This window comes from Homo sapiens, chromosome 11 (assembly GCF_000001405.40).
Source record: "Homo sapiens chromosome 11, GRCh38.p14 Primary Assembly".
NCBI lineage: Eukaryota > Metazoa > Chordata > Mammalia > Primates > Hominidae > Homo > Homo sapiens.
This window is the reverse complement of record NC_000011.10, coordinates 1,705,611-1,815,526: the sequence shown is the minus strand read 5'-3', so window position 1 is coordinate 1,815,526 and position 109,916 is coordinate 1,705,611. Positions and strand designations below refer to the sequence as shown.

General features: G+C 51.7%; 2 protein-coding genes, 3 long non-coding RNA genes and 2 pseudogenes across 6 annotated transcripts, besides 5 other annotated features; 4 read left to right on the top strand and 3 right to left on the bottom strand.

Moving 5' to 3' along the window:
• Positions 1 to 10,865: 10,865 nt before the first annotated feature.
• Positions 10,866 to 36,804, bottom strand: LOC124902610 (uncharacterized). 2 transcript variants are annotated; one of them, XR_007062549.1, is made up of 3 exons: positions 36,621 to 36,804; positions 11,431 to 11,664; positions 10,866 to 11,068 (listed from the first exon to the last, which is right to left on the bottom strand). It is a non-coding gene; the product is annotated as an uncharacterized LOC124902610 (long non-coding RNA). The 2 variants fall into 2 exon arrangements; XR_007062550.1 differs by having other exon boundaries at positions 11,449 to 11,664.
• On the top strand, positions 11,333 to 12,932 carry LOC390029 (actin beta pseudogene; annotated as a pseudogene).
• RPL36AP39 (ribosomal protein L36a pseudogene 39) lies at positions 22,602 to 23,002 on the bottom strand (annotated as a pseudogene).
• Positions 36,805 to 36,946: 142 nt separating the features above from the next.
• On the top strand, positions 36,947 to 44,161 carry LOC105376517 (uncharacterized). The gene is made up of 4 exons (XR_002957212.2): positions 36,947 to 37,002; positions 38,353 to 38,596; positions 43,505 to 43,941; positions 44,027 to 44,161. It is a non-coding gene; the product is annotated as an uncharacterized LOC105376517 (long non-coding RNA).
• Positions 51,221 to 51,690: a silencer, noted in NCBI's record as "silent region_3058". NCBI's record gives its function as "represses an Ori minimal core promoter by ATAC-STARR-seq in GM12878 lymphoblastoid cells {active_cell/tissue: GM12878}" and the evidence as "EXISTENCE:reporter gene assay evidence [ECO:0000049][PMID:35858748]".
• CTSD (cathepsin D) lies at positions 51,600 to 62,772 on the top strand. The gene is made up of 9 exons (NM_001909.5): positions 51,600 to 51,735; positions 54,059 to 54,218; positions 55,888 to 56,011; positions 56,440 to 56,558; positions 57,971 to 58,203; positions 60,499 to 60,621; positions 61,389 to 61,533; positions 61,626 to 61,724; positions 61,857 to 62,772. The coding sequence occupies exons 1-9, from the start codon at positions 51,668 to 51,670 to the stop codon at positions 62,022 to 62,024; spliced, it is 1,239 nt and encodes a 412-aa protein (NP_001900.1). The 5' UTR covers positions 51,600 to 51,667; the 3' UTR covers positions 62,025 to 62,772.
• Positions 51,941 to 52,030: a silencer, noted in NCBI's record as "silent region_3057". NCBI's record gives its function as "represses an Ori minimal core promoter by ATAC-STARR-seq in GM12878 lymphoblastoid cells {active_cell/tissue: GM12878}" and the evidence as "EXISTENCE:reporter gene assay evidence [ECO:0000049][PMID:35858748]".
• PRADX (PRC2 and DDX5 associated lncRNA) lies at positions 53,041 to 55,179 on the bottom strand. The gene is made up of 2 exons (NR_182291.1): positions 54,333 to 55,179; positions 53,041 to 54,208 (listed from the first exon to the last, which is right to left on the bottom strand). It is a non-coding gene; the product is annotated as a PRC2 and DDX5 associated lncRNA (long non-coding RNA).
• Positions 64,932 to 83,121, top strand: IFITM10 (interferon induced transmembrane protein 10). The gene is made up of 3 exons (NM_001170820.4): positions 64,932 to 65,168; positions 67,408 to 67,860; positions 80,098 to 83,121. Exons 1-3 carry the CDS (start codon positions 65,085 to 65,087, stop codon positions 80,245 to 80,247), a joined length of 687 nt encoding a protein of 228 aa, NP_001164291.2. The 5' UTR covers positions 64,932 to 65,084; the 3' UTR covers positions 80,248 to 83,121.
• Positions 65,121 to 65,876: an enhancer, noted in NCBI's record as "H3K4me1 hESC enhancer chr11:1770881-1771636 (GRCh37/hg19 assembly coordinates)". NCBI's record gives its function as "activates a minimal SCP1, AML or CMV promoter by ChIP-STARR-seq in primed H9 embryonic stem cells {active_cell/tissue: H9 hESC(primed)}" and the evidence as "EXISTENCE:reporter gene assay evidence [ECO:0000049][PMID:30033119]".
• Positions 65,877 to 66,632: an enhancer, noted in NCBI's record as "H3K4me1 hESC enhancer chr11:1770125-1770880 (GRCh37/hg19 assembly coordinates)". NCBI's record gives its function as "activates a minimal SCP1, AML or CMV promoter by ChIP-STARR-seq in primed H9 embryonic stem cells {active_cell/tissue: H9 hESC(primed)}" and the evidence as "EXISTENCE:reporter gene assay evidence [ECO:0000049][PMID:30033119]".
• Positions 71,568 to 71,926: an enhancer, noted in NCBI's record as "Amplicon_38_11:1721407-1721765 (NCBI36/hg18 genome assembly) insert fragment". NCBI's record gives its function as "drives selective reporter gene expression in differentiated C2C12 myotubes {active_cell/tissue: C2C12}" and the evidence as "EXISTENCE:reporter gene assay evidence [ECO:0000049][PMID:22144875]".
• Positions 83,122 to 109,916: the final 26,795 nt, after the last annotated feature.

The window sequence follows — 109,916 nt, the reverse complement described above, 5'->3', positions numbered from 1 at the left end:
GCCCCTGTCCGTTTATGGAAGGAGACACCCCTGCTCCCATGGGGCCCTTCTCCTGGGGAAGGGAGGGAAAGAGCTTGGTGTTTGGGCCTGTATCTGGCCTTTCTCCCGGGAAGGCCCTGGACGTGATGCCCAGAGCGCCCAGCCACCCAGCAGGCTCCTGGCCGCCCATGCCCCAGGCCCAGCCTCCTAGGGCCGTAGCCTCCCCAGGGCCTCAGTGCCCCACCACCACCGGGAAATTCCAGTGGAATCATCACAGAGCCCTGGGGATGGTTAAGGCTCTCTGGTTGCAATAACACAAACTGAAGCTGGCGAACTTAAGCCAGGAAGAAAAGAGGGCATTTATTGGAAGGAGGGGCAGCCGTCAGACCAGAAGAAAGAACCAAAGAGCCCATTCAGGCTTCCTGGTCCGGGAGCCCATGAGCAGTCCCTGGAATGACACGGTCTTCCTTCTCGGGGAGCATGGCCACAGCCACCAGTTGATGGACAGGCCCACCAAGCTGCCCCTCCATGGAGGAAGGGTGGTTCCTTGCAGGGGAGGGGACACAGGCAAGGCCCAGGCCCAGAGCCTTCTGCAAGGGGAGGATTTCTTGTTTGTCCTAACACAGTGCCACTCAGGCTCGCCATGCACCATGGCCTGGCCCCGTTCAACATCAGCATCTCTTCCCTGCAGGCTCCTCTTTGGGACACACTGGCGCTGCCGTCGGGGGTCGGGTGCTGCCCAAGGACCTGAGATCCTATTCCATTCCTGACTCCCCCGGAGCTTGCAGCCTCCAGGAGACGGGTCTGATCTCACTTTCAAATCAAAGTCTTTCTGCATGAGGTCTGGTCATAGAGAAGGCGGCCCCTGTGGGCCCCCGGTTTGGGGACACAGAAATCCTTTCACTTCTGCAACCTCCCAAATGCGCTTTGAGCAGTTGTGTTATGGGCTAAATTGTGTCCTCTCAAAATTCACATGTTGCAATCCTAGTTCTCGGTGCCTAACGATGTGATTGTAGCTCGAGATGGGATCTTCTTTTTGTTTTTTTTTGAGACAGAGTCTCACTCTGTCACCCAGGCTGAAGTGCAGTGGCACAATCTCGGCTCACTGCAACCTATGCCTCCCGGGTGGGTTCAAGTGATTATCCTGCCTCAGCCTCCCAAAGTGGCTGAGATTACAGGTGTGTGCCACCACGCCTGGCTAAATTTTTTATATTTTTAATAGAGATGGGGTTTCACCATGTTAGTCAGGCTGTTTGAGATGGAATCTTTAAAGTGGCAATTAAGTTAAAATGAGGTCTCCAGGGAAAGCCCTAATTCAGTGTGGCTGTGTCCCTACAAGAAGGAGAGGTAAGGACAAACACACACCGAGGGACGGCTCTGAGGGCACACAGGGAGAAGGCAGCGTCTGCAAGCCATGGAGAGCGGCCTGGGAAGAAACAGCCCTGCCACAGGTTGATCTCAGACTCCAGCCTCCGGGACTGAGAGACAACAGATTCTCGCTGTTCGAGCTGTGCCACAGTAGTCACCCCTCATTGTGGGTTCAGTTACCGATGGCCAAGTATGGTCTGAAAACATTAAATGGAAAATTCCAGAAAGATGCAATTCATAAGGTTTTTTTTTTTGTTTGTTTGTTTGTTTTTTGTTTTTTGTTTTTGACAATGTCTTTCTCTGTGGCCTGGGCTGGAGTGCAGTGGTGCGGTCTTGGCTCACTGCAACCTCTGCCTCCTGGGTTCAAGCAATTCTCCTGCCTCAGCCTCCTGAGTAGCTAGGATTACAGGCACCCACCACCACGCCTGGCTGATTTTTGTATTTTTAGTAGAGATAGGGTTTCATCATGTTGCCCAGGCTGGTCTCGAACTCCTGACCTCAGGTGATCCACCTGCCTTGGCCTCCCAAAGTGCTGGGGTTACAGGCATGAGCCACCAGGCCCCGCCTTGTAAGTTCCAAATTGTGCAGTGTTCTGAGTAGCACGAGGAGCTCTCGTGCCCTGCGGGCTCCATCCCTTTTGCCTCACAGGAAGAAGGGTGAGCGCAACATAGGCCACATCTCGTAACTTTGTTGCAGTATACTCTTACAATTGTTCTCTTTTACTGTCGGTTATTGTGAATCTCTTACTGTGCCTAATTTATAAATTAAACTTTAACACAGGTGTGTATATAGAGGGTTCAGGGCTGTCTGCCGTCCCCAGTGTCCAGCATCCACTGGGGGGGTCCTGGAACGTGTCCCCCGGGGAAACGGACCCCTTGCTTTGTTATGGCTGGGGGGCTGTCTCACATGAGCCATTGCACGGGGAATATTGTCATGTATCTCTTTAATGTAACTCTGAGTCTTATCTTCAAGAAATTAGATAAACCAAATCTGGCATAAAACTTGAAATTATGAAAAAGAATCAAATGGAAATTCTAGAATTAAAAAATAGAAAAACCTCGGTGGTGGCGGAAACGGACCTGCTAGCAAGTGGGTGCCCCTTGAAAGAGAATTCGTGAACTGGAAGGAAGACAAAAGCATGCGGGAGGCAGAACCGGCAGGCGCGATGGGTGAGGCGGGATGCAGGAGAGCGTCTAGCAGGTGGTGGAGCCTTAGAGAGAGAATGGAACGGAGATGAGAAGTGGACGTGATCACTGCCGAAAGGAGCCCCAGCCATGGTCTAAAGAAGCATGAGAAACTCCAAACCCCATCTCTACTGAACATACAAAAAATCAGCTGGTGTGGTGGCGGGCGCCTGTCATCCCAGCCACACAGAAGGCTGAGGCAGGAGAATGGTGTGAACCTGGGAGGCAGAGCTTACAGTGAGCCAAGATCGCGCCACTGCACTCCAGCCTGGGTGACAGAGCAAGACTCCATCTCAAAAAAAAAAATCTGTGCATTTTATTGTATTTAATCATATCTTAATAAAGTTGATAAAACAAATCTCCATAAGCAGTGGGAAGATAATCTATGGAGCTGGAGAAGATATTTGCCACACTTATCACTGAAAAGGACAGGTGTCCAGAATAAAAAGGGCTCCTGGAAATCAGTGAGGATATGGGGATCATTTGATCAAAAATGGGCAAATGACCTGAACAGGCACTTCACCTGACAGGATGTCCTGTATACAAACTGGAAAAGCCAGAGAAACTGATGGAGACGAGTTGGGGAGGCGTTCATAAACAGTAGCCAGAAGAAAAGGCAAGAGAACGATGTTCACACAATTTAGGATCGTGCCAGATCACCCAACAAAAGATGGCTAATACGCTGAAAGCAGGTCTCTTGGCAAAAACAGGAGTATGAAGAATGTGGACGTACATTTCCAATTGCTCGTGGGAGGCCAGGTGCAGTGGCTCACGCCTGTCATCCCAGCACTTTGAGAGGCCGAGGCGGGTGGATTACTTGAGGTCAGGAGTTCGAGACCAGCCTGGCCCACACAGTGAAACCTGTTTCTACTAAAAATATAAAAAGTAGCCGGGTGTGGTGACGCCTGCCTGTAGTCCCAGCTACTCAGGAGGCTGAGACAGGAGAATGGCTTGAGCTCAGGAGGCAGAGGTTGCAGTGAGCTGAGATTGAGCCACTGCACTCCAGCCTGGATGACAGAGTAAAACTCTGTCACAAAAAAAAAATAAAAAATAAAAAAAAACACAAGAAAACAAAAAAAAACCCAAATTGCTTGTAAGAGACCCCTGCCAGCATAGAAACATTTACCCATCTAATGATTATTCAAGACCTGGGAGGAAATGAAGGTGTTTTATTTGCATACCAAATTCAATTAACTAAATTGAATTGAGTCAAACTAAAGAAACTATTAATGAGTCGATTTCAGGAAGAAATTCTAGCCAGGAAGACTCATCAAGCACAAGAAGAAGGCCGGGCACCGTAGCTCACGCCTCTAATCCCAGCACTTTGGGAGGCTGAGGCTAAAGGATCACTTGAGCCCAGGAGGTTGAGACCAGCCTGGGCAACATACCAAAACCGTGTCTCTACCAAAAAAAAAAAAAATTAGGGGCATGGTGGCACGCATTTGTAGTCCCAGCTACTTGGGGGGCTGAGGTGGGAGGATCGCTTGAGCCCTGGAGTTCAAGGCTGCAGTGAGCCAAGATTGCACCAGTGGGTGACAGAATGAGACCCCATCTCAAAAAAAAAGGCACAAGAAGAAATGATGAGTTAAATAACTGGTTAACATTTATGTACAACTAAAAAAAATTAACTTAGAAATAATAAAACAAGCCATAGGGGTTTAAAAAAAAGTAGAAATAAAATACTCACCTATAATACCTAAGAATAGGAGAGAGAGATTAGAGTTTGAGGTTATAAGGACCTCACATTCCCAGAGAGGAGGAGGAGGAGGAGATTGACTGATTGACAGTAAACTTTTGAAAGAATGAATATTGTGTCTTTAAATGCAGTTTTTATTTTACGGACAGTGAACTTCACTTGTTTGTGCGTGTACAGGTCTGTGAGTTTTGATGAATACATACAGTTACATAACTTCCACTAAAACCAGGATCTAGAGCAATCCTGTCACCACAAAATTGTCCCTGAAGCTTCCTTTTTGTGGTCAACCCTCCCACCCTTCACTCCTGGCAGTCACTGACCCATTTTTGGTCCCTATAGTTTCTGTCATTTCCAGAATGTCACACAATTGGAATCGTGCAGCCTGTAGGTCTGGCCTTTCTCACTCAGCATGACGCATTTGAGAGCCATCCGCGTTGCCACCCGGACAGGCAATTGGTTCCTTTTTTTGCTTAGGAATATTCCGTGCACAGGTCTATCTCAGTACGTTTATCTGTTCGTACATTGAAGGGCTTTGGGGTTGTTTGTAACATCTCATGCTAATGAATAATGCTGTTTTAAACATGTGTGTACAGGTGCTTGTGTGAACATGAGCTTTTGTTTCACTCCAGATACCTTGGAGTTGATGGCAGATCACATCTGAGCACACCTTAGACTCTACAAGAAGCTGCCTGACCGCTTGCCAGCATGGCTGCCCCGTCTCACCTTTCCAGCAGCGACGGGCAAGGTTCTGGCCACTCCACATCCTCCTGGCATGCAGTGCTTCTCGTTTTTAAATTTTTATTTATTTATTTATTTATTTTGAGACAGGGTCTGGCTCTGTCACCCAGGCTGGTGTGCAGTGGCGCGATCTCACTCACTGCAGCGTCCACCTCCCAGGTTCAAACTGTCTTCCCACCTCAGCCTCCCGAGCAGCTGGGACTACAGGCGTGTGCCACCACACCCAGCTGATTTCTGTATTTTTGACAGAAATGGGGTTTACCATGTTGGCCAGGCTGGCCTCAAACTCCTGGCCTCAAGTGATCCTCCTGCCTCAGCCTCCCAAAGTGCTGGGATTACAAGCATGAGCCACCGCACCTGGCCTGTTATTTTCTTTTAACTTACTATTCTAATAAATATGTAGTGGTAACTCGTTGTGGATTTATTTTGAATTTTCTTAATACTGAAACCAACCCAACTGTCCCATAGAGGTGATGTCGATGGTTTCTTTTGAATAAACATAGAAATTGATCCTCCCAGTCTTAAAACTTGAGAGAGTTACATTTGTCTTATCTCTGAGTTCCCTTCTCCGGAAACCAGCCATCATGTCTCCCAGATAGTGTCAAGGAGCTGAAACTCACCAGATCTCTGCATTTGGAAAATGAGATGCTGGACCCCTCACCCGTTATGACTGCCTAACCCACCACCTGCTTACTGCTGACCAACTCTTTCTTAGGCCTCTCTATTTCCTGTTTCCCACAAGTGGTTTACATTTCTCCTCTGCCATATAAGCCCCTGATTTTAGCTGGTTGGGGAGATGGATTTGACACTGATTTCCCATCACCTCAGCTGCAGCACCCAATTAAAGCCTTCTTCCCTGGCAGTACTTGTCTCAGCGATTGGCTTTCTGTGCAATGCATGGCAGGACCTGGACTGAAGCCCTGGATTTTCAGTAACATACTCACGATGCTGAGCATTTTTTCATGTGCTCCGTTGACAGCCCCGTGTCTCTAGTAAAGCTCAAATCTTTTACCCTTTGCTTTATTGGGTTTTGGGGGTTTTTTATTGTTATGTTTTGAGAATTCTCTATTTATTTATTTATTTATTTATTTTTGAGATGGAGTCTCACTCTGTCACCCAGGCTGGAGTGGCACAATCTCAGCTCACTGCAACCTCCGCCTCTGGGGTTCAAGTGATTCTCCTCCCTCAGCCTCCCGAGTAGCTGGTGTTACAGGTACCCGCCACCATGCCCGGCTAATTTTTGCATTTTTAGTAGAGACTGTCTCACCATGTTGGCCAGGCTGGTCTCGAACTCCTGGCCTCAGATGATCTGCCCACCTCAGCCTTCCAAAGTGCTGGGATTACAGGTGTGAGGAACTGCGCCCGGCCTCTTTATGTATTTTTGATACAAATCCATTGCTGGACATCAGATTTGCACATATTTTCTCCAAGCTCATAGCTTATCTTTTCCTTTTCTTAACAGTGCCATTTGAAGACTGAAAGTTTTGTTTTGGTGAAGTCCAACTCATCAATCCTTCCACTGGCAAATCCTGTCTGAGAACTCTGCCTCACTCAGGCTCATGCAGATTTTTCTCCTATGCTGCTTCTTTTTAAGTTTTTTGGTGCTACGTTTTACAGTTAGGTCCGTGATCTACTTTGAATTCATTTTTGTGTGAGTATGAGGCATAGCTCGAGGTTTTTCATTTGCTTCGTTTGCAGTTAATGTCTAATTTTTCCAGCATCATTTAGTGAAAGACAATCCGCTCTCAATTGATTTACTTTGTATCTTTGTCAAAAATTAAGCTACTATGTTTGTGTGGGTGTCTCTCTGGACTTTCTATTCTGTCCCATTTACCTCTGAGTCTATCCTACCACCGACTGTACATGTTCTTGGTTACCGGAGCTTTATGGTAAATAATTTTTTTTTTTTTTTTGAGACAGAGTCTTGCTCTGTCACCCAGGCTGGAGTGCAGTGGCGCAATCTCAGCTCACTGCAAGCTCCGCCTCCCGGGTTCACGCCATTCTCCTGCCTCAGCCTCCCGAGTAGCTGGGACTACAGGCGCCCACCACCACGCCCGGCTAATTTTTTGTATTTTTAGTAGAGATGGGGTTTCACCGTGTTAGCCAGGATGGTCTCGATCTCCTCACCTCATCATCCGCCCGCCTCGGCCTCCCAAAGTGCTGGGATTACAGGCGTGAGCCACCGCACCCGGCCAATAAATTTTATCTGGAAATGGAGTAGTATGACCCTCCCAACTTTGTAAACATTAATTTGGCTCTTCTAGTTCCTTTGCCTTTCCACATATGTTTTGGAATCCTGATGGTATTTGATTTGGATTGTGTAAAATCTGTAGAGAAATCTGAAGATAGCTGCCACCTTAACACCCTCGAGTCTTCCGATTACTGGACGTGATGGTCTGTCTCTCCATTTGTGCAGGTTTTCCATTTCCTCCCTCCATGTGCCCTCCCACCCAGCTAACATATATCTCGCTCAGTTGCCCAGGTGCAGGCAGAGACTCCCGGAGAGCAAGCACTCGATTCCTCAAGCTCGTCAGGCAGCAGGAGCTTCGTGCTGGTCCCCAAGTCTCACGGGGGATGAGGAACAGCTCAGGCAGGTGCTTTGGATGTGGTAGTTCTGAGTCCCAGACGAGGAACCCCAAGTTTAGGAAGCCCCAATATTTCATAAAGACCTGCTATCAAACCTGCCCAGAGGGAGACATTATCTTTTTTTTTTTTTTAGACGGAGTCTCACTCTGGAGGGAGACATTATCTTTATTTGGCCCATAGGGGGACCCCATCTTTATTATCCAGGACAATCTGCCCTCCGCCCTGCAGGGAGACACTGCCTCTGCTAAGGTTCTGCAAACATCCCTGGAAAGATAGTAGAAGGTGGCAGAACTCCACCTCCATCCTCTTGGGGTCCTGGCATGGCCCGAGAATTAAATTGGCATGAAACAGATCGACAGGAGAAAGGCGCACACATTTATTCAAAAGAAGTTCTATGTGGCTCAGGAGCCTTCCTAAGGAAACGAAGAAACAAACTGTGAAGAAGCAAGCGAGTTAGGCGGGGAGGCTTAAGAGATAAGAGCTAGTCTAACAAGGGCTGTACAGAATTCTCTTAGATTTCTCGTTCTTGAAGATAAGGGTGTTGCAGATTTCACGTGGGAATTTCAGCTCCTGCTTTTAAGAAACGGCACAAAGGTCAAGGTGATCTTTCTGTACCTGCTGTTTTCCAAGTACTTTTAACTCATAGTTAATATGCCAGCCAGTGCAGCATTTTTAATTTTTATTTTTAATTTTTTTTTTGAGTCGGAGTCTCGCTCTGTCACCAGGCTGGAGTGCAGTGGTACCATCTCCACTCCCTGGGTTCAAGTGCTTCCCCTGCCTCAGCCTCCTGAGTAGCTGGGACTACAGGCGCGCGCCACCACACCAGGTTAATTTCATGTATTTAATAGAGACGGGGTTTCACCGTGTTGGCCAGGATGGTCTCGATCTCCTGACCTCGTGATCCGCCCGCCTCCGCCTCCCAAAGTGCTGGGATCACAGGCGTGAGCCACCGCGCCCGGCCCCAGTGAAGCATATTTTAATCTCCTTCCGTAGTCCAGGACGGAAGTGTGAGAGCTCGATGCAGAGAGATCTCCCAACATCCTCTCATTCCTGCTGTTGGTAAATTGTTTTTTCTGCCTTTTTAAACATTAGTTTTGCTAGGGTTTTTAATCAGTTTGTTAATTATCCCCTATTATTTTTACTATTATTTTTATTTTGATTTTGATTTCTGCACTGTCATTTCCTTTCTTCCACCGAAGTTGGTTTAATTTGCTCTTCTTTTTTGTTTTTAGTTGGAAGGTTAGACGAGTGATTTCAAATCTTTTTTTTTTTTTTACTAGTAAAATCATTTAAAGCTACCCATTCCTTGTAAGCACAGTGTAAACTGCACCTCACAAATTTTGATGCATTGTATTTTCATTTTTATTTGGGTCGGATGTTTTCTAATTTCCTATGTGATTTTTTTCTTTGTCAAATATTTGGGAAATTTTCTAGGTCTTTTTAAAATTGATTAATTTGGTTTCTAATTTCCATTGGGTTAAGATACGAGAGTCTATAAGACTTCTTTAAACTTTTGAATGTTTTGACATCACGCTAAGGCTGGTTTCATAAATAAGCTAGGAAATGCCTCCTCCTCTTCTGTTTCCTGGAAGAGATTGCATAGAATTTATCCTCATTCTTTTTATTTTTATTTATTTATTTATTATTTTGAGACAGAGTTTCACTCTTGTCACCCAGGCTAGAGTGCAATGGCATGATCTCTGCTCACTGCAACCTCCGCCTCCTGGATTCAAGTGATTCTCCTGCCTCAGCCTGCCAAGTAGCTGGGATTACAGGCGTGTGCCACCAGCCCTGGCTGATTTTTTGTATTTTTTAATAGAGACGGGGTTTTACCATGTTGGCCAGGCTGTTCTTGAACTCCTGACCTCAGGTGATCCACCTGCCTCAGCCTCCCAAAGTGTTGGGATTACAGGTGTGAGCCACCATGCCTGGCCTCATTCTGTTTCAATGTTGGATGGAAATCTCCAGGGAGACAAGCTGGGCCTCGAGATTTCTTATTTGGGAGATTTTAATTATAAATTCGAGTTCTTTAAGAGTTATCGGGATATCTAGATGTGTCTCGGGGGAACATCCTATCTTGGAGCTTACTCTGTGCCCCTAAGGAATGACCCTTGGGGTCTTGACAGATGTCCAAGGCAGCTATCACGCTTCCCTACACTGGTGTGACTCGAGGCTGAGCTCCGCGTGTCCTTGATGAGGGTGGTTATCACGCCTCCCTACACTGGTGTGACTCGGAGGCTGAGCTCCGCGTGTCCTTGATGAAGGTGGTGATCACGCTTCCCTACGCTGGTGTGACTCGGAGGCTGAGCTCCGCGTGTCCTTGATGAGGGTGGTTATCTTTTCAGCTGCCACTTTCACCAGGCTCCTTGAGTTCTCTCCGTGCAGATTTGGTTTTGGGGGTTAGAGGCCTAGGATTTGGAATCAGTTAGATGAAGATTTGGGTGTCCCCTCCCTGTAGCTCCCTCCTAGCTGAGATTTCTTTTCTCACCCCAACCCCCTCATCCTCTGACCCCCAACTCCAGTGAAATTCACCCTGGCTGCTTGAAGCCCCGCTGCCTGGCTCAGGGGGCTGGAGTGTGCCTTTGGGACAGAAACCCCAAAAATGTGACCTTGACCCAGCCTTTTCCCTCACATTGAACCCCATCAGTTTCTGCCTGGTTTCAATGGCTCACCAGTTCCTTTAAATAGTTTTTAAAAATAGGTTGTCCAGAATTTATCATTGTTTTCTGCAGAGAGTTAGTCTGACATCAGCCACTTGCAATTTCTGGAGCCCAAACTGATATGGATGATAATTTACCAGCCTGATCTAACAGACCAATGGAGCTGCCAGGATCCAACCATTAGAGAGTTCGAGTTCTGCCCAGGCTCAGCTTTGTAACAATTGACTACCTATTGGCCCATAAAGTAAGTCTCATAAATGTCAATCAATTTGTATCATATTGACCCCTGTCTCTGATCAGATTGCAAATAAATTAGAAAACCAAAACAACAACAACAAGATGATCTAACATGCATTTTTAACATGAAAAAGGGCATTCTAAAATAGCTGGAGGTCAAAGGATAAATCATCTTGGAAATTACATAAAATTCAGAACTAATGCATAATGAAAGCAGAAAATACTATCAGAGCTTGAGGATGCTGCTCAAACAGCACATTCGTCCCTCAGGATCAGTGGGGACAGGTTCTGGGACCTCCCACACATACCCCAATCCACAGGCGCTCAGGTTCCTGATGTGAAATGCTATTGTGTTTGCATATAATCTACACACATCCTTCTGTCTCCTTCAAATCATCTCTAGGTTACTTACCATACCTAATGTGATGTAAATGCCACATAAATAGTTGCTATACTGTATTGTTTAGGGAACAATAACAAGGAAAGAACATGGACATATTCAGTGCAGACACAGCCTTTGTCAAACTGTGTTTTCCACCTGGAGTTGGTAGAATCCGCAAGTGTGGAACAGGCACATATGGAGGGCTGACTGCGCTTCCAGGAAAACCAATAGCTTTAAGCTGGAAAGGAGGAGAGGTGGGAATTAATGAGCTAATCATCTCACTTATGAAGTTAGAAAAAGGAGGAAAGGCCCAGACCAAGTCCGCCCTGTGAGCACAGAGCCTTGCCCTGGCCCATTCCGCCACCCTCCACGCCTGCCGCCCGTCCACACCCGCCGCCCTCCACACCCGCCGCCCTCCACACCCGCCGCCCTCCACACCCGCCGCCCGTCCACACCCGCCGCCCGTCCACACCCGCCGCCCTCCACACCCGCCGCCCTCCACACCCGCCGCCCGTCCACACCCGCCGCCCGTCCACACCCGCCGCCCTCCACACCCGCCGCCCTCCACACCTGCCGTCTGTCCACACCCACCCAGCTCACCATGGATGATAATATCACCTTGCTTGTCATAGACAACACCTCTGGCATGTGCAAGGCCAGCTTCACCGACGACGATGCCCCCTGGGCCGTCTTCCCCTCCATCGTGGGGTGCCCCAGACACCAGGGCATGACGGTGGGCATGGGTCAGAAGGACTTCTATGTGGGTGGCGAGGCCCAGAGCGAGAGAGGCATCCTGACCCTGAAGTACCCCATCGAGCATGGCATCATCAGCAGCTGGGATGACATGGAGAAGATCTGGCACCACACCTTCTACAACGAGCTGCGGGAGCACCCGGTGCTGCTGACCGAGGCCTCCCGAGCCCCAAAGCCAATAGAAAGAAGATGACCCAGATCATGTTTGAGACCTTCAACACCTCGGCCATGTACGTGGCCATCCAGGCCGTGCTGTCCAAGTACACTCCTGGCCATACCACTGGCATCATGATGAACTCCAGCGACGGGGTCACCTGCACAGTGTCCATCTATGAGGGCTACACCCTCCCCCATGCCATCCTGTGTCTGGACCCGGCTGGCCGGGACCAGACTGACTACCTCACAAAGATCTCACTGCGCATGGCTACGGCTTCACCACCACGGCCGAGCGGGCGATCACGTGTGACATTAAGGAGAAGCTGTGCTATGTTGCCCTGGACTTCAAGCAGGAGGTGGCCACGGCGACCACCAGCTCCTCCCTGGAGAAGAGCTATGAGCTGCCTGACAGCCAGGTCATCCCCACTGGCAACGAACGGTTCCGCTGCCCCGAGGAGCCCTTCCCGCCTTCCTTCCGGGGTGAGTGGAGACCCCCTCCTGGCCCTGCCCACAGGAAGGTCACCCTCGGGGCCATGCTGTGGAAGCTGAGGCTGGCCCTCATTTCCCCCTCAGGCATGAAATCCTGTGGCATCCACGAAACTATCTTCAACTCCATCATGAAGTGTGACATGGACATCCTCGAAGACCAGTACACCAACACAGTGCTGTCTGGAGGGACCAGCATGCACCCCAGCATCACCCACAGGGTGCAGAAAGAGATCACCGCCCTGGCGCCTGGCACGATGAAGATCAACGTCATTGCTCCTCCCGAGCGCAAATACTCTGCGTGGATCAGCGGCTCCATCCCGGCCTCGCCATCCACCTTCCAGCAGATGTGGATCAGCAAGCAGGCGTATGACGAGCCTGGCCCCTCCATCCTCCACCGCAAATGCTTCTAGGCAGACTGGACTTAGCTGTGGTACACTCTTTCTTGACAAAACTTTGTGCAGAAAACAAGATGAGATGGGCGTGGCTTTTTTTTGTTTTTTGTTTGTTTTTGATTTTTTTGTTTTTTTTGGCTTGACTCAGGAATTAAAAACTGGAACGGTGAAGGTGACAGCGGTCGGTTGGAGGGAGCATCCCCCAAAGTTCACAATGTGGCCGAGGACTTTGATTATACATTGATCTTTTTTTTAAATAGTCATTCCAAATGTCGTGAGATGCAATGTCACAGGAAGTCTCTTGCCCTCCTAAAAGCCACCCCACTTCTCTCTAAGGAGAATGGTCCAGTCCTCTCCTGAGCCCATTAGCTAATTTTGGTACTGAAGTTATGCTAGCCTCCTAAAATGAATAGGGGGAGAAAAACAGCCTATTTTTATATTTACTCCAAGAGCTTGGCTGGAAGACGTCCATATATTTACATTAGGGGAGGTGATAGTATTGCTTTTGTGTAAATTATGTATTGCAATTTTTTTAAATTTTATTTATTTATTTTGAGACAGAGTCTCGTTCTGTCGCCCAGGCTGGAGTGCAGTGGCGCCATCTCGGCTCACTGCAGGCTCCGCCTCCCGGGTTCACGCCATTCTCCTGCCTCAGCCTCCCAAGTAGCTGGGACTACAGGGGTCTGTCTGCCACCAAGCCTGGCTAATTTTTTGTATTTTTAGTAGAGATGGGCTTTCACCGTATTAGCCAGGATGGTCTCGATCTCCTGACCTCGTGATCCAACCGTCTCGGCCCCCCAAAGTGCTGGGATTACAGGCATGAGCCACTGTGCCTGGTCTGCAACATTTTTTAAATCTTCACCTTAATACTTTTTTATTTTGTTTTATTTTGAATGATCAGCCTTTGTGGCCCCCCTTTCTTGTCCCCCAACTTGAGATGTAGGAAGGCTTTTGGTCTCCCTGGGAGTGGGTGGAGGTAGCCAGGGCCTACCCGTACACTGACTTAGACCAGTTGAATAAAAGTGCACACCTTAAAAAAAAAGAAAAGAGAAAGAAAAAAGAGAATAACCCACGGGCCCCCGTGGAATTAAAGGAAATCATTTTTTAAAAATACAATAAAAATTAATGAAATTCTAAACAAAGACCTTTTAGAAGTGCTTCCATGATTCACAAGTTAGTTCTGTGAAGAGGTTAATAAAGACAAACTGTTAAGACAAATCAAGACTGATCAAGGAGGGAGGCAGGGGAGAGAGAGGGTGAGAGAGAGAGAAGAGTGTAAAGGAGCTGCAAGTCCAAAGGCCGCCAAAGTTTTAAAAAGTCCTAAGAGGAGGCCATGAGCAACTATATGCCAAACAATTTGCAATTGTAGCTGAAATGAATAAATTCATGGAAAAAGATAACACACAAACCAACCAAAGAAGAAAAAGAAAACCTAAGTATAAATACCACCTTGAATAAATGAAGCCAGAGTGTGACCATAAGGAGGAAAAAGTCAAAGAACAGAAGGTCCAACCTTACACAACTCTTCAAGTCAGCATAAAAATAGGCTTAGGCTGTTGTGTTTTTTTTTTCCATTCATTTAGGAGGCTAGCATAACTTCAGTACAGAAATTAGATAAGGACAGCGTAAGAAAGGGAGGTCACAGACCGGTCTTATTTTGAAGGCAGAAATCCTAAATAAAATATTAGCTAATCACATCCTGAGACAGGCAGCATAGTTTTCTGATCAACTTAGACTGATATAAGGAGATATATTGATATCATAAGAATGACGTGATATTAGAAACTATGTTAAAAGTAAGGTCACATACTTGAGGAAATTTGGGGCAATGTCTTATTCAAGATGATGTTACCACGAACGTCTTCCAGCCAAGCTCTCGGAGACTCTGGGAATTCCGTGAACATTCAGGGAGCTTCCATTCCAGTGTGGAAAACAATCAAAAGTGAACAAGTCGCATGTTCTCACTCACAGGTCGGAATTGAACAATGAGAACACATGGACACAGGAAGGGGAACATCACACACCGGGGCCTGTTGTGGGTTGGGGGGAGGGGGAGGGATAGCATTAGGAGATATACCTAATGTTAAATGACGAGTTAATGGGTGCAGCACACCAACATGGCACATGGATACATATGTAACAAACCTGCACGTTGTGCACATGCACCCTAAAACTTAAAGTATAAGAAAAAAAAAGTGAACAAGTAGGAATGAAGATAGCATCTGGGGGTGGTGTGTGCCTTGAACCAACACAAAAGGCAGCTATTCTGTGACACAGTGACTGCTTCTGACAGGGACACAGGTTCTTGTGTTTTTTTTGTTTTTTTTTTTTTTTTGAGACAGAGTTACGCTCTTGTTGCCCAGGCTGGAGGGTGCAATGGTGCGATCTCGGCTCACCAAGACCTCTGCCTCCTGGGTTCAAGCGATTCTCCTGCCTCAGCCTCCTGAGTAGCTGGGACTACAGATGTGCACCACCATGCCCGGCTCATTTTTGTATTTTTAGTAGGGACAGGGTTTCACCATATTGGCCAGGCTGGTCTCGAACTCCTGACCTCATGATCCGCTCGCCTTGGCCTCCCAAAGTGCTGAAATTACAGGCATGAGCCGCCGCACCTGGCTTCCTGTTATATTCTTGATTTGAAAGGATACTTTTAATATTTCACCATTAAGTGTAACGTTTGCCATAGATTTTTGGTAGCTGTTACCAGGTTGGGGAAGTTCCCTGCGATGTCTAGTTGGCTATTACATTCATTTTTAAAAATAATGAATAGATACTGAATTTATCTGGAGAATTTCTATTGCCCATGAGATGATCATATGTTTTTTCTTCTTTGATCTATGAACGGATTTTCTCTAAACATGTTTAAAATTAAATGTATTGCTTTTGACAAGTAAGTCTGTTCACATGACCCTAAGCTGAGAAGGGTTGACAGTAGGAACTCCTTCACCCCCCGCGGAGAGGCCTGTGTCCCACGTTCATTTGTGTGCATCCTGAGATATCCTTTACATAAAAGAAAAATTAAAATACATTATTCAAATTCTTTTCTATGCATATTGTATCATAATATACAATTATTATTATTGTTATTATTATTATTTTGAGACAGAATTTCTGTCACCCAGGCTGGAGTGCAGTGGTGTGATCTCGGCTCACTGCAACCTCCGCCTCCCGGGCTCAAGCAATTCTCCTGCCTCAGCTTCCCAAGTAGCTGAGATTCCAGGCACTTGCCACCATGCCTGGCGAATTTTTTGTGTTGTTAGTAGAGACGGGGTTTCGCCTTGTTGTCCAGGCTGGTCTTGAACTCCTGACCTCAAGTGATCCTCCCAAAGTGTTGGCATTACAGGCATGAGCCACCGCACTCAGCCCATAATATACAATTATTCTGTGCCACACTTTTTTTTTTTCCTTAACAGTCTGTCTCGGCGGGGCGCAGGGGCTCACTCCTGTAATCCCAGCACTCTGGGAGGCCGAGGCGGGCAGATCATGAGGTCAGGAGTTGGAGACCAGCCTGGCCAACATAGTGAAACCCCGTCTCTACTAAAAAAAAAAAAAAAAAAAAATTAGCCAGGCGTGGTGGTGAGTGCCTATAGTCCCAGCTACCTGGGAGGCTGAGGCAGGAGAATCACTTGATCCCGGGAGGCAGAGGTTGCGGAGAGCTGAGATCGCGCCACTTCACTCCAGCCTGGGTGACAGAGTGAGACTCTGTCTCAAAAAATAAAAATAAATTTTAAAAATCCGTTTCCAGAGATCATTGTCTGTGAATACATAAAAGCCTTTTAACTTTATGTTTATGATAGCGATATGGTACTCAACTGCACGGGTCACCTGAGTGTATTTAACTAGTGCTTTAGGGTGCATGGTTAGGCCTTTCCAACCTCTTGCCATCCTATGCAGTGCTTCAATGAATAACACTTTACACACATCATTTTTCCCATGTACAAGTGCGTCTGCGCCCCGAAATCCTAGAGGTGCTGTGTCAAAAGTTATGTGTACCTGAGACTCAGTAAATTTCATCAAATTCTATCCATAGAGGTTGTTTCCTGGTATAATCTTCCAGCAATGCACCCATGATTTCTCCCCAGACTTTCACTCAACAAATGGATGTGTGTTAACAGCTTTGCTTCTTTGTTTGGAGTTTTGTTTGTTTGTTTCTCTGGCAGGCGGCGAATGCCCTCTCAGCGATCCCTCATCTTTCCTTTCATTCCCATCGAGTCTGAACGTCTCTTTGTACGTTTCAGGCCAGTTGTATTTCCTTTCTTCTGAATTTTGGCTGGTCTCTGTTGCCAATATTTCCTTTGGGTTTTTAGAGCTTTTTAAAATTATTCACAGGAGCTCCTCAAATATTAGGGAAATTAATTCCTTTTCTACGATTGTTGTATATTCTGTTTATCAGCAGTCTTTTGGCTTTGCCTGTTGTGGGTTTTTTTAATGCAGAATATATTTTTTAATTGTATGTAACCAAATTCATCAACTTTCCCAAGTTTTGGCTTTTGGGTTTGAGTGTCATATGTAGGTTTTCCCCACCCTGAGATGCCGAAACAACAGTAACTACAAAGCAAACTCACATCTAGTGAGCCACACGCACCAGGCCATTCGAAGAGCATAATACACAGCCGGGCGCTGTGGCACACAGCTGTAATCCCAGCACTTTGGGAGGCCGAGGCAGGCAGATCACTTGAGGTCAGGAGTTCGAAACCAGCCTGACCAACATGGTGAAACCCTGTCTCTATTAAAAATACAAAAATTGGCTGGGCGTAGTGGCAGGTGGGCACCTGTAATCTCAGCTACTCGGGAGGCTGACGCAGGAGAATCACTCGAACCCAGCAGGTGGAAGTTGCAGTGAGCCAAGATCATGCCATTGCACTCCAGCTTGGGCGACAGAGTAAGACTCTGTCTCAAAAAAAAAAAAAAATTTGCTTAACACACATGCATTATTCCCCCGACAGAGGAGGCCGACAAGGGGCTTGCACAAGGCACAGAGCTAGTGCACGCAGAGCCAAGGGTTGAGCCCAGTCTCTGGCTCCGGAGCCCCACTCTCAGCCACTCGGTTCTACTGCCACCACTATTGGCTGTATTCTTTTTATAGTTCTACTTGTTATTGTTAAATGTTTGATCTTTTGGGAATTTATTTTGGTGTGAGTTGCAAGATACAAACTGCTTTTCCCCCAGCTCTTAAAGAGTTGCCCCATTGCCGTTTTGTGAACCCCCATCTTCTTCCAGTTGGTGATGCCACCTTAACTGGCTCTTCTTTTAGCCTGTTCTCTGGTCCTGCTCTGTCCCTAGGGAACTGATTCATTCCCAGGACTTTAAATTCCATGTGTACACTGACTCCCAAATGTTTAATCCAGCCTGTACCTCCTTCCTGAACAAAACTTGGGAATCTCATTCTCTGTTTGACATTGCCACTTGGACAACTCCAGCAAAAACCCAACATGAGTGGGTGTGGTGGCTCACGCCTGTAATCCCAGCACTTTTGAGGCCAAGGCGGGCAAGATCACCGGAGGTCAGGAGTTCGAGACCAGCCTGGCCAACATGGTGAAACCTGTCTCTACTAAAAATACAAAAAATCAGCCGGGCGTGGTGGCGGGCGCCTGTAATTCCAGCTACTCGGGAGGCTGAGGCAGGAGAATCGCTTGAACCCGGGAGGCAGAGGTTGCAGTGAGTTGAGATCATGCCACTGCACACCAGCCTAGGCAACAGAGTGAGACACCATCTCAAAAAGAAAAAACAAAGAAAAGCGAAACAAAAAATCCAACATGCTCTCCACCACCCGACCTGCTTGTTTCTCAGGATTCCCCCCAGCTTAGCAAATGGAAGCTCCATTCTTCAGACACTCCGGTCATAGACTCTGACTCTGTTCCTTCCCACACACCCCAGGCCTCATCACCAACAAATCCAGTGAGCTCTCGTCTGAAAACAGATCTAGAGCATGGCCACTCCTCCTACTGGCAGCAATTGCTTCCGCGGTTCCCTTCCCTGCCTCCCTGAAACCTGGTGGACATTCTCATCGCTAGCACGTTGCAGGACAGGTTGAGCTTGACACCCTTCCTCTGTGTGTTCGAGCAGGCCCAGTGTCCCACCTGAGTGGCGCTGAAGGCTGATAGGATCTGGGTGACAGTGTCCCTCCTGAGTGACACTGAAAGCTGATAGGATCTGGGTGACACTGTCCCTCCTGAGTGGCGCTGAAGACTGATAGGATCTGGGTGACAGTGTCCCTCCTGAGTGACGCTGAAGGCTGATAGGATCTGGGTGACACGTGTTAGGTTTGCTTACATCTTCCAGTGTGGCTAAGTTGGGCTCAGATTCTCAAGCCCAGTCAAGTCACTGCCAGGAACAGAGCCCTTGAACTCTTGCTCTGGTTCTAAGGATTTCAAATTGATTCATATCTACCGCCCAAGGGCAGGGATGTAACTTCCTTGTGCTCAAACTCATCTTTTGTTAAGCTCGATGGTGTCTTAGATTGTATGTTGGAGGATGATCTATGCAGGATGTGTCAGGAGGTGAACTTAGGGCCTGAGCAGGCAACATGTTAGCCTGGAGCCGGTCGCTGGCAGATTAAAATCCTCCCTGAACACCAAGGGAAGTGATAGATTAATCTCTCTCCCGCTTCTCAGAAACATGTCAGCCAGGTGCAGTGGCTCACGCCTGTAATCCCAGCACTTTGGAAGGCTGAGGCAGGTGGATCGCCTGAGGTGACCAGCCTGCCCAACATGGAGAAACCCCATCTCTGCTAAAAATACAAAATTAGCCGGGCATGGTGGTGTGCGCCTGTAATCCCAGCTACTTGGGAGGCTGAGACAGGAGAATCGCTTGAACCCAGGAGATGGAGGTTGCAGTGAACCGAGATCGCACTACTGCACTCCAGCCTGGTGACAGAGTGAGATTCCGTCAAAACAAAACAAAACAAAAAAAAGGAACATGTTGTCTACCTGCTGGAAGCATTTTCCTTTGTACCTAATCTACAAAAACTCGTCTCTCTGAGTTCTTTCACTGTAAATCTCAATTAGATTCAGATTCAACCAAGCAAAGTCTGGCTTTCCCTGTTCCTGAGAGAGTTAGAACCTAAACTTGAAAACCTTCTAAGGAAACAAAAAATTGGGAAGAGAAACAAAACCATCTCATTTTCAAATTATAACTGTCTAGAAAATGACTGGTTCCTGCCAAGGTGAAGTAGAAGGGGCCGTATTTCGGATCACGAGGTCAGGAGATCGAGACCATCCTGACTAACACGGTGAAACCCCGTCTCTACTAAAAATACGAAAAATTAGCTGGGCGCGGTGGCGGGTGCCTGTAGTCCCACCTACTGGGGAGGCTGAGGCAGGAGAATGGCATGAACCCAGGAAGCGGAGTTCGCAGTGAGCCGAGATCGCGCCACTGCACTCCAGCCTGGGTGACAGAGGGAGACTCCGTCTCAAAAATAAATAAATAAATATAAAAATAAAAATAAAGAAGGGGCCATATTTACCCCCACCCTAAAGCAAGCAAACAAAGAAACAGAAGTTTAAAAAAAATACATGGGGAAAAAAGTGTTCTCCAGACATGGGACATCCAATGGTGCTTGGTAGTGAGAGAGGGGAGCGTGCAGGGTAGTGGTCCTCGAGAGAGGGGAGCGAATCAAGTGACGATTACAGTTGGAGCAGGTGGATCACTTGAGCTCAGGAGTTAGAGACCAGCCTGGCCAACATGGTGAAACCCTGTCTCTACTAAAAATACAAAAATTAGCCAGGCGTGGTGGCACGCACCTGTAATCCCAGCTACTCTGGAGCCTAAGGCAGGAGAATCGCTTGAACTTGAGGAGAATCGCAGTGAACCAAGGTCACACCACTGCACTCCAGCCTGGACCTGAGACTCCGTCTCAAAAAAAAAAAAAAAAAAAGACACCTGGGGTTGGCAGGGCAAGGTACCAAGGAGGAGAGCACAGGGATTGAGAATCCCGGAGACCTGGAGAAGTTCCCTTCAAACTTCCAGGTGTGATCAGTGCCGGCACTGGAGGAAACCACCCCAAACTGGGAAGGAACCTCCCAAAAGAGATACGGGAACACTCTTCAGAGCTCACTCACCACCAGAGGGGAAACACTGCACAATTCATAAGGTATTGAGCAGACTACGCAGAAAGGTTTTGCCTTAATAGAAGAAAGATTAGCTCTAGACTAGATGCTGCTTTTATTCTGCATGACAAGGCTTAAAAGTAAGACCCATACCATCGCAAAGAAGATGAGGGAAAAAAGAAAATAAAAATAGAAAAAAAGAAAAAAAAAGTAATACCTAGAAGGGCCAAACATAACTGCATCCCAGAACAAACGTTAAGAATAGTTACATGAATACAACAGTATCCAGCACCCAGCAAGGTAAAAGTTACAATGCCTGGCATCCAATCAGAAATAAACAGGAATTCAAAAAAGCACAAAAATATGATCCATCGTGAGGAGAAAAATCAATCTATAGAAGCAGATTCACAAATGATAAAATGAAAGAATTTGTAGATAAGATATTAAAACATTTATTATAATTGTATTTTATATGTCCAAGAAGTTAAAAGAAAGGATACTTATGTTAAAAAGAGACAAGGAAAATATTCTTAAAACACCCAAGGACTTCTAGAAATAAGAACTACAATGCCTGAGACAAAAATCACACTAGGTGAATTTGATGGCAGATTGGAAAACTAACTATCCAAATGAAACACAGATAGAAAGGCCGGGTGCAGTGGCTCATGCCTGTAATCCCAGCACTTTGGGAGGCTGAGGTGGGTGCATCCACAAGGTCAGGAGTTCGAGATCAGTATGGCCAATATGGTGAAACCCCATCTCTACCAAAAAAATACAAAAAAGAAAATTAGCCAGGTGTAGTGGTGCATGCCTGTAATCCCAGCTACTTGGGAGGCTGAGGCAGGAGAATCGCTTGAACCCAGGAGGCGGAGGTTGCAGTGAGCTGAGATCGTACCATTGTACTCTAACCTGGGTGACAGAGCAAGACTCTGTCTCAAAAAAAAAAAAAAAACTGGGCATGGTGGCTCACGCCTGTAATCCCAGCACTTTGGGAGGCCAAGGTGGGCAGATCACAAGGTCAAGAGATCGAAACCATCCTGGCTAATACGGTGAAATCCCGTCTCTACTAAAAATACAAAAATTAGCTGGGCGTGGTGGCGGGTGCCTGTAGTCCCAGCTACTTGGGAGGCTGAGGCAGGAGAATGGCTTGAACCCAGAAGGCAGAGCTTGCAATGAGCCAAGATCGCACCACTGCACTCCAGCCTGGGCAACAGAACGAGACCCCGTCTCAAAAAAAAAAAAAAAAAAAGAAAGAAAAAAAGAAACACAGAGAGAAAAAAGACTAAAAGAAAAACTCCATCAAATACAAATGAACAAAGCATCAGTGAGCCGTGGGACCACTCCAAACAGGCTAACATGCATGTAATGGAAAGTCCCCAAAGGAGGGGTGCAGAAATTATTTGAAGAAATGCTAGCTGAAATGTTTTCAAACTTCATAAAATTTATAAACTCACAGATTCAAAAATTCCAATGAACCCCAAGCACAATAAACATGAATAAACGACAGGCGGGCACATCATGATTAAATTGCTTCAACCCAGCAATCAGTGCCAAAGGAAATATTTTGAAAGAAGCATCCGTAGAAAAAGGATACATCACATACAGAGAAACCAAATGAGAATGACAGCAGGCATCTCACCAGAAACACCACAATTTAGAATACAGTAAAGCAACAGCTTTAAAGTTCTGGAAGAAAATTAAAAAACTGTCAACTTGAGTTTTTATATCCAGAAAAAAATTCTTCAAAAATGAAAGTAAAATAAACATCTTTTTTTTTTTCAGCTAAAAGGTTTCATAACCAGCAGACACACACAAAAAAATTCTTAAAGGACATCCTTCAAGCAGAAGGAAAATTATACTAGATGGAAGTTGATCTATACAAAGCAAAGACAAATACCAGAAATGGTAGATTTTTCTTTTTTTTTTTTTTTTTTGAAGTGAACATAAACTCAGGATTTTATTGTCTTCATAATAAAAGATGGCACTTGGAACTGGATCATTTGGCCCTTTCTCTTCTTATCTCCTCCCAGTTCAAAATGCTTGCATCTTTCGGTAGCCAGCATTCTCTTGGATCTGCAGTTGGGCTGAATGCACTCAAGCCCCAGCACAATCTTCTTTGTAGTTTTAGCCTTTTTCCGGAAAATCGGCTTAGTCTGCCCACCATAGCCACTCTGCTTCCTGTCATAACGCCACTTCCCCTGGGCGTACAGAGAATCCTTGCCGTCCTTGTACTGTCTCACTTTGTGAGGTTGGTGCTTGTCACACTTCTTACAGAATGTCCGACGGGTTTTCGGGACTTTCACCATGTTTGCGTGAGCACTATCGGCACGGAAAAGAGATTTTTCAAATCTTTTTCAAAGATAACTGACTGTTTAAAACAAAATAATAAGAATGTAATTTGAAGCTTTTTTTTTTTTTTTTGAGTCAGAGTCTCACTCTGTTGCCCAGGCTGGAGTGCGGTGGCAGGATCTCCACTCACTGCAACCTCCACCTCCCAGGTTCAGGTGGTTCTCCTGCCTCAGCCTCCCAAGTAGCTGGGATTACAGGCAGGCGCCCCCATGGCCAGCTAATTTTTGTACTTTTAGTAGAGACGGGGTTTCACCATGTTGACCAGGCTTGTCTTGAACTCCTGGCCTCAAGTAATCCGCCCGCCTTGGCCTTCCAAAGTGCTGGTATTACAGGTGTGAGCCACTGCGCCTGGTCATAATTTGAAGCTTATAATATGAAGTAAATAAAATGTATGGCAACAAGAACACAGAGTCTGGGGAGGGGCAGGTAGAAGTACACGGTTGTAAAGGTCTTATGCAATACATAAAGTAGACTACTATTACTTGAAAGTGGAGAGTGATAAGGTAAATACACATATACACTATAAGCCCTGAGTCAACTAGTAAAATAACAAAGCACAAAGGTGTAGCTAAGAAACCATCAAAGAAAATAAAATGGAATCATAAAATACACTGAATATTTTTAAAAGGCAGAAGAGAACAAAGAACAGATGGGGCAAATGGAAAACGAAAACAAGGTGGTATATTTCAATTCAACCTATCAATAATGGTTTCATGGTCTAAAAACCCTGATTAAAAGAAAGAAATAGTCAAATTAGATTTTAAGTAAGAAAAGTATGACCTAACTATATGCTGCTTATAAGAAACTTGCTTAAAACATAAAGACACAAATAGATTAAAAGTAAATGAAACAGACTGGGCATGGTGGCTCATGCCTATAATCCCAGCAATTTGGGAGACTGAGGCAGGTGGATCACCTGAGGTCAGGAGTTTGAGACCAGCCTGACCAACATGGTGAAACCCTGTCTCCACTAAAAATACAAAAATTAGCTAGGCGTGGTGGCACACACCTGTAATTCCAGCTACTTGGGAGGCTGAGACAGGAGAATCGCTTGAACCTGGGAGGCAGAGGTTGCAGTGAGCCAAGATCACGCCACTGCACTCCAGCTTGGGCAACAGAGCGAGACTCCACCTCCAAAAAAAGAAAAAAAAAGTAAATTAAACAGCAATAAGCAATTGGAATTTAAAATTACAAACACATTACCACCTTCAGTAGCACCTCAAGATGAAATACTTAGGTATACATCTAACAAAAAAAGTACAAGATCCATATGAGAAAAACTGCAAAACTCTGAGGAAAGAAATCAAAGGAGATCTAAATAAATACAGAGAGAGTTCATGTTCATGAATAGGAAGCCTAATATCGTCAGTACATCAGTTCTTCCCAACTTCATCTGTAGATTCGATGCATCCCAATAAAAATCCCAGCAAGTTATTTTGTGATTAAAAAAACAGATTCTGTTTTTTCCTTTTCCTTTTTTTAAATTTAATTTTTGTAGAGATAGAGTCTTACTATGTTGCTCAGCTGGTCTCAAACTCCTGGCCTTAAGCAATTCTCCCACCGCAGCCTCTGAAAGTGCTGAGGTTACAGGAATGAGCTACCATACCCAGCCAGATCCTAAAGTTTATATAAAAAGGCAAAAGATCCAGACTATCCAACACAATATTGAAGAAGAACAAAGTTGGAGGACTGAGCCTACACCTCAAGATGTACTACAAAGCTGCAGTAACGAAGACAAAAGAATAGACAGACCAACAGGCAGAATAGAAAGCACAGAGGTAATAGGCTCATAGAAATAGAATAATCAACTGATCTTTGACACAGAAGTAAAGGCAATTCGATGGAGAAAAGAAAATCATCTCAACAAATGGTGCTGGAACACCTGGACATATGAAGGGGAAAAAAGAATCTAGGCATAGACCTTCCTCCCTTCACAAAAATTAACTCAAAATGGATCATGGACCTATAAGCAAAGCAAAACTATAAAGCTCCTAGAAGATAACGTAGGATAAAGTTTGATTGACTCTGGGTTTGGTGATGACTTTTTTTGTTTCATTTTAAGATCCAGTCTCGCCCTGTTGCCCAGGCAGGAATGCAGTGGTGTGATGGTAGCTCACTGTAGCCTCAACCTCCTGAGCTTAAGTGATCCTCCCACCTCAGTCTCCCGAGCAGCTAGGACCACAGGCATGCACCACCATGCCCAGCTGATGAGGAACTTTTTAGATACAGGACCAAAAATATGGCCCATGAAAAAAGATGTGATAAGTTGGACTTATTAAAATTATAAACTTCTGCGGTGTAAAAGACACTGCTGAGAGAATGGAGTCACAAGGCACAGACTGGGAGAACATTTTGGTCAAACACATGTCTGATAACGACCTTGAATCCAAAATACATGAAGAACCCTTAAAATTCAGTAACTTAAAAAAGTCCGTGTAAGACGGTGCAAAAGGTACAAGCAGATGTCCTCCACCCCCAGAGAGGATCGACAGATGGGAAATAGGCATATGTTTAGCAAATCAAACCCCAAAATCTATAAAAAGGATAATACTCATGACCAAGTGAGATTTATCCTGGGAATGCCAGGTTATTTTATGATGTTTTAAAACTCAACGAGGGCCGGGCGCGGTGGCTCACACCTGTAATCCCAGCACTTTGGGAGGCCGAGGCGGGTGGATCACGAGGTCAGGAGATCGAGACCATCCTGGCTAACACGGTGAAACCCCGTCTCTGCTAAAAGCAAAAAAATACAAAAAATTAGCCGGTTATGGTGGCGGGCACCTGTGATCCCAGCTACTCGGGAGGCTGAGGCAGGAGAATGGCGTGAACCCGGGAGGTGGAGCTTGCAGTGAGCCGAGACTGTGCCACTGCACTCCAGCCTGGGCAACAGAGTGAGACTCTGCCTCAAAAAATATATAAATAAATAAAAATAAAAAAAATAAAAAACCTCAATGAATTTAATTCACCATATTAACAGACTGAAAAAGAAAATGCCTGTGAACATCTCCACAGGTTCAGAAAAAGCTTTTCACAAAATCCAGTATCCATTCCTGATCAAAACTCCCAGCAAACAGAGAAGAAAAGGAAATGTCCTCATCCTGATTTTAAAAAATAAAACTATAGAAAAACCTACAGCGAGCATCATCCTGAATGGTGAAAAAGGAATGTTCTTCTCCTACGGTCGGGAACAAGACAAGAATGTCTGCTCTCACGACTTCCATTCAACATTCACTGGGGTTTAGCCAGTGCAAAGAAAACAAAATTTATCCAGATTGAAAAGGAAACACAAACGTCTTTATTTTCCAAAGACATGATCATTGTTGAAGAAAAACCTACAAAATCTATGAGAAAGTTACTAAAACTGATAACTTAGTTTAGCAGGGTTGTAGGATAGGTCAATGGACAAATATCAATTGTATTTCTATATAACAGCGACGAACATTCGAAGTTGATTTTATATTTTTTATTTTTTTTTTGAGAAGGAGTCTTGCCATGTCACCCAGGCTGCAGTGCAGTGGTACAATCTCAGCTCACTGCGACCTCCACCACCCGGGCTCCAGCAACTCTCCTGCCTCAGCCTTCTTAGTAGCTGGGATTACGGGTGTGCACTACCACGCCCAGCTAATTTTTGTATTTTTAGTAGGGAGGGGTTTCACCATATTGGCCAGGCTGGTCTTGAACTCTTGACCTCAGGTGCTCTGCCTGCCTTAGCCTCCCAAAGTGCTGGGATTACAGGCATGAGCCACTGTGCCTAGCCCAAAATTGATGTTTAAAACGGCCATTTAGAAGAAAATTGAAAATAGATATTTCAGGATAAATTTGACAAATATGTCCAAGACTTGTACTCTGACATTCTAAATACACTAAGCAAAAGTAAAATACTAAGCAAATGGAGAGAGATATACAGTGTTCATGGATAGAATCAATATTGTCAACATGTCAGTTGTTCCCAAAGTGATCTGTAGAATCAACCCAATCCAAATCAAAATCTCAAGACAGTTTTTTTTTGTTTTTTTTTTTTAGAAATGGGCAAGCTGATTTTTTTTTTTTTTTTTTTTTGAGACTGAGTCTCACTCTGTCGCCCAGGCTGGAGTGCAGTGGTGCGATCTCAGCTCACTGCAAGCTCTGCCTCCCAGGTTCATGCCAGTCTCCTGCCTCAGCCTCCCAAGTAGCTGGGACTACAGGCGCCTGCCACCATGCCCGGCTAAGTTTTTTGTATTTTTAGTAGAGACGGGGTTTCACCATGTTAGCCAAGATGGTCTCAATCTCCTGACCTTGTGATCCGCCTGCCTCGGCCTCCCAAAGTGCTGGGATTACAGGTGTGAGCCACCACACCAGGCATGGACAAGCTGATTTTAAAATGTGTATCAAAATACAAAATATCTAAAATAACTAAAATCAGGCCAGGCATGGTGGCTCACGCCTGTAATCCCAGCACTTTGGGAGGCTGAGGCGGGTGGATCACCTGAGGTCAGGAGCTCAAGACAAGCCTGGCCAACATAGTGGAACCCTGTCTCTACTAAAAATACAAAAATTAGCCTGGTGTGGTGGCGTGCACCTGTAATCCCTGCTACTCAGGAGGCTGAGGCAGGAGAATCACTTAAAACTGGGAGGCGGAGGTTGTAGTGAGCCGAGATGGGGCCACTGCACTCCAGCCTGGGTGACAGAGGGAGACTTTGTCTCAAAAAATAATAATAATAATAATAGTTAAGGCTGTACAGTGCTGGTATAAAGACACACAAATAGATAAATGGGTCAGAATAGAGTGCCCAGAAATAGATCCACATGCGTATGGACAACTGAATTCAACCAAATTGCCAAGGCAATTAAATGAAGAAAAGGCTTTTCAACAAATGATGTTGGAACAACTGGATAGTCATAACAATGAACTCCAACCCTTACCTCACGTGATACACAAAAACTAACTCAAAATGGATGATAGGCCTTATTGGAAGAGATAAAGCTATAACACTTCTAACAGAAAACATAGGTGAAAATCTTACTGATCTTGAGTGTAGCAAAGATTTATTAAACACAACAAACACTGTTAAAGGAAAAAAAAAGAAAAGGAAAGGCTGGGTGCGGTTGCTCATGCCTGTAATCCCAGCACTTTGGGAGGCCAAGGCAGGCGGATCATGTGAGGTCAGGAGTTCAAGACCAGCCTGGCCAACATGGAGAAACCCCATCTCTACTAAAATACAAAAATTAGCCGTGCATGGTGGTGGGCGCCTGTAGTCCCAGCTACTTGGGAGGCTGAGGCAGGAGAATCGCTTGAACCCAGGAGGCGTCGGTTGCAGTGAGCCGAGATCGTGCCATTGCACTCTAGCCTGGGCAACAGAATGAGACTCCATCTCAAAAAAAAAAAAAAAATTGCCCACATATCTTCCATGCAACCCAGCAAACCCACTCCTAGATATTTACACAAGAGAAGCAAAAGCAGGTGTCAACACAGACTTGTATGTGAGTGTTCCTAGCAGCTTCACTTGTAATAGCCAAAAACTGGAATCCTCCCAAAATGCCATGAACAGTTAGATGGAGAAACAGATTGTGCCTGTGATGGAACACTATTCTGCAATCATAATGAAGGAGGTATTGATTGCGATAGGCAGAACAATGGTCCCCCAAAAGATGCTCATGCCCTAATCCCTGGAAGCTGGGAATATATTAGGTTTATGCTGAAGGGGAATTAAGGTTGCAGAGGGAATTAAGGTTGCTAAGCAGCTGACCTTAAATAGAGAGATTATCCTGGATGATCTGAATAAGCAATGTGATCACAAGGTGCTTAAAAATGGAAGGAGGCAGAAGAGGAGGTCAGAGTGCCGGGATGTGGGAAGGACCAGCCCGGCCAATGCTGGCTTTGAAGATGGAGGTGGGCCGCCAGCCAAGGAATGCAGGCAGCCTTGGGAGCTGGAGGATCAGGGACATGGATTTTCCATCTGAGCCTCCAGAGAAAGCACAGTCATTCCTGTTGACACCTTGATTTTGGCCTAGGGAGACCCACTTCTTCAGAATTCCGGCCTCCAGAATTGTAAGGTTAATAGATTTGTGTTGTTTTAAGCCACTCACTGTGTGGCAATTTGTGACAGCAGCCGAGAGAAAGTGAACACATAGACACATGCATGACACAAATACATCTCAAAATAATCATGCTGAACACACTGATATATGCAGTGACATGGTTACATCTTAAAATAATTACGCCGAGTGAAACAAACCAGAAAAAAAATAAGCACGTGCCGTCTGACTTCATCTATATAACGTTCTAGAAATGGAAACTCATCTACAGAAAGCAGAACAGTAGTTTTCTAGGAACCGGCAGGGTTGGGGGTGGGGAAGAGGGGGGAACAGGGAGGGATGGTCAACGTGTCACAGCGGAGGCTGTGGAGGGAAGCTCATGATCTCGACCGCGGAGATGCGTTCAACAGTGTGCACAGGTCTCAAAATCGGTCAAGTGGCACACTTTAGGCAAATGCAGTTGATTGTCCATCTGTTATCCAGTCATTCGCCGGGTAACCACGGGGGAACGTGTCCTAAGGCAATTTCATGGTTGTGAGAACATTGCAGAGTGCACTTACACAAACCCAGATGGTGTGGCCTGCCACACACGCAGGCTGCACGGTACAGCCTACTGCTCCTAGGGGGCAGGCCTGCAGGGCTGGGCACTGTGCTGAATCCTGCAGGCAACACAATGGTAAGCATTTGTGTATCTAAACACAGAGAAGGCAGCTCATTGTGCTACAGCCTTAGGAGGCCTACGACGGCACTAGGCGACGGAAACTTTTCAACCCCGTTATAGTCAGACGGAACCGCCAGGGTCTAAGTAGCCCATTATACTTCAAATAAAATGATAAAAAGGCTGAGTGCTGTGACTTACACCTATAATCTTAGCACTCTGGGAGGCCGAGGAAGGAGGACTGCTTGAGACCAGGAGTTTGAGACCAACATGGACAACATAGTGAGACCCCGTCTGTACAAAAAATTAAATTAAAAAATTAGCCAAGCGTGGTGGTGCATGTCTGTGATCCCAGCTACTCAGGAGGCTGAGATGGGAGGATCACTTGAGCTCAGGAGGTTAAGGCTGCAGTGAACTATGATCACAGCACTGCACTCCACTCTGGGCGATAGAGGGAGACCTTGTCTCCAAAAAAAAAAAAAAAAAAAAGGTAAAAAACAGTTTTAACCACTTAAGCTGGCAACAGTAAAAATGGGGTCAGATGGTTCAAAAGAAGTGCACCAGAGGTTGATTTGGGCTACGGGGAGACCCAGCCTCATTGAGGGACTGGGGAGGCTCCTCTGGGAGCAGCATCTGGGGCCGGATCTGTGGGACAGTAGCAGTCAGTGCACTGGGAGGAGGCGTCCGCAGACAGCGAGCTGGGCAGAGGGTCAGCGCTCGCTGGGCAGAGGCCACGTGGGGAAGAGTTCCTGGGGTGAGCGGGCGCCACCAAGGTCAGCAGGGGACCAAGACCACAAGGGACCTTGGGCCCCAGAACTCTGTTCCCGTAGCCAAGTGCGCTGGAAATCACAGAGAGTCCCGGGGCAGAGCAATGGGATCAGACAAGCCTTTAAACGAGTACCTCTGCCGACTGCACCATGGTGAGCAAACCGTAAGGGCCCCAGCTCTGCAGAGGAGAGAGGATGGGTGGGCCCAGGTGGGCACCTGCCAGGAGAAGGGGTCTGGGAGAAGCGGGGTTGGGAAGGTGCGGTGTTTGTGGTGAGAAGGGAGTTAAATCACTGTCTGAGACGGAAACAACACAGAGGGGGTGCCAGTCCGCCTGCCAGGGTGCCGGTGAGTGCAGGGAGAATCTGCTGCAAGGCCTGGCTACCTCGGGATGTGGGCATGAAAGCCAGGCAGAGGGTACTGGGGCCCTGTTAGGGGTTCAGTCACGTCCCCCAAAATTCATGTGTTGAAGCCCTGATCCCCAGGACCTCAGAATGCAGCTGTATTTGGAGATGGGTCTTTACAGAGGTGAACAAGTTAAAACGAGGTCTTCAGGGTGGGCCCTAATCCCATAGGCCTGGTGTCCTTGTAAAAAGTGGAAATTAGGACACAGATGCACACAGAGGTGTGGCCCTGTGGGGACACAGGGAGAAGGAGGCCCCAGGAGAAGCCAGCCCTGCCCACACCTTGATCTCAGACTCCAGCCTCCAGAATGTGAAAAAATCGATGTCTGTTGTTTAACCTGCGCAGTCTGTGGTCTCTGTTCGGGCAGCTCTAAGCAAATTCACCCGCTGCTTTTCCGAACGAACCTCCGAGAGCTAGCTGAGTCCATCGCTAAGTCCATGTATAACTCTGCGGTGGGCCCATCGGAGCTGGGGACCAGGAGGACCCTGCTGATCCTGGGCGGCCGATGGTGATGCGGCAAAGGTGGCAGGAACGGATGTGGGTGGGGAGGAGGGACAGCGTCCTGAGCACGGCAGACAGCCAGGGTCAGCTGGGAGAATTGGGGTTCATTTGGGGTGGAGCGTGGGTGGGGCCAGCAAGAGCCTGCAGCACAGGACGCAGGGCCACCCTCAGGCCCTTGTGGATGCTGCTTGTGTCTCTGGGCCCAGGGACGAGGCCGCTGAGGCTGCCTCTGGCGGTGCTGCCCACCTCAGACTGGGATGTGCCAGGCAGCCTGAGTGTGGGGTGCTGTGGGGGAGCCACCAGAGTCATCAGCCCCAGCTCTGCTCTCACCAGCGGCTGGGAAGGGAGAGACGGCCACTCTCATCTCCTCCCCCAGTGAGGGAGTGGGTGGAACCTCTGTGGAGATGCCTGCTGGGCATCTTGGTTCCCTCCTCTGCCTGGAGGGCAGGTGCGGCTGGGCCCCGGGCCAAGGACTCCTGAGTCTGGACCTGGGGGCTCTGCTTAGTGACCAAGCTAGGGAGGATAAAAACAGGAGCCAGAGGGGCCTGGGAGAGCTGAGGAAGAGTGACCACCAGGGCCCAGCCAGGGATGGGGGCTGTGGGGGCCTAGGGCCAGAGCAGGCTGGGGGCCCTGGGCTGGGAGGGGAGACTCCTGCCCACCACGTCACTTGGGATGGGTGGGAGCTCCAGCTTGGGTGCCAGGCACAGGGTGAAAATCCTGACTCCGTGACTTCATGGCTGCTGGACCTGCCCTGCCTCTGTCTTCTTGCTGTGAAATGGGATCAAGTTTCTGTCTCTGTCAAAGGTGGAGCGGATGCCCCATCCTCAGCACTCTCCACACGACATTCTGCCAGGCGATGGGGTGGATACTTGGGGAGGTCCATGAGTCGGGGCTTAAGGCAGGAGAGGAACAAAGAGTGGAATACGTGGAGTGACTGCAGTCCCTGCGGTTGAGAGGTGCCCAGACGGCAGGACTTTCGGTTTTACAAAGGTCAGCTGGTCACCCGGCACAAGGTCTGTATTAGTCTCTGACTAATTAACTGCTGTGGCAGATTACACAAACACAGTGGCTTAAAGCAACGTAAATCTATCATCTTGCAGTTTGGGAGGTCACAAGTCCCACGTGGTTTTCAAGGAGCTAACATTAAGATGCCTGCAGGGCGGTTCCCTTCCGGAGCCTCTAAAAGCAAATCCATCTCTCCCTGTGTCTCCCATTCCCAGAGGCCGCCAGCATTCCCTGACTCACGGTCCCCTCCTCCGACTTCAAGTCCAGCAGTGGCATCTTCTAGTCTCCTGTGGCTCTGACCCTCCCCAGCTCCTATCCTGATGCTTGTGATTGCCCTGAGCCTGTCCGGATATTCCAGAACAATCTCCCATCCCATGTGCCTCGACTTAACCACATCTGGAGGCCCCTTTGTCACGTAGGTCCCGGTGATTAGAATGTAGACATCTTCGGGGACCCTTTTCAGCCCAGCAAAAGAACAAAGGATTGGGTAGCAGGAAGGGGCAGGGAAAGACGTGGAGGGGCCGTGGGCAGAGGCTGGGTACTATTGAGGGGTCCAGAGACAGGAGGATGGGGTGAAGGGGGACTCCTGCCCTGCTCCCTGGTGAGATGAGGGGCCTGGCTCCACTCGCCGCAGGCCGGACCCACAGAGGTCGGGAGATAATCCTGCTTTGCTGGGCATTGCGGCAAGCGCCTTCTCTTTCAGGGCAGGCAGTGGTGTGTGGCTGGCACCCCTGGGGCACTGGGGTTTTCCCAGATGAGGATACAGAGGAGGGGCATCCCTGGCCCAAGTATGAGCCACTGTGGGGAGGGGGCTGCTAGCTAGAACGGCATCCTGCCCATGGGGGAGTGTGGGGCGGGGACCAGAGCCCTCTGTCCACTAGGGCTGTGTCCAGGGCACAGGGGAGGAGGACCCACAACGACTGTAGGGGGACAGCAGGGACACCGCCCGTCACCCCAACAGGGATGTGACTTTTGCAAAACTGCACAGGCAGCAAAAAAGCAAGATTGGGAGGTGTTGCACTGTCCTTTTGCAACTTCCTCTGTGAGCATCAGGATTTTCTCATCTGGGGCAAGGGATCAAGGCCCTGCCTGCTCCCTGGGGCCTGGGGGGATGAGACGAGGCAGCGAGTAAGAAAGGACTTGGGGGCATGAAGCCGACTGCACCGGTGAGGGGCTGGTGGCCACCATCTGCTGGTGACCCTTAGGGGCCACCGCCTTCCCAGCATCTCCCTCCTTGCTGCTGGGACCGCACTGGAACCTCGCCTTGGTCTCCACATGGACCCTCTGGGCCCTGTGATGTCACCCTCCCAGCTCCTATGCCCCAGCCCCCTGAGTCCTCAGCCACAGTCTCACACCCTCGGGACCTGGGCAGCTGACAGCCCCCTGGGAGGTAACAGCTCCCAGCGGTGAAACAGCTGTGACGTGGCTCCCATATGTTGTCTGCACCCTGGGATGGGAGGTCCGTCCTGGCTGAGGGTGGACGCCCCTTGTCATGGTCTCAGCAGTGGAAGGACGGGCTCAGCCAGGCCCAAGAGGCAGGAGGGCACTGCCTGTGTGGGCAGAACCTGCAACAGAGGCCAGGCAGTTGCACAGATGGGTGGAGCCTCTGCCAAAGGGCATGGAAGAGCCGCCGTCCAGCTGAGAGGCACAGGCTGTGTGTGCAGGCTGCACGGCTGAGGCTGACAAGAGGGGCTGCCTGGACCAGGGTGAGAGGCCGCAGAGCTGGGGACGTGGCATGGTGCTGTGGCCTCAGGGCCTGGAAGCCTAGGCCAGCCTCACATGACAACCCTAGCACATGGCTGCGGGAGCCACCTCCAGAAGGGGAAGGAAGTCACTGGCTGGCCTGCAGACCACAGGAAGGGCCCCTCACATCATATGCTCAGAGGTCACCTGGACTTGGGCTTCAGCGGTCGCTGGTGCATGACATTCAGGGAGGGAGTGAACTTTCCACTACCGGGGGGTTTCTCTTGCAGGCCAAGGGCCTGAGGTCTGGGCCCAGGGATGCTGCAGACGCCCTCAGTGGTCTCCACGGCCTCGCCTCTGCCTCCCGGTGCTGACTGCCGCACCCCACTGGATTAGGGAACATCTTTCCCAGCATCACAGCTGCCACCCTCACACCTGCAGGGATTACTCCTCCCGCTGCCAGATCCTTCCAGCAGCTTTAAGAGCATCCTGGCCACCACGTCGCTCCCCTGCCCCTTCCCAGCCACACTCCCCGAGACAGTCAGCCTCAGACACCAGCTCCTGGCACCTCCTCTCCACCTCCTTCAAACCTGAGCCACTCGGAGCTGCCCCAGCAAGGTCCTGAGGGCTGCATGTGGCCGTGTCAGGGGCATCAGAGTGCGGACGAGCTCCCCGGTCGCTTCTGGGAGCCCTTCCTGTGCTTGGCCCCAGGACTCCACACACATCCTCCTTTCCCCGATGGCTGCTCTGTCTCCAGCTTTGTCCCCTCCCCAGCTTTTCCTTGCCACCTCTGTGTCCACCCTGACCCCTTGTGATTTCCTGCTGACCCCGGAAATCCTCCAGGCTGGAAATCCTCTTGGGCTAAGGGGTCCCACGCGCATCTCAGCCAGGGCGCTCCTTCCATCCTCAGACCTGCGTCCGGCTGCCCGTCGGCCATGCGCTGGGGTCCTAGCAGCAAGTCGCCCCTGGCAGTTCTGACCATCCCCTTCAGACAGGCTCTTCCTCACCCTCCCCCGATCACCACCACCTCCGCCCATCCAGCCCACCAGCAAAATCTGCCACCTCACCCTGCCTTGTCAGCCACCACACCCCACCCAGCCACCCCATATTCTTTCTCTGCGTCTCCCGCGCCCCATCACACCCTTCTCTCAACGAGTGCCAGTGGCCCCGACAACCTGCTGAGGTTGTCCTCACCCTCCTGTTCTCAGCCCTGCAGACTCCCCATGGGACACTCAAGGCGCAGCCTGCAGGGTGCAGCTCCCTCCTCTGTGCGCTCCGGCACCTGCCCGCCTGTACCCCTGGCCTGGGGCATTTGTGCCCGCCGGGCAGGAGGCTGGCTTCCTCCCTGCCTCCGCATCCTTACCCGGACCCCAGGCATCCCCAGAAGTGGTCCCGCCCTTCCCCTTTGCTGCTCTTCCAGTCACCACCCCTGTGTTTGGTACTACGTCCCCCATGTCTCCCACCCCCTACTATTCGCTCCTGGAGGGCAGGGATTTCTGTCTGTCCTGTTCATCACAGCATCCACATCACATCTGGCCACAGAACGTGCAGCACAAACCCTTGGCAAACAGCAGCGAAGGCCCGGGCAGGTGAGGGCCTGCACTCTGCAGACAGGACCCTGCTGGGTGCTCTCGGTGGAGACTTTGGGAGCACGGTACAGAGCCACGAGCAGGGCTGCCTCCTGCCTGGCAGTGGTCCTCCCAAGAGGACCCAGCCTAGGCGCACAAGGAGCAGGGGGAGCCACGGACCCCGAGAACCCCCTTTCCGTCTGCCCAGCTTGCACTCTCCCGTGTTAGGTGTCGCCCAGAGAGGGGCGCAGTCCCTGCAAACTCAGTGGGGTGAGCGAGTGAGGGGCTATAGCATGTCCCACGTGGGACCCAGAGAGAGCAGCCTGCTTGCCAACACTCCCAGCACCACCCACCTGATGGCCTGTGAACAGACTCAGATGCCCTCACCGTGGCATTCAAGGCTCTTCCAGCCTCCCTCGACCTTCCTGTCCAGCCTCCAGGGCTGCAGCTCACCTCCACCTGTACACCCTCGGTCTGGCCAAGCCAGCAGGATGGCGTGCTGGCCTCCCTGCCCCTGCTTGTGTTGGGGGCCCCTGCCCGGGCACTCTTCCCCTGGGGCCCTGCCTTCCCCAGCAGGCTCCCCACCCTCTGGCTGGCCTCCTCTTGGAAGTCATCTTCCCTGCCTTGAATGAGCTCCCTAGCCTGGTTGCCAGGCTTCTCCCACGACCTGTGTGTCCTCCATGGCCCAAGGGGCAAAGAGTCCTGGGCTTCCTTGTGTGGCTGCCAAGCGGTCCAGAGCCAACAGAGAGAGGCAGGTTACACCGGGAACACCTGCCACTGTGCCCCCACCCTGCCTATGAGGATGGAAGTCACCATCCCATTTTACAGATTGGAGACTAAGGGATGAAGAGGGGATGGAGAAGGGGATGGAGAGGGGCAGGTAACATGGGGAACACCAGCCACCATGCTCCCGCCCTGCCCATGAGGATGGACACTACCATCCCATTTTACAGATTGGAGACTAAGGCTCAGACAGGTGAGTAACCCACGTGAAGCCACACACCTGGGGTCCTCTGTCTGTCACAGAGCAGTGCTTCCTGCTAGCATGATGCAGAGAGGTGTGTGGTATAATGCCGGGTAACTCGAGGGACGAGGGCTCTGCATCCGCAGCACTCACTGTGAGGCTTGGGGTCCCTCCAGGACTGGAAGTGGAGGCCTCAGCATCTGCCTCTGGGCAGGGCCCTGCCCCCAGCTCAGCACCCCCATGCAGGCTGGAAGAATCAGGGCATTGTTCACAGGACAGAGGGGCCACCTGTCCCCACCCACCACTCCCTGCCCTTATGAGTCACTGCTCCAAAGAGAGGGGGTGTCACAGCCCCAGACCCGTTTGTCCAGCTGCCTGGGAGAGGCAGGGTACCACAGAGGAGCTGGCATCCCGAGAAAGGGTGAGTGTTGACTGCCACCACCGTCCCACCCTGGGGAACAGGCCTTTTGGCTGTGGGTGGGAGGTAGGCGAGGGCTGCAGGAGGGTGATAAGGCCTTTTCCTCGAGTGGGACCAGATCAGCCCACAGCAGAACAGGTTCTCCCAGAAGAGAAGGGAGAGCACATGCCCAGGCTCCATGGACTTCCGGTTCTCCCCTCCCTTCGCACCCCCACAATGAGGTCACGACGGGGTCAGTGTGGCCCTACCCTGGTGGCTGCACCAAGACATGGGGCAAGGATGTGGTGGCCCTTCCCGCTCCCTGTGGCTCTGCTGCAAGGACTTCTTGGGGTGGACTGAGGAGGCTTGGAGGCCAGATGGCCTGGGCCCCTTCTGGGTGGGGAAGTCAGGGCCCCTTTAGAATGGCTGGCCCAGTGTGAGGCTAGAGGGTGGTCACTGGCCACGTCTGGGGGTGGAGGTGAGTGCAGATGTTTGGACAGTGCCTGAGGCCCCTGGGGCCAGGGGAGGGCCCCTTGCTCCAACACCCTCCAGCTACTGAGGCACAAGTCATGCCTCTGTTCTGTGGGACATTCAGATGTCCCAAGAGCCCCTAGGGGAAAGCCACAGGCATTGCCCAACTCTTCCTGACACTCACAAGCCCAACATCAGAAACAAGCATCTCAGGCCAACCCAGCCTGTCTGAACTGGGGCAGAACCATCAACCACCAGGACCGCCCTAGCTAAACCAAGCAGCCCATTCCACCCAACCCAACACCAGAGGCCCCATCCCCACCACATCACCCTGATGGCTCCATCCCCCCAACTCAGCCCCCATGATCCAATCCCACCCAGCTCAGTCCCTGATGGCCCCATCTCACCCAACTCAGCCCCAATGGCCCCATCCCACCAGCTCAGATCCCATGATCCAATGCCACCCAGCTCAGCCCTCAATGATCCCATCCCACCAGCTCAGCCCCTGATGGCCCCATCCCACCAGCTCAGCCTCCCGTGGTCCCATCCCACCAGCTCAGCCTTCCATGGTCCCATCCCACCAGCACAGCCCCCTGTGGTGTCATCCCACCAGCTCAGCCCCCGATGGCCCCCTCCCAACAGCTCAGCCCCTGATGGCCCCCTCCCAACAGCTCAGCCCCCTGTGGTCCCATCCTACCTAACTCAGCCCTGATGGTCCCATCCTACCAGCTCAGCCCTGATCACTCATCCCACCCAGCCCAGCCCCAGCTCCTCAGCTCAGCCTTTCTCAGTGTATCCCTCTCCACCGCAAGCTTCAACACTCCAGTTCTGGAGCAGGGGGCTTCAGGATTCAGGCCCCTCCCCTTGCCCTTACTCCTCTGGCTTGCCCTTGTTTTCACACAGATGCCACCACCAGCTGGTCCCTTCCAGAGCTCTGTCTGAACTCCACCAGCCTTGCTTCTGGCCTCATCCTGCAGACCCAGGGGACACCTCCACTTGCAAGTTCAGTCCATGGGCACTGCACACTCTCTCGGCCCCAAGTTGAACCCCTTTTCCTCACCCAACATCCTCCATTTCAACAAATGGCAGCGTTGTGGGTAAAATAACACCTCCTTCAGAGACATTGACATCCTCATCCCTGACTTCGGTAAGATGTGGCCTTAGCAGGTCAAGGGGACCTTGACGATGTGACTCAACAGATCTTGAGATGGGAGGCTATCCTAGATTATTGGGGTGGGCCTCAGGTCATCACAGGGGTCCTTTGGAGGGAAAGGCAGGGGAGGAGGCAGAGAAGGCGATGAGAAGATGGAAGCAGGTTAGAGTGCTGGCTTTGAAGATGTGGGTAGGGCCCAGCCAAGGCCCAGCCAAGGCAACCTCTAGAAACGGGCAAGGCCAAGGAACAGGTTCACCCCTGGAGCCTCCAGAAGGAACCAGCCCTGCTGACACCTCGATTTCAGCCCAGCGACACTGAGTCTGGACTTCCGGCCTCCAGAATCGTGAGAGAATGACTATGTGTCGTTTTAGCCACCCACTGTGTGGGCAGCTCTGCTCCTATGGGACTCGCGCTGGAACCTGTCTGCCATCCTTATTTCTAGGAGAACCAGAGGGGAAGAAGTAAACGCTGCCGTCCCCCTCTCCATCCACCTCTCCATCCACCTCTCCATTCCCTCTCCATCCACCTCTCCATTCCCTCTCCATCCACCTCTCCATTCCCTCTCCATCCACCTCTCCATTCCCTCTCCATCCATCCACCTCTGCATCCCCCTCTCCATCCCCTCTCCATCCCCTCTCCATCTCCTCTCCATCCCCCTCTCCATCCCCTCTCCATCCCCTCTCCATCTCCTCTCCATCCCCCTCTCCATCCCCTCTCCATCCCCTCTCCATCTCCTCTCCATCCCCCTCTCCATCCCCTCTCCATCTCCTCTCCATCCCCCTCTCCATCCCCTCTCCATCCCCTCTCCATCTCCTCTCCATCCCCTCTCCATCCCCTCTCCATCCCCTCTCCATCCCCTCTCCATCTCCTCTCCATCCCCCTCTCCATCCCCTCTCCATCCCCTCTCCATCTCCTCTCCATCCCCTCTCCATCCCCTCTCCATCCCCTCTCCATCCCCTCTCCATCCCCCTCTCCATCCCCTCTCCATCTCCTCTCCATCCCCTCTCCATCCCCTCTCCATCCCCTCTCCATCTCCTCTCCATCCCCTCTCCATCCCCTCTCTATCCCCCTCTCCATCCCCTCTCCATCCCCTCTCCATCCCCTCTCCATCCCCCTCTCCATCCCCTCTCCATCCCCTCTCCATCCCCTCTCCATCCCCTCTCCATCCCCCCTCCATCCCCTCTCCATCCCCCTCTCCATCCCCTCTCCATCTCCTCTCCATCCCCTCTCCATCCCCCTCTCCATCCCCTCTCCATCTCCTCTCCATCCCCTCTCCATCTCCTCTCCATCCCCTCTCCATCCCCTCTCCATCTCCTCTCCATCCCCTCTCCATCCCCTCTCCATCCCCTCTCTATCCCCCTCTCCATCTCCTCTCCATCCCCTCTCCATCCCCTCTCCATCTCCTCTCCATCCCCTCTCCATCCCCTCTCCATCCCCTCTCCATCCCCTCTCCATCCCCCTCTCCATCCCCTCTCCATCTCCTCTCCATCCCCTCTCCATCTCCTCTCCATCCCCTCTCCATCCCCTCTCCATCTCCTCTCCATCCCCTCTCCATCCCCTCTCCATCCCCTCTCTATCCCCCTCTCCATCTCCTCTCCATCCCCCCTCCATCCCCTCTCCTTAGTATCTGTCGTCTGCCCTCTGTCCCATTCTTAATGCCGCTCTCTTAGTTCATCCCCTCGAACCCAGAGGACCCGGAGCCCCTGGCCACGCTGCAGGTGAATGACCACCCTACGCTCAGGCCAATCACTTCTCTGTCCTCTGTCCTTTCCTAGTCGACCATTGCTTGGGCTCAACCCTCACCTGCCCTCCCTCCAAAGCCTGCAGACCAGATGCTTCAGCCGCCCCCCTGCCGGAGGCCCTCCCCTTCACACCCCTGGCTAGGCCAGCACCGTGGGCCTGTCCGGCATGGCTGCCCGGCTTTCAAACCCCTGCAGGGCAGGACCCTCCCCTTGGGGATGCCTTCCCTGAGCCCATCTGTACTGGTCATGGTCCTCCAAAGAGACAGAACCAATGGGGTGTGATAGGTATATATGCGGAGAGAGAGGGATTTATTGTTTAAAGTTGGCCTGTGTAATTATGGAGGCAGCAAGTCTAAAACCTCAGGGCAGGTTGGAGACCCAGGGAAGAGTTGATGCCTCATTGTGAGTCCCGAGTCTGTCGCTGGCAGAATTCCTTCCTCCTCAGGGATCTCAGTCTTCTTTCTGTTAAGGCCTTCAGCTGATTGGCTGAGGCCCACCATACACTGGCACATCATCGGCTTTACTCAAAGTCTACGGATTTAAATGGGAATGAGAATCACCTCTGAAAAACACCTTCACGGAAACATCTAGACTAGCGTTTGCAAATATCTGGATACTGTGGCCCAGCCAAGTTGACACAGAACATTTCACCATAAGCATTTGCACGGGTAGTCCATGTACATTCGCATCCCTTCCTGGGCGCCGGGCTTGTCTCCCCAGTAAGCCAGGGCAGGGAAGCTCCCTCCCTGGGCCTCCCTGCAGCCTGGCTAAGCCACTCCTGTGCCAGATGCATCCCCTGGCTGGCGGGCCCCCATCACCCCTTTGACCTCACCTCATCACATCCTTTCCCACCTTCCTAGCCATGGAGGCCTCTCGGTCCCTCCAGCTCATTCCATTCTCAGGCTGGCTCCTGTCCGTCATTGAGGAAGGCCTTCAGTCATCCCTATAGACACCCCAACCTCCTCACTGTCTCTGAGGCAGCCCGGCCCCAGCTGTTCCCCTCAGCACACACCACAGTCTGGAACTACATCTCTTATTGGTTGAGCACTTGCTTTGGCTCCTATTTGCCCCATGAAGGCAGGTCTGCATCTGTCTTGTTTGTCCCCAGTGTGCAGCAGCCGCCGGCATCCCAGAGGTGCCGTGGATTTTGTTAAAATATGAAGGAAGAGTCCCCAACCAAGCTTGGGGGACAGTGAGCTGCGTATTCAGTTATTCCAGCTGCAGAGCCCAGTGGGCTCTGTGGCCGCCTGCCACGGTGCACCCATACCTGTGGGCTCCTGGGGTCTCCCGAGGCCTCCATGTGCCTGCCAGGCCCTCCCAGGGAAGCCATGATGGAGGAAGGCCATGGCTCAGGGCTCAGTCCTTGGAGCTGAAGCCCCTAATCCAGAGGGTTTGTGGGCCACTGGGACCCTGGTCTTTTCATCAGTGCCCTGAGACTGCAGCCCTCAGAGACTGCTGAACCCTAAAGCTTTTGGGTTTTTTCCTATTACACATTTGTGATCCTGGAAGGTCAGGTGCCCGAACAGGGTGTATGCAGAGGGTGGGGAGCAGGAGGTTAGCTTAAAAGGTCATCCAGTTCAACCCCAACTGATGACTGGCATCCGGCTCTCCTCCACAGCACCCAGGCCTGTCCAGCCCTGGGGGATGCCCAGAAACGCACACCCCGGCAGCCAGTGCAGAACTGGGCCCCACAGTAAGCTCAGGACTCGGGGGTGCTCATTTCTGGAGGCAGGTAGAGGTTGAGGCTCCTGGAAGAGGACACAGCAGAGGCCTCCAGCAACTGTGAGCCCTGCATGCCACTCCTCTTCCTTGCACAGAGAGACAGACTGAAGGTCAGGGGCAGCGGCCAGGGTGGGTGAGCTGGATAACCTCAGGGTGGAGGACTGGGGGGATGCTAAAGGCACAGTGCACCTTCAGCCAAGCTGGGTCCCTTCCCAGCAGGACACCCAGAGATGCCATGTCCTGGACCTGGAGGGAAGCCAGACAGCTGTGCCTGGGCACCCCCCTCCCCCTCCCCCTCCCCCACCTGTGCCCAGCACCCCTTTCCCCTCCCTGACCTGTGCCTGGGCGCCCCTCCCCCTCCCCCACCTGTGCCTGGACACCCTCTCCCCCAAACCTCGCCTGTGCCTGGGCACCACCTTCCCCTCCCCGACCCGTGCCTGGGCACTCCCTTCCCTTCCCCCACCTGTGCCCAGCATCCCTTCCCCTCCCCCACCTGTGCCTGGGCAGCCCCTCCCCCTGCCCTAACTGTGCCAGCCATTCACAGCCTCCACCTTTCCCCCCACCAGCCCCAGTCCTGTCCAAAGTCAGCTGACAAAAAGCTAATTCCCTCCCTGGCCTCCTCAACTGCTCTTGCAGAACTAAAGCTGCCTGTGGCTGGAGCCCCAGGGTGCCGCAGCCCCCTTTCTCTTGAGGGTCATGGTGGCCCCAGCTCTGAGAGTGCAGTGACTCAGCCCTAAGAGGAGGGAGGGGCAGGACTGGAGCAGGGGTGACTCAGCATCTCAGCCGCTCCCTCTCCTACCTCCTGGGGTTGGCGGGGGACTTGGGGAAGAAACCACTTCCCTGCTCCACACCCAGCGCCTGACCCCATCCAGGGAATCTGACCTTCAAGCCGTCCCTTAAGCCGTAGGGCTGCAGAAGGACCCCTTGCCCCCTTCCTTCCCCCGCCGAGGAACAGAAGTTATACACATACACGCACCCACACACACACACACACACACACACACACTGCCACCATGATCAACATCTTGCATTTGTGCAGCACATTTGTTATAAGTGATGATCACTGATGCAAGGATGCATTACTGTTAACTAACGTTCATAGTTTACAGCAGGGTTCGCTCTTTGAGTTGTACATCCTGTGGGTTTTGACAAATGCATAATGTCCTGTTCTACCATTACAGTATCATACACGGCAGTCTTGCTGCCCTAAAAATGTTCTGTGCTTCACCTATTCATCTGCCCTCCCCAAACCCTGGCAACCACTGATCCTTTCACTGTCTCCATAATTTTTCCTTTTCTAGAATGTCATAGAGATGGAATCAGACAGTATGTAGCCTTTACTGGTTGGCTTCTTTCACTTACGTTCCTCTATGGATTTTCATGGCTTGTAGCTTTTTTTTTTTTTTTTTTTAACACTGGGTCTCTCTCTGTTGCCCAGGCTGCAGCTCAGTGGTGCAATCTCAGCTCATTGCAACTTCCACCTCCCAGGATGAAGCAATCCTCCCACCTCAGCCTCTCCAGTAGCTGAGACTTCAAGCTCCCTCCAGCAGCCGAGCTGATTTTTGTATTTTTTTATAGAGATGGGGTTTCACCATGTTGCCCAGGCTGGTGTCAAATCCCTGGGCTCAAGTAATCTGCCCACCTCGACCTCCCAAAGTGCTGGGATTGCCTGCGTGAGCCCCATCCCCGGCCTGCTCATTTCCTTCTAGTGCTGAAGAATATTCCGATGTCTGGATAGACCACAGTTTGTCTGTCCACTCACCTCTAGGCAGACATCTTGGTTGCTTCCAGTTTTTAGTGACGGTGAATAAAACTGCTCTAAACATTCGTGTGCAGGTGTTGGTGTGAACATAAGTTTTCAACTCATTTATCGAGGTAAATATCGAGGCGGGCAGTTGCTGGATGGTATGATGAAAGTACATTTAAGCCTTGTAACAAACTGCCAAACTGTCTCCCAAAGTGGCTGCACCGTTTTGCAGTTCCGCCAGCAACGCATGAGACTTCCTGTTGCCGCACGCCCACCCCGGCATTTGGCGTTGTCAGTGTTTTGGATTTTGGCCATTCTTACAGGTATGTGGTGGTGTCTCACTGTTGTTTTAACCTGCAATTCCCTAACGACGTACGATGTTGAGCATCTTTTCGTGCGCTTATTTGCCAGCTGCATTTTTTCCTTGGTGAGGCGTCTGAGCAGACGATTTGCTCACTTTTTAAATTGGGTTATTTTCTTTTGTTAAGCTTTGAGAGTTCTTTGCCTATTTTGGATACAAGTCTTGTATCAAATATGTGTTTTGCAAATCTTTTCTCCCAGCGTGTGGCTTTTCTTTCCATTCTCTTTGGCAAGATCATGAAGGTGGCCCTCTTTGCCTTTTTCCTCCCTAAAGGATTTACCATTTACATCACATCCCTAACTGATCTAAAATTGAATGTTGTGTATGGTATGAGGGAGGGATCGAGACCCTTCCATTCCATTGCCTGAAAAGATCAGCCTTTCCTCCACTGCATTTCCATGTCACCTTGACACTGTATACCTGAGATTCCTCCTTCCTGTCCACCCATCTATCTTTGTGTCAATACCACACTGTCTTGATGATTGAATATGACAGTCATTCTCTCTTAAACTTCACCACCACCACATCACTAAAACAGGTCTTGTCAAGGTCAAATTGTGAAACGTTGTGGTGAATGCTCATCTTCCACAGGCCATCAGCAGAGCCACTCAACACAGCAGCCACTCCCTCCTTGAACCACTTTCTTCGGCCGGCTCTACGGGCCCCACCCTCCTGGCCTCTCCTGTCTCCAGATGGTTCCTCACCTCCTTTGCTGGTGCCTGCTCAATCCTCTAACCTCTTCTTCTTCTTCCTTTTTTTTTTTTTGAGATGGAGTCTTGCTCTGTTGCCCGGTGTGCTGTGGCACAATCTCAGCTCACTGCAACCTCCACCTCCCAGGCTCAAGCGATTCTCCTGCCTCAGCATCTCGAGTAGGTGGGATTACAGGCATCTGCCACCACACCCAGCTATTTTTGTACTTTTAGTAGAGACAGGGTTTCACCATGTTGGCCAGGCTGGGCACGAACTCCTGACCTCAAGTGATCTGCCCGCCTTGGCCTCCAAAAGTGCTGGGATTACAGGCGTAAGCCACCGCACCCAGCCTCAATCCGCTAACCTCTTAAAGTTGGGAGACCCCTGGGCTCAGTCCCTAGACCTCTTCTATTCTCTAGCTACACTCAGCCTGGTGCCATCCAATCTTATCACCACAACACATGGCACTGATGACTATCTCATGTCCGTCTCAGCCCCGACCTCTCCCTGGACTCACAACTCAAATCACTGCTGCCATGCAGCAGAATCACCTGGTTGCCCCACATGCTTTGTCTCAATCTGAAGCATCCAAAACTGAGCTCCTGGCCTTCCTCCCCAAGACTCTTACTCCTGCATCTGTTCCCATCTCAGCCAATAAAAGGCCATCCTTCTAGGGTTTTGGGTAGGCCGTGGAATGTCAGTATTGGCCCCTCCATCACACACCGTCAGTCCAATCTGTAACCGCCCAAGGGGTTCACCTTGCCTGCTGCCTGGACAGAGCCCATTCATCAAGACAGGGGAATTGCAATAGATTAATTCACGCAGAGCCAGCTGTGCAGGAGAGTGGAGTTTTATTATTACTCAAATCAGTCTCCCCAAGCATTCATGGAGCAGAGTTGTTGTTGTTTTTATTTATTTATTTATTTATTTATTTATTTATTTATTTCTATTATACTTTAAGTTCTAGGGTACAGGTGCACAACGTGCAGGTTTGTTACATATGTATACATGTGCCACATTGGTGTGCTGCGGAGCAGAGTTCTTAAGGACAACTTGGCGGTACGGGGAAGCCAGTGAGGCAGGAGTGCTGATTGGCCAGGGATGAAATCACAGAGGGTTGGAGCTGTCTTCTTGCGGTGAGTCAGTTCCTGGATGGGGGCCACAAGATCAGATGAGCCAGTTTATTGATCTGGGTGGTGCCAGCTGATCCGTCAAGTGCAAGGTCTGCAAAATATCTTAGGCGCTGATCTTAGGAGCAGTTGAGAGAGGGTCAGAATCTTGTAGCCTCCAGCTGCATGACTCCTAAACCATAATTTCTAACCCTGTGGCTAATGTTAGTCCTACAAAGGCCATCTAGTCCCCAGGCAAGAAGGAGTTCTGCTTGGGGAAAGGGCTGTTAACATCTTTGTTTAAACTATAAACTAAATTCCTCTCAAAGACAGTTCAGCCGACACCCAGGAATGAACAAGGATGGCTTGAGATTAGAAGCAAGATGGAGTTGATTCAGTTAGAGCTCTTCCGCTATCTCAGCCATAATTTTGCAAAGGTGGTTTCGAATAATCCACCTGGAAATTCTCTGGCCCTACCTCAAAAGTGCATCCAGAGTCTCACCCCTTCTCACTGCCTCTCTCTGACCTCGGACTGCTTCCTTTCCTCCCCACCTCCAGGCCGGCTCCCTTTGCCTCATGGCCTCTGCTCTCCTGTTCTCATGTCAGCGGCTCCTGACCAGGCCTTTGGTTTATTACCTCCTTCAAGTCTGATTAGAGCGCCTGGCGGGGTGGCTGACGCCTGTAATCCCAGCACTTTGGGAGGCCAAGGTGGGCGGATCACCTGAGGTCAGGAGTTCAAGATCAGCCTGGCCAACATGGCAAAACCCCATCTCTACTTAAAATACAAAAATTAGCCAGGCGTGGTGGTGGGCAACTGTAATCCCAGCTACTCCGGATGCTGAGGCTGGAAAACCGATTGAACCTGGGAGGGAGAGGTTGCAGTGAGTGGAGATCACGCCACTGCACTCCAGCCAGGGCAACAGAATGAAATTCCACCTCAAAAAAAAAAGGTCGATTAGAAGAGGCTTCTCTTCCCGCAGGGCCCTCCCCTGCCCCTCTCTGTGCCCTGCAGCAGCCTCCTCTTTGGTACGTTCCACTCCCCAAGCCCTGCGTGGGCGTCCCACCCACCCCCCAGCTTCATTTTAATCTCTGCCCCTCCACACACCTCCCCACCCCCACCCCTGTCTATATATGAACGGCACTGGGTGGGAATTTCCCTATTGTTTTCTCGATTTCCTAGAGCAGCGTCTACTCGTGGTAGGTGCCCGACACTCACATGTTGAGTGAATGAGCAGATTCTCAAGGCTCCCAAGGGACTGACCCATCCAGGCAGACCCTTTCCAGTCTGGGATTCAGCACTCCCCATGGAGAGGCAGGGTTGGGCTGACAGCCTCCAGCCCTTGCTTGCCCCTGTTAGGTGTCAGCATGCAGCGGGCACCCAGCAGGTCCGACTCCCTTCTCTGCCCCTTTCCTCTCGGGCACTTTGCCATCCTCTGATTCCCTGACTCTCCACACAGCCAGGAGGGAGCCGGAGAAGCCACGACCCCCGTCCTGTGGCTGGCTTCCCAGAGAGAAGCTTGGGGCCCCTCCGTGGTGGGAAGCTCAGTGGGCTGCGATGGCAAAGGCTGAGATGGAGCCTGGGCCTGGCCCCCACCTCCTGCCTCCTCTCCCCAGGTGGGCCGAGCACCCCACAGATGGAGCCCATGTCCCTGCATGCGGTCAGCCGAAGGGTGTGAAAGGTGAAAAAGGGCCCTGTCCCCTGCACTCTGCCAGAGGCGGGGCCTGGACACGCTGCAGCACCCACTGGCCCAGGAGCCCTGAAGGCAGCCCTGGTGGGAAGAGGGTCTCCTGAATCGGCCTGGCAGGTGCAGGAGTCTGGGGAATCTGAGCCAGACAAGGAGGCCAGGGGTCGCTTCTGTACCCTCAGCTCCTAGCAGGGGCAGGCAAGGGCTCCAGAGACCGTTAGCCCAACCTCAACTCTCCAGGGACAGAGGTGAGGCCCAGATTGAGAGGGTCTGCCCGGGTGAGCCAGAGGCAAGGGGATTAGAAGCCACTCCCTTGACCTTCACCCAATATGCCAGCAGGGTCCCACCCTGCCTGGTGGGTCAGTCCCTCGGGGACCCTGAACACCCAGGCATTCATCCCACACATAATTACTGGGCACCTACCACGTGCCGGGCTCTGCTCCAGGAGCTGGGAAGCTGAGCGGGCCCAGGCAGAATGCCCCCTCTGTAATAAACAGAATAACAGATGGTATCTGCGGTGGGGTGGGGCCTCTTCACCCTTGGGGCCCCGAGAGGGTCCTTGCTCAACAGTGCCCCGTTGTCTCAGGGGATGGTCCAAGGCTCTTAGCCTGGCTAGCACCGGCCCACACACCCCACAGCTCGCTGCCACGTTGTGCTTCTGGCCCCACTGGCCATCCGCACTACCCACTGGCTCGCAGCCTCACCGGCTCACCGGGACCTCTGGGTGGAGTGTCGGCCACGCTCTGTGGGCATGCGTCCTCACAGGTGCGTATCTCAGTATCCTGGACACCAAATGCTTCGTCCACCACTGGACCTGGGGACCGAGCAGGGTGGCTCAGGGGACACTAGCTGGGACCATCTTTCACCCCTTGCTGGAGTCCAGTCCCCCAGGGTCGGCTGACATCTCCAAGATCCCAGCCCACTGGAAAGCACGTGATAACCCCAGGTGCCAGGTCCAGGCTGGCCGTGGGCCCCCAACAGCTGGGCGGATTCTGAGGGCAAGGTGTGGACCCCCAGCAGCTGGGCAGATTCTGAGGGCAAGGGTGTCTGTCTGCTCGGGCTTCTGTGTTCAGGCTTAGAACCCCCTCAGATGAAGGGCTCTAAATGGGCGGGAAGGTGGGGCTGAGGGGGCAGCCACTCATTTGTGGCCATCAGGCAGATCCAGCTTCGGGGAGGTTCCGCAAGGGCCAAGGTCCTGATATATTTGGTTACAGAAAAGGTGGGAATTCCAATCCCGCCCGCCGAGAACCACAGAACCTCACTGCCTCTGTAAAGCGGGGTTGGGCCCATCTACCTCGCAGGGAGCTGGGAGGAGAAAACGCACCCTGGGTGAGAGCATGGGGAAGCATCCTTCATTTGGGTCCAAGCTCAGATGCCACCTTCTTGGAGGGACCTTCCTGCGGAGGTCGCTGTTGAGCACATCCCCTGGCTCCATTTCCTGTGTGACTTGGACCTGCCTTAAATGATTTGTCCCAATATCCCTTTCCTACTTACAGCGACCGCACCTCCCGCCTGGCTGTGTGCTCCAGAGCATCTGGGGAATGACCGGGCCCTCCCCTCCAACAGGCCTAATTCAGTCCCCCATGCCAGGCAGGACCAGGGCACACGAGAATGGTGAAGTCCTGGGGCAACTGTCACCATGGCCTCTGCAGGCTCAGTGTCGGGAGACCCAGTTTCTGACCTGGATACACTGCTCACCTTTGAGGTCGGGGCCTAGAGGGACGGTGCCACGTTGGAGACAGGCCTCCAGGGACAGTGCCACGTTGAAGACGGGGTTCCAGGGACGGTGCCACGTTAGAGATGGGGTTCCAGGGACAGTGCCACGTTGAAGACGGGGTTCCAGGGACGGTGCCACGTTGGAGATGGGGTTCCAGGGATGGTGCCACATTGGAGATGGGCAAGTCTGGGCTAAGGGAGGAGGGCCCAGGGTGGCCAGGGCAGGGCCCAGTGAGGTGCTGCTCTGAGGAGGTGGAGAGTGGGCGCTTGGGCAGGGGACACTTGGAGAGTAAGGATGAGGTCCATCTGGGTACCCTGGGTATAGGGAGTGTTGTTGAAAAAAAGCCAAACACTATAAAATATTTGAAGATATTTATTCTGAGCAAATGTGAGGACTATGACCTGTGAAACCACCTCAGCAGGTCCTGAGAATATGTGAGCAAGGTGGCTGGGTAACAGCTTGGCTTTATACTTTTTTTTAAAATTTTCAGGTCTTTTCTGTAGAGACAGGGTCTCACCATGTTGCCCAGGCTGATCTCAAGCTCTTCAGCTCAAGCAATGCTCCCACCTTGGCCTCCGAGTATGCTGGGATTATAGGCAACAGTCACCATGCCCGGCCTGGTTTTACGGATTTTACAGAGACAGATGTTACAGGCCAAAACCATAAATCAACATATGTAAGATATACATTGGTTCAGCCTAGAAACAGGGTTGGCAGGGGCAGCTTCCAGGTCATAGGGGATTCAAAGATTTCCTGATTGGCAAGTGGTTGAAAGAGTTATGTTTTGCCTAAAGAGTTAAAGTGGGATTACTCACGCCTGTAATCCCAGCACTTTGGAAGGCTGAGGCAGGCAGATCACCTGAGGTCAGGAGTTCGAGACCAGCCTGGCCAACATGGTGAAACACCATCTCTACTAAAAATACAAAACATATATACACATATACATGTATATATATATACACATATACATGTATATATATACACATATACATGTATATATATACACATATACATGTATATATATACACATATACATGTATATATATACACATATACATGTATATATATACACATATATACACATATACATGTATATATACACATATATACACATATACATATATGTATATACATATATAGTGTATATATATACGTATATATATGTGTATATATACACTATATATGTGTGTGTGTGTATATATATATATACATACGTGTGTGTATATATACATATTAGCCAGGCGTGGTAGCACGCGCCTGTAATCCCAGCTACTTAGGAGGCTGAGGCAGGAGAATCGCTTGAACCCAGGAGGTAGAGGTTGCAGTGAGCCGAGATCATGCCACTGCACTCCAGCCTGGGCCACAGAGCGAGATTCTGTCTCAAAAAAAAAAAAAAAAAAAAAAGAGTTGACGTGAGTGGACAAAAGGTGCCCGACCTCCTAAGGGAAGGAGCTTCTCTAGAAAACGCGAATTTCGCCCCCTCAAGAGACAGCTGTGCAGTGCCATATCAAAACATGTGAAAGGAATGTATTTTAGGGTGGAATACTTTGCCTGCCTTCGGGCCTGCTGTCTGCCACGTGAGGCTGTGCCAGTGTGAGGCTGGAATTTGGGATCTGGAGGCTAGAGCCATCGGTGAGGCCTGAGTCTCTAAGCACAGCGCCCAGAGGGAGAGGGCGGAGCGGGTCCGACCCCCTTTGCGGCAGGGCCTGAGCTGGTTTTCCAGGTTTCTCTGGAAGCCCTGTAGAGGAGCGGAGGGTCCATTCGGTGGGCTGGGGACTTTGAATTTAACCTTGGTTTGCAAGAGGCTTCCAGAGAGGATGTCTGGGAGCGTCTCGGAGGGGGACGAGGGGGCGCCGGGAGGAGCAGGTGCAGGAGCCCACGGCGCAGCGCCCCGCGCAGGCCTGGACGCGGGGACGGCCGCGGCGGCCGGGACAGGGGTCACCCCGCGGGGCCCTCCAGGGTGGGCCGCCCCACGACCCCAGGCCAGGCCGAAACGGGAATCCTCCAGACCCCAGAAGCTGGGCCGGGCTGACCCCGCGGGCGCGAGCGGCGGGAACTGTAGGCGCGGCAGGCGCACCACCACCCCGCCCCCCGCCCGGGCGCTGTGCGCGTGCGCCGAGGTTGCCCCGCCCAGGCCAGGCCCCGCTCCGCCCCGCCCCGCGCACGCCGGCCGCGCCCACGTGACCGGTCCGGGTGCAAACACGCGGGTCAGCTGATCCGGCCCAACTGCGGCGTCATCCCGGCTATAAGCGCACGGCCTCGGCGACCCTCTCCGACCCGGCCGCCGCCGCCATGCAGCCCTCCAGCCTTCTGCCGCTCGCCCTCTGCCTGCTGGCTGCACCCGCCTCCGCGCTCGTCAGGTGAAGCCTCAGGGGCCGGGGCTCAGGGACGGGCAGGGGTCGCGGCGCCGAGGTCCCGGGGCCTGTGGTGACTTTCGCGCTCCCCTGTGGCCCCCACGAGCCCCTTGCGCCCCCCGCGCTGGAATGCACCTGTGCCGCCCTGCGCGGCCTCCTGCACGGACCACCCGCCTACGGGGCGCCGGGCTCCGGAGGTGCAGGGGACCCGGGGCAGAGGCGCCAGATGCCTCTCCCCCATATGCCACCCTGGGTTGTACCTTGAGGACTGCAGACTGACCGCAGCCTCCCTGGAGACGGGGCGGGGCGGGGGGAGGTAGTGCTCATTCGGGGCAGGTGGAATTGGGGTCTGTACTGAGCGCCCTTGTTGCTGGAGACCTAGGTCAGGCCTCAGAGCCCCCGAGTCTGGGCGAGTCCATTTCCTTAGGGACCCCTTTACCACCTGTGAACTGGGGGCTTTAAAAGTTTGCTCCAGCGGCTCTTATCACAGGCCCTGGGCTGGGAGACCCCTCGAGACCCTAGGAGTTCCCATGTCCCTGAGAGAGGAGGAGGCATGGGGAGTGGGTCGGCTCACCCACCCCGGGCCTGGGGTTGTGCTGTAGTGAGGCCCACACGCTCCTCAGGCCGATCCCCTGTGCCAGGTGAGGCCACCGATTGGGCCTGGATGGGATGGGGCCCGGCCATGCCTGACCAGCTGGGCAGAGGAGGGCCATGCTGCAGTCTGCTTTCTTGACCCCCTCCCCAGCCCTTGCAAGGCAGCCCGCATTCCCAGGAGGGGTATGCTGACCCATCCCATTGGGCACCTGCCCCACCCTTGCTCTGGGCCTTTGTGGGAGACCTGGGATCTGCGATGGGTCCACTGCCTTTTGGCAGGTGGGTGAGGTCAGAAGGCTGCAGGGGCTGGAGCTGGCTGGGCCAGCTGGGTAGGACTGAGCCTCACCAAAGGCTGTGGGGAATGGCCCGGGGGCGGGTAGCCCCAATTAAAGTCGTTGTGGGGGAGTAGCCACAAGCCTGAGCCTGCCTTGACCTTGCCAGCCTATCCACAGGCCTCCCCTCTCCAAGGAGGACAGACACAGCAGAGGGGAAACGATCCTGGGGCTTCTTGGAGGGAAGGGTAGCTGAATCCAAGCCCTCACCCGATTCCAGCTCTTGTGCGACTGATACTATTACACCTGCTTCCTGGTCCCTGGAGGGCGTGTCCCTCCCCCAGGACAAAACCTGGAGCTCTTCCAGCCCACCAGCTCTTAGGCAATAATCTCATCTTCCGGGATCACGCCCCTGACAAGCCAGGAAAAGCCAGCTATGACCTTGTACTCTCAAGTCCCTGGGGCAGGGAAGAGGTTTTATTTAAGTGATTAAAAGCCCAGGGGAGCTTCCTTGGAACAAGGAGTGGGTTCACACCAAGGGGAAGGCCAGTGGCCCTGGGGGAGGAGCAGGGACCCCTCTCTCTCTTACTCGCTTCCTGGGTTTAGAACTCAGGACCCCGATCTCAGTCTGGAGCTCCCTCCTGCACCCTGGCTGGCGGTGTGCTGGGTGACAGGACTCTGGAGGGGTACCCTGAGTGCAGCTGTCGGAGGAGGCAGGGCGGTGGGGGGGGCAGCACAGAAGCCTCTAAGGCCCCAGGTGCAGTCCTGGACCTCGTGGAGCCGCATGGAGTGAGGAGAGGTGCGGATGCCCAGAAACAGATGTGGGATGAGGGCACTGGGCAGCCACAGGGTCCATGTGGAGGAGGACAGGTAGTCAAGGAGGGCTTCTGGAGGTGGTGTGGAGGGCCCATCTGATGGCCAGAGGAGGCCAGGCAGAGCTGCCAGTGCCAGCCTGGAGGTGGGGCCACCTTCGTGCAGGTGTCTGGGGGTGGAGAGCAGGTGTGATGGGGGCTGGGTACAGTGGGCTGCCTCAGAGCACTTTGGGCAGGAGTGACAGGTACCCGCCAGCACCCTGAGCAGCCATGCTGGCCACCATCCTGGAAGAGACCAGCGCAGGTGCAGAGGGAGGACGGGAGACCCTTGGGGGCTTTGGAGCCTCCAGAATGGCTGAGGAGAGGAGGGTTGGGCACACTGGCCCCCAGGTTGGGTGTGTGGGGCTGAGGTGGGTGGCGGGTGACCACTTCTTAGGACTGTGGCCTGTGCAACCTGGCGGGGGGCAATGGGTTGCCATTCACTGACTTGGGGGAGCTGGGCCAGCAGTTTCCAGGTGACAGGCAGGAGTTTGGTTTTGGCTGTGGCGACTCTGAGATTCCCCAGGGGCCTCCAGGTGGATGTGCAGCATTGGCAGCGTCGGCCGGCAGGCGGGAGGGCCTCCCTGATATGCCCCGACCCGTGGTTGACAGGATCCCGCTGCACAAGTTCACGTCCATCCGCCGGACCATGTCGGAGGTTGGGGGCTCTGTGGAGGACCTGATTGCCAAAGGCCCCGTCTCAAAGTACTCCCAGGCGGTGCCAGCCGTGACCGAGGGGCCCATTCCCGAGGTGCTCAAGAACTACATGGACGTGAGTATGAGGTCTTAGCCCTGCTGCAAGCGGAGCCACTGTCAGGAGAGCTCCGTGGCAGTATGGGGAACATTCCCACCTCCTGTTCTCAGCAGCGCAGTTTGAGTGGCTCACCTGGCCACGGTGGCGTCCCGGCTCAGCCACACTCCTTTCTTCCCCATTCTGGAACCTCCTGCCACTGGCCCCTGTCATTGCAGGGTCTTGGTCCTGCTAGGGCCTGGGAGGGTGATTGGGAGTGGCCTCGGGCCTTGGTGCCAGCTCGCCTGAGGGGGCGGTCCTTGGGCCTGCCTGAGTGTGGCCGGCTGACCTGGAGCCTTTCACTGCTGTCCTGCTGGGAGGCCTGTGGTGACTCGTGGCCTCCCCAGCCCCTCCCCATCTTCTTCCTCTCGCAACAGCCCCTCCTGTGCCCACTACTCCTTCAGGGGGAAGCAGGATCCAAGGTGGAGCACTCTGGAAGCCACCTAGCAAGCTGGGGCTTGGTCAGCCTGGTCCCAGCTCTATGGGGTCAGTTCGAGGCCAGGGCCTACTGTCCAGCCTCGGGGCTCTGGCCCACTGTGGGGGAGCCTTGCCCTCTGTCCTGCTTGGCCCGAGTCCTGGCTGTGACAGGAAGCCCAAGACTCACAGGCATGTGACTGGGCCAGGGGGGCCCTGGGGGGAACCAGGCGCCGTGTGCCTGGTCCCGACTGGCCAGTTCCTGATTGTCCTAGCGCGCGAGCAAGCAGATGCACGCATGCGCACACATGCACACACACACATGGAAATTTGCTGAGTGTCCCCCTGCCAGTGGTCACTTCTGTGGGGCCATGAGTCAGCAGCTGCTGCTGCTCCGTGAAGCCAGGCGGTTGGAGAAACATTGGGCTGGGCTGGTGCCAGGAATCTGGTGGCTGACGGTGGCCCAGGCTCCAATCCTGGGGGAAGCGGGCGCCCAGGCGACCCCAAACTCCAGGACCCTCTTACTCTCTGCCTCCTGAGAGGCTCGGCGGCATGGGACCCCTTGTACTTGCCTGATCCCTGAGTCAGCACCCCCACCTGCGCCTGCTATCCCTGTGTACACACGGGGAAACTGAGGCCCTGGGCCATTAAGGCAGGGTTGCTGGGCAGGCAGTGATTGTAAGGCTTACCTTCTCCCCTTGACCAGCTGAACCCCTCTGCCTGGAAGCCCTCCAAGCCTGGGGTTCACCCTGGAGGGCAGGGCAGGCACTGAGACACCCAGAATCAGACCTTGACATGGCCCCAACCTGGGGAGGAAGTCACTTCCTTTCTCAGACCTTGGACTGCGGGCCACCAGGGGAGTCTTCCAGGCCGGGCTTTCCTGCACCCGGGGCTCAGGCTGAGGGCCACGTCTGTCCCCACCCTGGCTTGACCTCTGGCCTTGTCTTTTCCGTGGGGAAGTCCTCAGCCTCACCATGTATTGAGCAGGGGTAGGTGACAGAAGCCAGGGGTCTAGAGACCCCAAGTACCCGTGGGCATTAGGACCGAGGGCTGGGGACCTGGCCCATCTTCCCTGCAGGCTGAGCAGGTGGGAGTGGGTGGCTGTTGGCAGCTGTGGGCCCCGTGATGCCCCTCCCTCCAGTATGGGCCTTGGCTCTGGGGACAGCCGGGCCTTCTGAGGCCCAGTGGGGAGATGGGGCCCCCTCTCCCATCCCTGACGGACCCTGTCCCCTGCCAGGCCCAGTACTACGGGGAGATTGGCATCGGGACGCCCCCCCAGTGCTTCACAGTCGTCTTCGACACGGGCTCCTCCAACCTGTGGGTCCCCTCCATCCACTGCAAACTGCTGGACATCGCTTGCTGTGAGTCACGAACCCTGGCCCCGTCGCCCAGGTCCTGCCCTTCCGGGATGTCGCTGCAGGGCTGCCTCAGGAATCACTTGGGCAACGCAATTCTCCTGCCTCTTGGCCCCGTGAGCCAGGCCAGCCCTCCACCCTGCTCCAGCCACTGACTTTCTGGGTGAACCACCAGCTGTGGTCTTGCTCTCAGCAGGGCTGGGGCTGGGGTGGCCACAGAGGGAGCCGGCTGTGGCTGGGAGGGAGGCCCGGGGTCACAGCCCACAGTCCCGGGGCTCTGGCATGATGGTGGGCCTCAGATCCCCTCCAAATCCCACCCTGGGGAGGCAGCTTGGGGGGTGCGGGCTCCATGGTAGATTGTAGGGGGATGGGAGGGCTAAGGCCGTGGCGTGGGCTGCGGGATGACCGGCGGGCCCCCTTGTCGCCCGGGGCAGGGATCCACCACAAGTACAACAGCGACAAGTCCAGCACCTACGTGAAGAATGGTACCTCGTTTGACATCCACTATGGCTCGGGCAGCCTCTCCGGGTACCTGAGCCAGGACACTGTGTCGGTGAGTCCCTCTGGGGCCTTTCCCAGGACTCGAGGGTGCCAGGGTGTGGGGTTCACCCACCGTGGGTATGTGGTTGAAAGGGAGGGCTCGGTGATCCCAGCCCAACCCCAGCCCTCAGGTGGCCGGGGCAGTCAGCAGGGTGAGGAGGGGTCTGGGAATGGGCCTGGTTGTGTGCAGGCTGGAGGGACAGCCTCAAACCCAGGGGGTACAGGGGCAGGGGTCCCCGGAGTCAGGCCACAATGAGTGGGAGGGAGGACAGGGCAGATCGATCGGGCTCTTTTTGGCACATTGGGTTTGAGGTGCCAGCAGGTGTTGAGGGCTGGACCTGGGGCTGCACAGGGTCCCTGCAGCAGGCCGAGGGCTTGGGGAGGCTTGGGGTTGGGAGGATGTACCAGGAACCCGCTGTGGGGGCTGCTGGCGGAGAGTCACCGGCAGGAGCCTGGGAGGGCAAGGGAGGGGGAGCAGCAGTGGCTGTTGGGGGCCCCGCCTGCATCCACCATCCTCAGGGCCCTGTGCAGAGCAACTCCCTGCCCTAGGAGAGGGTGAGCTGGCCCTTGTCACCCTGCCTGGGCCTCAGTGAGTTCTCACCTCGGAGCTGTCTGCTGGGGGTGGACCAGGCCACAAGGGGTTCAGGAGTTACGGGATGGTGACACAGCCCCCAGCTCTGGAGCGGGCCAGGAGGGCAGCAGAGCCCCCCTGCAGGCCCAGGGACCCGGGAAGAGGGCCCCTTCCTCCAGCTGAAGCTGCTCCTAACAGTTCCCTGCTGGGCTGGAGTCCAGTCTGTACTGGGGGCTCCTCAGAGCCCTCCTGTCTGGACCCTGCTCAGCCTGAACAGGAAATTGCCCCGTCTGCCCTCTTCCGCCCTCTTCTGCCCCCTCCGCCCCGTGTCAGCCTCAAGCTGTCGTTCCCTTCCCACATCCTGCTCTGGCCGTGTTCTCTCTCTGCAGCCTCATCCAGGGCTGGGGGAGGGGACAGGCAGAGAAGGGGAAGGGGGCAGTATGGCTGTGAGCTTGGGATGGGGTCGGCAGGTTCCCCATCTCTCGGGCTCCTGGCCCAGGCTGTGTCTTGTTCCCAGCGCTGAGGGCAGGAGCAGGACCTGCCTGTCATTGGTGGTGGGAGTAAGAGGTCGGAGCAGGGAGCGGAGCAAGGGGCCTGCCCGTCTGTGCTCCTGCCTGGTTCCCATCTCGTGTAAACCGAGCCCTGATGACTTCCACGAAGAGGGCCCCGCCATACCCCGTGTCCCCATCCCCAGCGGTGTTCAGCTCAGGGTTTCCAGCCCTTTCTTCTGGGCCCTCTGGGCCCCATCGTGTGTGGGATGGGCATCCATTGAACTGGGTTTTGTAGCCTCATGCTCAGGGAGTGGTGTAGGGCTCAGCCTGTCTGCTGCCCACTGACTCTGCCCTGGCCTGCAGGTGCCCTGCCAGTCAGCGTCGTCAGCCTCTGCCCTGGGCGGTGTCAAAGTGGAGAGGCAGGTCTTTGGGGAGGCCACCAAGCAGCCAGGCATCACCTTCATCGCAGCCAAGTTCGATGGCATCCTGGGCATGGCCTACCCCCGCATCTCCGTCAACAACGTGCTGCCCGTCTTCGACAACCTGATGCAGCAGAAGCTGGTGGACCAGAACATCTTCTCCTTCTACCTGAGCAGGTGGGCGTGTGGGTTCCCTCTCGCTCCGCGTTGCTGGGAGGCAGGGCGGGGCTGGACGGGGAGCCTTCTAGGCACCCCCTCTCAGTGCTGCCCCCTCCCTGCTGCTGTGCCAGAGCTCCTGACCTCTGACCTCAGGGCATCCGGGAGGCGGGGGTTGGCCGCCCTTCTGCAGAGGAGTAAGCGGCAGCACAGAGAAAGCTGTTTGGCCGGGGTCTCCCAGTGGGAGGGGCTCGGGCCAGGCTGTGGGTCCTGGGACCTTGGCAGCTGGGCCTCCCTCCTATGAGAATGGACCCAGGTCAGGGGTCGTGGCAGTTCCTCTTGGTTCAGTCGGCCCGTCGGTCCCCAGACCTGGTGATGGGCACATGTGGTCCTGGTCCCGGGGTTGCTGATGGTGGAGAGGGTCATGGTGCCCAGGGGACCGGGGATCCCCGGGGAGGTGACCTTGGGTGCGTATGGGTCCCCGGCACCACGCTGCGAGCAGCTCTGTGGGCGTCCCCAGCAGGTGCCGGCTGCCCTCGAGGAGGAACATAGGGGGCCCTTCCTTCTGGGAAAAGGGTTCTCCCCCAGGGCCCCCACCTGCAGCCGCTGCTCCAGCTTGGGTGACCCATGGTCAGGTGACCTTGGGAAGGGGACGTCGGACTCAGTTAGTTTCCTCTTCTCGGGGCAGACCTGAGTGGAGGGTTCCACATAAGAGGGGTGACTGGGGGTTGGGGGCTTTTGTTTTGGGGGTGGGCAGCGTGTCAGCCGGCGGCCTCCTGCCCTGAGCTGCGCCTGGTCACTGCCCCACACTCTCCAGGGCTGACAGGGGCAGGTTTACCTCACGTGGCTCACTTGGCACTTGGAGTCTCTGGGCCTGACCCCTAACCTTGGATCGCTTCCGGCAGAATTCCGGCTGTAGGGCTGGCTGGGCCTCTTTGCTCTGCCCCTTGCCTGGGCAGTGAATACTCCTTAGCAACACCCAGGGCTAAGCTGCTCACTAGAGGCCAGGACACAGGTGAACCGGCTGGGCCATTTCCCCAGGAGCCTTGGGGCACAGGGGAGGCAGCCAGGTGAAAAGGGGTCCCCTGAGGGCAAGAGGGCATGCAGGCATGAGTGCCCACATGGGGAGGGGGCACACAGCCTGAGTACCCAGGTCAGGGAGGGGGACACAGGCATGAATGCCCATGTGGGGGAGGGGCACACAGCATGAGTGCCCATGTGGGGGAGGGGCACACGGTATGAGTACCCAGGTCGGGGGAGGCATACACAGGCATGAGTGCCAGGTGGAAGGAGGGGCACACAGAGTGAGTGCCCAGGTGGGGGAGGTGCACATGGTTGTGAGTGCCCAGGTGTAGTCTCAAGGCAGCAGCTTGGGCAGGAAGTGGAGCCAGGCAGGAGGGAGGGTCTGAGGGCTTCTGAAAGCATGTTTGGTGAGGAGAGGAGGGGTGGGAGGCGCTGATCAGGTTTCTACACTTGGGATTGCAGAGGTGTTGACAAGAGGCAAAGGCGGAGGAGGCTGGAGGAGGGCGGAGGCCCCAATCGGTGTTGGGAGGACTGGGTCAGGCCTGGCACTGCCTCGAGTGACAGGCAGTGGGATGGTGGCCAGCTTAGCTGCAGACGCTCTGGCGGGATGGCAGAACCGCCCCAGACACAGAGAGCTTCTCTACCAGGACCGGCAGGATTTGCTGCGTTGAAAGCTGTACTTGAGCAATGTTTAGAAACAAACCCGGGCGACATGGGTTGCAGGTCCTAGGAAGTGCAGTGCGCTCCTGCCCAGGAGCACCTTGGCTGGCCATCAGTGGTCTGGATGAGGGGGAGATGAGCGGACGTGGCTCGGGGATGCAGGTGGAGGGTGTTCCCAGGAGCAGCCAGTGCAGAGGCCCTGCGGCCAGAACCAGCCATCCCAACTTCCCAGATTGTGCCATCACTCCCTCCTGGAAGCCTTCTTTGGTTTTTTCTTCCAGACAGACAGACAGGGTCCTCCCCAGTGGAGCTCCTGGCACTCACTTCCTTGTCTGCCGCTAGCCTTGACCCTGATGTCTGGCTGAACCTTGGCTCCTGAGCAGACCAGGAGAACCTGAGGGTTGAGGAAAACCTCTTCTGGGCCAGGCTGGGCCCACGCAGAGCAGCCCTACCCCGGGAAGAAGGGAGTCTGTCCCTCCTCCTGCCTTCTGGGCCTTTCCATCCCTGCAGTTTCAGAAAGGCCCCTCCTTCAGGAAGCTCTCCCTGATTGCCACATTCACCCTCTTACTCCTGACCTGGCACTCTTGTGCTTGGGGGGTGGCGTGGCAGCTGACTCCTCCCTTTTCCTCCTAGGGACCCAGATGCGCAGCCTGGGGGTGAGCTGATGCTGGGTGGCACAGACTCCAAGTATTACAAGGGTTCTCTGTCCTACCTGAATGTCACCCGCAAGGCCTACTGGCAGGTCCACCTGGACCAGTGAGTAGTGGCTGCAGTCGGCTCCCCTGGGTTCTGTGGGCGGGGGCGGTGTGCGGAGACCCTGGAGGACCCCGGTTCTGCAGGTGGGGGTTGCATGTGGGGAGTAGTGGGAGCTGGGCAAGAAAGAGATGGGGTCAGACCAGCCCTCCATGCCCCTCCTTGCCCCTCCATGCTCCCCATCACCTCCATCCCCTCTATTCCCTCTATCCCTCCATCCCTCCATTTCCTCCATGCCTCTGTGACTCTCCATGACCCACCATCCCTTCTGTCCATCCCTCCATGCCCTCCATCCCCTCCATCCCCTCATCCCTCTGTGACTCTTCATGACCCTCCATCTCCTCCATCCCTCCATCCCCTCCATCCCTCCATCCCTCCATCCCCTCCATCCCTCCATCCCTCCATCCCCACATCCCTCTGTGACTCTCCATGACCCTCCATCCCCTCCATCTGTCTATCCCTCCATCCCTCCATCCCTCCATGCCCCTCCATCCCTTCATCCCCTCCATCCCCTCCATCCCTCTATGCCCCTCCATCCCCTCCATCCCTCCATGCCCCTCACCACCACCTGAGGGTCTCCCACCCCCTCTACCACTCTGTGTCTCCTCTCCCACCCTCTTCCCTGGAGGGCTTACAGCCGGCTGTGCTTCCAGGAGCCCTGAGGGGAGGAGAGTGCAGCCCAGCCAGGGGAGGGGCTCCCAGGGAGGGGCACTGGGCCCCCAGGGCACACTCCAGTCCCGGCAGGGGCTTCACGCCCTGACTCCCCGCAGGGTGGAGGTGGCCAGCGGGCTGACCCTGTGCAAGGAGGGCTGTGAGGCCATTGTGGACACAGGCACTTCCCTCATGGTGGGCCCGGTGGATGAGGTGCGCGAGCTGCAGAAGGCCATCGGGGCCGTGCCGCTGATTCAGGGCGAGGTGAGCGCCGGGGGCTGGGGCTGGGGCTGGGGCTGGCAGGGGGAGCCCCAAGGCCACCACTACCACCCTGACACTGCTGTGACCCCTCTTAGTACATGATCCCCTGTGAGAAGGTGTCCACCCTGCCCGCGATCACACTGAAGCTGGGAGGCAAAGGCTACAAGCTGTCCCCAGAGGACTACACGCTCAAGGTGAGCGGGCAATGGGGTGCCGCACGCCCCAGGTGAGCGGGCGGTGAGGGGGCGCACGCTCCAGGTGAGCGGGCAACAGGTGGGGGGGCGGGTGGTGCTAGGCCTGGGTACTGACCACCAGGGCCGTCCCAGGTGTCGCAGGCCGGGAAGACCCTCTGCCTGAGCGGCTTCATGGGCATGGACATCCCGCCACCCAGCGGGCCACTCTGGATCCTGGGCGACGTCTTCATCGGCCGCTACTACACTGTGTTTGACCGTGACAACAACAGGGTGGGCTTCGCCGAGGCTGCCCGCCTCTAGTTCCCAAGGCGTCCGCGCGCCAGCACAGAAACAGAGGAGAGTCCCAGAGCAGGAGGCCCCTGGCCCAGCGGCCCCTCCCACACACACCCACACACTCGCCCGCCCACTGTCCTGGGCGCCCTGGAAGCCGGCGGCCCAAGCCCGACTTGCTGTTTTGTTCTGTGGTTTTCCCCTCCCTGGGTTCAGAAATGCTGCCTGCCTGTCTGTCTCTCCATCTGTTTGGTGGGGGTAGAGCTGATCCAGAGCACAGATCTGTTTCGTGCATTGGAAGACCCCACCCAAGCTTGGCAGCCGAGCTCGTGTATCCTGGGGCTCCCTTCATCTCCAGGGAGTCCCCTCCCCGGCCCTACCAGCGCCCGCTGGGCTGAGCCCCTACCCCACACCAGGCCGTCCTCCCGGGCCCTCCCTTGGAAACCTGCCCTGCCTGAGGGCCCCTCTGCCCAGCTTGGGCCCAGCTGGGCTCTGCCACCCTACCTGTTCAGTGTCCCGGGCCCGTTGAGGATGAGGCCGCTAGAGGCCTGAGGATGAGCTGGAAGGAGTGAGAGGGGACAAAACCCACCTTGTTGGAGCCTGCAGGGTGGTGCTGGGACTGAGCCAGTCCCAGGGGCATGTATTGGCCTGGAGGTGGGGTTGGGATTGGGGGCTGGTGCCAGCCTTCCTCTGCAGCTGACCTCTGTTGTCCTCCCCTTGGGCGGCTGAGAGCCCCAGCTGACATGGAAATACAGTTGTTGGCCTCCGGCCTCCCCTCTGTGCTGGTGTGCTCTTGTGCCTGGTCAGGGGTGGCTCCAACTTGGGATGGGGAAGGAGGGTGGGTAGTGCGAAGCCAGCACGGCAGCTGACTCGGCAGCACCGGGACAAGCATTTGGGGTGCCCCGGGCCTATGGCCCCCTGCCCTGCCCTGCCCAGCCCATGGGCTCCAGCCTGGTCGGCCAGCGGGGACTGACTTGTTCCCAGGTCTGGAGCAGTAGCCGGCAGGATGTGGCCTTGGCTGGGGTTTCAGGGTGTCTAGTGTGAGTGCCAGCCTTGAGGAGTGATTTCAGGGAGGTGGCCCAGCCAGGCAGCCACGGCACTCGAACAGAGGCTATTTCTGCTCTCGGGGACCCTCAGAGCAGGCCTACCAGTCACCCTCCTCAGCCCTCTTGTCCCGGGAAATAAATGGCCCCAGGTGGCGTGGGGGGGCTGGCCTAGCTGGGCCTTCTTGCCTCCCAGGCCCTAGAAGCGGTTTTGTGTGCAGTGAGCTGAGCTGGCACCAAGCAAGCCTGCCCAGGGTCCCTGGTTGCAGGGATTGGACTCAGAAGTCCCCTCCAGCCACAGCTGCCACAGTCACGGATCCCCGGGCTGATAACGCGGTGCGCTTGTTCCGCTGGGAGGGGAGGGGTTGGGAGCGTGTGCCCGGATGCAGTGGTAGCAGCCCCTGGGGTTCTAATAGGTAAGTAGGAGTTTGTGGGCATGTGGTGGTGGGAGCAGAGTTCCTTTTGGGATCAGTAGCTCTGGAGTCACTTAGAGCCCCCTCGAGCCCCACCCCAACAGGTTAGAAGATGAGGCAGATGTGACATTTGCCATTATCTTGATGCCTCTGCCTGAGGGTGGTGGCTGCCTTGGCCTTCCTCCCAAGGGGCTGCAGGGCTTTCACCCCAGAGCCATGCTACGGCAGACACCTGGAGCAAGAACATTTACCCAGGGTGGCACGGAGGCTTGGAAACACATGCCTGGCGTTTGGCATGCCTGAAATCTGAGCAGAGCTGGGCAGAACTCTGCAGGGCCTGGCAGGGCTTCTGGGGAGACAAATGTCCTGTCATCAGATGCTTTGTGCACTGAGGCCTGGGAGGGCAGAGAGGTACAAGGAGGCAGCCATACCCTGTTGTCCCTGCCCTGTCCCACTCTCCCCATCTCCCTCCTTCTGCAGCTTGTCAGCTCCGTCCAGCTCCCATCTTCATGGCTGCTGCCCTGGGGTTGCTCCGAGGGCTCCCTCCAGCCCGGCAGGATTCTCGGGGCCCTGGAGTCTGACCCCGGGTTCCTCCGTGGTTTTCTAGCTGGTGACTGGACCCTGAGCCTGGAGTCCCCCCCTGTCTAGACTGTGGGTTGTAACCAGAAACCCCTAGCAAAGGGGAAGCTGGAGCCCAGGCCCTTGGGGAGCCCACCAACAGTCACATGAATGCTGGCTGTGCCAAGTTTGGCTCGGCCCTGGCTCTGCCCTGCGACCCCTGGCTCCCTCTCAGTGGTGTTTCCTGGCCTCAGAGGCAGCCCCAAGGTGGCCTGAGGCCGGGAGCAGGCCCTGGCTCCCCTGTCACCTACCCAGTGACCCTGGGCAGGCCCTGGACCCTCGGGCCCAGGCAACCCTCTCCTGCTATGGAGGCCTCCTCACTGCCTGAGGCCTTCAGGGCAAACTGGGGTGGGGCAGCACTGGGCAGAGGCTGTGTGGCAGGCCAGGGTCTCCCAGAAGGTGGTGGCTGGCCGGGTAAGCCCAGCTCAGATGCTGGGGAGACATGGGGGCATGGCACACAGGCCACACTCAGCCTGGGATCAGGCCCCGTCTGAGGACACCGGGTCCAGTTTTCCCTGGGCCAGGCCCTTGGAAAGGAGGAGGGAGTTGGGGAGGGAGAACGGAACCCTGGTTCTCCGACAGGCCCCATCCACCCACGGCCTGTGGGCTCCAGGGAGAGCATGGCCAGGGTGCCCAAGGAGACGAGGAGGAGGCTCCTCATGCTTCATGACCCCTCCTGCTCGTTAGGGTTTATCAACATCATTTAAGATCAGCCTTGTGCTGTGGGTTCCTGGCGTGCTGTGGATAACACTGTGCCCGGGTCAGCCCAGGCATGAGGGGCGGGGACTAGGCTGGAAAGAGGAGGGGCTTGCAGAGGGCTGGGCTTTTCCAGGGGATTAGGGTTCAGAACAGAGGTTTGGGGAGAGAAAGGGTTCAGAGTCAGGCACAGGCAGGCAGACAGGACCCCAAGCAGGACTGGCCTTCCAGACAGGAAAGAGGGTTGCGGAGACACAGGAGGCCAGTTGAGAGTGGCAGAGGAGAAAGGAGTTTCATGGGAGGATGGGGCTTGGAGAGAGATGAGGGAGGGAAAACGGGGGCCGCCATGCATCCTCAGCTTCCGGGGGACTTTGGAGAGGGTCGAGGCTCAGTGGGAGCTGGAGGTTGGTGAAGAGGACCCAGCTCAGGGAACCTGCGTGGTGAAGTGGGGGACTTGGAGGGAGGGAGGGAAGGCTGGAGTTTTCTCCATGGGGAGGAACTCATGGGGACTGTTATGGGGATGGAAGATCAGCTGGCGTCAAGCATACCGTGAGAGTGAGGATGTGGTGGGGTAGCGGAGGCGGCTGAGGCTGGGAGGACAGGCATTGGTCAGGAAAAATGATTCACAGGGAACAAAGTATCCTCAGGGGACCAGGCTCAGAAGGGCTGGTAGGGATCACAGAGAGGCTGTGGGCAGGTGAGTAAACCAGCCTCCAGGGAGACAAGTGTCCTTAGCAGCCAGGACCTCAGCACAGGACCAGAGCTCGGAACGGGACACTTTGCCCTGCGAGCAGATGGAGCATGACCTGGGGTCTGCGCAGGAGAGGCCACATTCTCCCAGACTCTGGGAGTGAACTGGAGTGGGGCCCCGGCTGGGTGAAGTCAGACTCCAGGAAAGGGGGCAGGAGCTCCGATGGGCAGGAGTGGGCTCAGCCAGGAAGGAACAGAGTAGGGGGTGCTGAAACTTACCGGAAGGCCTGGACTTGGTGGGCTAAGGAGGGAAGGGACTGGAGGGTGGTCTTGGGGGCCTTGTGGACTTGGTTAGGGACAGGATGGGGCAGAGACGGGCAGTCAGGTAGGGGGCCTGCTGGGGCTCAGGGGACTGGAGCTTCGTCAGGAGGGGACTGAGCTGCTGGAACTGAGAGTCAACAGGCCAGAAGGGCAGGACCCAGGGGCGGGGGTCCCTGGAGGCAGCAGGGCCCAGGCGCTGGGGTGGAGCGCCATGGGGAGAGTGGGAAGAGGAAGAGGGTCTCTCTTGGGGAGGCAGATGGGGAGGGTTCCGGGAGCGTCCAGTCTTCCACGGGGCTGGGGGCTCCGCGAGAGGGATGGGGCCGGGTGGGGTGGGGAGGAAGACGCAGTGGGTCCGGGGAGATGGAGGTGGCGCGGACACCCTGGTCGGGGGCTGTAGGGGTCCCATCCCTGCGGGACCTTGCAACTCCCCAGGGTCGCGGCTTCCGAGGCCCCCACCCTCCTGGCAGGAGGAGGCGGAGGCGGGGAGGTGGCTGTGCCCGCTGCCGCCGTGAGTCAGGCTCTGGGCTGCAGCCGCGCGGCCGGTCTGGCGCTGCGGAGGGAGCGCAGGCGGCGGGGGAGGCAGCGGCGCCGCCGCCGAGCCCCGCGCGCTCCCCACCCCCTCAAGGTTGGGCCGCTGGGAGGCGGATCAGTGGACAGACAGCGGCCCGCGGGACGGCGGAAGGACGCGCGCACCGAGGCTCAGGGGGTCCGGCCGCGCGCCGAGGAGTCGCTTGTAGGTGAGGAGGCGCCGTCCGGGGGGCTGCGGCAGACCCGGATGGGGCTGGGGGCTGCAGAGCCTCGGCCGCAGACCCCCCGGCGAGCGCCGCACGGGAGCTGGGAACGCGGGGTGGCGCAGAGCGCGAGCGACTTGGTGCCTCGTTGGAGAAGTGTTCATTTCACAGCCTGTTATTGTGCGTCTATGTATGGCCCGGGGGTGCGTGGCTCCGGGCAAGTGTGCGCGCTTGGGGTCCCCAGGTTGGAGGTGGGGGGCGGTGCGCACGAGTTGGAGACCCCGCACCTGTGCCGGTTCTTGGTGCTCGTGGCTGAGCCTGCATCGCCTTGTGTGGGGAGTTGTTTACTCGTCAATGGCTCTGAGCGCGCCCGCGGGTGCGCCCCGGGGTCTGGAGAGCCCGCGGTGCAGCCCGCGGTGGAGCCCGTGGCGGTGCCCGTGGCGGTATCGGGTGTCCGCGGGCGCCGTGGGCAGGTGCTTTGGCCGCTCTGCTAGCTCTGCCGGTTGGCGGCTGAGGCAGCGTCGCTGTGGGTCCGGCGCCCCGTGTGTGCGGGGTTGTTTGGGGTGCTGGGGCACTCTGTGTTTTGCAACAGTGTCAGTCTCAGCGTTGGTGTGCTTCGGGGCGGGGGGTGCTGTTGTGTGTGTCAGTGGGTGAGTGTTTATGCGCAGATGGCGAAGTGATGAAAGCCCCAGGTCCCTGCCAAGGCTGCTGCGAAGGGCTTTGGCATCGTCCGTGGCCGCCGAGGCCCGGGGCGGGTGGGGGAGGCAGGTGGCAGGCTGGCAGCTGGCGGCCCCCGCAGGGATTTCCGTCTCCACTGGGGCTGTTCTCGGAGCTGCTGGGCGTGAGGGTGGGTGCTGGCCGGTAGGCCGGGCCCAGCTTGCTCTCACTTTCTCCTCTCCAGGCCCAGGGCCCCGGCCAGTGCCCAGCCCCGCTGGGAGACCCGGCCAGCACCACGGACGGCGCCCAGGAAGCCCGAGTCCCCCTGGACGGGGCCTTCTGGATTCCGAGGCCCCCGGCAGGTTCGCCCAAGGGCTGCTTCGCTTGCGTGTCCAAGCCCCCTGCCCTGCAGGCTCCGGCGGCCCCTGCCCCTGAGCCCTCGGCCTCTCCCCCGATGGCGCCCACACTGTTCCCCATGGAGTCCAAGAGCAGCAAGACCGACAGCGTGCGGGCTGCCGGCGCGCCCCCTGCCTGCAAGCACCTAGCCGAGAAGAAGACGATGACCAACCCCACGACCGTCATCGAGGTCTACCCGGACACCACCGAGGTGAACGACTATTACCTGTGGTCCATCTTCAACTTCGTCTACCTCAACTTCTGCTGCCTGGGCTTCATCGCCTTGGCCTACTCCCTCAAAGTGAGCCCGGGCGGTGGCAGGGGGCAAGGGCGGGCTAGAGAGGTGGTGCCGGCAGGACAGTCCCTGGCTGTGGGCGCTCGGCCCCTCTCCCTCTCAGGGGAGCACACGGGTAGAACAGGTGCAGTTGAGGGGCCAAGGGATCAAAGGACAGTGAGGGGTCCTGATGGTGGGTCCCAGAGAGGTCGGGGTACTGGCTAGGTCTGGGCGGGCAGGGGTCTGCCCTTCCCTCTCCTGAGCCATCAGGGCCTGGCTTTCTGCTCAGCCAGCTCAGCGGAACCTGCAGGAGGGGCTGGGAGCGGGGGTTGAGGGGGGCGGGGTTGCTCAGGCTCAGGGGACATGGGACGTAGACCTGGGCAGCAGCCACTTCTCCGTGTGCAGGGATGGGGCCAGCGTGGGGCTGAAGAGGGCTTGGAATCCTACCCCTATGGAAAGGAAGAGGGGCCACCTTCTTATCCAGCTCCTCACCCGGAGCCCAAGGGCAGGTGCTTACACAGCTCTGCCAAGCCCTGCGTGGAGACCAGACCTGGGTGGCCAGGGCAGCCCAGGGAAGAGGGGTGTAAACAGGTCCTGCACCTCCCCAGCTCAGGGCTGCGAGAAGAGCTGGCTGGTAGCAGAGCAGGTGCTGGGCAGACATGACCCTGTCCCCCTGAGGGCAAGGTGGAGCAGCAGGGACTGAGATGGTGGGAGGGAGGCTGTGATGGGCTCACAGTGAGAGGGGCAGCCGTGTGTCAATGTGTCTGGTGCTGGAGCCCTTCCTGGGGAAGGGAGCGTGAGGGCGAGGGCAGGCCCCGGTGCCCTCCTCCCCACCCCGACGCACCGGAAGGAAGGGCTTGGCTCACGTTTAGCCTCATCATCACATTTCCCCAGCCCAGACTTGAGTGGCCAAGGCCAGATGTACTCCACCAATGCAGCTGCCCTGCCGGGTGGGGGAGAAGACAGGGGATGCAGGGAGAGAAGAGGCTGGGCAGAGGCTGGCTGGGAGGAAGGACGCCTGGCCAGCTTCGCCTCTGCTCCATCCTTGAGCTCGAGCCCCACCCCGCCCGGCATCGCAACTGCGGTCGGCGTTCCCCTCCTGCTCCTGACTCATCATGATTGCCAACCCCGGCGTTGCCCACTGGCACGGGCACCTTCAACCTCGGGCCTGCGGATCCATCCCTGGGCTCTGACACAGGGGCCTGTGTGTGAGCCAGCACGTGTCAGTGTATGTGTGTACTCACGTGTAATTGCATAAGTGGGCATGTACTGTGAGTGTAACTATGTGTGCATGTGAATGCATTGTGTGCATGAGTGTGTACATATATTTTTGTGTGTGCATGTGTGTGCATGTGTATGACTGTGTGTAGGCAGGAGTGTATTTGCATGTGTGTACATGTGAATGCATATGTGTGCATGTGTGTAATTACGTGGGTGGGCATGGTGTGTGTAAATGTGTGTGCACAAGTGTGTGAGGGCGTGTGTGCATGTGTGGTGTGTGTACCTGTGTGCATGTGTGTGTAATTGCATGTGTGCATGGTGTGTGTAAATGTGTGTGCACAATGTGTGAGGGTATGTGCATGTGCGCTGTATGTACCTGTGTGCACGTGTGTAATCACACGTGAGTGTGCATGGCACATGTAAATGTGTGTGCACAAGTGTGTGGGGTGTGCCTGTGTACTGTCTGTATGTACCTGAGTGTGCACGTGTGTGTAATCACACATGAGTGTGCATGGCACGTATAAATGTGTGTGCACAAGTGTGTGTGGGGTGTGCCTGTGTACTGTCTGTATGTACCTGAGTGTGCACGTGTGTGTAATCACACGTGAGTGTGCATAGCACGTATAAATGTGTGTGCACGGGTGTGTGAGGGTGTGTGCATGTGTGCTGTGTGTATGTACCTGAGTGTGTGCATGTGTGTGTAATCGCACGAGTGTGCATGGCACGTGTAAATGTGTGTACACAAGTGTGTGAGGGTGTGTGCCTGTGTGTTGTCTGTACCTGCATGTGCATGTGTGTAATCACACGTGTGTGGTTCATGTAAATGTGTGTGCACAAGTGTGTGTGAGTGTGTGCATGTGTGATGTATGTACCTGACTGTGCATGCGTGTGTAATCATACGTGAGTGTGCATGGTACGTGTAAATGTGTGTGCACAAGTGTGTGAGAGCATGTGTGTGTGGTGGTGAGTATTCCTGCGTGTGTGTGTGTGTGTAGAAGCAACAAAGGAAAAGGGCCCCTGGAATTGGAGGTCATGCTTCCGACCAGCTCCAGCTGTGGCTCCCCAGACCAATCCTGAGCAGAAAGCTCCAGTGTTGGGGGGCTGAAGCTGCAGCTGGTGGAGCTCTGCCTCCCCTCTCTCTGTGCCCTGCCAACAGCCTGCGGACATGGGTCTGGCTGCCTGGGCTCCCGTCCGGAAGCTGTCCCTCCTCCCGCTTGGCTCAGGCTGTGGCTGGCCGGCTGGCATGGGGCAGGCCCATCTGGCTCGGGTTGTAGGTAGGTCAGGGATTTCTGGATGGTGCCGGGTTTCTGCAGGGGTTGGGGGTGGTGTGAGGTTGACCCTTCTGAGGGTCAGGGACGGCTCATTACACCTCCTCCCAAGCCTGCTCCTCCTGTGTCCTTCCTGCGGTGGGCGGGGGCAGCCAGGGCAGAGAGGCTTTGGGGCATACCTGGGAGTGGGTGCAAGGTGACCTGTCTCCATCCTGGGCAGAAGGGAGGACGGAACTGGCTGGCTGTGGACCCCACGCCTGGGAATGCATCCATCTGGTCACCCAGCTGCAGGTCTCCTGACCTGCACCCTACACCAAGGACGCGGGGTGGCCCTAGGTTCAGAAGGTCTTGGCTAAAATCCGAGCTCTTGGGACAGACAAGCCATCTTGCCTCACTGAGCCCCTGTTCCCTCATCTGTTCACAAAACAAATAGAAACAAAACAACATTCAAGCCAGCACACGTGAGCAGGGCGGAGGCCCGCATGCAGTGGTATGAACTAGACAGTGTGTCCTTGCCTGCCCCCACGTGTCCATCCACCCGTCCAGCCATCCATCCACCCCCCCCACCCACATGGGCCAATTCGGCTCAACGCAGGCTGGATCTGCAGCGCAGAGATTGAAGCCTTATTTTGCACAGCCTGGTGTCCGGGGAAGGCAGAGATACAAAAAGTCAATTCTCCATTCATGCCGCCTCCACACACTGTCTCCTGATGACCACTGGCTCCCGCGGTCAGCTGGATGATGGCCAAACGTCTCATCTCAGCATCCAAGCTGCCTTTTTAACCCTTCTGGCCTCAGCGGTTCCCCGCCCCGGTCACTCGGCAAATGTGATGTGAGCGATGTGCACATCCTCGGCCTGGAGAGCTTTTGTGAGATCTGGGTCTCTCTTCTGCAAAGCCTCCAGAGACAGTCCTGCCCCAGCCACATCTGCTCACCCCAGCCAATCTGTGCCCAAGGCAGAGCTGGCCAACAGATGGGTCAGGACATGTGGGTCTAATGGGTGGGTGGACAGAGGACACATGGTGAGACGGAAGAAGCACCACAGTGTTTCAGAAAAGGAATACTTCATTCCCAGTTTGGGGTGAGGCTGGAAAACTTCTAGAAGGAGGCAGCAATTTCACTGGGCCTTGAAGCTTGGTGAGGGGAAAGGTGTTTCAGGCGGGGAAAATGGCATAAACTAAGACACGTAGGTGGGGCAGTCTAGGGGGTCGGCAAGGCCCCTGTCCTCAATGGGAGATGGAAGACATTCCTGGAAGAGTGCCTGAGGCAGTGCGGTGAACGGGTTTGAAAACCTCGTGAGGGGCTGGGCTCTCATCTGTAGGAGCCATGGAAAGAGAAGGATATGATCAGGGCCATGAAATCTGCAACCAGTGTAGGGGAAGGAGACAAGACAAGCCTCGAGGCAGAAGGTTCAAGTCCCAGTGTGGTGGTCCAGGTGGGAGAGCTTGCGAGCTGGGGATGGGGGTGGGAGAGGAGGAACAGGTGTGGCTAGGACACAGCAGCTGCTAGATGTGAGCCCAGGAGGCTGTGAGACCTTCCAGTGACAGGGCGGTCAGAAAGAACAGGTTAGGTGGGTGGGTTCTGCGTTGGGTTTTGGATGTACACACTCACCCACTCACTCCTTTCTGAATATCAGCATCACACATTTATCTTTCCCATCCTCCATCCATCTATCATTCATCCATCTTCCATCCATCCATTCTCCATCTGTCCATCCATCCATATGCATCCATCCATCCATCCTCCATTCAGCCATCCTCCATCTGTCCTTCATCTATCCATCCACCCTCCATCCATCCGTCTATCCATCTTCCATCCATTCATCCATCCATCCTCCATCTGTCCATCCTCCATCCATCCATCCATCCATCCATCTTCCGTTTGTCCATTCTTCATCTGTCCATCCATCCATCCTCCATCTGTCCATCCATCCATATCCATTCATCTATTCATCCTCCATCCATCCATCTTCCATTTGTCCATTCTTCATCTGTCCATCCATCCATCTTCCATTTGTCCATTCTTCATCTGTCCATCCATCCATCCTCCATCTGTCCATCCATCCATATCCATCCATCTATTCATCCTCCATCCATCTATCCATCCATCCTCCATCCATCCTCCATCCATCCATCCATCCGCCCTCCATCCATCCTTCATCCATCCATCCATCCACCCTCAATCCATCCATCCATTTATCTTTCATCCATCCATATGTCCATCCATCCATCCATCCTCCATCTGTCCATCCTCCATCCATCTATCCATCCATCCTCCATCCATCTATCCATCCTCCATCTGTCCATCCATCCATCCATCATCTGTTCATCCTCCCTCCGTCCATCCACCCAAACTTATATTCAATCCATCCTCCCACATTTCCTTCAACCCCTCCAAATAGCCACCCAACCTTCCATCCACCTGTGTTCACACATGATCATTCAGGCTCCCCTCCCTGCCCTGCTCTCCCATCCTGTCCCCACCAACCTTATGCATCAACCCACTAAACTATTCATCTAGTCTCACTTTCTCAGTAATTGCCCACTTTCCTTCCAAGCCCTACCTGTCAATAGACCCAATCATCCCTCCATCCTGTGACCTCATGTGGCAACACATCTATTCACCCTTCAAGACATCCACCCGCCCTTCCTCCTGCTGCTCCCCTAGCTGAGTCACACTCACCCATTCACTGAGTGCCTCCTTCATACTCAGCGTGCCTCAGCTCACCCCAACTGTCAGCTCAATCCAGCCACTGTCACTTTCTCTATTCCCTCCTTCCTCATCCACCTTGTCTCTAACCGCTCATGCATAAATTTCTCACGTTCTTCTTTTCCCTCTCATTTTTTTCTTTTCCTTTCTTTTGCCCCACTTTTCGGCCATGCATTCTCCCCTTCTATCCCCTTCATTCTTTCTACCATCCGCCTACGTGCTTTACTAATATAGCTAATCATTCAGCTGTAAAATGTCCATTCTCTCTTGTTTCCTCTCAGGCATGTGTCCACCCACCCCACCACTCATCTCGTTGACCATCTGACCTTCCAGGCACATCCATCCCATCTTTCCTTCCTTGGCTTTATTCAGGTATCCCATTCACCTGCCTCCAAGTTGAGTGGCATGAGCCTGTCCAGCCTGCTCTAATGAATTATCATAGATTAGTTGGTTTATAAACACTGGGTATTTACTTCTCACTGTTCCGGAGGCTCGAAGTCTGAGATCAGGGTGCCAGCATAGTCAGGTTCTGATCAGGACCCTCTTCTGGGTTGCAGGCTGTCAACTTCTGTGTCCTCATTTGCCAGTAGGGCCGAGGGCCTCCCTGGGGCCCCTTTTATAAGGGTGCCAATCCCACGCATGACCTAATCCTCTCAAGAGCCCCACCTCCTACCATCACTTTAGGGGTTAGGATTTCCATACAGGAATTTGGGGGACATGAACAGTCAAACCATAACATTGCCCTTTCATCCACTTATATGTCATCCCTTCCTTGTGTTTCCTCTCCCCTGTTCCTCCAGTGACCTGTTCCATCCATCTCTATAGCCAGAGCCAGTTCCTCTCTGTACCCACATCTGCCCACCCCTGCTCTTTTTCCTTCACACATTCACCCATCTGTCATCCATCAATATTCACAGTCATAGAAGAACTGCCTGGCCACCTAGCCCTCAATTCATCATCAGAATGTCCTTCCATTTTCCTTCCTTGCTTGCTTCGATGGACTCACCCAACTCCCAGCCATCAGCCTGTTCTCTCTCCCGCTCTCCTCCTCCCTCTCCTCTACCCACCCAGCACCATCCATCTCCCCTGCCCCCACATGGCTGCCTCATCCTCTATGTCCCACCTCTGCTTGTACTTTTCAGCCCATTCCGCCACCTAGCACCCTGGTGCCCCTTTGCCTTCCCTGCTTCTTGGCCCACTCTTCTCGGGCCCGTTTCCTAATTGCTTTTGACTCCCTAACCTTCTGACACTGCAGGGCTCCAGGGCTCAGCTCTCCATCCTCTCCTTCCTTCATGTTCACTCCCTTGGTGCCCCATCCAGTCCCATGGTTTTAGTATTAGGCCGTTCTTGCACAGCTGTAAAGAAATACCTGAGAGAGAGTAATTTATAAGAAAAGAGGTTTAATTGGCTCATGGTTCGGCAGGCTGTACAGGCAGCATGGTGCTGGTATCTGCTTCTGGGGAAGCCTCAGGAGGCTTCCAGTCATGGTGGAGGGCAAAGTGGGAGCAGGCATCTCACATGGCAAGAGTGGGAGCAAGGGAGAGATAAAGGGGAGGCACCTCACAAGGGAGGGATAAGGGGGAGGCACCTCACACTTTAAAGCAACCAGCTCTCAGGAATTCACTCACTATGGTGAGGACAGCATCAAGCCATGAGATCTACACGCATGAGCCAAACACCTCCCACCAGGCCCTCTCCACCACTGGGGATCGCTGCAACATAGATTTGGCAGGGACATGTGTTCAAACTATATCAGTTTTAAATACCATCTTTTTGCCGATGCTTCTCAAATTTATATCTCTGCCCTAGACCTCATCTCTGAACTCCAGACTCACACAAATTGCTATGCCAAATATCTGCTATATATCTAAAGGGCATTCCTACCTTGACATGTCAGAAATTGAACTGCTAAACGAGTCTTCCTTTTGCAGCCTTCTACAACTCCCTGTTCAGTTGATCAAACCCCAAAAACCTTGAGATCATGTCAAGTTCCATGCTTTTTATCACATTCTACACCTGATCCCAGCAAACACCATCAGCTTCACCTTCCACGCCTGTCCAGGAGCTGGTCAGGTCTCACTACCTTCACCACTGCTGCCCTGGTCCAAGCCACCCTCACCCTCCCCTGGACCATTCAATCCACCTCTCTCTGCCTGTTCAACTATCTGTTCTTTTTTTTTTTTTTTTTTTTTTTTTGAGATGGAGTCTTGCTCTGTTGCCCAGGCTGGAGTGCAGTGGCACAATGTTGGCTCACTGCAACCTACGCCTCCTGAGTTCAAGCGATTCTCCTGCCTCAGCCTCTTGAGTAGCTGGGATTACAGGTACACACTACCACACCTGGATAATTTTTGTATTTTTAGTAGAGACAGGGTTTCACCATGTTGGTCAGGCTGATCTCAAACTTCTGACCTCATGATCTGCCTGCCTTGGCCTCCCAAAGTGCTGGGATTACAGGCGTGAGCCACCATGCCTGGCCCCTGCCATCTGTTCTTACACAGCGGCCAGCACTGCCTCGTTCACATATGTCATATCACGTTCATCTTTCCGGCTCTAAATGACTAAAAAGCACCCACAGAGCCTGCACCGTGCTCCTGGATGGTCTCCTCTGACCGTATGTCCTCCCCTTCTCTCTCTGTGATCTGCTGCCCCTACTCTGCACCTAGTCCTCAGAAGCACCGGGCCCTGCACAGACAGCTCTATGCTCCCAGGACATGCCTCCCTGCAGATGAACACATGGCCGAGTCTGTCACATTCTTCCGATCTTTCCTCAAATACCTCCCACCCCACAAGGTCTTCCCTGGCCACCGAGCTAGACTTGCACCTCCTACAGCACTCTCTGTTCCCCTGAGCCTGGCCACCAAGCTAGACTTGCACCTCCCACAGCACTCTCTGTTCCCCTGAGCCTCTTCAGGTTTCTTTTTAGCACACTGAGCACATTACATATTTGACTTATTTATCGTGTTTATTTTCTGTATCTTCTCCCTACAATGTAAGCTGCGTGAGGACAGAGACTCTGTTTTATTCCTTGTGATATACGCAGGACCTAGAACAGCAACTACTCAGAGCAGACACTAAGTAAATATTGATTGATGATTGATTGATTAAGGAATCTGTCTACCCATCTACCATCCAGTGGTCTACACTACACCAACAACCCTCCTTCCTTTCTCTTATCCACCAATCTTAGCCATCCAAAACACATCATAAATTCATTGATCTACCTGTTCCACCCATTCAGCATATGGATCTGTCCCAGCCATCCAGCATCCGTTACTATATCCAGCCATGGACCTGCTCCAGCCATCCAGCGTGCATTCAGAAACCCATCTGTGCACCTGCCCTTCCAGTCTGGCATCCGTTCCTATATTCCTGTAACCACCTGTCCATTCATTCAAACCACGTGGAGTTCCATTCTTTTTTTTTTTTTTTTTTTTTTTTTTTTGAGACGGAGTCTCACTCTGTCACCCAGGCTGGAGTGCAGTGGCACGATCTCAGCTCACTGCAACCTCTGCCCTCCGAGTTCAAGCGATTCTCCTGCCTCAGCCTCCCAAGTAGCTGGAATTACAGGTGCCTGCCCCTGCTAATTTTTTTGTATTTTTAGTAGAGACGGGGTTTCACCATCTTGGCCAGGCTGGTCTTGAACTCCTGACCTCATGATCCACCCGCCTCGGCCTCCCAAAGTGCTGGGATTACAGGCGTGAGCCACCATGCCTGGCCTCCATTCTTTTTATCACACTGCAAGCCTGATCCCAGCAAACACTGTCAGCTCCACCTTCAACACATGTCCAGAAGTTGGCTCTGTCTCATCACCTTCTCTGCCGCTGCCCTGGTCCAAGCCATCATGGACACATGAGCACACATTCTCGTGTATTCACCTATTTGCCTGTCCTGCCCACCGAACATGCTCTTACATATCCACACATCACCTCCCATCCAGCAGCCGTTCACTTACCCGCTTACCCAGATGCCCCACCCATGTGGCATACACTTGCATATCCATCTGTCCACTTGGACATATATTCATATGTTCGTCTATGCACCTGTTACCCCACCCAGCATATACAGACGGTCCCCATCTTATGACGGTTCGACGTATGCTTTTTCAACTTCACAATGGCAGGAAAGCCATAGGCACCCAGTACACTCCTCAGCTTACCAGGCTTGTGAAAAACACATCATACGAAAATGCGTATGAAACTTTTACCTTATGACACTTTAAACTTATGATGGGTTTGTTGGACTGTAGCCCCATTGTACATCAAGAAGCATTGTATTCATAAATTCAGCTCTCTCCCTGTCCCACTCATCCAACGTACATTTTATATCCGTCCAGCCCTCCTCCCCACCCAGCACAAGTTTCTACATCCATTTCTCTGTCCCATACACCCAGTCTCCATCCGTATAACCCCTCAGCTTCATCCACCCACCTTCCCGATCATTAGATCACTCCCCCACCCTCCTCTTCCCTATCTTCTTTAGCTGTGGCCGCCATTTTCTATGCACCCAATACCCCAGCTGCCTCAGCCTCCTGCCCTCCGCTCCATCCGCTTTTGACACCCAGTGTTTCATCCTCCCTCTGCCACGTTATTCCTCACTCCAAGTATCCAACAAAGAAATCAAGACCAAAAGTTTTTTTAGGAATTCAGAGTTGTCTTGATATAAGAAAATCAATAAATATAATCTACCATATTAATGAATTAGAGAAGGAAACAATAGTTTATCTTGTGGAAATTCTAACGCAATCATAGACCTCTAATGATAAGATGAGCATTATCCTTCCTGGTACCTTGAGGTCAAGAATGAGACTCAGCTGCTTGTCCTCATTGCTGCTGTCTGGAAACGCTCTGGAATCTTCTTTGCCTCCATGAGAGGAGCTTACTTTGGCCCAGGCACTGTGGTGGAGTTTCACATCCATCAATTCATTAAGCCTTTCCCACAACCCTGGGAGGCAGCGCTGTCGTCATCTTCATGTTACAGATGAGGAAATGAGGAGCAGAAGAGTAAGTTGTTAGCTGGCCTAAGGCTGTACAGTCTACGACCCGCAGAATCAGGATTGAAATCCAGTCAGTGTTTCTGCATCTGTGCTTTAACCTCTATGCTGTGCTGTCTAGGAGTAGACTGCAAGGAGGAAATAGAAATACTAGTATTTGCTGTAGATATGATTTATTATTAAGAACACGTGGTCAGTTAGTACAATATGATAGTTTAGCTGGATACAAAATCAGTTAGACATGCAATTTTAAAATATACTTTTACATTATAATAAAAACAATAAATAGACTAAGACTAAGTCTAACAAAAGATGTAATAGCTCTTTCTGGAGAAAGTTATACAACTTTATTTTAGCAAAGGCATCAAATAAGACCTCAATAAGTGGGTGACACATTCAGTCCTTATAAAGGAATACAAATTTCATTGCAGATGTCAGTTTCCTCCAAAACCACTAGCATAAGAACCCGATAAGAGCATAGACTTTCTTCCTGCCTCCTTCCTTACCCTGAATCCTCAATACCTGCTTCTTCCCATCTTCAATCTCTCCATTTTGATAGCACGTTCTGTACAATTTATCTTCCAAGTCACCTACTTGCCCATTTGCCCTTGTTCCCTCCCTTCCCTTCCCTCTCCAACTTTTTTCCAGCTCCACTCCATTGACTCCACTCCATCCATTCCATCCATCCACTCTATCCGTTCCATTCACTCCACTCCATCCACTCTATCCATTCCATTGACTCCACTCCATCCATTCCATCCACTCCACTCCATCCATTCCACCCACTCCACTCCATCCATTCCACCCACTGCACTCCATCCATTCCACCCACTTCACTCCATCCATTCCACCCACTTCACTCCATCCATTCCATCCACTTCACTGCATTCACTCCATCCATTCCATCCACTCCACTCCATCCACTCCACTCTATTTCACTTCACTGCATTTGCTCCACTTCATTCCATTCCATTCCACTCCACTGAATTGCGTTCTAGCTTTCCCTTCCCCACTCCCTCTATCTTCTTTTTTCTCTCCTCTCCCTTTGTTCTTTCCAGTATTCTGCCTCCTCCATCCATCCACCCACAGGCCAATCCATTTATGCTTCCATTCTCCCACTCAATTACACATCCATCACCCTGACCACACATCTATCCTCTGTCCATCCAGTCTTCCGACCTAGGTCTCCTGTCCATCTGCCTAACCTGCACACTGAGGGATCCAGGCATTAGTCAGCCCCAGTATCTATCTGCCCACCTTCCTTCTTTCAGCCCAGCTCCAATCTACTAAGGCAAAGACTTTTTGCCCCTTCCTGTCTTCCTCTCTTTCCATTCTCCTTCCCTTCCTCATCCTAGAACTTGGTTTCTTCTTACAGCAAACACGCACATATTTGTGGATGTGATAGAAGGAAAGAGTGCTGAGGAGGGGAGGGCCCTATAATTCATTCTGAATGAAGGTTGCCTCTTGGAAATGAGTCCAGCTCAGTCCACTGCCTCCCCAAGACTTCCTGAGTGCCAGCCCACTCCTTTCGCCTTAATATTCCTCCCCAAAGGCCCTGTGGACTGCTGTCTCTCCTGCCAATGCACAACGCTCATCCTCAAGGCATCCCAGTTAATTTTAAACGAGGCAGAACCAATCAAATTAGGAGACAGTTGTGTCGCCCCATCCTCCAATTATATCCTCTCTGAGGCCAACTTCTTTTATTTTAATCATTTAAAACTTGCAAAAAGAAAAAACAAGGAATTTCTTTATATCCTTCACCCAGTTGCCCCAATTTTTTAACATTTTACCATATTTGCTTTTCTCTATATATATAAATACATCTCACCTACTTTATAAACCAGTTGAGGGCTGAGAGGTTTCAGACATGACGCCCCCGTGCCCCAAGTTCATCCGTGTACAGTGCCCCAGGGCAGAGACATGTTCCTCTAGAACCATCGTTCATTCGTCAGCTCTCGGAAACAAAGCACTGGTACTGTGCTGAGCACTGTGGCACCGGCTCTGCTGGGCTCCTGGATGCTCCAAGGCCCTGCTCCCTGGCTGACTGCCCATTTCCTGTCCTCCTCCCGGCTTCAGGTGCGAGACAAGAAGCTTCTCAATGACCTGAATGGAGCCGTGGAGGATGCAAAGACGGCCCGGCTGTTCAACATCACCAGTTCTGCCCTGGCAGCCTCCTGCATCATCCTCGTCTTCATCTTCCTGCGGTACCCCCTCACCGACTACTAAGGCCCGCCAGGCACGGCTGCTGGCGGAGACAAGCACTGAGACATGTTTATTCTCATGGTCCCTGAAACGCAGGATCCCATGAGGTTGGGGCAGGGCAGGGCTTCTTGTCCTGGGGCCCCCTTGAGCTGTGAACTGGGCAGCAAGGCCATCAGAAGCTGAGTACAGCAAGGGGGCAGTGAGCTTGGCCCTCAGTCCACCCCCTCCGCCTCCTGGCCTCCACCCTGCCTGTGTCTGGGGCCTGGGGGCTTCTCCCCTCGCTGCTGCACCCTGGCTTCCAGCGTCTGTGTCCCTGCCCTCACGTGCCCCTTCCCAGGCTCCTGGGGCCCCTTGGACCTGACACCTAGCAGGAAGGGCTTATGCAAAATTGTCCCAGGTTGGGAGGACTCACTCTGTGCTCCCCGACCCTGCCTCCTCCACGATGTGACCCCGCTCAGAGCCCTTGTGTCTGTGAACTTTCAATGAAATACCCATGCAGCTCCAGCCCAGCCTTCTACTTTGTGTCCCTGGCAGGGCCTGGAGAAGTCTGGAGGCTTTGCAATCCTCCCTCAGGAACTGCCTGGCGGTCAGGGCCCCGGGTGCTGTGTCCCAACAGACTGCAGGGGACGGTCTGCTCCATCACAGCTGTGCCAGACAGTGAATGGGAAGGGGGGGCATTTGGTGGAGGTACCCCAAACTCGAGTCACTTAGAGGGTCAGGCAGCCTCCTGGGGGGACGGAAGGGGGTGGGGCACAGCCTCAGCTGCCTGCATTGGCCAAATCAGAGCAAAGGAAACCACAAATTCACTCGGAAGGAAGCAGCAGGCAGAGACGATAGACGCCTGGCTAACCCCTGTCCCTCCTGGAGGGCTCTGGGACCTGGACAGGCCCCTTTACCTCTCTCGTGCCCATCTCCTTAGCTGTAAAATAGGAAAATGGCCTTTCACTTCTATAATCACTGTGAAAATGAACGGAAGATGCCTTTCAAAGGCCGAGGCCAGCGCCCTGACGGCCCATGGCATGTGCAGTCCACAATGTGGGAGGCAGGATGCAGGGATGGGCTCTGTCCCCTTGGAACTCAGGCACAGTCATGGGGGTGCCGGTCAGCCCTGAAGACAAGCTGATGAGGGTGCACTAGGAAAAGTGCAGGGCATCGGCGAGGCACACGAAGGAGGTGGGGAGGTGAAGATGGAGAAGAAGCCGAGGCAGTGGCCATGGGTGTGGAGCTTCGCGCTGTGGGTGCCCAGCTGGTCTGGGAAACCGCAGGAAATCCCGCAGCTCAGGTGCGCAGTGGGAAGGACTTGCTATTCCGTGGGAAGGCAGGCAAACCTTCCCAGGGAAGGGGCATGGCCGTGCGCCTCATGTTTTGGGAAGCTCGTGCCCTCTGGGGTAGCGAGGCCAGCTTGGAGGGGAGTCCAGTGGACAGAGGTGGATGCAAGTGGAGGGAGCTGAGCCTGGGCTGGGGCTGGCAGCAGAGGGCTGGACAGCAGGGCGCCTGCGTGGCAGCTGTGCAGTCAGTGGGGTTGACTGGTTTGGAAGGTAAGGTGGGGGAGAAGCCCGGAGGATTCCTGTCCCTTGACTTGGACAGCCCAGTGGAGAGGGCTGTGTACCAAGGGCAGGAAACCAGGGAGAAGAAGATGTTGACTTTAAGATACCAAGCAGAGAAGGGAAGAGCCTTCTGGGCTGGAGACGTGGGGTGCCTCAGAAGGGAGGACCTTGAGCTAGCAGCAGATGGGACAAACGCAGGGGACAGGGCACAGCCGTGGCAGGAGTGCAGCGAGCAAGATTCTGGTCACAGTCCTGACCCAGAAACCTGCAGAGGAAGGGAGGGTGGCCAGCACCTGCCCGTGGGCCTGGGGTGCAGCCCAGGCAGAGGTGGATGGAGGGGGTGCTCAGGGAAGAGGGGAGGGGAGTGTGTGACCTCAAAATGGGAGGGCTTGGGGGTCAGAGTCGAGAGAGGGGACAGGGTGGGGACCATGTGGGACTCTTGAGCACTGACCCTTGAACCCAGGCAGTGGTGGGATGGGAGGGCAGGAGGCGGCGGGCTGCGAGGCTGATGCGGGGCTGCACGGAGCTGTCATTGAGCCTCTTGGAGGATGGTGGGAGAAGTGCCAGGGGCGGCTGAAAGCCTTGCCGAGACTGTGGGCAGCCTGGTTGTGGGCACTTCGGATGCTTGCACCATTAGACCCAGAGGCTTCCTGGACAAGCCTGGGCTGGAAGAGGATGGCAGAGGCTGCTGGGCCTTGGAAGAGAGAGGGTCCTGGCTTCTAGTTCCTGGGGCAGCTAAGGCCAACCCCAGTGTCCAGGTGTCTTCCATGTTATGCCTGGGAGGGAAGAAAGTAGAGGGGCAAATGCTTTCTTTGCCTATTTTCCTTAAACATTTGGTGGCAGTGCTGGTGGCTGCCTGGGACAGGGGCCAGGAGGAAACACCCCTGCATTAGGGAAGCCCTCAGCCAGCTTTTCCCTGGGATGTTCCTGCGCCTGGCTGAAGCTTTCTGAGTTCATGTTGGGGAAATGGAACGGTCACCTTCCAGCCAGTAAAGGCACCCCTAGCTCTTGGGATGTTTGTATCCAACTCCGGGCAATGTGGGGCTACAAAGGCCCCTGGCTTCCATACCCTGGGGACCGGGGGAGGGCTGGTGCTCCCGCGGTGGGTGTCCACGGTGAGGTCAGGCCCCCACAGCAGGTGCATTCTCGCCCTCAGCAGGCAGGCAAGCAGGCATCAGCTCCGGCGCTGGTCTCTGGCTTCGAAGTCTGTGTCTTTGCCTGTCTGTACTCATGCCTGACCTGCTGGCGCTCCCTGTCCACTGCACTCCTCCCACCTCATTTTTATGTGATTTTGCACAGTGCCTGGCAGACATTTGACATTCAATAAACATTGTACGAACGAAAGAATCAATCCCCCTCTCACTCTCTCTGTCCTTCTCCCTGTGTGCCTCCATATATTTGTGCATCTTTGGGGAGTCAGGTGACTTTCCCTACCCTCCCCTCTCCCCATGCTGCCCTGGTCACTGCCCTTGGGACCCCAGCCCAACAGGCCAGTTTAAAAGGATTGGGGCTTGGCTCAGTGGCTCATGCTTATAATCCCAGTGCTTTGGGAGACTGAGGCAGGAGGATTGCTTGTGCCCAGGAGCTCAAGGCTGCAGTGAGCCGTGATTGCACCACTGCACTCCAGCCTGGGTGACAGAGTGAGACCCTGTCTCAATAAATAAATAAATAAAGGATCAAGACTGAGGGGACTGTAAAGGCTGAGCCTCACTGTGCATCTGTGTGTGTGTGTGTGTGTGTGTGAGACTGTGTGCATATGTGTTCGTGTGTGTGTGTAGTGTGTGTGCCTGTGTGCTTTTGTCTGTGTATGTGGTGCATGTGTGTGTGACTGCTTCTGTGTGACTGTGTGCATGTATGTGTTGTGTGTGACTGCATGTGTGTGTGACTCTATGCATGCATGTATTATGTGCACATGTGTTTGAATGTATGTAACTGTGTGTGTGTTTGCATGTGTGTGACTGCACGTGATATTCACGTTATGTGTGCATGTGTGTGTGCCTGTGTGCATGTGTGTGTGTTGTGTGTACAAGGGTGTGCATGTATGACTGTGTGCATGTGTGTAAATGTGCTTTGTGTGAGTGTGTGTGACTGCATGCATGTGGATGTGTTGTGTATACATGTGTATGCATGCATGTGGATGTGTTGTGTGTACATGTGTATGCATGCATGTGGATGTGTTGTATGTGCATGTTTGTGACTGTGTGCATGTGTGTGACTATGTATGTGTGTGTGTGTTGTGTGTACGTGTGTGGCCGTGCATAAGTGTATATGTGCTGTGTGTGGCTGTGTGCATGTGTGTGTGACTGTGTGCATGTGTGTATTATGTATATGTGCATGTGTGTGACTGCACATGTGTGTGTTGTGTGTACATGTGTGCATGTATGTGACTGTTCATGTGTGTATTGTGTATATGTGCTGTGTGTGGCTGTGTGCATGTGTAAGATGTGTGTGCGTGTGTATTGTGTATATGTGCTGCGTGTGGCTGTGTGCATGTGTGTGTTGTGTATGTCTGCATGTGTGTATTGTGTGTGTGTGCTGTGTGTGGCTGTGTGCATGTGTGTATTGTGTATGTGTGCTGTGTGTGGCTGTGTGCATGTGTAAGATGTGTGTGCATGTGTGTATTGTGTATATGCTGTGTGTGGCTGTGTGCATGTGTGTGTGACTGTGTGCATGTGTGTATTATGTATATGTGCATGTGTGTGTCTTCACATGTGTGTGTTTTGTGTACATGTGTGCATGTATGTGACTGTGCATGTGTGTATTGTGTATATGTGCTGCGTGTGGCTGTGTGCATGTGTGTGTTGTGTATGTCTGCATGTGTGTATTGTGTGTGTGTGCATGTGTAAGATGTGTGTGCATTGGGGAGGAGGTGCTATAGGGTCATCCCCCAGCCTCCCTTCCCCTGACCACAGTGGTCCAGAGCTCTCCAGGCTCCCCTGCCCTTGCCAAGCCACTGCCCATTCCTGCAGGTGGTGGAGCTTGATGCCTCTTCTCCAGACACTGGAAATCCGCATAACATTCTTTCCTAATTGCATGTGCTCAGCTGTCCCACGGGGGCTTTAGAGACCAGCAATATACGCTCCCTGGGGTCCTCCTCCCATAGCATGCAGCTGACTAGCTCAGATGGATGGGGGCACAAGGGGCCAGGGAAGTCTCTGACCCCACAAAACCACAGGGCCCACTGAACCTCAGGATGAGAGGAACTGTCCTTGACAGGGACTGGGCGGAGAGGGGAACTGTTCTGAGACAGAAAAGGGACAGGAATCTCCTCCCCACCCCGACTTCACATCCACCTGCTGAGCTGGAGGCTTTGCAGGGGTGGTCGGGGCCGCTCGCAGCCAGGACGGGAGATGTGCTCTTGGGAGACTGGCCAGAGAGGCTGTGATGGTGGAAGAAGCAGAAGTAGTCACTGGAAACAGCATCTGAAAATGGCCCACAGCTGATAAGCTCCATCAACCCACCAATTTGAGACCAGTGAAGCCCACACGATAGAACAGTAAATCCCCGGCTGAGTACATCACAGTGGAACTGCACAGCACCAGAGACACAGAGGAAAATGCCTTAAAAGCAGCCAGAGAAAACCGATTATTTTCAAAGCAGCAACGATGACTTTTAGCCAAAATTAATGGGCTGTTCATGACCTATGGGAAAGAAAGGATTTCTTTAAACAAAAACTTCTTAAATGTGAAATATAACGCACAGAATAGTGCCCAAAGTCAATTAAAAGTAAAATTTTTGAAAATGTACAGCTTGATGAATCTTCACAAAGCAATCACCCATCAATTTAACCATACAATATCAAGAAAGAGCACTTTGTCCAGACCCCTGGAAGCCCCCGGGGGCTCCTTCTGACCACCCCTTCGTTCCCAGCTGGGACCCACCACCCTGACTGATCAACACCCAGCAATCAATTCCAAGTCCTTGTGTACATTTTTACGACCTAAGAGTGCATCCCTCAGCGCCGTCATCTGTTAAACAGGCTCCTGACTTTTGGAACTTTTTATGAATGGAACCGGGCCATGCACTCTTTTGTGCTTGGTGTTTTGCGCTGAGTCACCCCCGGCGATTCACTGGGGTGCCTATGAATTTTCATTGCAGACTGACATCCATTGCATCATGTACCACAGCGTACATATCCATTTTACCACCGACAAACGCTTGGGCGGTTTCCGTCTTGGCATTTAGGGGTACCACTGCTGCAAGCATCCTTGTGTGTGCTGCTCGGGGCCCCCAGAACCCATGTCTCTCGGGCAGATCCTTAGTAGTGGGATTGCCGAATTATGAAGTCTGCTGATCCTCCACCTCAGCAGGCGACGCCCGCCCTCCAAGATGGCTGCGCCTCCCCCAGCAGTGTGTGTTCCCACCGTTTCATTTCCTCCCCAGTGCACCTGCTGTCAGTCTTTTTTTTTTTTTTTTTTTTTTAATTTTTGCCACTCAGGGGAACATGTGGTAGTATCTCGTGGTGGGTTTGGTTTGTGTTTCCCAGATGGGTGAGGAAGTCGAGCGTCTTTTCTGCGCACAGACTGGCCATTTGGTTTTCCTGTTTGTGAAATGACTATTTCAGTGTCTTGACCATTTCTTTCCTACCAGGCTGTCAGTTTCTCCGTGATTCTAGGGGTTCTCTCAGGACAGCGTGTCCACGTCCTCTGATGGTTCTACGCAGTGCAGATAATTTCTTCCGCTCGGAGGCTTTCCTCTTCGCTCTCCTAGTGGCATCTTTTTATAGACAGAAGTTTCCAATTTTAATATAGTCACAATTACCAACATCTTCCATTTGGTTACTGCTTTTCTCGGCAAGACACAAATAGAGTGATCATAATGAAAAACGTTGATGCATTTGACAAATCTGAGCACAGGTGGGGCAACTTCTGGGTTGCTGGGAAGGTTCCGTTTTCTGATGCTGGTGGTGGTTGCATGACTATTTGCTTTATAAAAGTCATTAAGTTGTACATTTATGCTTGATGTAGTTTTCTGTATAATATTTATGTCTTTTATATATTGCAGTGTTATGTATAAATGCCATCAATGGGAAATAACTCAAATGTCTACTGACATATTTTCATATGCATATGAAAATAAAATAAATAACTATGAACATCTTTGGGTTCAAGTAATATCTCTGAGAGAAATTAGCCTTATATTTATTCATAAGTAATTCCAATGCATAGAAAGAATATCTCCAGAAGAAAAGTGGCTCTGGGAATGGAAAGTGAGCAGTGGTGATTAGTAATTTTTATTGTGAACTAAGCTGCACAGAGAGGAGAATGTGGGGGCATCCCTGTGGGGAAGGCACTCGAGGAGGGGGGCAGGAGGCTGGGCACGGAGAGGAGGGGCTGCAAGGAGGGGGCCAGAGCCATGCCTGATGAGAAGGGCATCTGCGGGGAGATGGGCAGTGGCAATGGGAGGGAGGTGATTACACCCAGGGGGTCGGTAGAAGAAGTAAAGATATTGAAGTAAATGGGAGTCTGCTTTCTCACTGTGGGCAAAGAGAGTGACAAATATTGAAAGGGATGAAACTAGAACGCAGCCTGTGGTGTTGGATTGGAGTTGGAGGAATCCATTTATTCTCCAGCTCCTTCCTCTAAGAGGCTCTGAAAGCAGCAACCCCCCAGTGGCAGACCCTGGCCCCTAAATACCACTCACCACCGACAGGACCCGGGGCTCCCTGGGGAAGCAGCTGATTCCAGGCTGAGACAGGTCAGGGGCAGGATGAGCCAGGGCGAGGACATGCAGAAAACACGCAGGAGTCGCTTCCCACCGGCCACGCCAGAGACAACTTGAGCATCAAAGCCAATAATGTTAGTCAAGATTACAGTTTATTGCATAAAATAGGAACCCGAGTTTAATACACTGATGTTAATACATCAATAAACTGGTAGTTGAACAACCACAGTGATCTTTAGTTCCAAAGAAATTTCCTAAAGAGTCATCGCAATCACAAAGAAACTTTATGACTTTATGCCTTCAGAGGTAACTTTACAGGTGGGGAAGCCCAGCAGGCATCACCTTGATCAAATGATCAAAGTGAATGTCATCAACAACCAGATAAATTGAAACTGTTCACCACCTGATGGGATGCACTGATAAGAACGGAGTCGTTTCTGTGATATTTCTGCCGGTTAAGGACTGAATGTTTGTGTCACCTCCACTGTGATGGTATTGACGGCAGGGCCTCTGGGAGCTGATCAGGGTTAGATGAGGTCGTGAGGATGGGACCCCCATGATGAGGTTAGTGTCCTTATGAGAAAAGACACCAGAGGGCTTGTTCTCTCTCTCCCACAGCCTGTGAAGACACAGTGACAAGGCGGCCGTTTGCAAGCCAGGAAGAGAGCCCTCACTAGGACCCAAATCTGCCAGCACCTTGATCTTGGTCTTGTACTTCCAGCCTCCAGAAATGAGAAAGAATAATTTTTTTTGTTTCAGCCACCCAGTCATATTAGCTGTGGCAGCCTGAGGTGACTAATATCCTGCCAAAAACGCACAGCCAAACACCAGGCAGACCCAAACTGAGGGATCGTGAGAATAGATCTGGCCTATAATCAGAAGTGTCGAGGTCATGAACGTCAAGGAAAGATTGAGGAACCATTCCAGACAAATGTAATTAGGCACACTCTCACTCTGCAGTTTGTCTTTTCACTGTCTTAATGTTATATTCTGATAACTAAGTTATTTTTTATTAAATTCCATTTATAATTTTTATCTTGTATGACTGATGTTTTTCATGTCCTGTTAATTTTTAATTTCTTTTTTCTTTATTTTTTTTTTACTCACTTCAGGGTCATGAAGCTTTTCTCTTAATAGCTTTATTGTTCTGCCTTTTGGATCTAGGTCTGTGCTCCACCTTGGATGAATTTTTGTGTATGATGTGAGGTGGGAGGTCGGGGGAGCTGAGGACACTGTAGGTCCTCCACCCAGGTCTGCTTGGGTCATACCACTGTTCCTCTGTGCCCCACCCCCAGCCTCAGTGTGCATCTGTCTCCAAGAGTCCACGACTGAGATGGTACTTGGGAAGACCCTGTATCTGGACTTCATATCCCTTTCACAGTCTTTAGTCACTGCTGTTTCCGGCTGGAGCCCCAAAGCCAAGCTCCCCTGTCTGCATCAAGATAAACTTATGATCTATGATCAAGAGTTGCCATTGATTAGGCAGAAGCTGGGCCTGCACAGAAACCCCCACTCTCCTGAAATCTTACTTCCCTTCCCCCATTTTCCTAGGAGCATGTCCCCAGTAAATTACAGACATGGAGATCTTCTCACTTCTGGTTCTGCTGCCGGAGAACCTGAACCAACTCCGGGGCAATGTTAGTATTTTTATTCTTCCCATAGAGACGTCCCAGTGCTGCCATGTCCCTCATGGAGAAGACCATCTTTCCCCCACTAAGTTGCAGGGGCCCTCAGTGGTTTGTTGGGTGGCCGTAGAGACGTGGTGCATGTGTTTCTGGACTTCAGTCTGTCCCACTGGTCTATTTATCTGACTTTACAGCAGCATCAGACTGTCTCCATTCCTGTGGGAATACTATCTGTATTAAGTCTTCATAACTGGTAATGTTTTTCAAGGAATTTTTCCATTTCATTGAAGCTGCCAGATGTATTGACATAAAGTTGTTCATAGTATATTTTTATTCCATTTTGGATGTCTGTACCCACATTTTCATTTCTGATCATCCTATTTCATACTCTTGACAACTTTTGATTCTCTTTATTCTTGGTCAGTCTTGTAGATAATTATCAATATACTTATTTAAAAAAGAAAAGTTTGCCTGTGGGTCTTTCCATTGTGTGTCTGCTTTTCATTTCATTAATTTTTGTTCCTAACTTTATTATTCCCTTTCTTGTAATTTCTTTGGGTTTAAATTGCTGTTTTTCCCTCCAGCCTCTTTGGTGAATAATTCTTTTTAACTTTCTTTTTTCATAATATAATGAATTAATTTAAATCCATAAATATCCTACAAGTTTTGATATTATATATGTTTTATTATCATTTGTTTCAATATAGTTTCTGAGTTCTATCCTGATTTCTTTTTTGAATCCTTGATTACATAGACACTTGGTTAATTTGCAGACATTCAGATTTTTTTTTTTCTGAGACGGAGCCTCGCTCTGTCACCCAGGCTGGAGTGCAGTGGCACCACCATCTCGGCTCACTGCAAGCTCCGCCTCCCGGGTTCACACCATTCTCCTGCCTCAGCCTCCCGAGTAGCTGGGACTACAGGCGCCTGTCACCTCGCCCGGCTAATTGTTTTGTATTTTTAGTAGAGACGGGGTTTCACCGTGTTAGCCAGGATGGTCTCGATCTCCTGATCTCGTGATCTGCCCACCTCGGCCTCCCAAAGTGCTGGGATTACAGACGTGAGCCACCGTGCCCGGCAGACATTCAGATTTTTATAGTGATTATTATTGTTTTTTTCTTTGAGACAGAGTTTCGCTCTACACTCGCCCCCACTGGAGTGCAGTGGCGCAATCTCAGCTCACTGCGACTTCCGCCTTCCAGGTTCAAGCGATTCTCCTGCCTCAGCGTCCCGAGTAGGTAGGACTACAGGCACCCACCACTACGCCCAGCTAATTTTTTGCATTTTTAGTAGAGACCATGTTGGCCAGGCTGGTCTCAAACTCCTGGCCTCAGGTCATCTGCCCGCCTCGGCCTCCCAAAGTGCTGGGATTAAAGGCGTGAGCCACCACGCCCGGCCTGTAGTTATCCTTCTGTTCTCAGTATCTGGCTTTATTTTTACTATTGTCAGGGAACATTCCCTAGATCATTTCAATACTTTAACAATGCATGAGGCTTCTTTTTGAAGCAGATTTTGGTCTGTTCCTGTAACTGTGTCTATGTGCACTTGAAAAGATGTTTATTTTCCAGTTATTGGCTGTAAATTTTAATTATTTCCAGTGGTTAATTATGTTGTTGAAATCTTCTCCTGCCTTACTGATTTCATTTTCAGTCTAATTGTCCTATCAGTTGCTGAGAGACGTGCATTACGGCCTCCAACTCTGATTGTAGATTTGTCTATGTCTCCTTGCCACTGTCAAGCTTTGCTTTTGCGTATTTTAAGCAACGCTATCAGATGAATGGAAGTTTAGAATTGTCGTGTCTTTTTGATTGATCTTTTTGAAATTATCAAGTGATTCATTTTATTGGTAGCAATATTTCTTTTATTAAGTCTACTTCCTTTCTGATGTTTATTTAACTACCTCTGCTTTCTTTTGGGTAATGTTTGTAAGCTATATCATATTTCGATTCCAATCTGTGCATATCCTTTAATTATATCTTTTATAAAAAACTATTTATGTATTTATTTAGATGGAATCTTGCTCTGTCACCCAGGCTGGAGTGCAGTGGTGCCATCTCGGCTCACTGCAACCTCCGCCTCTCAGGTTCAAGCGATTCCCCTGCCTCAGCCTCCCGAGTAGCTGGGATCACAGGCGTGTGCCACCACGCCCAGCTAGTTTTTGTATTTCTAGTAGAGATGGGGTTTAGCCATGTTGGCCAGGCTGTATTTATTTATTTTTGAGACTGGGTCTTGCTCTGTCACCCAGGCTGGAGTGCAGTGGCACAATCATGGCTCACTGTAGCCTCGACTTCCCGAGCTTCAGCGATCCTCCCACCTCAGCCTCCTGAGTAGCTGGGAACACAGGCACATGCCACCAAGCCTGGCTAATTTTTTTTTTTTTTTTTTTGGGGTACAGATGGGGTCTTGCAATGTCGCCTAGGCTGGTCTCGAACTTCTGAGCTTCAAGCGCTCCACCCATCTCAGCTTCCCAAAGTGTTGGGATTACAGGCGTGAGCCGCTGTGCCCTGCTGTAAACAACATTTGTTTTTTTTAAAGTTGTATTGACTAATTTGACTTTTATCTGCAGTGATTATCCACTTATTGTAACATTGAAAATAATTATGATATAGTTACATTTAAATCTACCTTTGTTTTGCAATGTTTTCCTCGACTCACTTGTTTTTCCTCCTTATTTCTTTTCTGCCTTTTGTTAGATGAATCAAATTTTTGTTTGTTTGTTTGTTTGAGAGGGAGTCTTTCTGTTGCCCAGGCTGAACTGCAGTGGCGGGATCTCAGCTCACTGAAACCTCTACCTGCCGGGTTCAAGCAATTCTCCTGCCTCAGTCTCCCAAGCAGCTGGGACTACAGGCGAGTGCCACTACGCCCAGCTAATTTTTTGTACTTTCAGTAGAGATGGGGTTTCACCATGCTGGCCAGGCTGGTCTCGATCTCCTGACCTAGTGATCCATCCACCTTGGCCTCCCAAAGTGCTGGGATCACAGACATGAGCCACCGCGCCCGGCCAAATCAAATGTTTTTATTTCATTTTATCTCCATTAGATCTTTAGCTATATACTTTTGTATTAATCTCTTAGGAGTGATAATATGACAACAGGAGTTACTGGCTTGTTACGGTCTAAAGAAAGTTGTGCTTTTACCACTTCCCAGAAACAGTACAGACATTTTACAGGAATTTAACCATGTCTACCTCCTCCTGCCCTTTGTGCTATTGTCATTTTATATTTTACCTCTATATATGTTATAAACATCTGTAATCTCTTTGTTTTAAATACGCAGTCTCTCTCTCTCTCTCTCTCTCTTTCTCTTTCTCTTTTTCCATGTAGTGACTTGCATACTTACTCAGCCTTTCCAGGACACTGTATTCTGTTTTGAAGTTCCGCATTCTATCTGGGACAATTTTTTTTCAGCACAAAAATCTCCCTTGAGTGTTTCCTGCAACAGCCTGGCTGGTCTGAAATGGTCTTTGCTTTTATTTTTGAAGGATATTTTTGTTGCCTATAGAATTCTAGGTTGGCCATTTTTTTCTTTTAAAAAAACACCACCACCACACTGTCATCCCGTTCTCTTACGGCTTCCATTGTTTCTAATGAGAAATCAACTAACTCATAAAATCAGTCAGTTACGCTGACCGATTGTCCCTTGAAAGACTGTCTTTGATTTGTATATTTTCTATTCATCTTTCTTTAAATTTGCTAATTCAGTCTTCTGCTCTGTTCAGCATATGATTGAATATACCCAACATGTTTTTAGAAGAATCATAGTTGATTGCAGAAAATCTTGATTAGGACTCTTGGCTTGTGTGAAGGAAAACAAAAGAATATGTTAAGAACCCTTCTCTGAAGATTCATAATGCATATTAGCTAGGTAAAATAAAACTCACAAAAGACATGTTGCTTGGAAATCTATTGAGTGTTGCTTAATCCAACATTTTCTATACATTGTGTATTTTAAGCAAAATTTAATTATATCTTGATTATTGCCAAACACTTTAAGAAATACTACCTTAGGATATAACTTGTGTAAATATCTCAGGATCTACTCTCAGAAAGTATATGTGGGCATAGCACAGCTATATTCTGTTTTTTCATCCAATGCATTTTCAAATTTTAGATATAATGTTAGTTTAACAATGCTTATACCATTGTTTTTTAGATTCCAATTTTCTGATGAGATTCTTCACCTTCTCATGCATTTTGTTCATCTTTTCCTCTATCTTCAAAACATATGTATAATAGTTCTTTTAATGCATAACTCCAACATACAGATTATAAGTGGTTGCCTCTTACTGTCTGGCTTTCTTTTCTTTTTTCGTTCTTTACAACAGGTAACCATCCTGCTAAGTTTATTTTCTTGATATTGGATGTATTTATCTTCTTTTCATGTCTCTATTTATTTTTGCATTTCATACATTATGCATAAAAGAACTTCAGAGGCTAAACATTATGTATTAATTTATTAAAGACAAATTGTTGTTTTCTCGTGAAGAAGATTTTCTCCTGCTAGGTGGATCGCATGGGAGGGCTTGACGGTTTCAACCCAGTTTGTTTGAGGAATTCGTTTGACTGCGTTTGCTCAGGATTGGATTTGAGATTTTCTGAGTCAGTCGCTTTTAGTTTGTTACCGATTTGGGGCAGAACCCTCCTGAGCCCTTAAATGTTTCTCCTAAGCCGTGAAAGAGGATGCAGATTCCGTCTTCCCGGCAGAGGTTTTGCTCTTTGCTCTTCGCTCTGGCTGGAGATCTGGGTGGGAATCCTGGGGGCCTCGAGCACTGGGGGCAAGCCACTGTCTCCAGAGGGACTCACGAATCATGGGGCCGCAAGAGAGGAGTTCACTCAGCCTCTTTTTTTTTTTTTTTTTTTTTTGAGACGGAGTCTTGCTCTGTCGCCCAGAGCTGGAATTACAGGCCTGAGCCAGCGCACCTGGCCGGTGATATCTTTTAAATCTGGTTAAACCAGGTGCGCTGGCTCAAGCCTGTACTCCCAGCACTTTGGGAGGCCAAGGTGGGTGGATCACCTGATGTCAGGAGTTTGAGACCAACCTGGCCAACATGGTGAAACCCCATCTCGGCTCACTGCAAGCTCTGCCTCCTGGGTTCACGCCATTCTCCTCCCTCAGCCTCCCGAGTAGCTGGGACTACAGGCACCTGCCACCACGCCCGGCTAATTTTTTGTACTTTTAGTAGAGACGGGTTTCACCGTGCTAGCCAGGATGGTCTCGATTTACTGACCTCGTGATCTGCCCGCCTCGGCCTCCCAAAGTGCTGGGATTACAGGCTTGAGCCACCGCGTCTGGCCCACTCAGCCTCTTAACAGTTACCAACCCAACATCCCCGCTCTGCGGACCACCCTAGACCTGGACAAGTGTCCAGCGGCCACAACCGGCTCTGCCCTGCGCCTCCCGCCACTCCCTTCCAGCCCCACGAGACTCAGCAATGTCTCCACTGGCTTCTCTTCCCCTAGCAGAATCCCAACACCCAGGCCAAACCCAACCCTCAGCCCTCTCCCAAGATGGGCCCCCAGGAGAAAATCAGCCATTTAGAGCAACTATCTAGAAAAGGTTATTCTTTGGAAGTTGAGTTGCTCTAGTCTTCTTTGCTTTTATGGCTCTTGAATGTCCTGTGTGTACTTGTCATCTGCATTTTTTCTAGTGGTCGTAGCGTTGTTTCCTAAAGTGATACACGACATCTCAACGAAGCAGGGGTCTTCAGTGGTTGTCCTTTTCTTTATTACCAGTTCTTGATTTAACCAGATATAAAGGAGATCACCGGCCAGGTGCGGTGGTTCACACCTGTAATCCCAGCACTTTGGGAAACCAAGGTGGGTGGATCACCTGAGGTCAAGAGTTCGAGACCAGCCTGGCCAAGATGGTGAAACCCCATCTCTACTAAAAATACAAAATTAGCCGGGGGTGGTGGCGTGCGCCTGTTATCCCAGCTACTCGGGAGGCTGAAGCACGAGAATCACTTGAACCCGGAGGTGGAGGTTGCAGTGAGCTGAGATGATGCCACTGCACTCCAGCCTGGGTGACAAGAGCAAGACTCCATCTCAAAAAAATAATAATAATAAAATAAAAGATATCACCCTTGATGATCTTCTAGGGTCTTTATTATGTTGTTTTTCACATTTAGATGGATAATCTCCCTGCGCATGGAGACAGGCAGAGGTGAGTTCCGCCTCTCTGCTGTTTTGAAAACCCGTCCTTTCTTCATTGTTCTGCTGAGACACCTTAGCTGGACCTCAAGTGTTCCTGGATGCAGGGTCTAGTGCTCGGCTCTCTATTTGCTCTTCTGTCTGTTGCTGTACCGATGCCAGATCATCTTACTTACCGTAGCTTGAGAATAAGCCCACATGTCCACTCCACCCCTCATATTGTCACTCTCCAAGAATTTCTCGATTATTTTACTTTAGATTTTCACTTAATTTTAGAGCCAGTTTATCCAAATTTTTTTAAGCCTATCGGAATTTTGATTAAATCTATAGATATATTTTTGTTGGTGCAAAATTAATTGCGGTTTTTGCCATTAAAAGTATGCCATATAGCATGCTTGGAGATTTGGAAAACCCTTACGTATTATAAACATATGTAAACAAAAACTCTCACACATTGTAAAAACGTAAATTCTCCCCAAATATTAGGCTGGTGCAAAAACAACTGTGGTTTTTGCCGTTAATGAATTTACATTTTTATAATATGTAAGTTTTTCTTTACATATTTTTATAATAGGCAAGGGTTTTCCAAATCTCCAAGCATGCTATAACCTTCCATTTATGTAAGCCTTCTTTAATTTCTCCCAAAAAAAAACGCTTTATTGTTCTCTGTGTAGTCTTACACAGTTTGTTAAATTTATTTCTAGATATTTGATTTTTATGCTACTGTAAATGTCACACCATTTGAAACATTTTCTTTTCTAAGTTTTTATTACTAATGTGAAGAAATACTATTGACTATTAAAGAGTAATCATATAGCCAGGATCCTTACTAAATGCATTTCTTATTTTAATAATGTTTTGTAGCTTTATCTGGATTTGTTATATATATAATCATGGCACCTTATCATATGAATAATTAGAGTTTTATTTCTTCCTTTCTAATTCACATACATTTTATGTGTTTTTCTTGACTAACTGCATTTTCTAGGACCTCAATTTCAATGTAAAACAGGTGGTGATAGCAGGCTTTTCTTTTATAATCCTTATCTCAAAGATAAATCTTTGAAGTTTGTAGGACTTGTGTGATATTTGTTCTGGGTATTTGCAGACATCCTCTATTAACTTAAAGAACTTCCCTATCATTTATAATATGCTAATATTTACATTTTTGCTATAATGCCATAAATAGGAAAGACTTTTTATTCTGCAAAAGAAAGCATGGACTAAAAACTAACAGAGCTGATGGAAAAATAGATCTGGGCGGCAGTTTTGTTCCAAAGCTGTGTAATTTTGGGACTGGAGTAAATGACAAGCGTTAGCAAAGTTCAGTCCCCGTCATCACGTCCACCCAGCACCTGTTAACTGCCCCTTCTCAGCCTTCAATCCTGGCTCAGGATTCTCATTTCAACAAAGAGGCCCTGACAGGCACTCACTTCAGATTTTCCCAAATTTAAACGTGTGCTTCAGATTGTAGGCATTTTCATGATTTTTTTTCACCATGGGTGAAATGCATTTTTTTTTTTTTGGAGACAGAGTCTCGCTCTGTCACCCAGGCTAGAGTGCAATGGCACGATCTCTGCAACCTCTGCCTCCCGGATTCAGGCGATTCTCATGCCTCAACCTCCTGCGTAGCTGGGATTACAGGCGCCCGCTACCACGCCTGGTTAATTTTTGTATTTTTAGTAGAGACGGGGTTTCGCCATGTTGGCCAGGCTGGTCTTGAACTCCTGACTTCAGGTGATCCGCCCACCTCAGCCTACCGGAGTGCTGGGACTACAGGTGTGAGCCACCTTGCCCAGCACTTCTCAGCCTTTTCATGTGTGCCCCCAGCTTCTTCAGATGGCTCATCGGGGCAGGTGCAGCAGCAGTCCCTGCGGACACCAAGCCAGCCATGGCCCGCGTGGAGAGAAGCGCCTGTCTTAATTGTGAAAATGCTTACCTCAGTCCTTTTACATCATTAATATGCTGGGGGGAAAGGTGTCTAAAGGAGAATAATTCTAGTGTCATACTGATATTACTTTATTTGCCAGTTGCTTTTGAGCTGGTTTGCATTTTACACAATGCATTCTGGCAGAAATGACCCCGTTTTATTAAATTCCTATGAAATATTATGGAATGACGTTTCTACATCATTTATGTGATTTTCTTTCGTGTATTCAAGGAAGTTAATGCAGCAAATGACATTCTTGGACATTTTGTCTAATGTTAAAACAGGCTCGCGTGCCTGGACTGGGCCTAAAATGTTCATTGTGTATTTGTGTTTTGAAACGCTGCTATTTTTGTCATGCCTCTTTGTTCCAGAAGCAAGTGTGCGCTGGACTCCCAGGCTTCCTTGTGCCCGCCGCCCCCCTGGGGCTTGGGTGCCAAGATTTGGCCTGCTTGGCCTCGAGTTGCTTAACAGGGTTTTTGCCTCTGCATTTTATATTTGGTGCAGCAGCTGGTGAGGCCACATGACCCTGGAGCTTTCTTTGTAGGAAGGTTTTAATTTAGTTTGAATTCCTTTAATAGTTATTGCTTTATTTGCTATCCTATTTATGTCCTTCTCTCTCCAATATCTTGCACCGAATGCTTAATTCATTAATTTTTTTTTTTTTTTTTTTTGAGGCAGGGTCTTACTCTGTCGTCCAGGCTGGAGTGCAGTGGCCACAATCTTAGCTCACTGCAACCTCCACCTCCCGGGCTCAAGCGATTCTTGTGCTTCAACCTCCTGAGTAGCTGGGAAAAAATACTTTTTTGTTTGTTTGTTTTACTCAACGCAACAGTTTTTAGTCAGAGAATATTATATTCCACAGTCTGAAGTATGCACCATATTCCAGCGAACCTCAGTTGTTTTAACTGGTGCACAAACAGCAAACAAGAGGGCCATAGAGGCAGCATTTTCTGCAGCTCTTTCATCTAGTATATATCTGTGTAAAAATGCTATGACGATGAGCTTCGATTTTTCCCTTCAGATGTTTTCATGTTTTCTAATTTTATTTTTAAGTGTAGTTTGAGTGCAAGGTAACTGTGGCAAGTTGGTGACAAATTGGCTGGTTGACAAATTGGTGAAGAAAATGCAGAATAAAAGAAGGGGTAGGCCGGGTGCAGTGGCTCACGCCTGTAATCCCAGTACTTTGGGAGGCCGAGGTGGGTGGATCACCTGACATCAGGAGTTCAAGACCAGCCTGACCAACAAAGTGAAACCCTATCTCTATTAAAAATACAAAATCAGCCAGGCGTGGTGGTGAGCACCTGCAATCCCAGCTACTCAGGAGGCTGAGGCAGGAGAATCACTTGAATCCCGGAGGCGGAGGTTGCAGTGAGCCAAGATGGCGCCACTGCACTCAGGCCTGGGCACCAAGAGCGAAACTCCATCTCAAAAAAAAAACAAAAAATAAACAAACAAAAAAAACAAGAAGGGGTAAAATGAACCTTTGTTAAAACATTTTAATTAGGGGCCAGGCGCGGTTGCTCACACCTGTAATCTCAGCACTTTGGGAGGCCGAGGCTGGTGGATCATGAGGTCAGGAGATCGAGACCATCCTGGTTAACACGGTGAAACCCCGTCTCCACTAAAAATACAAAAAAAAATTAGCCGGGCGTGCTGGCGGGCGCCTGTAGTCCCAGCTACTAGGGAGGCTGAGGCAGGAGAACGACGTGAACCCAGGAGGCGGAGCTTGCAGTGAGCTGAGATCGTGCCACTGCACTCCAGCCTGGGTGACGGAGTGAGACTCCATTTCAAAAAAAAAAATTTTTTTTAATTAATGTATTTTTTTAATTTTAATTTTTTTTTAGAGGCAGGGTCTCACTCTGCCATCCAGGCTGGAGTTCAGAGGTGTGATCATGATTCACTGCAGCCTCAACTTCCTGGGCTGAAACCGTCCTCCCACCTCAGCCTCTGGAGTAGCTGGGACTATAGGTGTACACCACTATACCAGGTTAATTTTTGTATACGTATATATGTGTGTGTGTACCTATATTTGTAGAGATGGAATCTTTCTATTTTGCCCAGGGTGGTCTCCTGGGCTCAAGTGGCATGGACGTGATCTCCACTCACTGCAACCTCCGCCTCCCGGGTTCAAACGATTCTCCTCCCTCAGCCTCCCAAGCAGCTGGTACCATAGGCGCGTGCCACCATGTCTGGCTAATTTTGCATTTTTAGTAGAGACGGGGTTTCACCATGTTGGCCAGGCTGGTCTCAAACTCCTGACCTCAGGTGATCCGCCCGCCTTGGCCAACCAAAGTGCTGGGATTACAGGCGTGAGCCACAGTGCCCGGCCCAGAATGTTCTATTTACATTTTATTCATGGAGTTGTAGCATAATTGCAGAGAATACTCACCGTATGATTTCAATCTTTTCAAATTTTTCAATACTGACTTTACGGTAAATCTTTTGTGAATGTGTCACATGTCCTTGAGAAAAATTATGTCCTTTTCCGTGTTGGTGCTGGGTTCCTTAGAGGACTTGTGGGCTGTGTATTCGTTGTGATGTTCTGCTCTCCTGCATACGAATTGACTTTGCCGTGCAGACAGTGGCTTTCCCAGGCCCCGGCAGGTGCACTCTGCATCCAGCACCGCATTTACGCCAAAGCCATGGGCTGCTTCCAGAGACTGGGGTGCTATGCGGGCTTGCTCCTGGGAGACCCGACACCCCTCTGATGAAAGACGTTGGCGTAGGGATCCCCGGAGGCCTCATCCAATGTTTCTTTGATAGCATGGCGGTCTCCCATGCTGCTTCCCCTCGCCCTTCATTCAGGGTCACACTTGCAGCAGGGACATGGCTCCCCCAGCCCTTATGGCTCCTCCCCATTTCCTCCACGTAGACATTTCCCTGCTGAAATCCCCTGCATTTGATCCCATCTTTGGGCCTGCTCCTTAGAAGGCCCCTGACGAAAGCAAGTAGTGCTGAGAGTGTTCTGAGAAGGCGGGTGCTGGGATGAGCACTTGGGACGGGCCCACCTACTGGTCAGGAGGCACTGGAACCACCCCTCTGGCTGTTGGGTGGGGCATGGACAGTCCTTGACACGAGGTGGAGCCCCCATTGTTAAAATCTTTGCTGGTGATGATTTGCAGGGAAGGTCTAGGTGGAGGAGAGGCCTGTGGCAGTACGATGACGTAGGCATTTGCAAAGCAAAAGGGGACAATGCCAACAAGGTCAGCAGGGTTGGGTGGCACCGCTGAGCTGCACGGCAGCCCAGCCCAAGGATAATGAAACATGGACGGCTGCCAATGAAGAGTCCTGGACTAAGCACAGAGCCAGGGGGCTTGGTGCCAGCTCACAAAGAAGCCCCTGCCCCCCTCCATGGAAGGCAGACCCAGCTGAGTGGCAGACTGATGACCTGATTGTGACAGTCCCAGAGTCACAGAGAGGTTGGACTGCTCAGCCAAGGAAGACCAGGGACGTGAAGTCAGGCCCTGAAAACAGAGACAGAAACATGCGGATATGTGTCCCCAAAGATGTGGACTCTGCAACCCACCTGGACTCTCAGAACTTAGCGGGAGGTCGGCCCTTCCCAGGCAGAGCTAACACTGCTGTCACGTTTGAGCGAGCTGCTGAAACCTTTCTCACACAGGACAACAGGTGCCCTTTGAAAGCTGCCCCTCATCTTTTCACCTGACTTCCAGGTAACTGAGGTTAAATGCCAGCCTAACTTGGTCAGTGACAGATGGGACCTGGTGAGGTGAGAAAGACACAACACACCTGAAGACTCCCAAGAACCAGCTGGCAAGGACCAGGAGGGGCCAGGGACACACTTGGGATGGGACGTATTTCCCCTATTAAACAATAGACCGGGCATGGTGGCTCAAGTCTGTAATCCCAGCACTTTGGGAGGCCGAGGTGGGCCAATCATTTGAGGTCAGGAGTTCGAGACCAGCCTGGCCAACATGGTGAAACCCCATCTGTACTAAAACTACCAAAAAATTAGCCGGGCGTGGTGGCAGGCACCTGTAATCCCTGCTGCTAGGAAGGCTGAGGCAGGAGAATTGCTTGAACCCAAACAAGGTGGAGGTTGCAGTAAGCCAAGATCGTGCCACTGCACTCCAGCCTGTGTGACAGAGCGAGACTCCATCTCAAAATAATAATAATAATGATGATGATAAGGTAACATTCACAGCTCTATGAGTTTTTAGCAACCATACAGTCGTGTCACCTCCACTCAAATCCCCGGTGCCATTTTGTGGTCAAACGTTCTTTCCCCACTCCCAGGCCCTGGCAACCAGTGATCTTTTTCTTGTTTCTGTAATATTGCTTTTTCCAGAATGCCGTACGTTCTGGGATCATACAACAGGGAATCTTCCAAGCCTGGCTTCTTTCACGTAGGCTGATGCCTTGAGATTCGTTCGTGTTGTGTGCCTCTATGGTTTGCCCCTTGCTTTGCGAGGTAGGACTCCCAATTACAGATGTGCCACAGTTTATCCACTTTTATCCACACTTTATCCCAAGTTGAGGGGCAGTTTGGGCTTTCTCTGGCTTTTGGCAATTACAAACAAACATTCCTATGCAGGTTTTTGTGTGAACACAGATTTTTATTTCACTTGGATAAATGTCTTTGAGTAGGATTGCTGAGTCTTATGCTAAGTGTACGCTTAATTTTATAAGAAACTGCCACGCCGATTTCCCCAGGGGCCATACCATTTTCTCTCCCACCAGTGGTGTACAGAGTTCCATTTCTGCCACCCCTGCCAGCACTCGACATGGAAACTGTTGCCATTCCAAGGAGTATATAGTGTTACTTCGTGGGTTTTAATTTACATTTTCCTAATTACTAATTATGCGGAGCACATTTTCATGCACTTATTTGCTATATATATATATATATATATATATATATATATATGAAGTGTCTGTTTAAATCTTTTGCCCTTTCTTTTTTTTTTTCAGATGGAATCTTGCTCTGTTGCCCAGGCTGGACTGCAATGGCATGATCTCAGCTCACTGCAACCTCCGCCTCCCAGGTTCAAGCAATTCTCTTGCCGCAGCCTCCTGAATAGCTGGGATTACAGGCGTGTGCCACCACGCCCAGCTAATTTTTGTATTTTTTTTTTTTTTTTTTAGCAGAGATGGGGTTTCACCGTGTTGGTCAGGCTGGTCTCAAACTCCTGACCTCAAGTGATCCACCTGCCTCAGCCTTCCAAAGTACTGGGACTGCAGGTGTGGGCCATGCTCCCGGCCCCTTTTGCCCATTTTTAATGTAAATCAGTGTAACCTCTATGGAAAACAGTGTGGAGATTCCTTACAGAGCTAAAAGTAGACCTACCATTCGATCCAGCAATCCCACTCCTGGGTATCTACCCAAAGGAAAAGAAGTCATTCTATGAAAAAGACCCTTGCACGGGTATGTTTATTCCAGCACAGTTCACAATTGCAAAGATCTGGAACCAACCTAAGTGCCCATCGACTAACGAGTGGCTAAAGAAAATGCGGCACAGATACACCATGGAATACTGCTCAGCCATAAAAACGGAGCAAAATAATGCCTTTTGCATCAACTTAGATGGAGCTGGAGGCCATTATTCTAAGTGAAGTAACACAGGAGTGGAAAATAAAAAACCGTATGTTCTCACTTTTAAGTGAGAGCTAAGCTGTGAGTATACAGAGGCATACAGAGTGATGTAACGGACTTCAGAGACTCAGAAGAGGGGCGGCGAGAGGGGGCTGGAGATTTTTAAAATGACACTTTTAGGTACGATGTACACTACTCAGGTGACACGTGCACCAAAATCTCAGAATTCACCACCATAGAATTCATCGATGTAACAAAAAAATCACTTGTACCCCAAAAGCTATTGAAATAAAAATTAATAAAATAAATAACAAAATAAATAATAAATATTTTGCCCATTTTCCATACTTAGTTGTTTTCTTCTTATTGGTTTTTTTTTTTTTTTTTTTTTTTTTTTTTTGAGACAGGGTCTTGCTCTGTCGCCCAGGCTGGAGTGTGGTGGTGCGATCTTGGCTCACTGCAACCTCCGCCTCCCAGGTTCAAGTGATTCACCCACCTCAGCCTCTCAAGTAGCTGGGAATATAGGCGTGCACCACCGCACCCAGCTAATTTTTGTATTTTTTGGTACAGATAGGTTTTCACCATGTTGGCCAGGCTGGTCTCAAACTCCTGACCTCAAGTGATCCACCCGCCTAGACCTCCCCAAATGCTAGGATTACAGGCATGAGCCACTTGCCCAGTCATGATTTTTAAGAAGTCTTTTTTTAGCTTTATTTTTTTAAAACAAAATGAGTCGGGGTCTTGCTATGTTGCCCAGGCTGGTCTCGAACACCTGGGTTCAATTGCTCTTCCTGCCTCAGCCTCTCAAACTGCTGGGATTACAGGCGTGAGCCATTTTGCCCAGCCAGACTTCAAGAATTCCTTAAAGACTGATACATGTCTTTTATCAGATAATATGTTTTCAAATGTTTTCTCTCCATCTGTGGCTTGCATTTTCACTCTCCTAACAGTGCCTCTCCAAACACAGAATTTCTTAATTGTGATGAAGTTCAACTCATCACTTTTTGTATTTTATGAAGTGTGCTTTTGGCCTCATGTCTAAGACATGTTTGCCCAATACGAGGCCACAAAGACTTTCTCCTAAATTTGAATGTAAACCTATGATTTGTTTGGAGGTAGTGTTCTGTGGCATGATGTGTACCTTGAAGTTCACTTTTTGCACACAGATACGCAGTTATTCCAGCAGCGTTTGTTACAGAGACCAGGAGTTGTCCATTTATGTGCGGCTCTGTTTCCAAACTCTCTATCCTGTTTCACTGGTTTATTTATTTATCTCATGGTTCCTCAATCTTGACATTATCAGCATTTGGGGCCAGACCATTCTTTGGTGTGGAGCCGTCCTGTGCATCATAAAGTATTCAGCGGCATCCCTGGCCGCTGCCCATCCAATGCCAGCAGCACCCTCCCCACAAGTTTAACAAACAAAATATCTTGAGATATGGCTGCCTCAGTCAACAAGGGGCTGACAGAACAGAGTGCCACAGATTGCGTGACCTAAACAATAGAAATTCAATTTCTCGCAGTTCTAGCGGTCAGAAGTCCAAGATCCCAAAGTGCTGGGCTTACAGGCGTGAGCCGTGGCGCCTGGACAAATTTTTGTATTTTTGGTAGAGGCGAGATTTCACTGTGTTGGCCAGGCTGGTCTTGAACTCCTGGCCTCAAGCAGTCTGCCCACCTCAGTCTCCCACAGTGTTGGGATCACAGGCGTAAGCCACCGTGCCCAGGCAGGTTTACATTTTTTAAAATCAAGTAGGGTAGACTTTTCCTTTTTCAGATGTGACTTTTTTTTTTCATTTCTGTGCATATTTTAGAATGAGTTGGGAATGTTCTTTCCTCTTCAATTTCCTGCAAACATGAGTGTGGATTTGGTGTTAAGTCTTCTTTGCATGTTTGGTAGAATTTGCCTGTAAAGCTGCCTGGGCCAGGAGGTTTCTTTGTGGGAAGTTTTGTTTTTGCTTTTGTTTTTGTTTTTTAAAGCCAAATTTTACGTATTAAATAAATACAGGGCTACTCTGGTTATCTTTTTCTTCTTGAGTAAGCTTTGAAAGTTTGTGCCTTTCATAAATTTTGTCCATTTAATCTAAGCTGTTAAATGCATCAACATTAAATTGCTCATATTATTCCTTCTCAATTCTTTTAACACTTAGTAGAACCTACGATGATTATGCTGTTGTCATTCCTGATGTTAGTAATTTGTGTCTTTTCTCTCCCTTTTTCCCCTTGATGAGTCTAGCTAAGAATTTATCAGTTTTATTGATCTCAAAGAATGAGATTTGGCGTCACTGATTTTCTCTATTTTTGTTCTGTGTTTCATTGATTGTTCACTCTGATCCTTTAAATGTACTTTTTTTCTTTTTTTTTAATTATTTGCTCCTTTCTCTCATTACTTAAGGTGAAAACTGAGGTCATGAATTGGAAAACTTATTTTTGTTGCTGTTCTTTTCTTTTTTTTTTTTTCCAGATGCGGTCTTGCTCTGTGACCCAGGCTGTAGTACAGTGGCACAATCACGGCTCACTATAGCCTCAACAACCTAGGCTCCAGTGACCCTCCCACCTTCAGCCTCCTGAGTAGCTGGGACTACAGGCATGCACCACTGCACCCAGCTAATATTTTTGATTTTTAGTACAGACAAGGGCTCACTATATTTCCCAGACTGGTCTCGAACTCCTGAGCTCAAGCAATCCTCTCTCCTCAGCCTCCCAAATGCTGGAATTATAGGCATGAGCTACCATGTCCAACCTGGAAAACTTCTTTTCTAACATGGACATTTAATGCTATAAATTTGTGAAAACACAAATTTAGATGTAGCTTTGATTTTCTTTTAGTTTGAAATAATTTTGGGTTTCTCTTTTAATTATTCTTTGGCCCGTGGATTACTTAGCAGTATGCTATTTAGTTTCCAAATATGTGGGATTGAATTCCATAGGGTCAGATAATATACTCTGTGGGACTTGGACCTCTTAAAATCTGTTGAGACTTTTTTTCTGGCCCAGAATATGGTCTATGTTGGTAAATGTTCCCTGTGCACTTGAAGAGAGTGTGTATTCTGCTGTTATTGGGTGGAGTGACCTCTAAACGCTGACTACATCCTGCTGGTTTAAAGCGTTGTTCAAGCCTTCTGTGTTCTTTTTTTTTTTTTTTTTTTTTTTTGAGACGGAGTCTCGCTCTGTCGCCCAGGCTGGAACTCAGTGGCGCGATCTCGGCTCACTGCAAGCTCTGCCTCCCGGGTTCACACCATTCTCCTGCCTCAGCCTCCCGAGTAGCTGGGACTACAGGCGCCCGCCACCACGCTCGGCTAATTTTTTGTATTTTTAGTGGAGACGGGGTTTCACCGTGTTAGCCAGGATGGTCTCGATCTCCTGACCTCATGATCTGCCTGCCTCGGCCTCCCAATGTGCTGGGATTACAGGCACCCGCCACCACGCCTGGCTAATTTTTTGTATTTTTAGTAGAGACGGGGTTTCACCGTGTTAGCCAGGATGGTCTCGATCTCCTGACCTCGTGATCCGCCCGCCTCGGCCTCCCAATGTGCTGGGATTACAGGAGTGAGCCACCGCACCCGGCCCTGTGTTCTTATTTAGTTTCCATCTGCTTTTTCTAGCAATTATGGAGGGAAGATTCTTAGTAGAAGGTTATTTATTCTCCACTGTTGAGACCCTTCTCAATATTCCACCCACATGCTCCATGAATTGTGGAATTTTCCAGCCTTTCTGCTGGGGTCAGTCACTGTCCCCAGCCCTGTGTGCGCGCCTGGCACAGTTCCCTTTGGTCCTCTCTGCTGGTTCTTTCCCTGGCTTCAAGTAGTTCTCTCCCACGCATGTGCCATTCAGTGCCCTGCTGAGGACTGAAGAGGGGACCCTCCGCATGTCTCCCAGCTCCCTGTGCAGCGCTCCACTCTCCGATGCTCTGCCCTGTGACCTCGGGCTGCCTTGGTCTTCACAAATGCTCAACTCAAGGAATACACTGAGCTTCCCCGGGGTCTCCTCTCCCTGCGCCATGACCTGGAAACACTCTGAGGGCTGAAACCTGGGGCCACTGAAGGGCTCACGTCCCAGGGCTCACCTCCCAGTCCTTTCTTGTCTGTTGTCTACCTCTTGAGAATAATGTGTTTGTCTTGGTTTTGTTGTTGTTGTTTTACATTTACAATTGTATATTTATTCTCTGTTGCTCTATCTTGACCCAAAGCAGAAGTATCCTAATTCTTTTTTTAATATATTAATCTTTTTATTTTGAGATTATTTTAGGTTTGCATGCAGTTGTAAGAAATAATAGAATATCATGAACCCTTTATCCAGTTCCCTCAATGGTAACTCCTTGCAAAACTACGGAACAATATCACAATCAGAATATTGGCATCGATATTTTCAAAACACAGACCACATTCATCACTGCCGGAACCCTGGGCGATAAACCCTAGGAGACACTAATTGGTTATCCATTTCTATAAAGTTTTCATTTCAAGGATGTTATGTAACTGAAATAAAACAGCATGTAACCTTTTGAATTGGCTTTTTATTTTTCATTCAGCATGATTCTCTGGAGATTAGCAGGCTGTGGTATGTATCAATAGTTCATTCCTTTTTCTTGCTAAACATATTCCATAAGCTGAACGAGCCCCAACTTATTTAACTGTTCGCCCATTGAAGGACGCCTGGATTTTCAGTGTGGGGCTATTATGAATAGCCCAAAGCAATTGTGTGAAAGCTTTTAGGTGAAAGCTGCAATGACTGGAATACTGCAGTAAAGTCTGTTTCCCCTGAGAAGTAGTGGGCAGGTCCACCTTGATATGATGGGGGTGTGGGAAGGCTCTCTTCGTCTCTTTCCCTGACCAAACCCAGCTGCTAAATTCGTCATTGCAAGCTGGTTGCTCGATTGTTTTTGACATCACCCTAGGGAATAAATTGCTTCACAGACTAATCCAATCAAATTCTGACTCCTTTGAAAGGAAAGGCCAGTGCTTGAGATTTCTTACTAACCCAGAAAGTCTCTTCCCAGCTCTCTCTTTCTCCATTTCTCTCCAGAAAACTAGCCATCTTAGAGTTAGGCTACGTCTCTAAAGAATCTATCAATCTTCTCCCAGTTGCCCTTCACCACAACCGCCACTGACTCTGAGAGCACCCTTAGGTTTGAACTTCATACTCTGTTGCAAATGAAGTCAGTTCCTTTTGGGAGAGACTAGGAGATCCTCTGTTCTACATCCTGCCATTCTCCCTGGACAAAATCTCTAAGCCACAGCTCTGGAACTGACGGCAGGGATCTTGGCTCACTGGTGTCATGCCTACTTTAGAAGCTGGACACTTGAGTGATGGGCAGCAGCTCCAGGTGTCCTCAGCTTGCCTCTCTCAGCATGAACCCCTCCCATAAGCTGGAGCAAAGGTGACCAGAGACCCGAGACCCAGGATTCTCAGCATGATGAACCCAGGGCAGCCTTTGCTGCATGAGTGAGACCTGAGGCTGAGTAGAGGAAGGGACCCTCACCTCTCGGACACACTCACTCAGAATTCAGCCTGAGACACAGGTAGCTGGGGGCAGGATGCTAGCACACTGACCCTCACAGGAAGAGAGCCTCACCAACTGGAAGTGAAACTACCTTTTGACAGCGAGAGAGGTCTAGCATGGCTGACTCCATCTTGCTTCTGGCTCATAGGCTGGTTGTCCTTGCTTATTCCTGGACTCAGGCCAAGCTAACTGATGCAGGATTTTTTCTCAGCCTCTTTGCTGGACTCACAGCAGAGGCTCCTCATCTACTTGGCCCAGCATGCTCAGCCCCTTGCGGGAGGGAGTGCATGAGCGAGCAAGTGTGGGATCTGGCCAGCCACTCTGAACGCTGACACGGGAGCAAACTCCACGTGGGGCCCACAGCCAGACCAGGTGTGTCACCTCGAGGAGAACATGGCAGTGCCCAGACAAGGGTGCCCGCAACCCCGAAGCCCCAGAGGGGGTGTTAGTGCTCTAATCAGCTCTTATAGTTCCACCATCCACATCCCAATGGAGGGCAATGTGTTAGCAGCTCGGTCGGCCCCTGGCCTCATCGCGTGGGGCAGCTGCCCTCTGCTGGCGAGGGCAAAGGGCCCGGGTGACATCCTTTCTAGGTACCTGCACTCTGTGGGTCCTGAGCTCTTGTCCAGCGTCCAAGAAGAATGAGGTCATGCTGGTGATTGAAGGATGGTGAAAGTGGAGACTTTTACTGAGCAATGAAAACAGCTCTCAGCAGAGAGGGGAACTGGAAAGGGGACAGGGAGGGCAGGTCGTCTTCCCCAAAGTCAGGAGATCTCTTCCTTGAAGTCAGGCCTTCTCTCTCTCTCTACCAACTGAGTCTGGAGTCTTTATAGGCCCAGGACGGGGGCAGGCCAGGCCATAGGTAGTATTGGAAAAGGCAGTATTTGATTGGTTAAAAAGGCATTATTCAAAATGAACCAATCCGGAGCGAGCAGGCAAACAAGAATAGAAGTTTTCACTCTGGGCTGCAGGTTTCAGGATGTTTTGGCTTGAAGGTGAGGTTTCACTGGGGACCCACCCCCATCTGCCTGGGATTTGTCTGCCTCCTGCCTCTATTATATCCATGGGAGGAATTTAGTTTATAGTTTAACTTGTAAGCAAGGATGATAACGGTCCCGCCCTAAAACAAATCCCCTCCTTTTTGGGGAGCTGAAACTGCCTTTATAGGACTAATGAAAGACCACAAGATTAGAATTACAGGAGGGCATGAGTTCTGCTAAAATATAGGCATAGTTTCTATAATCCCCCTCTGCTTAGGAGTCATTTGTCCAGAGATCACAAGATTTGTGGCTTCCCCAGTTGCTCCTATAGATAATATCACTGTGGTAGAATTAAGATTGGTCTTTTGAGGTGGTTTTCCAACTGACCCCATGCAGACTCGTGACTCACGACTTGTTTAACCGTTCACCCGTTGAAGGATGTCTGGGTTGCTTTCACTTTGGGGTTGTTATCCACCCAGAGGCAGATTCAGGGCACAAGGACCATTTTCCACACCCCTGTGATTGCCCCCGCAACCAATGAGGAGCACCCATTCCCCAGCCCCCCACCCACCACACTGTCCTGGAAAAACCCTAACCTTCAAGCCTTCAGGGAGACGGGTTTGAGTGATCATTCCAGTTCTTCCACCTGGCAGGCCTTGCGTTAATTAAACATTTCATTTACTGCAATACCATGTTCTCAGAGTGAACTGGTTTTGTCTGTGCAGCGGGCGGGAAGAGCCTGTC

Coding starts and splice junctions, on each gene's coding strand:
- CTSD (NM_001909.5), top strand. CDS start 51,668: ATGCAGCCCTCCAGCCTTCTGCCGCTCGCCCTCTGCCTGCTGGCTGCA. Junction 51,736..54,058: donor CCCGCCTCCGCGCTCGTCAG/GTGAAGCCTCAG, acceptor CGTGGTTGACAG/GATCCCGCTGCACAAGTTCA. Junction 54,219..55,887: donor TGCTCAAGAACTACATGGAC/GTGAGTATGAGG, acceptor GTCCCCTGCCAG/GCCCAGTACTACGGGGAGAT.
- IFITM10 (NM_001170820.4), top strand. CDS start 65,085: ATGAGGGAGGGAAAACGGGGGCCGCCATGCATCCTCAGCTTCCGGGGG. Junction 65,169..67,407: donor AGGCTCAGTGGGAGCTGGAG/GTTGGTGAAGAG, acceptor TCTCCTCTCCAG/GCCCAGGGCCCCGGCCAGTG. Junction 67,861..80,097: donor CCTTGGCCTACTCCCTCAAA/GTGAGCCCGGGC, acceptor TCCCGGCTTCAG/GTGCGAGACAAGAAGCTTCT.